Source organism: Silurus meridionalis, chromosome 17 (assembly GCF_014805685.1).
Source record: "Silurus meridionalis isolate SWU-2019-XX chromosome 17, ASM1480568v1, whole genome shotgun sequence".
NCBI lineage: Eukaryota > Metazoa > Chordata > Actinopteri > Siluriformes > Siluridae > Silurus > Silurus meridionalis.
The window spans coordinates 14,452,369-14,596,547 of NC_060900.1; the positions used below are offsets into that span (position 1 = coordinate 14,452,369).

At 37.6% G+C, this 144,179-nt stretch overlaps 7 protein-coding genes across 13 annotated transcripts in view; 5 read left to right on the forward strand and 2 right to left on the reverse strand.

Moving 5' to 3' along the window:
- Positions 1 to 1,294: 1,294 nt before the first annotated feature.
- On the reverse strand, positions 1,295 to 48,914 carry commd10 (COMM domain containing 10). The gene is made up of 7 exons (XM_046872216.1): positions 48,761 to 48,914; positions 47,715 to 47,805; positions 43,645 to 43,755; positions 42,768 to 42,923; positions 41,472 to 41,585; positions 1,561 to 1,620; positions 1,295 to 1,445 (listed from the first exon to the last, which is right to left on the reverse strand). The coding sequence occupies exons 1-7, from the start codon at positions 48,787 to 48,789 to the stop codon at positions 1,407 to 1,409; spliced, it is 600 nt and encodes a 199-aa protein (XP_046728172.1). The 5' UTR covers positions 48,790 to 48,914; the 3' UTR covers positions 1,295 to 1,406.
- A 6,085-nt stretch (positions 48,915 to 54,999) lies between these two features.
- On the reverse strand, positions 55,000 to 69,599 carry LOC124400346 (AP-3 complex subunit sigma-1). Of its 2 annotated transcripts, XM_046872112.1 has the most exons (7): positions 69,400 to 69,599; positions 64,173 to 64,264; positions 63,937 to 64,048; positions 63,784 to 63,855; positions 63,223 to 63,330; positions 60,545 to 60,586; positions 55,469 to 55,600 (listed from the first exon to the last, which is right to left on the reverse strand). In XM_046872112.1, the coding sequence occupies exons 1-6, from the start codon at positions 69,466 to 69,468 to the stop codon at positions 60,551 to 60,553; spliced, it is 489 nt and encodes a 162-aa protein (XP_046728068.1). In that variant the 5' UTR covers positions 69,469 to 69,599; the 3' UTR covers positions 55,469 to 55,600; positions 60,545 to 60,550. The 2 variants fall into 2 exon arrangements, with proteins under 2 accessions (XP_046728066.1, XP_046728068.1); XM_046872110.1 differs by lacking the exon at positions 60,545 to 60,586 and having other exon boundaries at positions 55,000 to 55,600; positions 69,400 to 69,597.
- Positions 69,600 to 79,131: 9,532 nt separating this feature from the next.
- cdo1 (cysteine dioxygenase, type I) lies at positions 79,132 to 84,033 on the forward strand. The gene is made up of 5 exons (XM_046872308.1): positions 79,132 to 79,333; positions 80,229 to 80,306; positions 81,120 to 81,277; positions 81,623 to 81,792; positions 83,047 to 84,033. The coding sequence occupies exons 1-5, from the start codon at positions 79,140 to 79,142 to the stop codon at positions 83,074 to 83,076; spliced, it is 630 nt and encodes a 209-aa protein (XP_046728264.1). The 5' UTR covers positions 79,132 to 79,139; the 3' UTR covers positions 83,077 to 84,033.
- Positions 84,034 to 94,158: 10,125 nt separating this feature from the next.
- On the forward strand, positions 94,159 to 102,042 carry tmed7 (transmembrane p24 trafficking protein 7). 5 transcript variants are annotated; one of them, XM_046872206.1, is made up of 4 exons: positions 94,159 to 94,308; positions 94,662 to 94,880; positions 99,715 to 99,960; positions 100,117 to 102,042. In XM_046872206.1, exons 2-4 carry the CDS (start codon positions 94,713 to 94,715, stop codon positions 100,351 to 100,353), a joined length of 651 nt encoding a protein of 216 aa, XP_046728162.1. In that variant the 5' UTR covers positions 94,159 to 94,308; positions 94,662 to 94,712; the 3' UTR covers positions 100,354 to 102,042. The 5 variants fall into 5 exon arrangements, with proteins under 5 accessions (XP_046728162.1, XP_046728166.1, XP_046728164.1 ...); XM_046872210.1 differs by having other exon boundaries at positions 94,204 to 94,308; positions 94,668 to 94,880; XM_046872208.1 differs by having other exon boundaries at positions 94,286 to 94,413; positions 94,668 to 94,880.
- A 1,354-nt stretch (positions 102,043 to 103,396) lies between these two features.
- On the forward strand, positions 103,397 to 107,564 carry fem1c (fem-1 homolog c). The gene is made up of 3 exons (XM_046872128.1): positions 103,397 to 103,862; positions 104,435 to 105,011; positions 105,182 to 107,564. The coding sequence occupies exons 2-3, from the start codon at positions 104,468 to 104,470 to the stop codon at positions 106,489 to 106,491; spliced, it is 1,854 nt and encodes a 617-aa protein (XP_046728084.1). The 5' UTR covers positions 103,397 to 103,862; positions 104,435 to 104,467; the 3' UTR covers positions 106,492 to 107,564.
- Positions 107,565 to 114,394: 6,830 nt separating this feature from the next.
- On the forward strand, positions 114,395 to 121,961 carry LOC124399395 (coiled-coil domain-containing protein 112). 2 transcript variants are annotated; one of them, XM_046870255.1, is made up of 9 exons: positions 114,395 to 115,161; positions 115,248 to 115,369; positions 116,140 to 116,229; positions 116,343 to 116,418; positions 116,527 to 116,917; positions 119,272 to 119,691; positions 119,776 to 119,871; positions 119,973 to 120,091; positions 120,200 to 120,485. In XM_046870255.1, the coding sequence occupies exons 1-9, from the start codon at positions 115,106 to 115,108 to the stop codon at positions 120,219 to 120,221; spliced, it is 1,392 nt and encodes a 463-aa protein (XP_046726211.1). In that variant the 5' UTR covers positions 114,395 to 115,105; the 3' UTR covers positions 120,222 to 120,485. The 2 variants fall into 2 exon arrangements, with proteins under 2 accessions (XP_046726211.1, XP_046726210.1); XM_046870254.1 differs by lacking the exon at positions 120,200 to 120,485 and adding an exon at positions 121,420 to 121,961 and having other exon boundaries at positions 114,526 to 115,161.
- Positions 121,962 to 124,726: 2,765 nt separating this feature from the next.
- pggt1b (protein geranylgeranyltransferase type I, beta subunit) overlaps positions 124,727 to 144,179 on the forward strand; it is a 19,474-nt gene continuing 21 nt past the window's right edge. Inside the window, exons 1-9 of the mRNA XM_046870770.1 lie at positions 124,727 to 124,900; positions 125,371 to 125,489; positions 125,979 to 126,046; positions 126,786 to 126,937; positions 129,092 to 129,224; positions 136,925 to 136,970; positions 137,766 to 137,950; positions 139,399 to 139,507; positions 143,103 to 144,179. The exon at positions 143,103 to 144,179 is cut by the window's right edge and continues 21 nt beyond it. Coding sequence (XP_046726726.1) covers positions 124,773 to 124,900; positions 125,371 to 125,489; positions 125,979 to 126,046; positions 126,786 to 126,937; positions 129,092 to 129,224; positions 136,925 to 136,970; positions 137,766 to 137,950; positions 139,399 to 139,507; positions 143,103 to 143,251 — 1,089 coding nt within the window. The 5' untranslated portion in view covers positions 124,727 to 124,772 and the 3' untranslated portion in view covers positions 143,252 to 144,179. The remainder of the gene's footprint in view (positions 124,901 to 125,370; positions 125,490 to 125,978; positions 126,047 to 126,785; positions 126,938 to 129,091; positions 129,225 to 136,924; positions 136,971 to 137,765; positions 137,951 to 139,398; positions 139,508 to 143,102) is intronic.

The window sequence follows — 144,179 nt, forward strand, 5'->3', positions numbered from 1 at the left end:
AACAGAGCCTGCTAAGTGAATGACTGCTTATACTGCTATAACAAAAGTGAAATCAGGAAGGAGGAAGGTTTGTTCTACAGATGGTCTACAAGTCTGTTAAGTGAGAGATTTATAACTGGTTCATTAATTACTGTACTGAAATCACTGTTCATTAATAATAATTGCCAAAACTGTTGTGAAATAAAATCCTTTGAGGCATGCATTTAGAGGAAAATAGTCTACTTCAGGGTGTAAAGACTAAACATAGTCACAGTAATGGATTATTCTCCTATAACTGTAGGCTCTATAGTATTTTACTGCCAGTGTTATAGGACTTATTTATGTCCCCCACACACACACACACACACACACACACACAGCAGCCCACCTGACATGTTCGCGAAACTTATCCTATTTGTGCCCAAAAATCTTTAGGACCAATAAATATCATGCAACCTGCGTCTCTGGATGCCCACCAAGTCCTCAGAATGTTAATCTGCAGGAGCCAGTGTTTAAATGCCGCTTAGAAGCGAGCCCTCGTGTCAGTGTTTAGGGTCCAGAAGGCCTCTAAAACAACTCTCCATTACAGAACTCGGTGTTCTGTATTTTGCTGATTTCACTGCTGGAGTCATTCAGCACCAACCGCTTTCACCATCGCGAGGCACCGAGCTGCCATCTGTTCTCCATGCTGCGGGACGCACTTCTTCCTCCGGCACTGGCTCTGATGCTTTTTTTGTATAGAGTAAAAAAAGCATAAATTGAGTACAAGGGCAACTCACAGTGAGCGTATGAATGGGATGTTTGCTCAAAGTCCTTAAAAGGTAGATGACTAAACTTCAAATGGGAAAGTATGTTGTGACCAGTGAGGATGATGTTCCATTAAGCTGAGTTTAAATAGAGGATGAACTCTTGCGTTTTACAGCATGCTTGTTAGCAGTAGTGGAAGGTTATGAGGAACATCATTGGACTGCCCAAGTAGTAGGTTTGAAAAAATTAAATAAAAATCTGCACTTGGGGAATGATGTTTCTGGTCACTTTACATTTTAGCCCATTTTAAAAGATCCTACTGCCAACACTGAAGTGAAACAGCAGGCAAAAAGCTTATTTTATACAACTTCCCATTCGCTCTCCATTTCCAATAAATAATTCTATAAAACTCTATTAATGAACTCAAATGCAACAACGCAACAGACGGAAATTCGAACAGTCTTCTTCTAACTGTTTTCTCTATTAATAAACACTTTCAAATGCACAGAAAAAAAAAATCAATGATAAATTCTGATCATTCCGTAGCTGAATGAAATAGAAGTGAAAATTGTAGATCATTACACATTTATTAGCTTTACCCCACTTTCACAATTCCTCAATGAATTGAATAAACATACAGATCACTGTTACAGCAAAGGAAATGAACCCTGCCTTCAGCATCAAGTCAGGGAATCCAGCTGGGCTTGAATCATCTCCAACTACAAATAAAGGAGAAGAACAAAAAAAGAAATTAATGTTTGACACTTTCAATAGAGGTAGCATGCTGAATCTGTTTGGCTAGTCAAGTGGAAAAGTTAATGAATTTAATCTGACCTTGTTGTAGAACTCCAACAGTTCCTGGTGGTTGAATTCCACATGAACCTTCTGTAGATGCTGGAAGCAATTGCAGTTGAGGAGAAGAGATAAAAGAGCAACAAAAAAAAACATCAGTGAGAATCAAGTGTCTATATAGAAGCCTCTCATAAATTATTAGCATACATCTGTCTAGAAAAAGTCAGTTCCACTGAAAGGCATTTACACAGACCCAGTTTTGCCTGTGAAGTTGGAATATTAATAAAGCAAATACAAGCAAACTTGTGCTTGGTCAAATACAAATACTAGGCAAAGTAATACCTGTAAAATATTACATACAGGGAGTGCAGAATTATTAGGCAAGTTGTATTTTTGAGGATTAATTTTATTTGAGGATTTAATTTGAACAACAACCATGTTCTCAATGAACACAAAAAACTCATTAATATCAAAGCTGAATATTTTTGGAAGTAGTTTTTAGTTTTAGCTATTTTAGGGGGATATCTGTGTGTGCAGGTGACTATTACTGTGCATAATTATTAGGCAACTTAACAAAAAACAAATTCATACCCATTTCAATTATTTATTTTTACCAGTGAAACCAATATAACATCTCAACATTCACAAATATACATGTCTGACATTCAAAAACCAAACAAAAACAAATCAGTGACCAATATAGCCACCTTTCTTTGCAAGGACACTCAAAAGCCTGCCATCCATGGATTCTGTCAGTGTTTTGATCTGTTCACCATCAACATTGCGTGCAGCAGCAACCACAGCCTCCCAGACACTGTTCAGAGAGGTGTACTGTTTTCCTCCTTGTAAATCGCACATTTGATGATGGACCACAGGTTCTCAATGGGGTTCAGATCAGGTGAACAAGGAGGCCATATCATTAGATTTTCTTCTTTTATACCCTTTCTTGCCAGCCACGCTGTGGAGTACTTGGACGTGTGTGATGGAGCATTGTCCTGCATGAAAATCATGTTTTTCTTGAAGGATGCAGACTTCTTCCTGTACCACTGCTTGAAGAAGGTGTCTTCCAGAAACTGGCAGTAGGACTGGGAGTTCAGCTTGACTCCATCCTCAACCCGAAAAGGCCCCACAAGCTCATCTTTGATGATACCAGCCCAAACCAGTACTCCACCTCCACCTTGCTGGCGCCTGAGTCGGACTGGAGCTCTCTGCCCTTTACCAATCCAGCCACGGGCCCATCCATCTGGCCCATCAAGACTCACTCTCATTTCATCAGTCCATAAAACCTTAGAAAAATCAGTCTTGAGATATTTCTTGGCCCAGTCTTGACGCTTTCAGCTTGTGTGTCTTGTTCAGTGGTGGTCGACTTTCTGCCTTTCTTACCTTGGCCATGTCTCTGAGTATTGCACACCTTGTGCTTTTGGGCACTCCAGTGATGTTGCAGCTCTGAAATATGGCCAAACTGGTGGCAAGTGGCATCTTGGCAGCTGCACGCTTGACTTTTCTCAGTTCACGGGCAGTTATTTTGCGCCTTGGTTTTCCACACGCTTCTTGCGACCCTGTCGACTATTTTGAATGAAACGCTTGATTGTTCGATGATCACGCTTCAGAAGCTTGGCTATTTTAAGACTGCTGCATCCCTCTGCAATATATCTCACTATTTTTGACTTTTCTGAGCCTGTCAAGTCCTTCTTTTGACCCATTTTGCCAAACCTGATATAGGGTGTTGATGTCATTAGACCACACCCCTTCTCATTACAGAGATGCACATCACCTAATATGCTTAATTGGTAGTAGGCTTTCCAGCCTATACAGCTTGGAGTAAGACAACATGCATAACGAGGATGATGTGGTCAAAATACTCATTTGCCTAATAATTCTGCACTCCCTGTACACCATGATCTTTATGAGCTTATTAGTGGTGGCAGCAACATATCCACACTGCAGGTACCTGAACATCATGATATCAAGTACAAGTATGTAAATATTCTATAATAATAATCCTCTCGCATGTAACATGGGAAGTTGCTGTCGCAGAACAAGTAAAACTCTTCAGTATGTTCTCGTGTGATGCTCTTTAAACCAGCACGTATGAAAGCAAATTCTGGAGTTGCAGCACAAAAGAACCAGGCTTCATTTGACAGATCTAGGTTAACAATAACGTACACCCAAATCACAGAGGTGGTCCTCAGAAGCCAGATGATAAGTACTGAAATAAAAAGCAGTGCCCTCTTATCCTTTTCTCCACTTTGACAACATTGTACCAAAATAAATATGGGTAAAAAGAAAGCGATGGCTTTGTGAAAACATAACAGAGGTTTATTTCTAATTTCTGAATGAAACTTTAATGACAAATGTTGATTCATGAGCAGTTGGAGTATGACATTTCTCATGGTTGAGAAGGTGAGGAATGGCTGACACAAAAAGGCACTTCTCATGAATCATTTGGTTAGGTGAAATAATTTTTTTACTTCCTGTCAGTGAAATTCAGCATTTTCGAAAAAGGGGAAAAAAAACAAAAAAAAAAAAAACATTTGGAGGTGAAATCTTATTAAAAAGTTTTCTACTTTCCACAAGCCTTCAGTTCACAAATTGTCAGGGGTATAGACAGCTTACTAACAGCAGTATGTCTTTTCTCATGTATTCTAAACTACAGAGTGTCCCAAAAGTATCGGTACATAGGGGAAATTAACACTTCTGCAAAGTCTACTAAAGTTTTTCGTTTATTTCTTTTTTTTTCCCAGATAGCCTTCAAGTTTGCCTTTGACAAAAGAAGAAAGTATTGAAATCTTTGGCTCGATTTTCATGGCTTGTTCGAGAAGCTATTGCAAGGTTATGATGGAGTTTAACATGAAGAATGGCAAATGCATCATGCGCCAAACATGTATGGAAAGTTGGAAGTGTGCATGTGGGTGTATTTTAAAGAAATGGAAATCATGTGCTGGATACTCTTGAGACCTCCTGCATTTAACTGACCCCAGAAAATTCACAAAGTTTTTCTTAGGTAGACAAATTAAAATAAACATGGCCTGTAAAAAGAATTATTAGAAACATATAAAGTATATTATTTGTCATAATATACAGTGGTAAAATGTTAGCAGATGCAGTTTCATTATAATTTAGATAGCCAAAAGTTATTGTATTATCCTTATGTTGCTTTTGTGGATTAGGAATTCTACTAAATCGGTGTGTTACTATTATATTTACCTTGAAAAAACTAAAATTATTACAGCTAGCCTACAGGAGTCTCAAAAGGATAGTTATGTTTGGCATCTACAAATCTGATTATAACAGTCAGTTTCATAATGTTGGCAGAATTCTATTTACTTGTTGTTACTTATATTTAGTAAAAATGTGAAAAAATAAGTTTTACCTGATTACTGGTATCCCGTATAAAATTCAGATGAATTTGGTACATATGGGAAGTGGGACCTTAGTGGATATGATACTGAACTTCTGATCGAAAGGTTGCAAGTTAAAATCATAGCAAAACAAAGATGCCACTGTGAAGCCCCTTAACCCTCAAGTGCTCGCTTGTATAAACGAGATAATTGTAAGTAAATGTTTCGGGCAACCATTGTTGGCCATCAGCATTATAACTTACTACAAAGCTGAATTGCTTTTATATAACATTCCCTAAAGACTGGTAGAAAATATCTTCCAGCACCTGCTTGCTGTTAAATGTTGAAACTAATACACTATTATGCCAGAGTATTAGCTCATGGTGTGTCTCCCATAGTTTTGTCTGATTTGAGATTGAAGAGGAAGTGACTTTTTCGGATGCGGGAGGGTGAGTTCGATTACGTTTATTTTACCTCACATAACAAAAAGTGGTATTTATGACAAATAGCATAATTTATCATACAATCTGTCCTACGAGAGACAGTTAACACCAGATGAGTTTTCTGAAGTATTTTTAGGTGCACACATGGAGCAAATTGGCTTCTATGTCACTTTCATAAGTCAGTTTTTAAGTGAACCGTACAGCTGATGCATCGGCAACTGTGCTATCCCTTTACGTTTCACAGACACTGTCGCTTGTGTGTGTTCGATTTTTTTTATAATTGTATTTGACGTTACTGCTTCAGTCAGAAAATAATTGGATAGTCATGTACTACAGCTTGTTTCAAATTTCTTTGTTATGGCAAACTCCAGAGGACCACAATTTCTCAATGGCTCCTGAGTTTTCCACCTGCGTATGATCTAGCTCACACTAACATTTTAAGAATTGCAATCATGAAATCCAAATAAAAGAAAACTGTTAGGAAAAAGTTATGAAAATCCACAAGTGTTTTAAATATAGTAATGAATGTTAAATTACATGCAGCAAAGTATTATAAAAGATCATCATTGATGCCTTACAGCTTCAGGGTTACCGAATTTAAATCTGAGCTCAGGTTGTAGTGTTTCCTCCGAGTTCTGTGCTATCCTCCCACTTCCCAAAAGAAAGCATGAATGCGAATGTGCTAATGCTAATGTCTTTATCAAAACAAGATTGGCACACACAAATGGCTCAGCGCTTAGCGCTTGGCTAAAGAACAGAAACAATGACGAATTATTTCATATTCCTGACACTAGTTCTTGGCAACCTAAAATGATTCATGTTTTATAATAAATTACAGGTTTTTTTATTTTTTTAAGAATACAAATGTGCCAGTAATTCATGTGGCAGTCATACCAATGATATATTCAAATGCATTTCATAATACGGTTTTAAAAAATAAAAATAAAAATGGTCAAAAGAATCATAGAGTGATGATCATTCACTTAATTCAAAGCCAAATTAAGAACGAATCTTCCTTGAGATTTGTGTAGCTGGTAGGTAAAGCTTGTATATCAGTTCCAGTATAAAACATCTGTTACTTGTTCCCAATCTAGTGATAACATTTTCAAATAGGGTTGGAACTATCCAAAATCTTAATATGTTAATATTGAGATTATCAGACATGCATAAAGACAAAGTATATCTACTAATAATAAAGAAGTGCTACCAGGAGTCACACTCACCCAAGCCACATTTAATGAACAGAAACGTATTCTTTCGTGTTTTTCATCCTGACACACTGCACTAGTAGTTCAGCAGTAAAGATGAACATATTTCCCATTCAACTGTGTCAAACAAGTAAACAAATAATAACGCCCAGCATGGTGTCTCAATCTGTACATTTATACATTGTTCTAGAGTAACTCTGTACTACTATTAAACGTTTTTTTTCTTTTTATAGTTAATATTTAAAATTGTTTAAAAAAACCTTAATGGAACGTTTACGTCTGCTTTGTATACCAGTCAACTGGATTTTGCTACATAATTTTATATGTAAGGAAAGAGTTTCAATTTAAAACGTTGCTCATGACAACTATCACGAAGACAGCGGAAAGTTTTAAAGTGAGACACAGCTGGTTACTTTGTGTAACATCGCTGTGCATAAAATCGCCAAACCTTTTGCACTAAATCTAGACCTAATGGAAACAGTGGACAGGGATACTTTGGCTTTGACGTGTCAGCTTGTGAATGCCACTTTTACATTTTCCAGATGTGCATAAGATCCCAAGCGAGAGTGTGAACAACATTAACCAGGCTTCTCTGCTTTGCGTGGGGCCACGGGACACCACCAAGTCATGGATTATTTTCCTAGAACATCGCACCATCTTCTAAACAAAAACTAACAAGTCTATTGATTATAAAATGTTGAAATGTCCTAGTCCTTCATCAAAAATCTGAAATTATATATATATATATATATATATATATATATATATATATATATATATATATATATATATATATATATATATATATTTTTTTTTTTTTTATTTTTATTTTTTTTTAATGTGGGCAAGGTATGCAGTTGCAAATAAACTATTAACAATGTTATTAAAAATGGTAAGTTTATATCTGATGTTTAATAATATATCAAAAAGGCAAATTCACCAACTGTACCTGTACTGTTAAAGTCCCTAACTGTAAGTAGAGTTTCTAATGCATAAGTAACAAATTGTATGCACCAATTCTAAAAGCTCTTTATCAACAATTTACAGCACATATGGCAAGTTGGGTTGCCAGATCCAGTAACAGCTTCAGACGGAAATATGTCCATAATTACAGTTCCACTGTGTCGTTAGGACAAGCCAGTATTGGAAAACTGCTCAATAAGAGCAGGAGAAAAGACAGACAGTAAAATCGTATGCCCTTTTGTAGGTGATATTTTTGAACACTCTAGGAAAGGATTAATTTACATTTCAATAATTTACAGTTTAAAATGGGCAAAAGGAGGAAAAACATCCAATCTCTTTATTTAATCATAAACCAGTATTCAGGCCTACATTCGCAGAAACCTTCAGACTTGCACCCTCACAAAAGTCGGCAGAAAAAAAAAATCAATAGAAAGAAGCTTACATGTCCCTTGTTATATTTTAAATGGACATATATTGACCATGTGAATCTTGAACCAAAGCAATGACCACAGAAGAGACCCTGCCACCAAGATAACCCCCCACCCACCCCCACCCCAAAAGGCATCCTTAATTATGGATAAACCCCCTCCCCAATTCCTAGGTTAACTGGTTGCCATGGCCACCGAGCTCTTGGAAAGGCTTTTCCGCTGTACTATGCTGTCTTTCTCCACATAAAATGTCAGTCTTCCTTTGTGCACTCATAGCACTGCTTCGAGGAATACATTGTAGAAGTTTCATGTCTGTGTCCCTCATTTTAAGATGATGAGTTTCTCAGGGGTGAAAACAGTGATAGCTGTTTTGACCAAAACAACATGTATACAATTCCACTTTAAAATGCAAAGCAATTTAATATTTCGCATTTTGTGTGAATGTGTGAATATCGTAACTGAAGAGCGCTGCCAAAATCCTAATCCATGCTACACATATTTACAGAACATACTGCATTGATTTGGCGACTATCTGCATGTGTTCTACATAGAAATGTGTTCTGCATCTTGTCTAGAAAGAATTTGTTTCAAATATTTGGCCACACACCCCAAAGTTAGGAACAAAGAACAAACAGTATTCATATGTGAGTTTGAACAATAACTTCGATCCAAACAATATAAACAAAGAGTCTAACAAACTTTGCAAGCATTCATTGTGTGCTGCGAGCCGACGCCGGTGGTGGAGTCGTGTCTAAAACCAGACAGTGGTCGCAGAGAACAATATTAAATCTTCTCTTTGTCTCGTCTCAAACAGTAAACATACTGAAGAACCTGAGCCAAAAGATGGTGGCAGAAAGATGCTAAAGCCTGTAAAGAAATGGGATCGGATGCATAGAAGCCAGCAGGATGCACAGAGTGACGTTATAGTAACCCTGCATGCATGCAGTGTGAAAGAACTACATTAGGAGCATAAACAGGAATGGGTTGGGTGGTGTATCTTTCTTTCCTGTTGATTTTATACAAACCCCCCCACCAACTTCATTCCCATTCTGTGGACTAAAAAGTAATTTATTTTAGCAAAGAAAATGCATGCTGCTGAAAATCAAGCTCAGTTGTTGCTCACGCTGCAGGAGCGCTTTAAAATAAACAGAGAGCAGATGTGATATCGAAAATATTCAATAGATGATGCGACAGCAGTGTCTGTGGTCCCCCTCTTTTTTTCCGCACTTCGTCCTATGCTACTGAAGCACCCTAGAGGCGAGTGTGGTTTCATGTATTTTCAGCACTCAAACAAAGAGAAAGCCTAAGTGCCGACAAGCTCTCTGAGACGCATCCATCCACGGTGGCACACAGATTGGCATTTATGGAAAGCAAGATAGAGTCAGGCCCCAGGTGACTAGCATGATCCAATTAAGGCAAGGAGCAGTGCATGTCGACATGCCCGGCGAGAGGCTCAGGTCGCCTAAGACAGAAAAACAAAATGGCAACTGTAATTGGAGAAAGCGCAGGGAAAAAAATAAAAATACGGATGACTACGCAACACATGGGCATGATTCCTAGCACAGAATTTTCATTTCAATAATGCATTTTCTTATGGCCCTCTCTAGGATTTGTTATCTCATAAATCAGGCCTCCTCATGTTTAGAAGCACTGATGAGTTCTCCGTTATAATTAGATTTCCTCATTTCCTTTTAAGTTAATATTCCATATGAGTCAAACACACACTGAATGAAAAGTGCAAGTTTATATAAAGGCGCACAAAAGCAAACGCCGTTCACTGACATTTACACAAATGAGAATGCGACGAGTAAACCAACCCAGCGATGTAGCTTTTGATTTGTTTAATAAAGATGAGGTCACCTAGGACATTTTTCTCGGCCATCATTACAATAAACCACATCCTCTGTTGTGGCTTCGGGTGGGCGGTGCTGGAACCAGAGCTCTGCCCCGGCAAAAACAAGCAGTGCACATCCGATTTATGACCCACAGTGTGCATCAGCCACAACACAAAACAGCAACCCCAGAACGTCGTATTAGTCTGAGCTCGAAGCCTTTGGGGCATTAGTCTGGGCATTTTCTTTATGTTTGGAAGCAACAAGAATAAGAAAAATACCTCATTGTTCCAATAAGGGCCTGGTTCCCCCAAAGCTGGACGAATTCATGCAGGCCCGGGGGGGATTTTCACATGGTTTTCACACTGCCATTCAGTACAGTACACAGCCAGAGTGCAATAACATCACCGAACAAAGGCTGGGATTGTCCCGTAGCGGCCCGATGCTCAAAGGCGCATAATGACAGAGCTGGATGTACAGAGCACTCTTTCAGCACTCGTCACATCGCTAATCGTGGGTAGGCCTCACCTTCCCTATTGCTGAGCGTGGAAAAATGAGGGATGGTAACAGTTCTCCACTCAGTCGAATAAGTCTGAATAATATGGAGAGAGGCTCCCTCACATTAGCTGGCATGAATGGAATGAAGCAAGAATGGAGTGCTAAGCTCTGGTTTAGCATAACATAATAACAAAGTGCAGAATCTGTTTCGCTGTCTGTGTGCTTCATTTCTACCGTGTACATCTCGAGAATTACAGTTACTTCAAGAAGATGCATTTGATTTCGTAATAATAATTTTTCACTCTAAACCAGTTAATGTGTCTATAAATGCATTATTTATACTTTTTGATTGCTTGGTTTTGGGCTTCTACATACATTTACGAGTGTTGAATCCGCATCCAGGAGAACACTATAATTTAAATCTGTACTAAGCTGAATATTTTTCTAAATGTTTTTTCTTAAACTAATGTCAAGGAGTGATGAGATTCTACTCTGTACTTTCCGCTTTAACAGAGCCCATAAACTTAAACCATATGCCATCAAGCGTAGGTTTTTTGGCATTTCTATAGCACAGAACTTTTCCTAAATCCTTTTCCCCGCTCTTCCTGCCTGTGTGGTCAGCACTCATTCTCAAGTGTTTGCTCATCCAGACAATTACTGTTCCACCACATCAAAACCAGGCCAAGCAGAGACGTAATGATCTCAGGCTGCTTTTCGGTTTGCCAGGTACCAGACTGCACTTGTGGCATTTTAAACAGGGCCTTAAGGAGGTTCAGAGCCATGTCACATCTCAAAATCAGAAACCTGGCTGAAAGGCCTTCTTCCAATTTAGATTAGTTGTTAGTTAGATTATTTCAGACATACAGCCTCATCATATCCGCTGAGATTCATTTGTAAATGAAGATTCTTACTGCTACGCCCCTATACATATGTTTTAGGTTTGAAAATATTGAAAATTAGGTGATATTAGTGAAATACGGAATTAAAATCTCCTGAGATGGCTTAGGAGCTGCAATTTGAGCAAATATGTTGAGGCTTTTCTTTCTGAATAAAGAACTGACAGTGTATTAATGTTGCTTGACTGATTTAGAGCCAATTGGTGCATGATTCTCCAAATCCTACCCATCTAATCACGTTTGACGTTCCCCTCGATAAATTAGCTAAGGAAGGGAACAAATTTCAGCGTCTTTAAAATAAATAGATAAATAATAAATCAGCTTTATTTATCTTCCCTCAACCTGCTAACAAGCTGCTACTTGTTGAATCAGGTCTGTGAATAAAGTTACTGCAAATTAATGAGCTCAAATGAAGGTCCAACCAAAATTGAGTAAAAGATGTAATAAAGTGCAGCAAATGTGATGTGGTTTCCACTTTTTAAAGGGACCAAAAGTAAATTGAGCAACTGGTTGTTCAGCTGTTCCATAGTCAGCGGTGTACTTTTTCCTCATCATTTTACTGTTTTATTTGAAAGCTTTTTGCTGTAAATGCTTAAATTAAATCCAAACCGCTATCATTGGCACTATAGCTAGCTATCATTAAGTGGGAAAATGAACATTGGGTGTAGTAAAAAAAAAAAAAAAAAGAAGAAAAAAAAAATCTATTACTTAGTACATCCTTTAAATAAATAAATAAATAAATAAATACATTGCATGAGCAATAAATGGTCTGCAATGGCCAAGTCAATCACCTAAGCTGAATCCAACGGAGTATTAATTTCATTCGCTGAAGGCAAAATGCCCTTAAGGACAAGCAGGAACTGAAGACAGCTACAGTAAAGACCTGACATCGCATCACCAGGGACGAAACCCAGCATCTAGTGGTGACTGTGAGTTCTAGATATCAGGCAGTCATTGACTGTAAAGGATTTTAGCCAAGTGTTTATAATGGCTTTAAAAGAGCGCTGCAATTCATATACCGTTGATCTGTTTCGAATGCACATGCTTTTAAATTAAATGGAAAGTGTACTCATTATTTAATCTTAAATCCAACCCTTTTTTTGGATTTTTGTTCTAGATTCCCAAGATGATGTACTACCGTATTGCAATCCATAACAATGAAACATTTATTTCAGGTGAATATCCTTACAGTGCTCTGAACTCTGTAAAATAACTGAACTTAACGAGACATAATAACTAGACCCAGGTGAACGCCTACACTATGGAAATTCCATTTCCCTCTGTAGTTATAGAAATCAACACAAACAAGACTTCCACCCTTCTTTGCCCTTTGAGACACTTTATTTACACACATACCCAAAGATATCTCGCAGTGCCCTACTTGCTGAACCTTCATGAGTGAAGGCTCTTTCCCTGTAACTCATTAGTGTTTGTTTACAATCCAAGGGCGGCCTCAGAGGACAACGAGCCTGGTTTGAGCCGCTTCAAAATATGTAAAGTCGTTCTGTTCTTCCATCTTGTGATGCGACTTATTTCCATACCGCAGCTTTCGCTAAGGATAATCCGCCCTCATTAAACCCTGCACTCAGGAGGAGATTAGCAACTCATTAGCATATAGGAGGGCCCAAGCCTATCCAAAAAGAAGCACTGGTGAATTGCAAAGTCTGTTTTGGTGGAGGGAGGGAGGGAGAGAGAGAGAGAGAGAGAGAGAGAGAGAGAGAGCTGGGTATGTGAACGTTTAACAGCATAGGTGTCCTCATTTCATGTTTAATTAAACTACTTTCAGTTGTCTTGCTTTTTTGTAGTCAGTATAAAAACACAACATAGGGGTGAGGCAAGAGTGAATATATCTGAGCTAAAATACTTTGGTTAGGGGGGAAAAACACGATCTGATAACCTCTCTTGCAGAATGGCTCTTGTAGCCAGCATTCTCCTCTATCTTGTGACTCATATAATCCCAGAGTCATATTTAATATAAATCTGAAACATGTGAATCAGTCCGTTAGTTTAATCCAATCAATGCACTGGTGTGTGCTTAACATTTACAGAACTTACAGCAAGTAGGCATAATGCATTGTTCACAGAATGAATTCAGATTTGTTTATTTGAAAGTAGGTCAGCGTGCGCCGTATAGGAGGCAGACGTATAGGACAGAAACCGTACTGTAAATAATTTAGTGCTGCTTGTTGCGTGGCAAAATTTAAACATGTCTGCAGTGTGCATTAAATCCAGCTGCTGTACACATCAGTCTGGCATGACTTATAGCATCCAATGATCCAGTGGCATGCTACCAATCCAGAGAATCCCTGTCATCTTGCCAACTGCAATCGCTCTCTCTCTCTCTCTCTCTCTCTCTCTCTCTCTCTCCTCTATACTCTCTCTCTATATATATAGTTTATTTATTTAATGTGTGAAGAGCTTTAGGCTCAACATCAAACGAAAAACTTTAAAAATTGTAAAACTAAGAAAAAGTTTGTAGAAGAAGCAGACACTCAGAATAAGATAAACCCCCCCCCCCAAACAAAACTGTAAGTAAATGGATTGCAAATGTTTGCTTGTAAGGTTTGAAGAACCCTGTCCTAGGTAATCACCCAGAGCAAGGATTTCTCTAATCCAGTACATCTTTCATTTTTCCCTAAAGCACAAGCACAAGGTTGGAGGGTTTGGCATCTTATCAAGAATTTACTAGTTCTCTGCTTTTCATACTTGACAAGCCCTGTCAAATTACTGCCCAACTCATGTCAATTCTGTTGTGATGGTTTGCAGAAATAAGTCTGTTTCCTCCGTAAATAGCATGTCCGACAAAGACACAACTTCAAAGGGTAAACGACAGTCTGCCACTCAATCGCTCGATCTGGATTCCATTTTCCACTGACCGTTATAAGAATATAAACATCAACAAACTAATCGGTAGAGCTCCTGTCACACAAGGTCTTAGGAGCCCTATTAAATCAAGCTTAAAACAATAAATACAGATATAGTTTCTCTCAAAAAACACTCTACAGACAAAACATTTAGACCAGAATACATACATTTAAGATCTTAACATTTGGAATAAATAAAAAAAAAAAAAACAAATAAAGGAGTTTAGTTCCATCCACTAAACTGATTGGTCAAGCAGCGTTCTAAGTATGCCTATATTTCCTGTAACTGCACTGAGATGATTAACTGTATCATTCCTTACATCTGTGTTCACCATGCAAAATCTCACTTCCTAGTACAAAACCATTACTTTAGTAGCAACATAATCAGAGTATGAGCGAAAAGATACATTTTAGGATTTTAACTATTGGCTTAAAAGATGATTCCATTGATCAGAAGCACCTTTAAACACAATGAACAAATCAATGTGAGCTAGCTAGCCGATATGCTATAAAACGAGTGTGAAGCTGCATGAGATCTGTTTCAGACTGTTTTGATCAAATTGAGTACAATATTTCATATACTTTGATAGTTTATTGTTTTTAGAACTGTTGCATGAAAGCAATATCACTCACAATCAAGCAGTTATACTGAATAACCATATAAATATGCTTACATATGGTACTTACCTTGCAGATATTGCTTCATCACTAAACAGTAAATGAATTGTAATGAGAATGTATACTGGTGTTAGAAATACAGGCGACAAGTCTTTTTAAATGTTGTGCAAAGTGTGCAATGTTTTTTAACAGTCTGCTAGAATTTAATTTGTTGTCCCCAACAATTAGAGGTACTTTGACAAATCGATTGTTCAAAATCTAAATGAATCACCTTCTGTGAGATTTGCATTTACTAACCATAGTCAAAGTGGGAATCTAGTAGGAACTAAAACAGACCATGAATTCCAACTGCCACATCTACACTCAGAATATGAACTATGGTAACATTCTTATTAAGGTCACAGTAATGAACTAAAGCCTCTAAAAACAATAAGAACAAGGACCCATTTCCATAACACATACCGTTCCAATCAGAAGTTTTCTAGTCTTTCATTGTTTTTGAGAAATATGTGAACACACAAATGCTGGACAGTGAATTCCTGTAACAAAGATGTTTGGATAGAGGAGTTCAAATTGGACATTTTTGTGCACTTTATTGGGACACTTATGTAAGCTGGAGAACAGGAGAGATGATGTTAGCAGACTGCCTTACACAACAAGTCAAACATGGAAACGGAAGCTTAATGGATTGAGGTTGTTTTGAAACAGGAAAGGTTGAAGATTTATTCTGGGAATACTGAACCAACATGGCTCCCATACCATACTTCAACGACATGCAATTTCACCTGGACTAAGAGTAACTGAAATTAACCCTACCATACAACAAGACAATGACCAGAGACATACCTCCAAGCTCTGTAAGCCTTATTTATAAAGCAAACAAACACCTGAAGTGTTTAATTTATCAGTCACCGGATGTAAATTCTACCTAACTGCTCTGGGATGAACTGGAGTGCCAGGTCAGAAAGAAATATTAGCAAAGAACTTGTGAAGAACACCTTCAGCAAGTTTCACAAGAGACATGGGACATACTTCAGCTAAATGTTTGCTTAAACAAACTGTCCAGATGGCAAGAATGTGTAACGCTTTTATTCATGCAAAGGGAGAATTTTTCAATGAAAATTACATTTGATATCTGATATTTATATATTTAACGTAAACGTTGTTGCATACAAAACAAAAGGAATATGCACATGTCTCTCAAAAACTATAACGGTCTAGATGTTTCCAAACCTTTAACCGGCTCAAATAAGTGTTCCAATAACCTGTAAACTCAACACCAATCATTGTGGATTATAGACGAGCCGGGAATCACAGTCACGCTTCCATTCACATCATCAGATCTGCTGTTGAGCGTGTACCCAGCTTTCAGTTCCTTGGAGTCCACATCTCTGAGAATCTCACCTGGTCTCTGAACTCTTCTATCCTGATCAAAAAGGCACAATAGCGCCAGTTTTTTCTGAGGAGACTAAAAAAGTCCTGTCTGTGCTACACGACACTGAAGAACTTTTACTGCTGTACCATTGAGAGCATCCTCACTAACTGCATCTCAGTGTGGTACAGCAGCTGCACTGCTTCGGACCGTAAAGCCCTTCAGAGGGTGGTGAAAACTGCCCAACAAATCATCAACACTCAGCTTCCCACCTTGGAGAACATTTACAATAAACACTGTCTGCAAAGGGCAAGGGGCATTATCAAATATACCTCTCACCCCAACCATGGACTATTCACACTTCTCCCATCGGGAGACGCTACAGGTGCCTCAAATCCGCACAAACAGACTGAAGAATAGCATTTTTCCTGTGGCTGTTACTACACTGAACAGCTGCAGTCACTTTCTGTGTATTTTGCACTTTTTATCCACTACACATTTCTTAACTCATATTTGCGCTACTGTACATTCCGCCCATATTTATACTGTATCATACAAACATTCATACTTGTACATAACTATATCATGTCATTTGAGTATTTTTTTTCTGACATCTGTCTATGCATAATCTTTGCACAGTATATTGTATATTACTATATACCATGTATAATTACCTACTGCACCATCTGTATTTACCCTCATCCCTGTATATATGGACCTCGTACCTTATTTATCTACTGTAATTTATTGTAAACAGGTCACTTCTGCACTTCTGGTTAGATGCTAACTCCATTTCATTGGCTCTGTACATGTACCTTGCACAATGACAATAAAAGTTTAATCTAATCTAAAAAAAAAAAATCAAATACAAATTACATTTACTGGGAAAAAGATTGAAGGAGTGAAAGAAGGAATCAACTATGAACATCCTGTATATTACTTTTTAGAAATAACATCATCTCCACTGGGTTCCTAAACTTATGAAATGAAATTCTGAAATGAATTTTAGTTTTAAATTTTCTTTCACTGGCAGCTGATCTCTTCTGACTTCAGTTCAAAGTCTCCTATATTACCCACAATGCCATTGGACTACATACTGACAGCGGCACCGGGGAAATCTGCTCTTGCATCTCCAACTAAAGAGTGATTCCACAGCGTGTTAGTCTATCTGCACACTTTCCTCAGAGAGTGTTCTAAACTGTAAATTTAATCCTAATACCACCTTAAGCACCTTCATTATTGCTGTAACTCCGTCCTATAGCTATTGTACACTGCATTCTGGAAAATGTGGCTCATCCACTAATTCTACATTAAATTAGTCATTAATAGAATACTGAATGTTACTGGAAAAAGGCTGAGTGGGTGCACTTTTGTATGTTTAGTACCAAAACAGCAAAGCTAATTTGATACATTATTACCAAATTCTCACAATAATAACAGAAATGCAGCGCCAACCAACAAATTAGCATCAGAATGGCAACAAGCATCACAAATATGTCAACACAAAATCATTTAAAGACTTTCAGGGTGGAGTTTTCATGTACAATATGTGCTTGTCTATGAAAGCTGCCCACGTACATACAAACAGAGAGACCTCTGCACTCGCAATCATGTAAACAGCTTCAATGCAAGTTCAGACATCCGGCTCAATTATTGAAGTGAGCTCAGCAGGCCATGTTATGGAGGATAAAAAAAATATCACATTTATCTGGAGAAGTAATAATAAGAAAATGCAGTATACCAACAACACGGTTATCCACTAATACAGCTCCTGCCGGTGTTCTTGATAACATGACAGCTTGACAAATTTATACACCCTAACATGATTTTTTTCACTCTAGATGTTTCATTAGTCTATCTTCTATCTCTAGGATCTGACAAGTTCCACAGCATGCGTCTCAGCGCTAAAATAAGCTACATGATGAAACCAAGACCATACTTCTAGAAGCAGTTTATATATTAGTGTAAAAAAAAATAAAAGAAACAATTTAACGTTTGTTTTGCACCGGTTCATTTTGTTCAAAGTTGTCAAACTCGGGTGTGGTCCGGGGAATCTGAGCTCTGCCGCACCTGTAAACAGTGGTCTAGGGTTTACCTCAAGTGTACTTCTGGGTCAGTGCATATCACGCATGAAAGCTATTTGCACCTGGAACTGGGTGTCGAATATCGTGATAGTTTCAACTTATGATAGAGTGACTGAGATTGCTGGTAATGAGAGGATCGCATAAAATGCACTTCACCTGACAGCCTGCATGGCTAAAATCTTCCCAAGGATTATTTCAAGCCATGCCACCATGTTTACGCTTTCAAAAAGCAGATTATAATGGAATCCATGCACTCAGGATTGCTTATAATAGTAGTATTTTTTGTTTTTTATGTATCAAACCTGCCTTCAGACAGGCTGAAATCTAGAGTAAAACCTTACTAAGATCTATTTACACCCGAGACTGGAATACTCTTGGGCAAGGTTTTCATATGCATTTTATATACAAATATTTCATATAAAACTCATATGCATGTTGGGTTACTACGATTTCCAGTGAGTGGTGCACCTTATTTTAATAGTTATAAGTTTTATGATTTCTTTACTAAACTTTTATGCCAGTTTTGAATCGTTTCAAACATTTGAACCTTACTACAGAGTGTATAAATCACCTGTGAAGAAGGATTTCACTGGGCTTGGAGAAACAGATGCATTTGCATGTCACACAGAACGACTAAGTAGCAGAGTGTAGAGTTAATCAAGGATGTTAGGAATTTATCATCTGCCTTACATAACTTTACCTCAGTCACCTAATTGAAAGCAATGGTTATTGGTGGGTTAAATTATATTTGGTAACCACTCAATAAGCTGGGCAGCTCGGAGTTAAAGAGTGGAGATGACTAGTGAAACGGAGCAGACCTTAGGCTATATAAATATCTGATAACTAAGCAGTCTGGAGCAGTGTAACAAAAAAAAAAAAAGAAAAGTTCAAAATACAAACAATGCCAAGAGCTCCCTCTTTTACAATATGGCTGTTTCAAACAATAAAAGGTTTGCAGGCAATGATTGTTGGTGGACCTCAAAGACTGGTGTGAAAGGGTATGTTAAAAATACATGTGATGCTGTAAACTATTTGTTTGGCTTTAACAAGGACTGTGTCTCACAGAAAAGTTTTTCAGATGGTATTATACAGCCGGTTTTCTTTAATTAAACTTTCAAAAGCCTTTTGCTGAGCTTATCGGTATAAAAAATCCAAATCAGTATTTCAGACTGTATTTAGCTATTTTTTAATAAACAAATTGTTGCAGACAAACAAGGTTTTATTGCTGGTTTCAAATACATAGATGCACAAAGAATACAACAAAGCCATAGAGCAGACTACCATGACGAAAACACACACACACACACACACACACACACACACACGAGAGTAGAGGTCAAACACAAGATAAAGTACATAAACCTGACATGGAACTGATGTTCTTTCATAATTAAATTCACTTCCCATTCCATTAATGGAACCCATTTGACAAATTAAATTTTCAGTTTGCAGCATTCCTCCTGGCTTCATGTTGGACAAATCTTCCAGAACCACCTGCACAGATTTAGCATTTGATCCCTGCTTCATTCATGTGAGAAGATAAGGTTTCGTTGGCAGTGTTCACCTTAAAGAATGCATGGAAAATCTGATCAGGCATCAATGCCACCCTGATAGCAGAGTGATTCGGGCTTTGTTTATTTTCGCCTTCCTGGGACACGGTCTCTGATCTCTCAAGCATGTAGACTTGGCCTGGGCTCGATTTACTTTGGTGATAGTTCACAGGCTATGCTTGGACAAACTACAGACAAAACCGTTAAAAGATATACCATGGAGAGGTAAGCGAGGCGCTCACTCAGTCATTCCTTTGAGCACAGCTTTTCACTGGGATGATGGAGACTCACTTACACTTTTAGCCTCATAGTGCAAAGGTAAGCATCAATACCATTACATTACTTTGACTGTAAGGACACGAATTTAGTTGAAGGGCAATTTGGCACAACCAAATAATAGAGATGACTAGTGCATAATGGTACCCACCACTGAGAGGAAAGTAAAAATAAACACACATTTCCAGTGCTTTCCTTATCACAGGGGGACACTGACCACACAAAAGCACGCCGGATGCCGGATATGACAAGTCTTGAAAAGAAACGGAATAATCAAATAATTTTCACATCACAATTTATCACAGTGATGCCAAAGTCTCAGTCTTAGGACTGTGAGAAAAGCCAGCGGTAAAAATGTAAGCGTCAAAAGAATGAGTCATTCAATGCGTCAAAATGACAGCAGCGACAAACTTGGCAGGTACCCGATTAACATTCTATTCATCCGAAAACTGAAAAGAAGACTTCTTGACCATTTCGAGGTCAGCGAACATCAGTCATTTCAATATGTAAAAGTGAATACTAGCATCAACATGCATAATCAAAGTTCAATAAGGATAAAGCTCTCATAAGATGTGCCATGCTTCTGTTTATCTGATGCAGCTTCAAGCATTCATGCAATAATCTAGAGGTAGAATAAGAACCCCTAGATAGGGATTAACCATAGAAAGAATAGATAGAATAACTATAGAAATTATCACAAGTTTGGTCTAGAATAAAGCAAAAAAGAAAAAAAAAAAAAAAAACACTTTGCAAAAACTGTCTAAAACTGTTTCTACTGTCTACTAGGGATGTTTAGATTCATCAAGTCGCATCGGTGCATCAACATAAAAGTTAACGATGTGATGTTTCGATCTAATCAAAGTGTGCATCACATACAATTTGGCATTTGTATTGCCATGCATCAATTTTACCATATTTGCATCGGTAAAAACTGATATATTTGTATATATTTATTAGAAGAGGCGCGATATTCTTTTATTATTTAGAAATTAATTAATCATTTGTGACCAATATTGTATATGTAGATTAATTTCTCCTTAATAAACTGTTTCTCAAGCACGTTCTCTCAACACCACGTGATTATCATGCATCACAACTCTAAGGAGGCCGAGGTGTGTCCTGAGAATCACAAAGAATACAGATTAACATGGCAGAGGTAGAGCTACATCTTCCTGGAAACAGATCAGGAAAAGAACGTCTGGTTTTATTGAATCTTTTTTTCACTACAAAGGCGTGTTTGTGAAAGGGCCATGCGTAACAAGTCAGAACTGCATCATAACGCATTGTTGTAATGTATGTATCAAATGCACATCCCTAGTGCCTACATTACATGATCATATGCAAGAAAGAAAAAACAGGAGATTGTATGCTATTGTTAGTCAAATTCTACATGAACATTTAACTAATTAATCAAAATAAAAAGAGGAAAAGACAAAGAAGATTACTTTTTATATATTTATAATCCATTTATATAACACCTTTTGTAAACTTAAGGTTGCTACATAAAGAAATGGGTTTTTCAACAGACAGAAAAACAAGAACATGTTTTTCCCCCCTCATGGATTTTTTTTTATTTTTTTTTTTTATACCTGAACAGAAACATTTCGATCTTAACTTTAAAAGACTGCAGCCCCAGAGAGTCCAATGTTTTGGGACACCAAAAGATCTGGCTTACATATTGGACAACCTAAAAGAAGACTTGAGAATATGCACTGGAGGTTAGAAAGAAAGAAACTTAAAAAGGTAAGATGGAACAAGGCCATGTAAGGCTTTCTCTGTCAGAAGTAGGAAGTATATTTGATGTGGGCTGAAACCAATCTCCAGCAAGGTTCATGGAGCATATCAGTGATGTGAAGAGATTGTGCAGAATGCATGAGGACTCGGGAGGATCAGTGTTGAAAACACACTGAAGCTGCTGTATTGCTTTTAGAGACCAAAGAAAAGTCAATTGCTGTAGTCAAGATGAGTGGCGATAAAAGCATAGAGCAAAGTTTCGGCATCTTTTGTGTTCAACAAGAGGTGGCGGTGAGCAAGATTGCAAAAGAAGAAGAAGGAGAAAAAAAAAACTAATGTGGGACTGTCAACTAAGGAGTTGAAAGTTTCTATCAGAGTTTAGTTGTAGACAAATACAGTTCATACATAGTTTAACATTCTGAAGAAAAAAAACCAACAGCAGCAGTACAGTAACCCCCCGTTTATCGCAGTGGTTACGTTCCAAAACCGCCCGTGATAAATGGACAGCACCAAAATAACATTGATATTTTATGTATACAGTACTGTACTGTAATAACATTTTAATTCATTTTATAATGAATAATTATATTTTTATTAATACATTTCATTATTTTAACATAAAACAATTATGTTTTATTACCTTTAAATGATTTATTACCCCTAAATTTTTGTCTATCGTGCTATTGGTGAGAGACCGGGAAAATCAGCTAAACAAATTAGTTATGTGGCAAATACAATTCCGCGATAAACTGGGGGCGCGAGATTCGAACCGCGGATTTTTTACATTTTATGTACCTTCTTACAATCATCTAGTAAGAAGTTTATGTGATAAAAGTAGGACTGAAACAATTCCTCGAGAAATTTGAATAAAAAAAAAATTTTTTGTTTAGTCCATTTAACTACATTGTGTTTCCCCACGAACCATTATTACTGATGCACCACCCGCTAAACTGTGGAGCGCTCTGGACAGATAAACACAGAAGACCCTGCAGAATAAAATAAAATGGAGGAATGGAGAGAAAACAGCATAGGGCAGGCGACGATTTAGATGGAAGAACGTTTTCATCACTTAAAAAAAAAAAAGTTTGCCTAATTCCTAGAATTTAGACCTTATTTTCCATCACCCCCTCTGTAATGGCAGAAAGCTTTACACATTTAAAATCAATAGAATCGCATGTTATCAAACTAAGCGTCCAATCCCTGGAGAGAACTCTCTCTAACAATCAGCTCGAGACGTAACAAGACAGATAAAGCAGAGGAGCTTCGTTCATACACCAACAGCTTCAAACTGCAAGCGGACAACATGGTTGCACCTGAAATGTGGATGCACCTGAAATGTTTATGAGAAATAAAGTCGCCAATGCAAGAAATATAGTCAGAATTGCGAGAAATAAAGTCAGAATTGAGCAAAAAAAGGAATTGTAGGCATTGCAAAAATTTAAGTCGCAATTGCAAGAAAAAAAAAAACAGAATTGCGAGAAGAAACTTGGAATTCCGAGGAATAAAGTCAGAATTAGGCAAAAAAAAAATTTTATGTGGAGGAAACGGGCTTCCATAGGATTCAGGACAAAATAAACGACAAAGTTTCAAAAGTATGGGATCATTTTAAACTTAAAGAAAACTTTTGATACTACCTTTTTTTTTTAAATAGAGTAGTTATAAAATTATTTTTATATTTTTAATTTATGATTTTTTGTGTAATGTAATGTGGCAATTACATGCACTTAATGGGTTTAGTTTTCACAAATATTCTTGTATGCAATTTCAACAATAAAATTTACATTTTTTCTAAAAAAGGAAACAGATTACTTGTTCATTTTAAGAGACGTCTTATTTTCTTTTGTATATTTAGTATTGCAGCCAGTGCACTCTTAGTGCCGGTCCCAAGCCCGGATAAATGGGAAGGGTTGTGTTAGGAAGGGCATCCAGCGTAAAACATGCGCCAAATCGAACATGCAGATCACGAATACGGATGATCCGCTGTAGCAGCCCATAATGGGAGAAGCCGAAAGAAAGTTTTATTTAGTATTGCTCTTTTATAAAGATAAATTACATCTTATCCGATTACTCGAATAATCTATGGAATACTCGATTACTAAAATAATTGATAGCTACAGCCCTAGATAATTGACAATTGTTCTTTAAAAAGAGTAATCCAAAATCGTAGAAATCAACCAAGAAATCAAACCAAACAGAGTCAAAAAATCAGAATGTCAAACAGGGTAAATGGGTAAATTTAAATAAAATGCATTATTATTATTATTATTATTATTATTGTTATTATTATTATCATTATAAATGCTGGGCACACACACTGATTTTTATAGTCCTTTGTGACTGTTGCTTGTCCCACTGTACGAACATGATCTCCATGTCACACTGTCGAATCACGGGTCATAATCTCAGATTGTACCACAGTCAAAAACTGACACGCACACAATATATAAACGAAGTCTGTATGAAATCCTCCGACAGTGCCAGAATTTCATTGGAGGAAATGTAACCCAATGGCCATTTATCAGATGTTGGTAAACAAACCAGTGACCAAAGACTACAGATTTTAGCCTCGGATTATAGGAATATTTTAGGATTTTCTAAATTGATCTTGGACGACCAAATCGTGGCAGAAAAATCACAGATGATAGTATAACCGAGTCTGCTACATAGACACACACACACACACAAGCATACATACAGTTAGTAATAGGACAGTTAATAATCAGGTGATTGTGAACATGTCTGTTGCTGGGAAGGAAAGTCTCTGGTGGCCATATTAGTTTGATGTGGTGTGTTGGGGGGTGTGTTGGGTAGTTGTTCTTGGAGGTTGTGGATTGTCTGAGAATAGTATACTCATTATTTTCTTATCATACACAATATATACTAGTATCACGTGTGACAAGTAGTAGTATTAGTCATAGTAAGACCAACCTGATTTCCAATAATTCAGTGATTCCAGGCACTGAAAACATTGAAAGCTTTGGGGACAAATCCACAACCTGATAATGATCCTCTTTACACACAAACATGGGAAAATTTATTTAGCATCTGAGTGTTAGGTTTTTCTATTCATTTTTTCATTTTTTTCAGGGCTAATTTATTTATTTTCAGGGCTTGGAATGTAGATCACACCTACAGGTTGCAAATGAAAAGTGTTGAATTATGTATAGTATACCACCATTTTGTGTCAGTTAGGGTCTCACTTAGTTTACATAAGCACTTAATATTCTTATGCTGTTACAGATCAGCTAATTTGGTAAACCTAGTTTTAGCTGAAATAAAATGCTGAAAATAATATATATATATATATATATATATATATATATATATATATATATATATATATATATATATATATATATATATTATATATATTTTATTTTTTATTTAAAGTTAATATAAAATGTATATAGAAGAGGTCAGATAGGGGCTCGGTGGTGGTGAAGAGGTGCTGGATGATTGGGCAACTACTGCAGAAGTAATAAGGGAGACAGCTAGAAAGGTACTTGGTGTGACATCTGGAATTGAAAGGAAGACAAAGAGACATGGTGGTGGAATGAGGAAGTGCAGGAAAGCATAAAGAGAAAGAGGTTGGTGACCTGATGACATACCGGTAGAAGCATGGAGATGTTAAGAAGAGTTGGCAGTGGAGTTTTTAACCAGATTGTTCAACAATATTTTGGAAGGTGAGAAGATGCCTGAGGAATGGAGAAGGAGTGTGCTGGTACCGATCTTTAAGAATAAGGAAGATGTGCAGACCTGCAGTAACTACAGGGGAATAAAGTTGATCAGTCACACCATGAAGTTATGGGAAAGAGTAGTGGAAGCCAGGCTGTAAGAAGAGGTGACCATCTGTGAGCAACAGTATGGTTTCATGCCGAGGAAGAGCACCATAGACGCATTATTTGCTTTGAGAATGTTGATGAAGTATAGAGAAGGTCAGAAGGAATTGCATTGGGTGTTTGTGAATTTGAAGAAAGCATATGACAGGATGCTGAGAGAGGAGATGTGGTTTGGTATGAGGAAGTCAGATGTGTCAGAGAAGTATGTGAGGGTGGTGCAGGACATGTATAAAGACAGTGTGACAGCAGTGAAGTGTGCAGTAGAAACGAGAGACTGGTTCAAGGTGGAGGTGGGATTGCATCAAGGATCGGCTCTAAACCCCTTCCTGTTTGCAATGGTGATGGACAGGCTGACGAACGAGGTCAGACAGAAGTCTCAATGGACTATGATGTTTGCGGATAATATTGTGATTTGTGTTGGGAGTAGTGAGCAGGTTGAGAAGAGCCTGGAGAGGTGGAGGTACGTGCTGGAGAGAAGGGGAATGAAAGCCAGTAGGAGTAAGACCGAGTACATGTGTGTGAATGAGAGGCAGGGCAGTGGAGTGGTGCAGTTGCAGGGAGAAGAGGTGGTGAAGGTGGAGGAGTTCAGGTACCTGGGGTCAACAGAGCAAAGTAATTGAGCATGTGTAAGAAAAGTGAAAAGAGTGCAGGCAGGGAGGAGTGGGTGGAAAAGTGTGAAGTGTGATTTGTGATAGAAGGGTATCTGCAAGAGTAAAAGGGAAAGTTTATAGGACTGTGGTGAGACCTGCGATGTTGTATGGTTTAGAGACAGTTGCATTGACTAAAAGAAAGGAGGTGGAGTTGGAGGTAGCAGAGCTGAAGATGTTGAGGTTTTCGTTGGGAGTGACAACATACAGGATTAGAAATGAGTTTATTAGAGGGACAGAGCATGTATGACATTTTGGGGACAAGGTAAGGAAGGCCCGATTGAGATGGTTTTGACATGTGCAGAGGAGGGACATGGGGTATATCGGTATGAGAATTCTAAGGATGGAGCCACCAGGAAGGAGGAAAAGAGGAAGACCAAGGTGAAGGTTTATGGATATGGTGAGGGAACACATGCAGGTAGTTGTTTTGAAAGAGGCAGATGTAGAGGACAGAGTAGTATGAAGACAGATGATCCACTGTGGCGACCCCTAATGGGAGAAGCCGAAAGAAGAAGAAAAAGATGATATAATGTATATAATTTTACAAATAATTATCATACAAATAAGAATTTAAAATAATATAGTTAATGATCACTCAATCAATTGTTTAATTAAGATTTATTTAACAAAATGCTTGTTAGTTGCAGCCCTAACGTTGCAGATGATGGGATGACAACTTAAACTCTACATGAGAGCTGTAGAGGGCTGGGGAACTGTTTGTTTAACCACTGACATCAGAGTCAGAGTTTGATGAAAAAAGAATAAGAACTTTCCAACTGGTAATTACGGGTTTCACAAAGACATAAACGGTTTTACAAGTTGAAAACTGGTAATTACCATAAATTCTGACATCACGTCATGAGTGCCTTCATATGGAATCATTCAGTGGTTTGTAGTTCACTCTAGACAAACACAGCACTGGACAAACAAAACTATTTCATGTAGTAATCTGAAGTGTAGTATGCAGTATTAAAGAATGACCATTTGGGATAGTGTATATATAAATAGTTATATTTTAGTTTATTGATATGTAATCCCTGTACTGGTTGCACAACACTTTTTACACTTGAGAAATATAAACTTCAACAGTCGTATAATTATTAATGATTTAAATTAACTTTTTGGCACATTTTATATAGCCCCATTAATAAACTTAATTCTAACTCTATTAATGCGATTGCTTAATGGTAATCATGTCAATATTTTATTTAATAAAATCTTCAAACTTCTGCATAGTAGAACTGCACAGTGTTGCCTAAAATCCAGCTTTAGAGGAAATAACTTTAAAAGACTTTCAACTATGTACAAATTCGAAATTTTACTGGGTTGGAAAAGGTTTCATACATTTTCCTACAGGTTACCGTGTTGCTGAAAACTGAACATTTCTGAAAACTGAGCACTTCTGAAATCAGAGCATATTACTTATTAAGCTCATGAAGATTTAATACTAATATCACTCGAACAGTCTGAATTTAAAATGCTTGCTGGCAGAAATCGACAAAATTACTCAATACATACAAAACATTTATAATTAATTTGCTAAATATGTTTGCTACCCAACAAACTCATAGCAATGCTAACTGCCATATGCTAGGTCAGATTTTACATAAGAATATCTGCTAGTTAATTCGATAGGCTAAGTAGATTTTTTGCTAAATATAACTAAGTAAGCCACAAGAAATAAATGTTAGGTCACTATTTTAAAGTGATTCATGAGCAATTTGTATCTATAAGTACAATTGTGCTTAACTGCTAACTGTAGTTCATGCTAAAAATTCAATGTCTTTCGCAGTGTGTACTGGAAATATTTATACTGGTATAAATATTTCCATATAGTGCAGACTCTTGCCAGGTTTAAGTACAAGAAGCGAGTAAATTATCCTTTCAGACATGGCAACAGAGCTGGTGCTGCTAACTGCTGGGATTTCATTAGGAAAATGTGATAAAAGCGACAGTAAGCAGCTAAATTAAGATAATATTCAGTGATACTAAAAGCCTGGATATTTCAGAGAGCCGACTTAGTTCATTTTCAACCATATGAGATTTCACAGACGTCTACACACAAACGAACAATAATATTTATACTAATTAATCTTCAGCAGGAATCTCAGTTCGCCTCAGTGTCATGTAATATACTGTATCCAAGTTAATATCCGCATGTATTATATCTAGATTAATATCTTTATATCTCACAAGTCTACATACATGACTTTTGCAACAGAGGTAGCTTATATTATATAGTCTTACTTCAGTAAATAAAAACCAATATCTACCTTTTCTTCATTACATCCACCTATAGGTTGTACAATTCACTCTTTTTGTTCATTCTTCATATTAGATTTCTTTTTTTTTTTTTATTACACTTCACATCCTTATGTTTAATCATTATGAAGTCACAACCAGGTCACACAAGAAGTCTGCAACGAGTGAGATGGATAAATGTATGAAACTCCACACATTTGACACTGGCTGCATACTGATCCACTGTTTTTGTGCCTTGAAAAAAATAATCAGCATCATGTACATGGTTGTCTTCAGCAATAACTCTAATTAAATACCTACCTTTTACTCGCAAATCAGCAAATTAGAACTTCATTTAAAAACATAATAAAAATGTGCCGTTTGTGCAAACAATTTTTTTTTTTTTTTTTTTTTTTTTTTTTACTGTTATCATCTTAGAAAGCTTTTCAATTTCGTAAGCAAATGTTCACTCTGGCATCTGCCAAATGCGACAAATGTTAATGTAAATGTAAAAGAACTCAACCCTGAACTTTCCAGTGGTGTTTTTGTCAGGGATAATACTGTCTATTAAGATTAGACACGCTACCAACATAATCCATCTCTAATCTTTAAAGTGTACTCAAACTGTACTCATATTCTTTCCCTGCAGTTCTTTATTGATCACCTTCTGAAACACTTAATAACTTGCAACCTTGCATAACCACTGCATGCTCTTAAATGTAGCTTCAATCTGATCTGTACATTGTACATACAGTACAGTGTGGATATAAAAAGTCTACACAACAATGTTAAAAGTACAAATTTTTGTGATGTAAAATTTTAAGACAAAATAAATCACGTTTGACCTTTTTTTCTTGATAATGTGGCATTCTGTAGCAACAAACAAATCAACTAAAACAATTACAAACCTTTCAGGGAAAGTTTTTCACTTGGTTGAATATGCATGAATTTTGTTTTATAATGAGTCACATGGTTCCTCTGAATTAATCACATTAAAACTCAGTTTCAAATGTTACATTTATACACCCACACCTGATATTGAAAATTATTATGATTAACTGCAAATAGTTAGGCGCACAGCTGTATAGGACGTCTTTAGATGCAGCAGCATGAAATTTTCCCTTTACTTGAACTAGGAGACCCAATCCTGTTCCAGCATGACAATGTCCCAGTTCACAAAACATACTCTATGAAGATAGCCTCTGCATGGGGTGGAATGGAAGACCTCCTAATTTAGAGCTTTGATCTAAACCCTATTGAACATGTTTGGGATGAACTGGAATGCTGACTGTACTCCAGCCCTCCTCACCCCACCCACATCAGTACTTGATTTTACTTAGACCCTTGTGTCTGAATGAGCACAAATCTCCACAAGCACACTCAAAATTCTAGTAGAACATCTAAGAAGTGTGGAGGGAATTATAAGAGCAAGTTGGAACTAAATGAAAAATGTGATGCTCAAAACAACATTTATATATATATATATATATATATATATATATATATATATATATATATATATATATATATATATATATACGTACATGTACATACACACATACACACACACACACACACATATGTATGTGTGTGTGTGTGTGTGTGTGTGTGTGTGTGGGGCAGGCAAAATTTTGGTCTCGTAAGATGAAGGCAGGACTTTTTGGCAATCGCTCAAAGGGCATTTTACACACTGTGAAGCATGGCGGTGGCAGCATCATGCTACCTGGTTACTTCTCTGCAGCTCATACTGGTGCTATAGTCAAGATGGACAGCCCAGATTAACATGCTTTGGACTACAATATGGTTGTATACAGAGGTTACCCTCATAATACAAGGAAAATGTGCTTGATAAAGTATTAGTTAAAAGAATGTGCACACAGGTACAATCAGGTTAATGCAATATTTTTTATATATCTTTTTTTTATTCGACTTGAATTTTGGCATTTTGTTAGATCACATTAAAATAGGAAAAAACTCCAGCATGATTTATCTTGGTTTCAGTTCTTTTACTTGAGTAGTGAAAGAATACTTTCATTTGAGTAAGTTTTACAGCTTTTCCACACACCTCTGATTCTCAAAGATAATTAGATGCAACTCTGTAACAGAAGCATGAGTTTAAATTAGTGCTCTTAGTCTTCAGAATTTGAAAACTGCAAAAAGACTGTTGTCTGGAAAAGTAGGTCAAGATCTTGTAGCAGATTTATTTATTTTTTTACCTCCCATTTGCAAGGTCACACTCACTAGAAGCCATTTCTCCCCTTTCACACGACAGTTACAAACTGAGGAGGGTGCAGGCAAGCATGTGCTTCCTTCCAAATAAAGGAATAAAAAAATTAAGCCAGCCACGGCATCTTTTCAAACTGATGCTTCGCTGTAGGGCATCTGTACACACACGGTGGAAAGTGTTAAATCTTCAGAACACACAAGCTCACTAATGTCACTGTGACTGAGAGGCACTGGAGTATTTCAATCAATACTAGACAACTTGGTCAATTAAGCTCTATTGGACTACCAGCCTTGAACAGCTGTCGCATTATTTATATCCAATTTCCTGAGAATATTAAAAGCAAGCCTTTTCTTTTGCATCACACAGGATCCTCAGATTTGTAAGAGCCCTAACCACTAGGACTTTGATACCATGTCTAGATCACTTCACTTTTATTAATAACCTTCAGAAAACATTAATCCAGGTTACTGAATGTCATTCTATGGCCAAGAAATGGTGAAAGCTCCGGCTAAGTCCCTCCCTGCTAGCACAGCACTTCTTCATTCCATTTTCAATGGTGCAATCTCGTACTGCAAGCTAAACAGGGAAATGACACGCTGACGCCGCACTCTCAATCTATAATTTGCTTTCTGCCACCAGACAGGAGCACAGGGCTCGATCATAGGCACAAAGGAGCACGGCAACATAGCCGGCGCTCTTTACTTGTAACTCCATGACCTTCGTGCCGGCCTATGACGCAGGTGCGTCCCCTCCAATCCATCACAGGCATGCTTTAAGACGGAGATCAGAAAGCTTAGAGAGAGGGTGTGTGTGCAGTCAGAGGAAAAGAAAGGCTTTTGACTTATAGCATGGCTGGTATAAATGTTAGCGTTTCGTAACGGAATAATTACTGTACAGCTTGTTAGATGGGGGTCATTCAGGCTGATCTTAATTTGGTTGTAAAAAATGTATTAAAGCATTTATTTTTGAATGCAAAGCATTTTACCCCTGCCAGAACTAATAACTAAACTTTAGTTAAGACCTATTCATTTGTTTTTACTGTAGTTATAACTAGTACTTTTTATATAAGATTGTTATTTACACATATGCATTTACTTGTAATATAATGTAAGTATGTACGGCATCATATTGCATGCATCATGCGGTTTACAACCTAATGCATCATAATTCATATTTTTTTCATTTGACCTAATAGCAATTTGCATTTCTGGTATCCATCATACTGTTTACCTGTATGTCATCTCATTTCATATGTTTCCTATTTGCACTACTGGTTCAATGTTAACTACATTTCATTGTCTCTGAATTTATACTCTGTACGGTGCAAATACAGTCAAACCGAACATAACACAACGCAGGCTAACCTAATCCTTACAGGGGGAAAAGAAGTGTCCCTGCTTTTTCTAATGTGTACCTGCTTCAAATACTCTCATCATTGTACAGCCTGCACTTGAGGCAAAAACATGTTAGAGGTCGACCAATATGAGTTTTTCTGTGGCCAATGCCGATATTTAAAAATCAGGGCAGCCGATGGCCAATAAATGATTTTTTTTTTGGCAGATTTTGTTCCACCCTTCATCCCATTAAATCTAACAGCTAATTAACAAGACTTTATACAAAAAAATTGCTTAAATTAAACATTTATTGAACAACACCGTCCTCTCCAATTAGTGCCTCTCATTCTCTCTCCAGAAGTAACATCATATTTAACCAATTAAATATATAATCCTAGATTAAGAACGACGGATAAGAACTTAAAGCCTGGGACAAGCTGACATGTCAGGTGGTTTTTGAGTTATGTTCCATGTCGAATGAGGGGCAGACATTGTCGACGAGAAAGAGAATTACAAGTGGGTATTCATCTTATCAAATGAGCACACACAAAAAAAAGGAACTGGTAAAAGCACACAATGATGGAGTAAAAAAGGAATGCACAGACACTTGTTGACATTCTTGCACACATGACTGAAAAAAGAAACACAAATCCGTTAGTGTTTGCTTTATAAATTCACAGTTCTAGCTTGTCCGGTTTCCCTGTTCGGAATACAGACTACTGCCACCTGCTGGTATGGGAGAGTTAGGTTCTCTCACGCAAGCGCAGAACGCACGGTTTGGCATGTTAGACGCGCCTGCCTAATAATCAGCCTAAGGACAATCGGCCGATGCAGATTAATTAAAGAATGCCAGAAATCAATCGTCAACCTCTAAAACTATCAAAATAGGCAGTTTACAATTTAGATCATCATACTAAAATGCAACTGGTGTCAGGTGAAGGTGTGAATCATAATCAGAGGCATAATGCCAGCTTCATTGATTTCAACATTGCAGCCAGCAAAAAAGATGGTATAATGGAAAAAAAAAATAAAAAAAACAATTCATACATGATGAAACGCATACAGACATAAAATGCTCAATTAGTGTAATTGTTTTTTTAGTTCTATCTTAAGATTAGTCCGCCTGGCTTTTTTTTTTCTTTTGAACCATATTGTGCAGCAAAATCTTTAGAGCTCACTAAAATGAGCTAGATAAAGCTCAGTTGTGCATTAGTGCTTCTGCTGACATTCATCTGTTGATAGGTTACAGAACTCGGTCTTATGCAGGTAGCAATAACAATGTGAAGTTTCTTTTAGACAGTTCTGAGTCATACGATTTAAGATACAAACATATGTCTGTCTAGAACAGAGTCTTTGTTTGCCACAAAATTAAGAACAGGAGGATCTGATGATGAGCGTAAGCCCAACAATAATGGGAATGCTCCATCTTGCAAAACAAGAATGCACATAACACCTTCATATTTACTGCATGCCATTCATAGCAACTATTTATACCCACACTGACTCATCTAGTGATAAAAAGAAGAATATAAAAATGCCTCGCTCGCTCCCGTTATTCCAGCATGAGAAAAACGGCGACTGGAAGGGAAAGTGTCTATAAGAATTACGAACACTCTGAGGGAGAGGAATTGATGGAAATAAAACAGCAACATAACCTGTACCGCTGGGGCATCTTCATGGCAAATGCTTTGAAGGACAGGAACATTAAAAAGTATGATGGAAGACGGATGGAAACGTGCTACAAAGGGTTGACGTTTACGAGTAGAATAGACAAAATTCATTTGTGCAATTGTCAGTGAATTATAGCAACATCTATTAAATACTTAATTATTTCAGTGTGTGAAACAGCACATCCGCACTGGTACACCTACACATTTGTGCAATTCTCTAATCAGCCCATAAAATCTGGGCATAAAATCTGAGATACAGTTCAAAACCTGCAGTTACTGTTTACATTAGAAATCGAAAGGTTATCTCAGTAACATTGAGTGTAGCATAGTTAGTGCCACAAGAGATAGTATTTCCGAAACTGCTGGTCACCTGGGATTGTCATACAAAACAGTATATACTATGGATAGTAAGATTCACTGATTCACATCGGTGCATCGGAATAAAAGTTAATGTGAAGCATCGATTTTAAAAAGTGTGCATCGGATACAAGTTGGCATTTGAATCACGATGCATTGTTTTTATCATATTTGCATCTGTAAAAGGTGTTTTATTAACATATAATTATTAGTAGATACGCAATACTTTTATTATTTACAAAGTGACCAATAAATTGTAACCAATATTTTATATGTAGATTGGTTTCTCCTCGCTAAACTGTTTCTCAGCACCACCACTGCTACCTGAATATGATGGATCACAACACTATGGAGGGGGAGGCGTGTCCTGAGAATCACATAGAATATAGATTAACATGGCAGAGGTAGAACTGCATCTTCCTGGAGACAAAACAGGAAAAAACATCTGGTTTTATTTAATGTTTTTTTTTTTTTTTTTTTTGCACTACAAAAGCGTGTTTGTGAAAGGCCCATGTGTTAGTAGTCAGAAGGCACATAAGTAAATTAATGATTTGATGTCTGTCTGAAGCAAAGAAATAAAAGAACTATCTGAAACGCATTGCATTGAATCAAATAGAAATCGAATCTCATTGCATTATAATAGGGGTGAATCGTATTATATCAGTAGCTGCTTCATATGTGTCTTTAATGTATCATATTGTTGGCAATGAATAGAAATACGAATATCATCGGCTTTGATTATGGAAATGCACATCCTTAGTATCTAGTGTCTTTACAGAATAGCATGAAAACAGAAAACATCCAGCAGTAGAAACACCTTCTGGGTAAGAGAAGGCAAAGGAGACAAGATGGCTACAGTAACTCTAATAAATAACTCGTTACAACTGTTGTAAACAGAAACGCATCCCTGAACTCACAACTCTTTAAACCTTGAGGCAAAAGGGCTATAAACATCAGCCTCAAGTCCACATCAGGTCCCACAGGCTCAGAACACATTTACAGAAACTGGACAGCTTCAAGCATCAAGCAGATTTTGACAAATACAGCAGTGCTGTTGACTAAGTGCATTGCTTTAAGGATGCACTAACCTAAATCTAAATTAAAAGCTAAATCTGATTTCATAAATGTGCCAAGTTATCATCATGTGCTATGGTGCCAGATCCGAATCCAGTTGAGAACCTTTGTAATATGACCAGTCATTTTAACATGGCATCTTTCAGAATGTGTCCAACAACTTGTGGCATCAAGGCCATGAAGAACTAATGTTGTTCTGGGAGCAAAGAGGACTGGGTATTTTAAAACTAACCAGTATTAGAATTCTGTTTCTAATAAGGTAGGGGAAGGGTATAATTAAAGAATTGGAACACAGTGTACACAAAATGTTTTCAGCTGATCTGATAACAGGAAAAATAGCAAATAAAACTGAAAAGTACACTAAAAGAGTGTGATGGACACTTTGGACAGAGCCTGGAAATCACTGAAAGCAAGTGTTTCCTCAGCTATGCTGCTCGGAGAGAATGTGCTGTACATACCCGCTGCACGCCAAATTCCCTCCCACGATAAAAACATTCCCTCTATCCATTTTTAAAACACTATAGCTGCCGAGAGAGAGAGAGAGAGAGAGAGAGAGAGAGAGAGAGAGAGAGAGCGATAGTGCGAGAGAGAGGCTCACGGGCCACTATTCATAGCAACAGAAATGTCTCTTGTGTGGTAACTTTGGTGATCGCCTAGGCTCCCTTTTAGATCCCTCTGGTATGTCGACACTACAACGGCTGAGAGTTAGAGGGCCCCGTCCTTTATACTGTACAGCTTGTGGGAAAGCAGGGATTTCGCATAATCCGAACATCTACAGTGGCATCTCTATCCAATGCATTCAGCCATTTAGAACAAATCAATAGCAAAATATAGAACATCACCCCTCCATCTGCGATCACACTATGTAAAAGTTGATAACACTATTGTTAGAAACGCAGTAGACTGACGATTCTCTTCCTTTTCATGTGATGCTGTATCTTTCTTAGATACACTATATGGCCAAAGGTGTGTCCTGACCATCACACCCACAATCACATCCGCATGTGCACAATTCCATTCCACATTTAGTCTCCTCAATGCTCCTATAATAACCTTCACTCTTTTGGGAAGGCTTTCTACTATTTCCAGAGTGGCTGTTGGGATTTGCACATTCAGCCCCAAGTGCAATAGTGACATCAGGCACTGATGTTGGTTGAAAAGTATTCCAGTTCATCTCAAAGGTGTTTAGTGGGGTTGAGATCAGGGCTCTGACACACAAGGCATAATATACAAAAAATTGTTTTGTCTTTTTTTCCATTTGATTTTTACAGATCAGGAAATTTGCATGCATATCTAAACACAATAACATGTATATTATTAATATTATAAAAACGTACAAGCACAATTCCAGATACTTTGCAAAATGTAAATAAAAACAGAATGCAATGACTTGCAAATCTCATTAATCCATATTCTATTCGCCATAAAAATAAAACATTTTAAATCTTTAAACTGAGAACTTATACCATTTTAAGGAAAATATAAGGTTGTTTTTGATTTTGATTGCTGCAACAAGTCTCAAAATAGTTGGAACAGGGCCGTGTTTACCACTGTGTAGCTTTAAGTCTTCTGTCCGTATACATCTGGAAACTGAGGAGACCAGTTGCTGAAGTTTTGGGAGAGAAATGTTTTCTAATACAGGATTCTAGCTGCTCAACAGTTCTGGGTGTCCTTTGTTGTATTTTTTGTTTCATGGTGCGCCAAATGTTTTCAAGTGGAGAAAGGTCTAGAGACTGCAGGCAGGCAGGCCAGTCTAGCAGTTCACATGAACTCTTCTATTACGCAGTCATACTATTGTAATAGATGCACTACGCAGTTAGCACAGTCATACTCAAATATGCAAACCCGTTCCTGAAAAAGATGTTTTCTGGATGAAAGCATTTGCGTTCATTCCAGAGTTTTATTTACATTTTACACATTGCATAGAAACTTTTTTGGAATTGGGGTTGCAACTCAACTCACCATAATGCAGAATCAGTGGAAGCTTAAGTTATTGATGCATAGAAAAAAAAACTGCAACTAAAACAAGTGCAGAAAATTGGATTAGGCAGAACTGGAAAAAAAAAACACCCTGCAGACCATGAAAGTCAATAAAATGGAAATAAAAGAAACATTAAAAAGCTCTCATTCGTTTTGTGCGGCCCAGTACCAAATTATCCTGATGCTGGTCCAATGCCTGGTGGCTGGGGACCCCTCTACTCAGTATACTGACATTGAAATAAAAAATGTAAAAAAAAATTATATATATTTTTTTTACATGCAAATTGGATGAATGGTGTAGGAATTGCAGCAGCTTTTACATCTGCTCACATTCCTTAACCTGTACAATTAGCTGCTCACTTGATTCATGGCCTGAGTGTGGGGTCTAGTGTGGTGTGCGAGTTCTTCATCATTTAACTTACGAGTAAGCAGATAAAAGATCTAGAGTTGATTTTGTGTGTGGCATTTTGATTTGAAATCCAAAAAGCTGTTATTGCCAGCTAAGCAAGCCATCACTAGGCTAAAAAAAAATCACTGGGCCAAATTACTATTCGGACCGCAGAACTACCACTGATGACACTAGAATCTTTATACAAAACCACTTCACAAGTTATCCAGCGATCCAAACGTCCAGATATCCATATACCTGAATGTATGTTACCTTAGAGAGATGTCAAAGTATACTGTTTGGCAGAAAAAACTCAATTTTGGACTAAGCTTGACTTTTTGTCACTTTTGGCTGTTTTTCAGATTTCAACTGTAACAACTTTTGACAGGTTTTTTTTTTTTTTTTTTGCAGGTCGCCTCACATACTGTATATGATGACACTGCCAGAAATGCTGAAAGCAGAAAGATTCACTGAGGCAACGATCTTCATGTTTAGACAGCACATTATCGTGTCTGTGTTAGGTCTGATAAAAAAAGAAAAAAAAAAGAAATGAATAATACCACCAATTCATAGACAAAAAAATTTCACGTTTATACTCGAAAACTAGTCTAGAACTATAATCAATAAGTCTTCAACTCGCACACTGCACTACAGAGCACACTGCTTACTTTCCCTCCCAAACAAGCCCAGATGCAGTTGCATGCAAATAATTGAACAAGTGTGTATCAATCCACCCTTTCATCAAAGCAATGTGCATCAACAGTGCACTAATTTAACCATCTAACAGAGTAGCGATACAGGCAAATAAGAGCTTTCACTGATTGGGAGAATCAGCATGTGGCCAAATCCAGTTTTCTCTGCATAATGATCAGTGTGCAGACAAAATCTGCAGTGTTTTCTTTCACCAACATTTATCATCAAAGGGCCGCTTTAAAATACATTGAGCTACCCAAAAAAGGAAAAAAACATGTTCCAGAATAATGATGTATGACTACTCGCGACTTTGCTGTGGCAATAAACCAAATGATAAAACGTTCCGGTTCCTTGCAAACTGACAGAATACACGTTAAAACAAAAATAAAGCAATGCACAAAACATCCCTAAACAAACCAAGTATAGCACAACCAACCGCAGCTTCCTATCCTTTTTTTTTCTTTTCACTTTGGTAAGGTGATGGCAAGCTATTATTATTTTAAGAAGGTACCAATTACAAGTTCATGGAGTGAGTTGTCACTTGCATTATTTTTTTCACTCTTTTTTATGATTGTGTAAAAGCTGTTTACATGGAACGCCATGTACGAGGGAAACAAAACCAAAATGTTTACAAAGGATCCTTGCATTTCTTCATAGCGTAAAATCAGATGTTTAATTGGGTTCCTCTTTTTTTTTTTAAGGTGATAATAAAGGAGTTCATCAAATTCACAAGTGAGAAATTCAACAAAGTGCTTCCTGATCCTCATTGGCTGAATCTGAATTAAAGTAGGATCAAGGACGAACGATTGGACTGACACTGCCTATCTATGATTACACTGAATCAATTAACCTCAGTGTTAACAAGGGAAGAAACTAGAGGGCAACCGATTAATCGGTTGTCATTACGCAGGCGGCCTCTAGAGGTGAATCTCTGACGACACTTGCTGTTTGTTTTTTTTGTTTTACGAGACTGCGCGCTGCACGGAGAGCACATTATTATATTTAATACGCATAATTTATTCATTATATTCTTTCATTAATATATTCACTTTTATATAATTAGCACATTTACATGATTCAGTACTGTTTTTAAATTTTCTATGTTTGTACTAAAGTTCAGTAGTATTTTACATGAAGGGTTTTGTTTGTTTGTTTTTTTATCCAGTTTCCATTTTAAATACTATGGTTTGATTAATTGCTTATCTGCAATATGATCCAACCTAGCTATCGATATCAGTAAAATCCACTATCGGTCGACATCTGGAAGAAACCCCTTCAGAAGACAGATTAGATGTATACAGCTTGCTAATTCGAATTTGAGTTGAATGAAACATTTGTGTTTTTAAGCAATTGCAGTCAAACAACTGTCTCTAACTAGTTCAATCTAATTTCAGCACAAACCCATGGACTAAAAATGAAGGTGTACTTTTCACTGATTTTGCCCTTGTTTTGAAGCCTGTGATTCACAGAGCCTTATATCAGAGGAAAAGGAAACAGGAGGATCCCTAAGAAGTTCAAAGTAATATCAAAGAGTCTGGTTCCTTTAAGCAGAAGCCAGCTGTCAACCGGTCATGATAAGAGCGAGCCCAGGACTAAAGAGGACGGGGACAAATATGCCCAAAAGACTTAGAGCACTTTGTCCATCTAGGGTTAAAGTCTTTGAAGCAACAATCAACTACAATCCATGGTCACCTCCTCTTGTGCATTTTATAAACTTCAATCGTCTGCATTGCTGTTTCAATTCAATACATGATGCTTATTGCAGCTGCAAAATCACTGAGGCTTGGAATATATGTGAGTGAATACACCAGAGTTTGGGCAGAACAAAAAAATAAAATCAATCAATTGAAGCCATTTAATACAATCCAAAGCTGGTTGGCAAAACGGAGTATCATCTCAAACTCAGGACAATAAGGATTAACATCAAATATATTTTAATATATCATGGCCATAAATATTATTATGTGTACATACATAACACCCAACCATAGAGTATTCATTTCACAAAAAAACCATAGCAATACTATATAAGGACTGTAGCCAACTTAGTATAAAATCACCACGATTATATACAGATTAATTTTAGACATCTACACGAACATGATCTTCATTCGATGTGTCCATTTTTCCTTTCGCATTAACACTGACAGATTACTAATTGCAACATCACTACGAACAGTCATCCATCATCCGAGCAGCTGTTACTGGAGCACTTCTTTACGAAAAGAAATGAAACACTCTCATCAAATTGTGTTCAAAGCTCTGAAGTTTCTGGAGGGTTTTTTCCCCCCTTTTCATTAGAATGAAAATCTGTCTTTATAGTTCATCATCTATTCAACAGCTCTTGGGCAGAATGCCAAACGCACAAAATATATACCTATTAGTGTTCTGGTGTCATGTCTTCTTCAAAGTGTAAACAAATGAGTTTGCAGTTCAGTCAACAAAGAGGTCGTCTTTTTCGGAAAAACAGTGACAGTCAAAACAAAGAGACTGTCTTACAACTGATCAGGTGTTTTAAACTCGGACGGATTTAGAACGAGCTTGAAGTAAAAATGTGGCTTAACCTTTTATGCATTTTTAAAAAAGTTTAAAAAGCACAAGCCTTTTATTTCAATCTAATTCTAACATCCGGTCTAAACCCAAGAACTCCATTTAAAGTAAAAGAAGTTGCCACTGAATGTGAAATGCAGAACAAGATTCTTGCTCGTCAGACAGACTCGCATTTTGCCATGTGGTAACAGCGCCCCCTATTGAGTATCTGAGAAATGAACGCACGCTGCACCGTTCCTTCCATTCTGTTGAATTGCTCCAGGCATAAAGTTATCAATTCCCAACAGAAACACCCCAAGTGGATTTATTACAGAGAAAATGTTCTGTTTATACTGTATTAGAACAAACAAAAGCAATAGTACATTATGTATTCCCTCAACTACAAGGACACTGTGGCTAAATATCCTGTATAGCAACTTCCGTTATAACGCTGGCCAAAAAAAAAAAGATTATAGACTGTAAGTCATGAATAAAAATGCACATTCGAATCTTCTGAAACATTAGAAGGTCTGTCTGCTACTGCCGTTGGGCAAAACAGAGATTTGTGTGTTTATCCAGATGTTTCGTTACTCCGCAGGCTCTGATTACACCCAGAACTTGCCAATTCATATACAAAGATTCAAAATACAAAGGAGCTCTTGCAGGGCTAATTAATATCTACATAAGCAATGTCTAGCCGCCAGTTCTGTTAATGAGACTTTTTTGTTTTGGTTTGTTTTTTTTTTGTTTTTTTTGGAAAGACAAAATGAGCCCAAATTGGCATCTATTTTAAAGCCAGGCACTTCCTAAAAGACAGCGAAGATGCAAACATCTCCATGCATGGATAAGCTGCAGGAAGTCTTTTACCTCCGACTCTTCGTCCCCTCTGATTCCAAGGTCCAGCACGGTGTGTGGCTCTTTCTGCTTAGCCTGTGATGACTGGCCCATCTGAAGGTTGAGCTGCCAGCCTATATGCTCCAGCTTGCAAGTGAGAAAAACAAACAAACAAAAAAAAAAAACCACTTATTACACACATAATTTCTTTTCACTCTGCTTTTACGGCGGTGACAATCCAAGCACACTGGCTTTGCAACAGACAACTCACTCTATTCATGTCATAATAAGTAGCCATGGCCTCATGCCTAATCCTAAATTCTGGGTTCTGCATTGATATTTCATGAAAGAGCTTTCATATTTTATGCCACAGTATTAATATTCGATTAGGAAGTCAGTTATTATTATTAATCCATACAGCCTTGAATAAAACGTCTGGAAAAATACTAAAGCTCGGTCTTGTGTGCATGAAAGCAGGGGCAAAAGAAACCCATTTACTTATATTTAAATGCAGCAATGTTTGTCTGTAAGAAACTAAAGTCATACATATCATAAACGCATGAGTTCACATTTTCCCCTCTGTGCAAATGGCACATCTACACTGCTTTCATAAGGCACTTAAACTCCCAGCAATCATTCCAAATATGTCTATTAGAAACTTTCTTTGTTATGCTAAATTTTCTTACTAAAATCGTTACCAAATGCTAAAGACATACAGAAACTATGTAATGTACACACTCTTCACTGATATAAATCATGCATTGGATGTTAATAAGACAAAACACAATAATACATGTTCGTTAATATGACCACCAATGTGTCAATGCTGTGCCCTTGAGCAAGCCCTTAACCCTCAACTGCTCAGATAATTGCAAGCTTACAGTTACCTTGCAAAACTATTTAGTTCCTGCTGTCACTCATGTTATAGCACAATAAGCACTCATTTCTTCACCAGGCTCCTCTCTCTCTCTGAGGTAATACGCCAAAAACACTGTCATGTTACAGAGAAGTCAAAAAAGAACAATTGCTAAGTCGTGACACGAATTAAAAGTTAAATGAATGATTCTTAAAAGAATCACCAAATCAACAATTCATAATTTAACAATGACATAGTTTCCAACCCATTTATTTAAAATACAAAATGAAAAAAAAATTGTGGACACCTACCAACCACATCCACATGTGCTTTTTGAATATCCAGATTTTGTCCCCGTGTGCTGATATAACTAAATCATTATAATGTGAAGTGATTTCTATTGCTATTATATTGTTTTTGTTTTCACCCCAAACAACTTTACATCATTCATCTTTTACAAAAAGAGAACTCACCTTCTTGGGGGCAAATATCGCATGTCTAATCTTCTCTACCACGTCAGGGCCGGCTGCTGCCCAAGCCTGGCTAAATGCCTCGGCTTTGTCTGGGGCGATGTGGATGTTTTCCAGCTGCTGCTTCAGAGATGCTGGTTTAATGTTGTGATGCACAGCCTACACACAAAGCACACAAGAGACACTTTCATTTATCGGTTATAGCCCACAAAAATAGTGCTAACAGTAGCATGTGATAATTACAACCAAACTGCCATTAAAAAGTTCAAAATCACCTCTTAAGTGTTTATCCAACATTACCAAAATAACCAGAATGAGGGCAATGGAATTGTCCAGCCTGATCAATAGAGAAGATGCTACATGAAGGTTTGAGAAAACTCAATAACACCATGAATCCTGTTTTAAAAATTGGAAGGTGGTGAAAAGAATTCTAGTGATGCAAAAATAGTTTAATGCCTAAACAATATCTTAAAGTATAAACATAAAATACATGCGTTTTCCCTCACAAAATAATTTCTAGATAAAATTTTAAAAATATTGCATATGGACTTTAAGCATAAGCAAAAACGGCTTATTGTATATAGTTACAAAAGACTTCCTTATCTTCTACGTTTTCATATGAAATATTACACCAACGTCAGAGCTTTAAGTGTATCCCAAAACTCATACCTACTTGATACCAACATTCTCATGGTAAACCATCTCTCTGTGAGCTTCTCTTTCCAACTTCTCATTCATAGCACGAAATACATTGGTGCAACAAAATGACAATCATAACAAATCCTATCCAATAGTGATCCAGTGTTTCAGGCCAATATTGGTCCCAGAGCCTTATCAAGCTGATGTACCTCTGGATATAGTTTCATCTCATACCACCAACCTGTTCTAATAAGAATGATGAAGTCTCCAGCACCAAATGAAGAGCTTGTTTGTCTAAAGCCAATGCAGTCTGTAATTTCTGCTCTTCATCTTCACTGAAAGAGCGCTCGCCCTGAGATAGAAACACAGGCATTAAGCAATGGGGATCAGCATTAATGCAAAAATCTTAGACATTTCTATTCTATTAGTTCATCTATAGTAAAGATAAAAATAAATTACACATAATTTTTTTTATAATACAGTGATCTTCTGTAAATTAATATTGGAATTTGTGCTCCAGTACTGATCACATGCATATTCAACTGTTAATATCATGAACAGCAGCTATGCCAATTCCTCTCCACTGCTTCTCTTTCTCTAAGGCATCCTGAGGTTGCTTCAGCCCCAGTCACGTCCCACCTCATGAAGATTGTGGAACTTTAAAGAAGTAGATGCCTCCAAAGATCCTGAACCATCTAAAGACGTACCAGCGCCAATTGGATCACATCATGTGGAGTTTTGACATGGGACCTCTTTGAGTGTTTAAAGGCTCTGGCATAGAGAAGCTGGTGTTAGATCTGTGATGATCACAAATGTTGAGCTATTTTATGAGTTGCTCAGTAGCTCCTAGTTTTATAATAACATATAGACTGTATAAGACTGTAGAAAGAACATTACTTATAATCTTACACTTCAGTGCTCATGTTAGTTCTCACTCTTCAGTGTTCTGTATTATTTAAAGATTTATAATCACACTCTTGATATCACCCAAATGAGGATGGGTTCCCCTTTTGGGTCTGGTTCCTCTCAAGGTTTCTTCCTCATAACATCTAAGGGAGTTTTTCCATGTCGCCGGGAGTTGCGATGGCTGCTCATCAGGAATAAATACACATCATTCACCTTAATTGTTGATTTCTGTAAAGCTGCTTTGAGACAATGTCTGTTGTGAAAAGCGCAAATAAACTTGACTTGAATACATTTAAACTTGGCATGTTGGTGGTTTTACATTATTTAATTATTTGATGATTAATACAAAAAATATTCCCAAAGCCTCAGCAATCAGTGCAATTAGACTTGCAATCTTGTTGAACTCGAATTTCGGCTGTAATTCAGCCCAATTCCTAAATTTACATTATTATTAATATGATGACAGTCTTTGGAGTATGGTGTGTAAAAAAGAAAGATCTTGCTTTCTGGTGTTTAAAACTGTTATCCCTTATGTCGGAGATTGATAAGGTTTCTCTTAGACAAGTGCTGCTAAAATCTGAAAGCTCAGAAACTAATTCACATTAATTAATATAAATGTGCTTATCTTACTGTTTCCATAGAAACTGCTACTACACAGGCACATATTTTACTCTAAATCTAAAACTAATTGATATTTAAATGTGGTATTAGACCAGTATTACACAATCTAAAACTAATACTATTTATTTTTCTTTCTTTCTTTTTTTTTTTTTTTTTTGCTAATGTTTAAACAAATTGTCAATCCATGTCAGATGGATCATCTCAGATTTGCTTCATACTTTCTGAATATAAGGTCACTATTCCAATTAAACAGTGTTAAATATAGTTTAGAAACAAAGTTATATATGCATTAGTGTCTGAGGATTACAGGCTTTAAAAAGTGGATGTGGCCTTGGGGTATATCGGTAGGAAAATGCTGAGGATGGAGCCACCAGGAAGGAAGAAAAGAGAAAGACCAGGGAGGAGGTTTATGGATGTGGTGAGGGAACACATGCAGACAGTTGGATTGAAAGAGGCAGATGTAGAGGACAGTGGGTATGGAGATGGATAATCTGCTGTGGCGACCCCTAATAGGAGCAGCCAAAAGAAGAAGATGCTAGATGTGACATTTACAGTATCTTACAAAAGTGAGTACATCCCTCACAACCATTTTCAGCAACCAACCATCTTCTCAAAAGACAAAACTTGGATCTATTTTACAGTAGTCAATGTGCACCTTGTATAGCAGTATAGATTTAATGTCCTCTGAAAATAACTCGATATACAGCCACTATTGCCAAAATAGTCGGTAACAAAAGTGAGTACACCCCGAGTTATAACAGCTGTATGTTGCTTGACCATGCGAAGCCGCATGTCCTATTTATGTTCGTGTTTTTGTCTGCTTGACAGGACCATACAAATAAGTGTATCTTGTATTTGAGCAGTTTGGTGATGTGGGTAAAATTCTCTCAACCTGACCTCTGGATGTATAACATGACACCTCATCGCAAAGAAAACTCCGAGGATTTTGATGCTCTCCACAATGACAGCCTAGGCTATAAGAATATCGGTAACACCGTGAAACAGTGCAGTGGCCAGGGTCATACAGAGGTTTTCCAAGACAGGTTCCACTTGGAACAGGCCTCGCAATGGTCCATCAAAAAAATGCCTGTTCTGAAGCTGGCACAAAAGAAAGCTCACAAACAGTTTGCTGAAGACAACCTGTCCAAGACCATGAATTACTGGAACCATGTCCTGTGGTCTGATGAGACGAAGAACTTGGTTGGCTTAGACAGTGTCCAGCATGTGTGGTGACGCCCTGGTAAGAAGTACCAAGAAATCTGTGTCTTGCCTAATGTCAAGCATGGTGGTGGTAGCATCATGGTCTGGGGCTGCATGAGTGCTGCTGGTACTGGGGAGCTGCGGTTCATTGAGAGAAACATGGATTCCAACATGTACTGTGACATTCTGATGTTCTTCCTTCAAGAGATGGACCGAACGGCAGTTTCCAACATATTGACTCCAAACACCGCCAATATGACAACTGCCTTGCTGAGGAAGCTGAAGGTGATGGAGTGTCTCCAGACCTGAACCCTATTAAGCACAGGAGTGGAAGAGGATCCCAGCAACCATCTGTGCAGCTCTAGTAAATTCCATGCCCAGGAGGATTAAGGAAGTGCCTTAATGGCTGTATGTTGAGTTATTCTCAGAGGACAGTAAATCTGTACTGCTATACAAGGTGCACAATGACTACATTATAATATATCCAATTTCATTTTGGTATTGTCCCTTGAGAAGAAATACTAAAATGGTTGCTGCAATGTGAAGGGTGTACTGACTTTTGTGAGATGCATAGTTACATAAAGTTTTTAAGATTTTAAATAAAATGTACACAGTTGCATATTTGTACATATATTTTTTAAAGGTCCTTTGGCTCTCTATATTTTCACATTAATTAAATAATATATTTTTTTCTAGATTACTAATGATAGTATTTATCTTTACTGGGAGAAAGTTTTAGCAAACAGGTCTCTGTTTTTACACAACTCAATGTTTCTGACGTGTGAAAAAAAGGCTTATAGCTCATCTATGACAGAAAAATACCATTTAATTAGAAAATCTGAACTTTGGTATGTTGAACTAAATGCCTTGTTTTACTTTAAACATATTTAAATAAGGTTTTAAATACACACTTACCATCCAATTTATTAGGAACATCTGTACAACTGCACATTCAATTACATTATAACTGTATAACTAAACAGTAGCTAATCATCTTCCAGAATGCAATAAAAAGAAAATCATGAATATACCCGCTATTTGTAATCTTTATGTTTTTAACTGCGGCATGGATGAGTAACACCTGTACTGGTTTGAGTCAAAGTGAGTGAATTTAGCCAAGTATCAATAAGTCCCATGATAGTGACCGAGATCAGAATTCACTTCCCCATTCTGATGTTTAATGCGAACATTACCTGGAACTCTTAAACTGTTTTTGTATTAGTTTTCAGAAGTGTGCTGCAGCCACATGATTGGCCCAGTAGATGAATAAATAAATGTATAATTGTACAAATGTTCCTAAAAAGTACATAGTGGTTCCATAGTGATGGTGCAGTAGCGCTTCTTTCCTGGGTGCATTACATTTGGTGCATTCAGTCATGTGATGCTCCTTACATATTAAACACCATTGTAACTGTGGCAGCAACTTCTCATCGAAATAAAAAAAATACACCACTGACCAGACAAATTGCACCAGGATTATTAAATTAAGTACATACATATTGTATGTGTCTCAGGGTTGAGTTTTTCTTTTAATTTAATATACAGAAGAGCTTTTGGAGGAAACGATAAGTTTGGGATTCATACCTTGAGATGAAGTTTCTGAAGAATGCGAGACAGAAGTCTGGACAGTTTATTGACCTCTATAGAGTTGATGAACTTTACTGCTTCTTTGATGCTGTTGAGAGAAATAAGGAACAGGACCAATTTCAAACCATTGGACCATATTGTAGCTCTTCAAGCATTTTTGCACATAGCAAGATGATGAACATTTTTCTTTTTTTATAATCACTTTGCATAGATTACTTTTGTAGCCATTCTGCTGTTCCACAGCTTACAATGTTTGCACAATAACCTCATCAGAAATGTACATTTGTTATCTATATTGTGTCTTCTTGTGTTTTCCTACTGTCCATAATTCATCTGAGGCTGTTTGGAGGATTCACAGTGTGAACAAATTTCATAATAGCGTTTAATAGACTTCAGTTTCGTGTACATATGACATATGACATAAACTCTTGAATCTTAACAAAAAAAATGTATTCCATCATGTTTGCGCCTCATTTCTTTGTCTATAGATGAGTGTACATAAAACACAATAGTGCACTACATCATGCCCTCACTGTGTCTGTACACATCATCTGTTGTTTTTTTTCTTTATACACTGTTTATCTGTATATTTATTCTTTTGTTATCTTTTGTTTATAATGGAAATAGTTTTTAGTATTCTCTTTTACTCTCTGTCCTACTTTAATATGTCAATTTCCCTCCGAGATGAAAAAAATGATTAGACAAACAGAATGACAGATAGATCAGAGGACGATACATGGCTGGGGGAGATTTTGAATATATAGTATTGTATAGACATGGATGGATGGATGGATGGATGGATGGATAGACATCAGTGAGTAAATCAATCGATCAATAAATTCATTTTTTTACTCTGGATCATCCAATAGCTACTGTTTTAGCTCTTGGTTGTATTTAGAGTTTGAATAGCCTCCAATAACAAACATTTTAACATTTCATCCAATTCAGCGTTAGATCTCAACAGATAACATCACAGGTTAGCGATCAGCTAACAACAAGACAACTACAAAATGCCTGCACTGCTCTAATGTGATCTCACTCACCTCTGTGTCTCTTTAACAATCAAAGCCATGCTGGTGTCTTATTTATCTTTATATTAAAGAACTCTATTTCATCTAGCTAACAAGAAAACCATCGGTCATATCCCAAATAACTTTCCTCGGGATAAATAGTGCACTACATAAGAACCGCTATTTCATACCCTGTGTAGTGCACTATATAGAAATAAAGACGGCATTTGGAATTCGACCTTGTCACGTCCTGGTTGGAGGTCACGTGTCGCTCGGTCATATGACATGAAAGCCGAATAGACGACATATTTGAATAGGAAACATTTTAAGAGGTAAATAAGTAAAAAATAAAGTCTCAATCATTTAATGAAATGATTTATTTATTAATCAGTTGTGATATTGATACTGCATATATGCATATTATTCATAGTGTAATGCAGGGTTCCCCAACAACCGGCTCAGCTTGTAGATCATTTGTTACCAGGTCGCACAGAAAGAATAAAAAACATTAAAATTGTAATACTATTTCCGGTTTATTATTTTTTGCCTTTTTTTAAAAACGAGTTCTTTTATGCATCGATCAATTAAGCGCCCACTTTATGCATTGTGGTGAAATTTTTCTTATACATTTAATATTTAAATTTATAATGAAATTAAATGTTTAATAGTAATATAATTTGCACATTATACTCTGACCAGACATAACATTTTGACATTATAACATTATGACCGACCACTGATCATCTCTTCATCTTGGCACCGGTTAGTGGGTATAACATATTAGGCAGCAAGTGAACATTTTGTTTTCTTAAAGTTGATGTGTTAGAATCGAGAAAAATGGGCAAGTGTAAGGATTTGAGTGAATTTGACAATGGGCAAATTGTGATGGCTAGACGTCTGGGTCTGTTTCTGGTCTGCAGTGGTCATTATCTATCAAAAGTGGTCCAAGGAAGAAACCGTTGTGAACCGGTAACAGGGTCATGGGTGGGCAAGGATCACTGATGCACGTAGTGGGGGTCTGATCCAAGACGAAGTTGATGCTGGTAATTTTTCGATGTATCAGGAATGTTTTAGAAAGGGGAACAACACAATATTAGTCAGGTGGTCATAAAGTTATGCCTGATCAGTGTATAATTTTACTCCAGCACCAGTGTGCCACTGTCGTAATAGTTGTAAAATAATTTTAAATAAATTAACAAACAAATAAATAAATAATTAAATAACTTAAATTAATCCAAGGAGGACCAAAACAATATTAGTATGGTCATGAATCTTCTTCTTCTTCTTTCGGATTCTCCGTTTAGGGGTGGCCACAGCGGATCATCCGTCTCCATACCCCCCTGTCCTAACTGCATGTCTTCCCTCACCACATCCATAAAACTCCTTCTTGGTCTTCCTCTTTTCCTTCTTCCTGGTGGCTCCATCCTCAGCATTTTCCTACCGATATACCCCATGTCCCTCCATGTCCAAACCATCTCAATCTCGCCTCCCTCACCTTGTCTCCAGAACGTCCTACATGCGCTGTCCCTGTTATAAACTAATTTCAAATCCTGTCCATCATCACTCCCAACGAAAACCTCCACATCTTCAGCTCTGCTACCTCCAGCTCCACCTCCTGTCTTTTAGTCAATGACACTGTCTCTAAACCATACAACATCACAGGTCTTACCACAGTCCTATAAACTTTCCCTTTCACTCTTGCAGATATCCTTATATCACAAATCACTCCCGCCACTCTTCTCCACCCACTCCACCCTGCCTGAAGTCTTTTCTTCACTTTTCAAACCAAGCTTCATTACTTTACAGTGTTGACCCCAGGTCGATAAACTCCTCCACCTTCTCCACCTCTTCTCCCTGCAACCGCACCACTTAACTGCCCTCCCTCTCATTCACACACATGTTCTCTGTCTTACTCCTACTGACTTAAATTTCTCTCCTCTCCAGCACGTACCTCCACCTCTCCAGGCTCTTCTCCACCTTCTCCACCTGCTCTCACCACAAATCACAATATCATCCGCAAAAATCATAGTCCACAGAGTCTTCTGTCTGACCTCGTTTCTCAACCTGTCCATCACCACTGCAAACAGGAAAGGGTTTAGAGCCGATCCCTGATGCAGTCCAACCTACACCTTTAACGAGTCTGTCATTTCTACTGCACACTTCACTGCTGTTACATGTCCTGCACCACCCTCATATACTTTTCTGCCACACCTGGCTTCACATCCACAAACACATTTTCTGACCTTCTCAATACTTCTCCATCAAAATTCTCAAAATAAATAATGCGTCTGTGGTGCTCTTCCTCGGCATGAAACCATAATGTTGCTCACAGATGGTCACCTCTTCTCTCAGCTTGGCTTTCCCATAACTTCATGGTGTGACTGATCAACTTTATACCCCTGTAGTTACTGCAGGTCTGCACATCTCCTTTATTCTTAAAGATTGATACCAGCACACTCCTTCAGGCATCCTCTCACCTTACAGAATCCTGTTAAACAATCTGGTTAAAAACTCCATTGCCATCTCTCCTAAACATCCCCATGCTTTTACCGAATTTGTCATCTGGTATCCTTATGCTCTCCTGCACTTCCTCATTCCACCACCATGTCTCTTTGTCTTCCTTTCTATTTCCAGATGTAACACCAAGTACTTTCCTAGTTATCTCCCTTATCACTTCTGCAGTAGTTGCCCAATCATCCAGCACCTCTTCACAACCACCGAGCCCCTGTCTGACCTCTTCCCTGAACCCCACACTAGTCTTCCTCCTTCAGTTTCCACAATTTTATTCTTCTTTAGTCCTTAATCTCCTTCTCTTCTTCTTCACCTCTTAAACCATCTTACAGACCACCACCCGATACTGTCTAGCTACACTGTCCCCTGCCAACAACTTACAGTCTCCAATCTCCTTCAAGTTTGCTTCATAGAACATAGGCCATACCTTACCCATCACCTCCTCATCACCTCTGTTCCCTTTACCTACATGCCCATTGAAATCTGCCCCAATCACCAATTCATTCCTAGGTACCCCTTCTACCACTCCATCTAACTCTCTCCAAAATTTTTCCTCCTCCTCCATCTCACAACCCACTTGTGAAACATAAGCACTAATGACATTTATCATCACACCTTCCAGCTTCACGTTCATCACTCACATTAGAAACTCTACTACACCATTTTTCTTTTTATCCACACCATGGTAGAACAGTTTAAACCCACCTCCAATGTTTCTGGCCTTACTCCCTTTTCCATACCAGGCCTCTCTCCCAACATTAGCCCTCAACCATACTGATTTGCATATAAGAAGCCTAAATGGGATTTCCACTTAAGACTGGAGGCAGTAAAAGCAGCACCAAATCCATATTAATGGCCATGGGTTTGGAATGGGATGTTGAACACACATATGAGTGGAATAGTCGGGCATCCATACTTTTGTCCATAGTTGGGGAGGTGGTTAAGGCTCTGGGTTACTGATCAGATGGTTGAAGGTTCAAGCTCTGGTATTGCCATGCCTTGAGCAAGACCCTTAACCCTCATTGCTCCAGGGGTGCTGTAACACGGCCGATCCGGCGCTCTGTCCCCAATGTCCTAACATAGCTGGGAACAGTGTTGGGCAGTAACCCGTTACTAGTAACGTGTTACTGTAACAAAGTTACTTTTGACAGTAACTAATACTGTAAGGCGTTACTTTTAAAAATAAGGTAACTCCGTTACCGTATGGTGCGTTACCCTTTACTTTTTTAAATGAATTAATTTCGGCTGAAGTGTAGACTTTAGTCTTTGGGATTGGTGGATGAACCACTGTAAACAGGAAGAAGACGCACTGTAGGATTGGTGGATGAACCACTGTAAACACGAAGAAGACGCACTGTGGGCGTGTCTCCGTTTATTCAGGTCTGTGCAGCAGTAATGGCGAGTCGAGGCAAGAGCAAGGCGAGTTTCTCAAAGTGGAAATATGCTCATTATTTCACTTTAGTTGAGTATAAGGACAAAAACTTTTTAGCCAATTGTAAGCTGTGTCATTCTGGTTCGGAGGTCGTATCTACTGCGATAGCAGCAACTCCAATCTGTCAAAGCTCCTCCAATGTTAGAACAGGGCTATGTTCACCACTGTGTAATAATTCTTTAATAATTCATTAATAATTCATGTGAGGGAAGAGTGAGAAGGCAAAGACACTGAAAATTTGTTTCCCAAAATGTAAACCACTTTAGATGTCTAAGATTACAATAATCACTCTCACAGACATACAGATCACCACAGACAGCATGTAATCTCACACCAGAGAATTGCACAAGCAACATCTTAACAGAAAAATGCTTTCTCCTTCAGTAATGCATGAATTCAGGACAACACATCTAATCTGAAGTGTGCACCTCTGAGCTAAAGTGTGCTTTAGCTCTATCTTGAATCTATTCTCTACTGGTAAGGTAGGATTCTGACTTTTGTATATCTACTTAATTTAGTTGATTATAGAGTGTTGTTCTGTGCTTATTAGTTCTCTCCATGATCCAAACCAGTCTGGCTTCAAAGCGGCACATTTCACAGAGACAGCCCTTTTGGCTGTTTCTGTGAAACTACATGCTGCTCGATCAGCCAAGCTGTCATCTGTGCTCATCCTTCTTGACCTTTTAGCAGCATTCGACACAGTCAACCACAAGGCTCTTTTGTCTACCCTCAGGAGCCTCGGTATCCGTGGAGCAGCATAGAATTAGTTTGCTTCCTACTTGTAAGGTTGCTCATACCAGGTAACATAGAGGGGGTCCACATCTGCCCCATGCAGACTCTCCACTGGTGTCTCACAAGGCTTGGTACTTGGTCCCCTTCCTTTCTCCCCCTATACCCACTCTATTGGTAATGTCATATCCTCACATGGGTTTTCTTACCACTGCTATGCCTATGACACTCAACTCATCTTTTCCTTCCCTCCCTCAAATACCACATCTTCCGCTCGGATCTCGGCATGCTTGACGAACATATCTTCATGGATAAGTGCTCATCAATTAAACTTCAACCCCAGCAAAACTGAACTGCTGATTATCCCAGGTGATTCATCTCCAGGTCAAGATCTCCAAATAACTCTTCATTACTCTCTTCTCTCCCCTTCAACCACTGTTCGCAACCTTGGCGTAACTAACTCAACAGAGTTATAGGCTGATTTATCTTAAGTTTGTAATCCAGTGTACCAGTGTAGATTTATTCATTGCTAGAGACTCAAAGCACTTTTGTAAGTCGCTCCGGACAAGGCCTTCTGCTAAATGCAGCAAAAACCTTGCACTGCAAAACTGGAAATTTTGGTTGGCTTATACTTATTTGATATTTAAAATTGCACATAGGTGTCTCTGATTTATTATCAGGCCCTCTGACAAGATTCCAGAAATGTTTGTTCATGTTTAAGAATATTTGAATAACAATAATAAATAACAATAATATAACAATCATATATTTTAAAAGAAATTTTTTTTTAGTTCCACTTCCCATGACAAAGGAGTAGCATCATTTAAAGCAACATGGCCCAGAACGGGCAGTTTCTACAGATGCTATAAATGCATTGTGAGGAAATCTGGTGTGTTAAGGAACACTGGCTTTGTTTTACTTGTGTTCTGTATTGTTGAAAGATTTATGATCAAACTCTTGATGTCACCCAAATGAGGATGGGTTCCCCTTTTGAGTCTGGTTCCTCTCAAGGTTTCTTCCTCATTACATCTAAGGGAGGGATAAATGCACACCATTCACCTTAACTGTTGATTTCTGTAAAGCTGCTTTGAGACAATGTCTGTTGTGAAAAGCGCTATACAAAATAAACTTGACTTGACTTGACTTGTGGGCTTCATGCATGACAGTCACCCCAACATAAAAGTGAAATTGTCATGCTCACATGTAGCTTTCATTTGTTGTGTCCCAGTGTATGCATTTTCCATGCATAAACAAACACATCATGAATGTATTTAAATACAAGTACTTTATTTAGAAAGAACAGGTAATGTGTCAGAAAGTATGTGCTGGAAATGTTCACCGGGCATCTGCTTTGAGATTAAATGTGTGCACAACAAAACAAAGCTTCATGTATGACAGTCACACCAACATAAAAGTGAAATGTTTCTGCTCACATGCATCATTTGTTGTGTTCACTCTAAATAAAGTACTTGTATTTAATTAGAATCCTGTTGTGTGTTTGTGTATGCATGGAAAATGCAAGGTGCAATGAGCTTTAAATAAGAGTTATTCTATTATAATATATTACGCTACAGTGTAAGGAAAGCACTAATACAAGAAATAGAGAGGCTTTTTTTTTTATTGTTGTGAAAAACAGAAAACACTCACATGCACTGATTAAGATAAAAGCATTGCTTAGAGTAAGAAAAGATAAATTATATATAAAATACTCTGATTACATACAGTATAATACCAGTAATACGATTAAAGCATATACAGCATCACTTGGATGTTTCCATAATCGAGGATATTTATAGGTCTGGTGTACAAAGCACTATAAAGACATGATCTTCAAATACTGTAGCAGCCAAATTGTAGGAGCAAACCTTCAGAAAGGCTAATGGAATGTAATAAATAAATACTTCATTTCCATAGAGTAAAAAAAAAAAGAGAAAAAAAAAAATTACACATAAATGGCATTCCAAGACCAAAAGCAACACGACAGGAAACCGCACAGTACCTTCTTTACAAGATATTCAATTTGTGTTTGGTAAACATTTAGCATATATCTACGCCCATCCTGTCCACTGCTGCTATTTAAAAGACGGCAAGTTTGGCACTTTTATGCTGATGTCTCCAATGTTGATGTTCTTGGGCATTTCTGGCAGGTTCATGTTCTTTACTGCTGAAACAGCACGTGCAGGAGCCCCTGCAATACCAGCCTGTGAACACACACGCACCAACACACAGTAACAGTAGTGTTTGAACCATGGCATGGAAATATTCGCACAAGAACAGGCAACACGGACAATCGAGTCACGATTCACAGATACAGTCGACATCACACGAAATGCGAAGCACATAACAGATGGGTGCAAACTGGCATTCTTGTTCTCACAGCTCAATATGCACATGCATGTCTCGGGGTCAATTTCGAGTGTAACTACCCGGAAATCGTAACAATGGAAACTGAATATCTGGGTGTTCACGAAATGCAAAGGTTAAAGCATGGGCTATATATATTTTTTTCCAAAACTAAAAGTCTTGAATGAACTGGGCACGAGAAAAATAGAAAGCAGTGGAAGAAAGTTTAATGGGGGAAAAAAAAAAAAAAAAAACCCATCTAATCACAATTCTACAGAAGATGACAGGAGTTAACTTGTTAACTTGACATGTATGCCAGACAAATTGTTAACCAGTGCAGAGAGAAGGCATTTTCTCATGATTTGAGGCAACTACCCCATAATTGTGCCCCATTATAATAAATAATAAGAATTTTAATTTAATATTGTTCCTTAATTAGCCAAACAGTTACACTGTATAGTCCATTCACAACAAACTGGATACCATTCTGAGGCCAGTAAGCTCCCGCTTCACTGGCAGCAATGATCAACCTGCTCTCAACACTTAAAGCACTTATTTCCAGTGATGAACAGTGTAGTGGTATAAATATAGATCAGATATATTGGATCAATATACAACGATCAGCCAGAACATTGAATCCACTGACAGATTAAGTTAATAATGTTGATTTTTTTCATTCAGTGGCACCTGTCAAGGAGTTTGGGAATATATTAGGGAGCAAGTGAAAAGTCATATCTCAAAGTGTTGGAAGGATCTAAGCTTTTAAAAGTAAAACTCTAATGGCGACATGACCGGGTTGTTGCATTGTTCTAAAACAGCAGATTTTGTGGGGAGTTCCTGCTATACAGGGCTTAGTACCTACCGGGACGACGACGATATCCCCTAATGGCAGTAGCCTCTTCCAGCAAGATAATGTTCCCTGCCAAACTGCAAAAATGTTTAAAAAATGATTTGGGGGACATGACAAAGGGTTTGTCCTCCAGCTGCCCAACTGTCCAGTCTGAATTTGATCAAACATCTGTGCAATGTGCTGGACAATCAGGTCCATTCTACATAGGAACTTGCAACCCAACGTATAGAATTTGTTGCTAACATCCTGGTGCAAGATACCACAGCATACGTACAGAGGTCTTGTGGAGTCCAGGCTCTTTTGGGAATCACACAATATTAGGCAGGCGGTTTCAAATGTTATGGCTGACTGTATGTAACGATCAATTTAGATTTTTTATATGCACTAGAATTCCTAAAGACTATTTCATTGGAAACCAGAATTCCTAAAGCCAACCAAAGAATGAACTTCCTTTGTGTAAATGCTCTCATTAAAACAGGTTTTATATATATATATATATATATATATATATATATATATATATATATATATATATATATATATATATAAAAATATATATATAAAATATATATAATATAATGTTCTTACGTATATTCTTACGATAAATATTCTTTTGGTAAAATTTTCAGTTTTTTCCTCCCTAGATTTCAAAAATAAATAAAAATCAAAAACCGTTTTTGTTACAGACATGAATAAAGTATGGCATTCAAAAGGCCTAAATATGAAAGTATTAAATAAAAAAAAAGAAAGAAAAATTTGGGGATAACATTCCTATACAATCCAAGCAATACAAGCAAAAATGGTGAGGATTGCACACTGAAAAATTCACAGCCAGACAGCCAGAGCAACAGTGAGGAATTCCACACATTAGTTAGTGACGGGTCAACAAAACTGCTATATGGATATGTGAATTTTTAAATAACCCTTTATTCAGTGTGATTAATATCTACGTATGGATATTTCATCTGTAGCATGTTATAAAGCGATTCAAAAAGGAACATATTTGTATGTTTGTCCCAAGTCTGGGTAAGGAATTGTTGGCAAAGCCCATAAGAATAGATGCACAGACAAAACTGTGATTAAATGAATTAAAACTTCTAACAGACATACAGACACGAATGTCCAGTAAGAACTGACTGACTACAAAAGGTGTAAAAGAATAATGTGCTTCTATTTATGCATACTGAAGATAAGCTGCGAGAGGATACAAGTCTAAAACTAAACTAGTGATGGGCATTACAACATTATTTTTAATCAACCATTTAATTAGACCAGACCACGAGTTTAAAACTGACTGGTTCACCACTCGGCAGTATCTGGACATTATGTGCAGGCTAATGCACATGCTGCAATTTCGAACACCTACAGTAGCACACATCCATGTGTACATTCATTGTATTACTCATATATAAGTATAGATATAGAATAACATACTGAATTTACTCTTGGGGGATTAATAAAGTACTTGCTACTCAACTCTGAAAAGTAAATATAACGTAACTATATAATGCCAAGAATAAAAAACCTTTACGCCTACTACACAATAAATCACATTTGTTGTAGTGTCACTGTCAGGTGACCAGTAGATCAGACTACTCTGGGCCGTAGGGAGAAACTCTTCACTATAAACTATTTATTATAAAATAGGATCCACTCAAACATCATTTTAAGCAACTCTATAATTTATCAAAGCATGTGCATGATTTGTTTCTTTGTAATCTTGAGTAAAGAAAAAAAAAGTCTATTGGGAGATCTATAGAGAGACTCTGATCTCCAGCTGCAGAAAAATGGTCACTTGTTATGCATGGAGCTATTGTTCTGTGCATTCTGAATTACGACCGGTGGTGGCAAGAATCACCCAAATACCAACGTTTGCACATGCACACACACACACACATGCTGAGACCTTCAACAAAGTCAAAGTACAACGTATAACTCGGTACTGACAATAAATGAATTGCAGTCGTGTTCCACCTGAAACTTTCTCTCTAGCCCTATGCTAGCCCCCAAACGACAAGGAACCATGAATAAATAGTGTTCTATTTTCCCCTCCTAACCACCTGAGGTCTGGGTAATGTATGCCACATCATCATGAGGAATTGAACACACCACACATCTGCCTGCCAACCCCTCCCTAACAAGACTCGTTTTTTATTTAAAAAGCCTCCAGCAAGTTCGTCTCTCTTCAGCAAGCTAGAACAGCCTGTGCCCCTCTATCTGAGACAAGGGCACCTCTTTTTGTGGCATACGGGGGTCCTAGGCTAAGGAGCCATTTTTGAGTTCACTGTGAGGACGAGCACCATGCCGTGTGAGGGTATGATATACTGTGAGCGAATGAATGAGCTGGTCCTTGATGGAGGCACATAAAGTAGTCATAGTGCAAAACTTTGAACTGGAATGACTAATCCTTGAAAGACAAAAGGATAAGCGGACATGAAAATAGGGATCGCAAGAGACCAGCAATGTGACCCGGTCCTGTTCTTGCACAGCCTGGATAACATCTGGAAACTTTTCCTGAAAGAGAAAGTTTTTAAAAACCAATTCAGGCTTCTCAAATGGACATTTAGACAGAACAACTGTCTTTCGACTGAACAAGGACATTGTTGCATGGAACTCTTGGTCTAGATTGTGGGGCCTGATTTTTCTATTATGTATCTGTCCAAGAGAGAACAACCATTCTGAATCACGGCAACAGCTTTTTGGAGGGTCTCATGTCAAAATAACTGATTTATTCTCTTCCAATTGTGTTATGGTTTTCAGCTGTTTTGTGCTCTGTGGCACTCGTTAGTGATGGGACGTCTAGCAGATGAACGTCTGCTGAGGTCTAGTGCAACTGCAAGGCAGGCAGGAAAAAGTATGGGTTGGTGTGAAAATGTGTGGTTCCACATGGATGGATTTCCCAAGATCATTTTGTGATTCTCAAACCTCGATTTTTGAATCCGAGTTTACCAGTACCTGCAAACAGATAGCTCTGTGGTGCAAGTGGTCAGATGTGTGCAAGGCATGAAAAAGAAATGGAAAACAAAGCTATCTACCAGCAGTATTTACTGTTGGTGAAAGGTCCCGGCATGCATGCATATCCAGGTGATTCCCACCAAAAAGTTACATAAGACAAGATTGTTCTTGTTTTAGAGTATAGAAGACTCTTTTGTGTTGGCAAACTGAGTTGCCTGGTTTGATTTCATTATTAAATGGCTTTACAAAATGGACGAATGTCCACATTTAAAAACTGCCCATCACTAGACTGAGAATTAAATTTTTTTTTTTTTTTTGTGCAATAATCCCATGCTGTTCATCAATTGCTTTTACTACTGTCAAGATTTGAAATATTATAAACGTAATACATGAAAATAGACGATTTTCGAAAATTGATGCATTTGAGTCAGTCAGTCATTACCAGTTATCAATTTGCATCGATAAACTTATACTCTCAATCTAGGAAACACAAAAAAAACAATTTTCTGTCCCAAATATTTTTTGGCTTGTGATCCATATTATGCCATAGCAAAATCTTCTCTTTGATTAACACAATATTAGCGATTTCCCCAAAAAATTTTAAAACAAATCTGCTGCGATCTTCCATGTTATCCTGAGAACGAACTTTTGTTTTGGACTGAAAGCCAATCAACAATTGTTTTAAAACTGCAGATTTTATATTTGCCTGAACTAAATTCCACAGTTATAGCGCGTGTTCAGCGCACAGAAGTAGAAATCATTCAATTTAAACCCAAACAGGTAACAATCAGATCTGTTTGAACTTTTAGCTTCGTTGCTAAGGTTGTCTTCTGATGACGGATCTTCACTGGATCCTTTCAACCAGACAGTTTATGCGTTTAAAACTAGACCTTGCAGTCTGCACAAAGGTACACCGTGTACCTCTTAAAAGTCTAATATTCGTCCTCAGGATGTGCAAAATTGTACAAAATGATTGGTTGGGAATTCAGAGCAGTACCTGGGTCTACCTGTCCTGCCTGGGGGACTGAAAGATAAACGTCTGCAAGAAGAGAATGGAAAGAACTAGAGAAAGTCAGGAAAGAGGAATGAGGAATGGTAGTTAAAGCAGATAAGTAATCACAGTCTGTAGAACGGAAAGCGTGAATATAACCCACCTTAGACCGCAGACTATGTGATTGAACGAACAAAATGTAGGTTATTATGCATGTGCCGGTAATGCTGTGATAGTCAAGCGGCAGGTTGTGGTCATTATGCACATTTCGTAATACTGTCACTCTTCCTGTATTTCTTTCAGAAAGCAGCAGTATTTGAACAGGGTTTGCACAATCTGAGCTATAAGCAGACATTCATTCTGAAGTAATCAGAACCTACCTCCTCCACACCCTGCTAGAACTCTGAAGTATTCAGAATGCACTTTAACATACTTTTGTGAGTCTAAGCACAAGGTGTTCTCCTGTTAACAAGTACTGCAACTGATAATGAGCAGATGGACAAAGATGAATAAGCTTCCCCATTCTGCCACTACTGTTAATGTATTATGTCCAGATGACTGGATGAACATACCAGGACGTTTACTTAATAGTTTATGCACAGAAAAATAGTCATGCTGTAACAGGTTTGGGCTTAATCAAAGACATGGTAGAAAATCGCATGCTTCTAATTTTGTGGCAAACCATTTGGGGAAGGCTTACATATAGATAATATTTGGTCAAATAGTGAAGTTTATATTGTTACAAATGGCTGTCACCTTCAAAATCCCATTCTTGTATGTGTGTGTGTGTGTGTGTGTGTGTGTGTGTGTGTGTGTGTGTGTGTGTGTGTGTATGTGTTATACTGTAAAAATATAGAATTATGGAAATCTGTTGGGTAGTTATTGTAATATCAAAAGATTTGTCAGCACATGCCATATATACCTAAACTACAGATAATTAAAAAATCATTCAAAATGTAAAATAATTCAAAACATATGATGATATAATTAGCAAAAAAGCTGCAAGAATCAAGTTAGACGGTTTTAAAAATTTAATATGAACAAACGTACCGAATGTTTATAATTTGCTCATTCATATGTAAATTAAAGTTAAGGGTCATTTTGTAACATACTGCGGTCTAAGGTAGGTTGTCAAAAGAGAGATCAAGCAAGAAGATTTGATGTTAATGACACAAAGGTGCTGAGAATAATTCAGATATTTACTCACTTATTCACTCCTTTATAAAAAACAAAACAAAAAACAATGCCCAAAAATTGGTTATTTAAAAATAAAAAAATTATAATTATACATAATTGCACCCATGCAATTACTAAACTGAATTCCAGTTCATTTATCTATTGTTAGTAATCTGTTATTTGTTGGAGAGATAGTAAAAGTAAAGTTCGATAGAATTCATAAAGTTCAATAGAATTCAAAATGCCTATATTTGAAGCCACAAAAGACTCAAACAGTGAACATGCACACTAAGTACACAATTATTATCAGATCCACAGTATCTATACCAATAGTCTGCTACGGGTGATTTTTTTTTTGTACGTGTGTAGAAAACCCAAAATATAAAATAGTAACAGTCTTCAAACAACTTTTAAAAATAGTGTTACTTGGCCTCTTCGACACTGTCATGTTTTTCCTGGATAATAAAACTAGTTCAGTCCACTCCTGATTCACCTTGGAAGAAGATTTTATCTGCTTGAGGTGAATATCTGGGCACTACATGAAAGGTAGCAAGCAGCACTAAGGATTTAAATAGTTAGACATCGGCAGGCAGCAGCAAGGATTATTTGAACACAGCAGTAATTTGTGTAATGAAGTGTGGGTATTGTAGTACAGGGAAATGGCTGAAAAAACTACAATAATACAATGTTGACAGGGAAAATCTAACTAGTGGGTAAAAATTGGCAAAGCGTTTAACATAATAAATGAAGAAACGAACAGACAAAGTCCCTGAGATTACATTTCTCCCCGTTCTGATGTGTCTGCATGATTTTATGCATTGCTGTTCTCCCACATTATTCGGTGGGTGATATCATGAACATGCAGTTGTATAGTTTGACCTTCTAAATAAAATGTACCATGTTCAGATAAATAAAGAAACAATGTTGATATAAAAAGCAATCTTTATAACTATTGAGAGGCACAGAATAGCACAGCTAATCAATCAGGACAATGTTGAATGAAAGCAAAAAGTGCCAATTATCCTGTTTTATCGAATGATGGTAATAAACGATATTGCCTGCCAGCAAATCTTTAATGAAGCCTAAATCATTCTAGCAACCAAATATATTGTCTTTGACTCACCATCAAATACTAATCATTACTGCCATCATCCCCACAACCTTCTAAGCGTTCTCTCCGGTGAAAGAGAACATCTTGTTAACATGAGCGTTATGGTCATTTTGGAGCTGTGTTCCAGCTAGCTGAAATACTCGGTGAGAAAAGCAGCACTAGTCACGTGGGTGTTTCGGGTGAAGTCAGAATTTGATCCCCCAATGGATACTGTGAATAACTCTGTTTTAGAGCAGGGACTGCAATTTGCAGGTTGAGCTTTTAGTGTGGAGCACAGCATAGCAGGCCAGAGAGCCACAAACAGGCATCACAGAAAGGGCATTCTGGGACATGCGGTCCACATACGGTCATGCCTGCACATTCCTAGAATTGAGTTGCATAGCTGCAGGAGTCTTACCTCAGACTTCTCAATCTTGTTTTGGGAATCCACTTGCGTTATGATCTCGTTCATGTTAGTCTCCAGGACCATGCCACCCATCACCATCTCAGACAGGATATTGTGTACCTGGGAAATGTCAAAGTCAAATGCTAACAAGTAACAGTGAAAAGACTGGAATGCATTACTCTTTAAATATTTTCTTCAAAAAACATATTACAAATGTGCCCTTATATGGACAGACGTCTGTGGATACATGACCAGCACACATACTGTATATGTGGGTCTTTCCTTCTCTGCTGGCACAAAGTTCGAAGTGTGCAAATATATTAACAGAATTAACTTTGCCAAATGTGGTGTGAAAAATCTTGTGTGACCTGCACAGAGCCTTGACCTTTACCCCCCTAAATAGCACTCAGATGAACTCTATTATTATTATTATCTAAAAAATAAATAAACAATAGGGAAATAAATCTAGAACTGGATGCTTGTGGGTGTGATGGTCAGGTGTTCACAAACAAGTGGCCATAAAGTGTAAAAGGTCTATCTAGGGAAACGTTTGTTTAAATCATTATACATTACCTTGTCAACATGGAAAATAAGGTCCAGCTCGCAGACATTCTCAAAACATTTGTCCAGCGTTTCCACAAACACCTGTGTGATGACAAATGACACGATTAACTTTACAGTCCAATTATACTATAACACTGAAATACACTGCTGACAATAAGGTACCTGGATTAAGTCTAGAATGCCAAGTTCACTCTCTGAAGAGTCCACACAAAAGACAAAATACAGCGTGGCGTAGTGTCTGTAGATCAGCTTGTTGTCCGATCCACCTATCAACCTGGGCGTAAAAAAAAAATATCACTTACGCCGAGCAGCCAAAAATAAAATGCTTTCTGAGACTTTTAATTATTGTTGAATGCGTTGATTACTATATACAATTAAAGCCTGTTAATTGTTCTTACATTCCCCCCTCAAGAAAATTGCAGACGTTCTCATCCCGCTTTGATACCAGGTGAAACGTTTCCCTGATGATCTGCTGCTCTGTGTCTTCAGTCTGGAATAAAATAAGCAAATCATTTTTCATAAGCAGGTCTGCACAAAAATTGTATTACATTATAAAAAAATGAATTCGTTTACACAGTCTATTCTGCAGCTGCTACACTTGGGCAACCATTCCCACTTATTTTACCCCGTGACCTCAGACATACACATGAAGCGTGTCAAATCTACAAAAGATAAAAGAGAGAAACGGCAGAAAATTGAGTGAAAATTGAGTGTGGCGTTATATCGCACAGAATGCACTTCACCCATCATGTCAAGAACTCATTTAGGTTCGTTTAAAGCTTGACTTTTGGTCCACATTGGAGGTGTGGAGAAACACATCAGATTCCAGCTCACATGCCCTTGCAATGCCGTATTTCCCTCTTTTTTTTCTATTCATACCCATAAATGAAGAATAAACCCTGAAGAAATCAATCCACTGGAATGAAACTTTTCTATGCCGTAAAAACCATAACCTGCAAAGATGTCACGGTTGAAAAACCTGTGATGGTACAAAACGATTCCAACATGGACAAAAAAAGAAAGAAAGAAAGAAAGAAAAACAAACAATGCCATAATTCACTGGTTTGTGATCACAGCTGGCAGATCACTATGGACAAAATTTGCTTGGATGAATGTAAAGGGCCCAAGAGCATACACGATTCAGTAATGTGAGCTCTTTAAGCAGCATTTACATCCCCACTTCATGACAAGTGACAACATTTAGCTTGGCACCCTTACCGTGGAGGGTGGAGCAGTGTGTGTTCCTGCAATGAGTGTGATTAGGGTGTAGTTATCAGCTGAGGTTACTGGTAGCTCTTGCACTAGACTTCTTAAGACCATTTAATTCCACTCTCAGAAAATAAACGCCCAGAAATGTAAATTAACAAACCGACAACGTAAAATCGAAGTGTGCTGCTGTTTTTCGAGATAACAGTAGACCTGCATCTCGTTAATCCCCTTAAATGACTCCCATTAGGGAAATTCATATTGTTTCCTCGCACACAGGGACACTGCAACCCATAACCTCCGGTGTAAAGGCTTCATACAGGGCACTCGCATTTGATTTTATTTATTTATTGTCACTTTGGGGGGCGGAGGTGGGAAAGGTGGGTCTCTAACCCGTCTTGAGATCCTTAGTGTCTTGATTTGATACTTCTATTACACATCTGATGTTACTCCAGGGTAAATGGATGAAAAGGAATAAATGAGGTAAAAGAATAAAATTGAATCAGCTGCTCTCCTTGAACCCTGCGAGCACACACTGCATTCTTGCTCCCATAAAATATTCACATTTCAAAAATAAACTGTTTTTACGATTTAGATTATTCTAGCATCCACGTGCCACTAGATATTATTCACTCGAAAAATGTCTATAAACTCCGTCCCCACCTGCTACGATGACCTGAGAATTCAATAAATATACATATTAAATATACATGTTATACTCAAAAGAATCCAAAGGAAGAAACAATGAAAAATGTATTCGTTGACATCACATCTATACAGGCGAACTGTTCACACAAGCCAGAGGCAATGTGATCTGATATTAGCTTAGGCTCAAACAAAAGGCGCGTGTGTGGTCTTTTGAGCTTTTATTCCGACAGCTGGTGAAGGAGTTTAGATTCACAGTATATAGTGGCAAAATATTCGGCACTTGTATGTTGTTAATGGGAAACACTTCTGTTCATTTGCCCTGGATAAGTGAGTCCAAAAGATGAATTTCTACATCCTGACTATTTACAAGAAAAAATGCAACAATAACTGCTTGTAGCTATTTATAAAAACAAACTTCCTATAAAAAATGTATAATAATAATAAAGCAGGATTAAGAATATTGGATTATTAAAGAGAATATTTACCTTGGCAGTTTTTTTGCCTTTAAATTGTAGAAAAGAATTGTATGTGTAATAGATTTAGATTAATCCCAGAAGGTGAAAATGAGATATTTTAAAGTTCAAGGTTAAAGTACACAGTTTTATGTACACGGCATGGAAGATAAAATTTAAGTGCTGCCCACTAGAACTTAACATCTTGTACAACAGTACAAACACTAATGATATTCTGTACACTTAAATAGTTTCTATGATTTTAAAATGTATATAATATATTAGCATGCTGATAGTTGATTAACTTGTAGTGGTTTTACTAACTAACACACAATAACCAGGAGCAACAGGGAAATGAACTACAAGACTACAGATCTTACATGGCAATGATATTTGCATGCTTGGTGATGGTACTTGGCAATGATATTTGCATGGCAATGATCTTGCAATACAAACCTCAATAAACAATAATCAGTAAACAGCCAAAAATCGGCTGCTTTCACAGACAACAGACCACCTCAATACTTTTCCTACAGCCGGACAACAAACATAAGATGATCTTGTATATTCACTGATCACTGCTTCAGACTAATCTGTTTTGGTGATGGTATGGTTTTTAGTCGAGTGATTATATCATGGCCCCACTGCAAACCAGTGCCTGAAAAGTGTTCCTTTTGGGATGAATAAAGTATCTATCCATCCATCCATCCATCCACACTAAAGTCCAGACAGCCAATGGGTTTGCAACCTCAAAATAAAGATCCTGAAGACTGTAGTGAGAAAAGAGTACAAAAGTTATCAGATAATTAATATCCTGTGAGCTGAGCATCTGAGGCTGAGATCACATGCTTAAGGCTGTGTGCCTGTGGTAAGTGACAGGCTTTTTTTTTTTTTTAAGAGTCTGGATCAGAGTGCATACTCAGTAAGAGGAAATAAAAATCAAAACAAGTAAGCAGCACTAATCAAAGAGTGGAAACAGTGTATGCTTCCTGTAGTGGCTCATTTCTCCTCCACCTCCAACAATTTCACTGTGTGTTGTGTTCTTCTATTCCAACCTGAACCATGCAAATCTACCAGTCTTAGAACTGTGGGTATGTAAAAGAAATGCATGGATCACTTCTCTAATCTTAGATCACTTAGACAGGCAGGTAAGTATAATTTATGATTTGCTGTCCAATAATAACCAAATAAATGAAAGCGAACTCTCTGATATTAAATTGCAACGCATCATATTTTTTTTCCATTGCATCATGTTGCAATGTTGAATCAAACCGGAAATTGGATCACACTGCGTCGTACATCATAATAGGGGTGAATCGTATCGTATCGCATCGGTAGCTGCTTCAATCATACATACATACATACATACATATATATATTAGGGTTGTCAAGCAATCAAAATATGTAATCATGATTAAGCGCATGACTGTCATGAGTTAACTCACGATTAATCACAACTTAATCACACATTTTTATCTGTTCAAAATTTACCCTGAAATACCCAAGTTTTTAATACTCTAATCAACATACGCATGGACAAATATGGATGCTTAATGCAAATGTAAGGATATTATTAGGGAAAACATACTCAATTTAGAGCATGAAGACAAAATATCCTTGTGAATGTTTTTAGTAATTATGGTGTTTTATATTACGTAAATCTTTCGGGGCACCAAACAGAACTTTTGCTATGTTTCCACACGGATGGTTTTAATTCCTGGCTTTGTGCATTATGGCGGATTTTTGGTTTTGGGGAATAGAGATAGATGTCTCTGATCCATTACCACAGTAGATGGTGGTAATGCTCTACTTAAGAATGTGAACTGCCAATAAAGAAGAAGAAGAAGAAGAAGAAGAATAATCACGGCCGTTGTTGCTTGATTTGAGACTTGGTGCATCAGTATAACAAAAGTTTAGTGATTAAAAATAATATTTTGCTGGAGTTTATTTATTTCTTTTTCCTGAGTAAAGAAAGGACGTTGGGAATAAATGTGTTCGCCTCTTTCTTTATTTTCTTTATTTAGATTTTTCAAATAAAAAAAAATGAGCAAACAATTCAATTCATTTTTATTCCTATAGCGCTTTTAACAATGTACATTGACTTAACGCAGCTTTACACAGATAATGTGTAGATAAAGAATGAGTAAGATGTTATTTATAAGTACAAGTAAGTACTTTAGTACATATTAAGTATTTTTAAGTATTTTTAAGTAATTTTTAATTATTTGTAGAAAATTGGATTGGTATGTTTGGGGTTGTTTCTTATCTCAAGTCAGCTTTCATTGTCCAACCATATACAGCACAGTACAGTACAGTGGGGAAACGAAACAATGTTCCCCCCAGGACTAAGGTGCTACATCAGATATCATAAACAAACAAAAAGTAACACAAATCTACACAAAACCAACCGGGTGTGACATTTAATGCATAAAGTACAACATAAGACAGTGAGACAGAGTGACACCGCAGCAGGGACCATGACAGTAGATTTGTGGCAGTTCAAATAGATTTGTCCATATAATAATAATAAATACTGTACATGGGAACACTGAAATTGTGTTAGCAGCAATTATGTGCAAATGATGTTGGTCGTGCGTGCGTGCGTGTGTGTGTGTGTGTGTGTGTGTGTTGAATCCAGCCTGGGAAGACTCACTGAATCACGAGTCAACCTCAAGGCCGGGTCACGTGGTAACCCGAGCTCTCTCTCCTGTGTAAGAGTATATGCTGGTAGCATCACACATGATCAGAAATTCAAGCTCATATTACACACACACACACGTAACAAGACACTCTCTTCCCTCTCTTATCTAGTATTTCATTAGCCTGATTCAGTCGGCGTGTTTTTTTCCCCATTTATAATTAATATTCACATGATGATGCATGCTCTTGTGCAAGAAAACACTCCATGGTCAGTTCTGGAGGATGTCAACTATCACTGACTGACCCCGATGTTGCAATAATAAAATCAAAACCAAACACTAAACAAATCAGTCAAATCAAACGACACCGAAATTCCAGGCAAATGATTTGGCTTCCATGTGCCTGTTCAGCCCCTGATTCGACTAGCCAGTTAGCTCCAGATATTTCCAATGGCATTATCACATTTATTAGTCTGTAAATTAATGACTGTGTAAAATGGCCAATTACAAAAATGTACCCCGAAACAACTGTGGAGGTTCTATGAGAAATGAGAGGAGATCTCTATCTCTCTACATCTCTCTATCTCTCTCTCTCTTTCTCCCAGACCTCTGTTTCATCCGACTGGTGCTTTAACTTAGCCCGGAGTTTGCTAGCTAGCGTCAATGAAACTCATACTTACGTAATGTTCGTAAAATTTCGAAAGCCTGGGTTTTCCATGGTTGTTGAATATGAGTATGGCTTTTATCATGTTACTGTTTAAGAAGCAGTGAATCCGAATGCCAAGTCCGGGTAAAGAACGCTCCGCTCCGCTGTTACAGTACTTGAGTGAAACTAGTGCTGAGCCACTCAACTGTACGGCGGCGCAGCGGATGCGCACACATGGCAGCAGTGCGTGGAGTCGAGCGACCGCGGCACATCATCCCCATATCCTTCCGCAGAGGCTCAAAGAAAAACTCTCACTAACATGTTGATACACACTGACCAGACATAATATTTTGACATTATAACATTATGACCGGTGAGTCTTGGCACCTGTTAGTGGGTGGGATATATTAGGCAGCAAGTGAACATTTTTGTCTTTAAAGTTGATGTGTTGGAAGCGAGAAAAATGGGCAAGTGTAAGGATTTGAGCGAGTCTGACAAAAGCCAAATTGTGATGTCTAGACGACTGGGTCAGAGCATCTCCAAAACTGCGGCTCTTGTGGGCAGTTCCCAGTCTGCAGTGGTCAGTATCTATCAAAAGTGGTCCAAGGAAGATACAGTGGTGAACCGGCAACAGGGTCATGGGCATCCAAGGCTCATTGATGCAGGAAGCGAAGGTTGGCCCGTGTAGTCCGATCCGACAGACGGGCAACTGTAGCTTAAATTGCTGTTGAAGTTAATGCTGTTAATGCTCAATGGGTATTTGGGTGTTTGGGTGTTTTAGCAGCAAAAGGGGGACAACACAATATTAGGCAGGTGGTCATAATGGTATGCCTGATCGGTGGCCATAAAGTAATGCCTGATATGCACAGTGCTTTATCAAATCAAGTCCATTTTAGTTGCTATTTATTTATTATTATTATTATTATTATTATTATTATTAACCCATATGCATACTTCATCTATTCATTCATTTATTCATTCATTCATTATTTCCAGTAAACATTTTCTTCTGGTCTGGTTCAGTGGATGTGGATGTGAGGCAGGTATGCCCTTGATGGGACACTACAGGGCACCATATACACACATTCATACCCAGGGACAATATGAAATCCAGAGGAATCACTCGAGGAGAATATGAAGACAACAGGAGAACATGCAAACAGACAGGGCCCTTGTGCTTTAAAGCATGACACTGTGTGCTGGACCACAATGCTACCCTTTTTTTTTATTATTCTCATTTAAAAACTGTGACAGATCTGCATGCATATATATATATATATATATATATATATATATATATATATATATATATATATATATATACAGCCGGGGAAAATAAGTATTAGACACATCAGCATTTTTATCAGTAAGGGGATTTCTAAGTGGGCTACTGACACAAAATTTCCACCAGATGTAGCCATCAAACCAAATATTGAATTTATAAAAAGAAATCAGAACATTTAAGTATACAAGTTGAGTCAAAATAAATAAAGTGAAATGACACAGGGAACAAGTATTGAACACATGAAGATAACAAGGTGCAAAATGGCATAGAAAGCCAGGAGATCACCTGAAATCTTTCAGTATTGAGAGAGAAACCCTGCCCCCTATCAGTACTAATTAATATCAGCTGCTTTAGTCCTAATTGATGGCCTATAAAGGCTTCTCATTACCCATCAGGCACACAGGAAAGACTTCATGATGGGTAAAAGCAAAGAACTCTCTCAAGATCTTTGTAATCTTATCGTTGAAAAGCATTTTGATGGGAATGGTTATAGGCGCATTTCCAGAATGCTGAATGTTCCTGTGCGCACTGTGGGGGCCATTATCTGGAAATGTAAAGAGCATCAGTTCACCATAAACCGGCCATGATCAGGTGCTCCACGTAAGATCCCTGTCTGAGGAGTCCAAAGAATAATCAGGAGAGTTCGCCAAGAGCCAAGAACCACTCGGGCAGAACTTCAGGAAGACCTTGCATCAGCAGGTACTGTTGTTTCAAAGAAAACTATAAGCAATGCACTGAACCGCCATGGCATCCATGCATGCTCACCACACAAGACCCCATTGCTGAACAAAAAGCATGTTGAGGCTCGGTTAAAGTTTGCGAAAGAGCATTTGGAGACCCTGTGGATTATCGGGAGACTATAGTATGGTCAGATGAAAGCAAAATTGAACTTTTTGGCAGTCATTCTACACACCATGTTTGGAGAGCAAATGGCACTGCCCACCACCCCAAGAACACCATACCAACAGTTAAGTTTGGGGGTGGAAGCATCATGGTTTGGGGCTGCTTTTCAGCAAGGGGTACTGGCAGACTTCATATTATTGAAGGCAAGATGAATGGAGAAATGTACAGGGACATTCTGGATAAAAATCTGCTGCCATCTACCAGAAAGCTGAAAATGAAAAGAGGGTGGACATTTCAGAAAAAAAATAATCCCAAACACAAGGCCAAGGAAACAATGAAGTCGTTTTAAAGAAAGAAAATCAAGTTGCTTAAATGGCCCAGTCAATCACCTGACCTAAATCCCATAGAAAATCTATGGAAAGAAGTGAAGATGAAAGTTCATAAAAGAGGCCCAAGGAACCTTTGAGATTTAAAGACAATTTGTGTGGAAGAATGGGCCAGAATCACTCCTGAGCAATGCAGACGACTGGTCTCTCCATACAAGAGGCGTCTAGAAGCTGTAATCACCAACAAAGGTTTTTCTACAAAGTATTAAATAAAGTGTGTTCAATACTTATTCCCTGTGTCATTTCACTTTATTTATTATGACTCAACTTGTATACTTAAATGTTCAGATTTCTTTGTATGAATTCAATATTTGGTTTGATGGCTACATCTGGTGGAAATTTATGTTAAAAGCCCACTTAGAAATCCCCTTACTGATAAAAATGCTGATGTGTCCAATACTTATTTTCTCCGCTGTGTATATATATATATATATATATATATATATATATATATATATATATATATATATATATATATATATATATATATATACATGATCGATTACACTTAGTATGTAAATCTTTTTTTTTTTTTTTTTTTTTTTTGATGCAACATTTACAAAGCAAAAAAACAGAAATGTGTTAAAATCTATACATTTGTATACATTTGAATCTATACATAAGCTATAAAAATTGGGATGCAGCTGACATCTCAGGATATTTTGTAGGGGAGAGTCAGTTAGTTCAAAATTTACACAATTTTTTTTACATTAAATGAGAATTAAAGATCTGCAGTGGCAGCCTTCAGTGATGTCCTACCTGAATCAGTCCACCTTTTAATACCATTTTATGCACTTCATTATGATGCCATGGCTATAGAATCTTGCAATATTTCAAAGAAATGCAGTATAACAGAGCACTGCATTACAGACTCTCATACAGTGAGAACGAATGCCACTGCTAAAACGAAAAAACCCAATAAACAAAATTTAACTGCAACCACAGCTGCACCGCCCACATATGTCATCTCTAGCAGAAGCATTGATATTAACCTCTTAAAATGACCCTGTGTTTTCATAATTGAGCATTTATTCCATGCATTACAGTTTTCCGGGCAAATTGTGTGTTTTGTGCAAATTCTATGGGAAAGAAAATGCAAAAGTATAAATGGTTCATGAAAAAGCTGTTTCAGCTTTTATTGAAAATGTCCTTGGAAGTGTATCTGTGACCAGATCATATTCTTCTCCTCCATTGTGCAGTAAAAAAAAACAATTATTAAATCCACACAAATATATTTGAGCTTGTGCAGTTTGCTACAGATGCAGTTTATGAGCTCTGACTAGTGCGCTCTCTGACCATCCAATTAAAGGGCATTAAAATGCCACTTGACTGGATGCCAGATAGCAGGCTCCAGAACAAGACACAAGAAGTCGCAGTCTGATTGGTTAAAGCAACAGCTTCAAGCAACGAGGATTTGAAGCTACCAAGAGCCCACTCTGTTTATTTCTGCTGGCCTTATATCACTATGAGATGAGATGTTTGAAATCTGATAGAAACTTAATCGTAAAATTAAAGTTGGTGGTTCTTTTGCTTGCAGCAGTGCACCCAAGATAAACCCTATGAAATGAGAATAATAGACTATTGGGAATAATTTAATAATTTTTATGAACAAAATACTAAAATGTTAGTTAGTGATTCTGATAGAGATTAGCTTTCAAATGTTTCTTTTTTTTTTTTTTTTTTACTTTTTTAGTCACATTTTGCAGAGAATTCATGAATTGTATTGTTTTTAGGGTAGTATGAAAATGTAACACCTTTTGTTTACAATAATAAACCTCTGTTTATTTATTTATGATGTTTTAAATTGACTATGATTCACAGTTAAAAACATAATTTGCCTTCATTAACACTTTGTATAAAATATTTGTAGAATCATATTGAATTAAATCATGATGTATCATCAGTATTGTGAATCAAATTAAATCATGACCAGAGTGTATTGTTTCACCACTATTGTTAAGCCATTTTAACTCTTAGAGGTGTACATAGGATCATTGCTGAAAGACCCAGTTGTGACTAAATATTAATGTTGTGGAGAATGTCTTTGAGAGGAATTACGTTTAGTTTTTCTAGTTGATCCTTTTCCAACTTTCAGGCACACTGACAGAACATAATAAGCAGTAACTTGGACCATACAAAAACACAAACAAATATTAAATATAGCTTATAAACAGTTTGTGTACAATAATAATTAAAAATAATAATTAAAAAAATATTGTATTTTATTGTGATTATCTGAAACCATGAATAGGAAAGCTGGGTAGTGGGAGATCAGTTGTTGATGTAGCTACAATTGCATACAGAGGATGACTTACTTTTACTATTACTATTTACTATTATTTTTATTATGACTCACTATTAGGACCAATACGCTAAATGTAGAATTTGTCCTAAGGGTTTTAATATTCAAACTGCACTACCTGAAAGCAGGTTAATTTTATGAGATGTTAAGAAACTGGCCTTTTAAAAAGAAACGCAGGCATTAAATAGGAATGTACCACAATATGTAATATCAAAGCAAGTAATATGCTGCTTTTTTTGTTGCACAAGTCAGTTACACATTCTAAATCCAAACTCCTTATTCATCCCCCTGTCTTGGTGTTCATGGCTGTCTGGTAACACACTTAAATATAACGCCTTCTACAGAGGTGTGACTTGAAATCTGTGACAATTTGGAGTGGTGTAAATGAGAGCAAACTGTGTTTCTACATTGTTTTTCTAAATTACTGAAGGTTAAAATTTTGGTATTAACATGGCCACTTTAAACAATATTCCAGCTGCTTTTCGAACCAAATGTCAAGTCAAGAGGTCAAGAGGCTTTTATTGTCATTTCTACTATACACAGTGGTACACAGTACACAGCAAAAACGAGACAACTTTCCTCCAGAACCCTGGTGCTACACTAAAAAATTAGAACGCAACACAAAGCTACATAAAGTGACAGACAACACAAGACAAAACACATAACCCAAGATAGTGCCGACCAGTAAACCTACTGTATACTCTGAATATACAGTACTGTTCAAAGAGAACTATTACAACTATAACTGAGAGTATATGTAAACAAACACAATGCAGTGCAAAAAACAGCAGTAGCAGCAGTCACAAGATGCAAAAAACAGCATGTAATATGGTGAAGTATAAATAATAATAAATAATGTGTGTGTGTGTGTATGTGTGTGTGTGTGTGTGTGTGTGTGTGTGTGTGTGTGTGTGTGTGTGTGTGTGTCTGTGCATGAGTTCCATTTCAGTTCTGTGTATTGAGGAGCCTGATGGCTTGCGGGAAAAAGCTGTTACACAGTCTGGATGTGACGGCCCGAATGCTTCGGAACCGCTTTCCTGATGGCAGGATTTGAAAATGTGCAGCATTTATACACAACTAGATGAATTACATTATTTTTCTAGTCATTTCACCTACTGTCATGTTTTTCATGCGTGGGAGGAAACTGACGAATCTGAGGAAATCCACACACAATAAAAACATGACAGTAACTAGAGCCCAAGATTAACCCAGCCAATAGGGTTGCACAAGCCAGTGCACTCTTAGTGCAGGTCCCAAGCCCGGATAAATGGGGAGGGTTGTGTTAGGATGGGCATCCAGCGTAAAACATGTGCCAAATCGAACATGCGGGTCAAGAATAAGAATTTCATACCGGATCGGTCAAGGCCCGGGTTACCAACGACTGCCACAGGTATCGTTAACCAACAGGGTACCAGTGGAAATTGGGCTACTGTTGGCCGAAGGAGAGGAGCAAGACATCTACAGAGACAGCAGGGAAAGTAGAAGTGTAGGAGAGTGAAGCTTTGGGTTGGTACTTTAAATGTTGGTACTATGACTGGTAAAGGGAAAGAGTTAGCTGGTATGATGTAAAGGAGAAAGGTAGATATGTTGTGTTTCCAGGAGACCAAGTGGAAAGGAAGAAAGACCAGGAACATTGGAGGTGGTTTAAACTGTTCTTTTATGGTGTGGATGGAAAGAGAAATGGTGTAGGGGTGATTCTGAAGGAGGAGTTAGTAAAAGTGTAGTGAAGGTAAGGATTCTGATAGGGTGATGAACGTGAAGCTGGAATTTGAAAGCGTAATGATAAATGTCATCAGTACTTATGCTCCACAAGTGGGTTGTGAGATGTAGAAGAAGAAGGAAAAATACTGGAGTGAGTTAGATGAAGTAGTAGAAGGTGTACATAGGAATGAAAGATTGCTGATTGGGGCAGACTTTAATGAGCATGTAGGTGAAGATAACAGAGGGTATGAGGAGGTGATGGGTAGGTATGGTTTTAAGGAGAGAAATGGGGAAGGGCAGATTGTGGTAGATTTTGCTTAAGGGATGTAAATGGCAGTGGTGAATACTTATTTTAAGAAGAAGGAGGATCATAGGAGGAAGACTGTAGTGTGAGATTCAGGGAAGAGGTCAGACAGGGGCTCGGTGGTGGTGAAGAGGTGCTGGATGATTGGGCAACTACTGCAGAAGTGTTAAAGGAGACAGCTATAAAGGTACTTGGTGTGACATCTGGAAATAGAAAGGAAGACAAAGAGACGTGGTGGTGGAATGAGGAAGTGCAGGAGAGCATAAAGAGAAAGGGGTTGGCAAAACAGAATTGGGATCAGCAGAAAGATGAGAAAAGTAGGCAGGAGTTCAAAGAGATGCGGCAGCAGGTGAAAAGGGACACAGCGAAAGCCAAGGAAAAGGCATATGAGGAGCTGTATAAGAAGTTGGACACTAAGGAAGGAGAAAAGGATTTGTACCGATTGGCCAGGCAGAGCGACTGAGCTGGGAAGGATGTGCTGCAAGTTAGAGCAATAAAGAATGGAGATGGAAATGTGTAGACTAGTGAGGAGAGTGTGTTGAGAAGATAGAGGGAGTATTTTGAGCAGCTGATGAATGAGGAAAATGAGAGAGAGAGAAGGTTGGATGGTGTGGAGATGGTGAAGCATAAAGTAGATAGGATTAGTAAGGAGGAAGTGAGAGCAGCAATTAAAAGGATGAAGAGTATAAAGTCGGTTGGACCAGATGACATACCGGTAGAAGCATGGAGATGTTTAGGGGAGATGGCAGTGGAATTTTTAACCAGATTTTTTTAACAAGATTCTGGAAGGTGAGAAGATGCCTGAGGAATGGAGAAGGAGTGTGCTGGTACCGATCTTTAAGAATAAGGAAGATGTGCAGACCTGCAGTAACTACAGGGGAATTAAGTTGATCAGTCACACCATGAAGTTATGGGAAAGAGTAGTGGAAGCCAGGCTGAGAGAAGAGGTGATAATCTGTGAGCAGCAGTATAGTTTCATGCCGAGGAAGAGCACCATAGATGCATTATTTGCTTTGAGAGATTTTGATGGATAAGTATTGAGAAGGTTAGAAGGAGTTGCATTGTGTGTTTATGGATTTAGAGAAAACGTACGACAGGGTGCCAAGAGGAGTTGTGGTATTGTATGAGGACGTCTGGTGTGTCAAAGAAGTATGTGAGGGTGGTGCAGGACATGTATGAGGACAGTGTGACAGCAGTGAAGTGTGCAGTAGGAACGAGAGACTGGTTCATGGTGGAGGTGGGACTGCATCAAGTATCGGCTCTGAGCCCTTTCCAGTTTGCAGTGGTGATGAACAGGTTGAAGTATGAGGTTAGACAGGACTCTCCATGGACTGTGATGTTTCCGGATGATATTGTGATTTGTGGTGAGAGTAGAGAGTAGGTGAGGAAGAGCCTAGAGAGGTGGAGGTACGTGCTGGAGAGAAGTGGAATGAAAGTCAGTAGGAGTAAGACAGAGTACATGTGTGTGAATGAGAAGGAGGGCAGTGGAGTGGTATGGTTACAGGGAGAAGAAGTGAAGAATAAGAAGGAGTTCAGGTACCTGGGGTCAACAGTGCAAAATAATGGAGAGTGTGTTAGAGAAGTGAAGAAAATAGTTCAGGCAGGGTGGAGTGGGTGGAGAAGATTGGCAGGAGTGATTTGTGATAGTAGGGTATCTGCAAGAGTGAAAGGGAAAGTTTATAGGACTGTGGTGAGACCTGTGATGTTGTATGGTTTAGAGACACTGGCATTGAGTAAAAGACAGGAGGTGAAGCTGGAGGTAGGAGAGCTGAAGATGAGTTTATTAGAGGGACAGCGCATACAGGAAATTCCGGGGACAAAGTGAGTAAGGCCGGACAGAGATTGTTTGGACATGTGCAGAGGAGGGACATGAGGTATATCAGTAGGATAATGCTGAGGATGGAGCCACCAGGAAGGAGGATAAGAGGAAGACCAAAGAGGAGGTTTATGGATGTGATGAGGGAAGACATGCAGGTAGTTTGAAAGAGGCAGATGTAAAGTAGTAGTATGAAGACTGATGATCCGCTGTGGCGACCCCTAATGGAGAAGCCGAAAGAAGAAGTGTATATCCATAGCGTTTCGGGGAGTCAAGTGATAAAAGAACGAACGATTTGGACCAGAGGATTCATGAGATGAACTACATACACCGCCAAACCAGTACTTCAGTCGGTGCTGCTACGACTTTATTTTCGTATTCTTATAATTCTTGTAACGTGGCACTAATGCGCCTTCGTACAGATCCGTTGCAGGTGGAAGCAAAATTGCATACAGTGAGCTTTCATTGTGTGGCCACGTGATGGCGCAAGAACCCATCTTTAAACCGCGTCTTTGATTAGGAATCAAAGCTCTTCACCACAGCATTAGAATCAGACGTCATTTGCACTTCGGAAAGTACAAAGTGTATTTGAAGGTTAATTTTTGCAAGTAGTCTTTTAAAGAGTAGCAAACTGTCAATGTTTATGTAAACAGCATTCATGTCATTTTGCACACTGGCTGTATACACATGCAATAAGTAAAATAAAATGATTGTTCTGTACATTAGAAAATAATAATATTAGATTATTTTGCAGTTTGTAGTGAGTTTAGATTTACGTTTAACCCTATACTTTGGTATACAAATGAGTCTCAGCGTAACAACGTGTCCCTTTTTTCTTTTGTGGCTCCCAGTTGAACAGAAGCCCAGCTTGAAAATAAGAACGTGTGACTGGATTGCACCAAATGCACCAATATGAGGTGATACGTCAGGCTAAAAATAAAAACAATCACGTGTCGAATTTTTTCTCTTTTAATGATAAATCTAAATAGATTTTAAGTTCACTAACAATACAAACAATACTTTTTCGAAGGATTTTGTTGCGTTTTTTAAATGGACCACCACACCCGTCTACAACAGAGTGGTACAGTCCAAGTTGTACCCAAGTTTATAAAAACGTTAGACGCGCACAAAGTGTTCATGTCTGTGATTGAGACTGGGAGAATGGAAAACACCGAAATGGTGAAACCAGAGACGCTGGAGGATCTGATTAAGATCCTCCATCAGATCTTTGAAAGTGATCATGTGAATATTGAGGAGGTGCAGAGTATTATGGAGGCATACGAAAGTAAACCACAGGAGTGGAAGAAATTTGCTAGATTTGACCAGTACAGGTACAGTGATTCTTCTTCTTCATCATCTGCTTCTTCTTCTAATTATTATTATTATTATTGTTGTTGTTGTCCATGAAATGCAATAAAAAAAAATGCCATGGCATTCAAACAATTCATACCATAGAATAAATAATATAGAATAGTTTTATCTCTTGTTCATTTTTGCCCTTTAGAGATTCATTCTTTTGTTTTTTTTTTGTTTTGTTTGTTTGTATATTTTTTTGCTTGTTGTATGTTTTAAGCCCAATCTTTTGTTTCAATGTGGTGAATATTTATCTGTGCTTGCCACGTTGGCCATGTTTGGAAAATGCCATTATATGGTGGCATCAAGTTGCTGAGTGTTTTAAAAGGCTTTTAAAGTTTGGCTGATGAAGGGTGGGGAGCAGACCACCAATCACAGGCCACGGTCCCACACACACCCGAACACCGAGCCAAAAAAAAAAAAACTGTAACTGTAATCTGAGGATCAGTCCACTGATAGCACCTTCTAGAACTGTGGCTCGGTTCTATTCAGATACACACAAACAGAAGGTTTACCACGCTGCAAAGACCTTCTTTAACTGCATTTGTTTGCTTGGAATGCCAATTACAATAATATATATACAAAATGTGTCATTAAACTAAAGAAAAGTTGGATAATGTAGTTGCACCAAACATTACACAGATTGTGATAAAACAAGGTTTTACATTAGAGTTAAATCTTGTGCATCCAATGTATCCAGTCCCATTGTCTGGTGATGAATATAATAAAAACTGGCAAAAACTGCTGGGGTTTTTTGTCTCTTTATTTGTTTTTTTTGAATGAATTAAATTCACTAAATGAATTGTACAAGTAAAATCTATTTTTGTCAGTCATAAAAAACTAACTGAATGATTGCTTTACACGTGTGTTTAGGTATACCAGGAATCTCGTCGACGAGGGCAATGGCAAATTTAACCTTATGATTCTGTGTTGGGGTGAAGGCCACGGCAGGTAATCAGTTAACGATAATGTACTTAGGAAATATTAACAACATCAGATGAACTAAATTTGTACAAAGGTATATCAGTTTTCAGGCTTGAGTTATACTCTTGGATTTGCGCTCCTATAAATGCTTTAAAGAATGTTTGGCACTGCTACTTTGTGCTTCTGTTTAAATGATTGTGATTTTTTTGGTTGATTTATAAATAGCAATTTGAATCAGTAATAAAAAGAAAAACAGGCTGAAAAAAAAAGAAAAACAGTCTTGATTAAATGGGTTAAAAACCTAGCTTAATCTTAAATATTTTAATAAACATAATCTACACTGTAAGGGTTTAAAGTATGCGTTCATTTAAATGATGTTTCCGTATGGAAGGTTCTAGACAGCAGTCTCATGCTGTGTGGTAAGACGTCTTAAATGGAAAGGACACTTTAAGAAGCATAATTCATGAGTCTGACCCTATTTTGCATCAGCAAGATTTACATTTTGTATGGGTTTTTTTGTTGTTTGTTTGTTTTTGCTCCAAATCTTTATATAAAAGGTAATGATTGTTACAAGATTACTCAATACAGGAATGTCATGTGCTTTGTTTAGTTCAGTTAGTATGTGACAGTAAAATTATAGGTTTTCATTAAAACATGTATATCATGTGTATTAACTGTAATGATTATTTATATATAATCTGCACTTAAAATGAATGACTTTAAGCTTACTAGCAGTTTAAATGAATGTTTGTTTTGTTTAGTTTTTTGGTGTGATAGGAGTATTTATAACAAGAGTTATTGCCTTTTTCTAAATCTGTACATGCTCATTGCCACTTGCAGTAGTATCCATGACCATACAAACTCACACTGCTTCCTGAAGCTTCTGCAAGGCCAGCTGAAAGAGACCCTGTTCGAATGGCCCGATGGTAAAGCACATGGCGACATGGTCCAAAAATCTCAGCGCATTTTGCAGGAAAACCAGTGTGCTTATATTAATGGTAAGATCGTTTGATCAAAAAAGTGTTAAGGACGCATTTTCTTAAAGCATCAACTGTTTGCTTAATTATTGATTAACTTTTAGTTAATGATCTATTAACACCGATTACAAGGAATTGGAGATAAAATTGATGAAAGGTCATAGGGTGGTTAAATGCAAAATTCCTTAGTTGCCACACCTGATTGAACTTCTAAGTGTGTAAGAAGGTCATGGGAAGATCCTAGTTACATATTGCAAGTTTGAGGATATAAATAGCATGCGTTGAAATATACATTTACACTAATGAAATATGGATTCATGTGAATGTTTTAGCATGAACTGTACAATCGGAATGTATGTGTTGCAGATTCCATCGGGCTGCACCGGGTAGAAAACGTCAGTCACACAGAATGTGCAGCCAGTTTGCACCTGTACAGCCCTCCTTTCGAGCATTGCCAGACATTTGACCAGAGAACGGGACATAAAAACACAGTCAAAATGACCTTCTGGAGTAAATTTGGCCAGAAGACACCAATTGTAAGTCTAAATGTTCTAAATGTCATGCTCTAGATAACCAGAATGATTTTTTTTTTTTAATAATTAGTAATAACACTAAGAAGAATAATTAATATAACAAAAAAAATTGAGAGGGTGTGTGTATTTTTAAGCATGAGTAAGAGTGGTTTTTCTTGCATAATAGCAGTGTAATTGCATAAAAACAGGGTGTTCACAATAAACAAATCTTCTACCCCACAATGTTATTTGCAGTAAGCTCTGGTTGCTAAGCAGCATATTGGGCAAAAATTAGACTGTTCTGTAAAAGTGACACTGGTATGTGTGTAAAAGTTATTCAGCATAAAATAGAATAGATAACTAATGATGTTGGTTTTACAGATATGCATATATCGAAGATGTTCTTAAATGAGGTTTAGCCATATTTTAGACCCACACATTCACATTCTATTCTAAAATGCACAATATTACATAGATAAATTTTTTCCCCAAAAACAATCGTATGAATAAATCTTAAGAAATTTCCAATGAGTTAAATTACAGAGCTAGATTGACCTGTAATAGCACTTTGTACAGCATCAAAAGTGGGTACAGACTCCAATCTAATGTGTTATTAAACAATAAATGTAAAAGCCTTGGTGCTATCAGTGCCAGGAATTCTGACAAAATATACATTTTACTGAAGATAACGATAAAGCAATTCAGCCTTGATTGAACAGTGTGAATGTGGCAACATGCGGAAGTGTAAATGTTTGTTTAAATGGCTAATAAAACTGGATTATTAGATTATCTTATCACTTCTTATCATATAAACCGTCTAGATATACATCCAATTCTCATTAAATGTTGATTTATTTATCTGTCAAGAGCTTGACATTTCCTCAAGAATATCTTATCTTGAAAGATAGAATCTAGAAAATCTACCAGTGCAAATGGTTAAATGTGAGAAAAATGTTCATACAAGTCTGTTCTTCAGGCAAAGCATTTTTGCAACAAGCGCAAACCTGCTCTCAAAGTTTTATCCACACAAAATTGTCGGCTTCAGCTTTGGCAAATACAATGTACTTATCTTCTATTCAGTAGTTACATAAGCTCACCTTGACCAAACTGCTGTCTGGCCAAGCACATTGCAACATTACTTCTGTGATAAGATAAAATAATGATGAGAGGGGATGAAAACACTGCTTACGTCCCCACAATTTTTTTTTTTCACATTTTAACTGAAAGTGACCTTATTTTGTTGACTTGGTACTGATCCTTTCTTTTTTTCTTTTACAGGGAACCACAATCTCACAGGAAAATAACTGAGAATGGAGAAATATTAACTGTACATTTATAAATTCAGGCGTGATTAAAACAAGCAATGTCGACATCGTTATTTTTTGTAATACAAAAATAATGATTTGATACTTTTGGGTAAATTTACAGAGAACGTTTGGTAGAAGGACTGAGTAATTCGTGAGGTATTGCCATGACCCACTGTAAGCTTGGCAAATGCTGCTGAACACATTCTAAAGAGTCTGAATAGCAGAATGTGGCTGGACTGCCTCAGCAATCTGTTCTTTGTTCACTAGGTTTGAGAAAAGTCCTAACAGCATTCCTAAGCGTTTATGACCTGTGTAATCAAACTTTTGTACTGTTACTAGGCCTGGAATTGTTTTTTCTTGATCATGTAATTGATGAGAAGAACATACTTAAATTGTGTTGTATTGTGTTCACAAAAAGGTAATTAGCTAAAAAGGGAATTTCGTAAATCGAAGAGTTTAGTGTAAGAATGAGCACTTTCTTTTATTGATGTGTTAATTTTGATGTAAGCTGGCATGGTTTATGATGTCCACATTGTAAAATAACACCATATGTAGTCAAAGTCCTACATGCATTTTGCATGAGTTTATTTTTTATACATTTCATTTGTCTGTAAATTACAAATGGAACATTCAATGTTAGGAGGAACAAAAAGCCTAGATGTCTTATATAAAAATAAAATTAAGTCTTAGATAACAATTAGTTTTTAGTTCAAAGCAGAATCTAGAAAGAAAATACGAATTTAGTTGCACAGTGAACGATACGTTTTTTGAGTTATATCTATAGAGGTATTTATAGGGTTGAATTGTATGAACAGCTTTTTTTGAGCACCAGCCAAACATTAGGATGATAAGAAAAGCTTTGCTGTAACTGTACAATATGAAATAATATTTCTGTAAAATGTTTCCAATCATTTTTGTCTGTCCTGTATAATAAATTCTTTATTCATTTGGTGCTAAACATCCTGATTTGGAATCAGTGTCTCTATGACTTCAGTAAATTGGATATCGACAGAAACAATTTGGATTTTGATACATGTAATGGGTTTATTAATGATTAATGATTAATGGTTTTAATATAAATACGTAATAATTAAAAAATAAACACATTTTGAGGCTTTATTGTAAACTCCCCAAACCCACATTTATTAGAGTTAATATTTACACTATTTATAAAAAAAAATAAAGGCAAAAATTGAAATATCAGAATTTCAAACCTTGGTTTAAAGAACACAGTGCCCTATTTAACATGAAACAATGAGGATAAGAGGATCAGTATAGAGTCAGACAGTGCAATGTTCATAAATACAATAATGACAGACAATATACTGTACACTGAACAATAAACAAAACACTGAACACAAAAGACACATATGCAATTGTAAATAAACTCTTAAAAGGTATACAATATAGTCAAAAAGTGCAATTGTGTAACCAAGAACTTACATTTACATTTGCGGCATTTGGCAGACGCCCTTATCCAGAGCGACTTACAACTGAGCAGGGGAGGGTTTTAGGGCTTTTTGCTCAAGGGCCCAGCAGTGGCAGCTTGGTGGTGGTGGGATTTGAACCTGTGATCTTCTGATCCAAAGTCCAATGCCTTAACCACTGAGCTACCACCTCCCTAGTTATTTATTGTAACTTAGTTATAAGAAGTTATTAATATAAACAACAGAATTATTTATAAATTCTTTATCATTTTAACATGAAGTCTGTTTCATAGAAGTGTTTTGATATACACTTGAATGTAAAACTCTTTATAGCAACTGTGGTCCTAAATAATCTTTATGCTGGGACCGTTGTGTACAAATTGCAAGCAAGGACTTCGGGAAAAAACAAGCTATAACAGTATAACTAAAAAGAGACTGCTAGAACATAACACAAAAATTATTAAGGGCACCATAAAGTGGACAGCCGTTCTATCATCATCAAACCCAAGAAGATGCATATGGGTGGGGGGTCTTTTATTGCTGCACATGATTAAACAGAAACACCATCCAGCATGAGGTTCTAGTACAGGAATTTCTTTCTTGTCAGAATAAAGAAGGACATTTATGGTAAACTAACCATAACTCTTTAGACTCTTTAGCACATCTAAAAAATAAATCAACTGGCTAATACCTTCTCTACAGAGTGTGCCAAACAGAGAGGTTCTTAAAGAAAACCTGCTCCAGAGAGCACACAACATTAAACTGGGGCAAAAGTTTGCCTTTCAGCACAACAACTTGAAGCATACAGCCAAGACATCACTGACGGGGCTTTGGGACAAAACTGAATGTCCTTGAGTGACTCAGCCAAAAGCTTAGACTTCAATCCTGTTGATTGTCTGTGGAGAAACAGAAAGATGTCATTTCACAGACACTGCTTGTAGAACCTAATTGAGGTGCCAAGAAGTATAGAGAAACCTCTGAATGAGGGAAATTTGCCATTCTTACCACTTGCTGAGATTGTCAAAACCTTCACTAGCACCCACAGATGCAACATCAGGCCCTTCTCAAGCTCCTCATAGCGCAGGAGCAGCACTCCGGCAGTGTCTGCATTGGTAGACCAAATGGTTCAGCTGGCGTAGGACCATTGGCAGGGTATCCAGGGGCAGGCGAGCCCCCTCTTCTCCCTCCCACTCTCTTTCATGCTCATTCTTCCCACTTTTCTCACTGCCAACCCCCATCCCTGCAACAATAAACAGGGGCCAGTTCCTCTGAAACCAGTTTTCCAGTCACCCTAACCTAAAAAATATTGGTACATTTGGTACGTTCTGTACCTGAGGGCAAAACTTCAGGTTGTTTGTCAGACCTAAAATGACAATATCAACTGTATGACAAGTTACAGTATGATAAGCTACAGTTGAACATTAAGTTCCTCATTGCTTGCCAAGAGGCAAGGGTCCTTCAAGGTCATAAGGCGAGTCAGGGACATTGTTTACGTGGTAATGCAAAGCGATAAATGTAAATTAAGGCAGATTTACCACCTCAGTCTCCATAACCCTTGGAGAGACGTGGTCCCAGTAGCTTTTCTAATAGTCTATCCAGAGTGGGAGGAGCTAGAATGGGAGGTTTATCTAAAAATCGTTGAAAAAAATCCATCCCAGTCCTTTATGGAGATCTTCTTACACTGTTCCGAAACACGGTGCCCAAGGTTGACCAAGTTACAAGTAGAATCTTATAATGTTCTCAGCCTACTTAAAAGTTATTTTCATATAACACCACATTGAGAAACCCCCATGAGTGGTGATATGAAGTGTTTGCCTGAGCACAAAATTCAAGTGCTTTGGGGGAGTTTATTGCCATTTTAGATATGGGTATTTAAAGAGCCCTACACTGACTAGCCCATTCCAGTTTCTTGGTTTCCACTGGTTCTGTGTTAAAAAGTCACAGCAGTAAGTTGTACCAATGAACTGCTCGATCTATAAGGGGCTGCTTTTTTCAATACTGGAAAAAAGATATATTGGACAGAATCATCCATATTGAATGCAAAGTGTTCTAGTTACAGCCTAAAAGCCAGTTATGTGTAAATATTACTTAAACTGAGCCTGATGCACAATAGCTCTTTTTTTATATAGTTCCAAAACATTTATCTAGACAACCCAAAATTGTCTACATGTAAAGATATGCATAATTCTGTGATGTCTAGAAAAGTATAATAAAATGAAAGGAAAGTGCAAAAAAATTTGAAATATCAATCTGGAAAAACAAAAGTCTAAGGCCTTTGTTTTCTTTTCACTATCAGTCCAGACATACAAACATAACTGCAAATGTGTCTGCCGACTGTGTGTCTGTTTCTTTGCCAGGAAAAAGACTTTCCTTTAATATATTTTTATAATATTTTCCTATAATTGTTCACCCAATTCACTCTTTCTTTACTCAAAAAAATCTGATATGTATGTATTCCACCATCTGCTGGTATGGAGATTTTGGAATTAAGCCTCTTAAATGCTACATTGACCATGACTGATTAACAGAGATTATTGGGATAGCTGACGCTTAAACGTTTAGTAATACAGTATATTGTTTAATTTCATATTCTTTATTAACTCTTCATTCTGGGCAAAACAAACAGTAACCATTTAATATGATGAACAGGACCTTGTGTTTGATGTCATATGTAATCGTTGCTTTCTACCACAAATGTGGATAAAATCCAAAGTTGTGTAAGAGTCTGGAAAGGACAGCATGGAACGTGCTGGCTTGCAATTAGTATAAATATTTTACTAGTTAAGTCAATATTCACAAGAACCTTGATCCAAGTTGAAGTGAACATTCCGTCACATATCAAACACTGTTACATTATCAGACATTTTTTATTTGCCAAATGCACTGGGAATTGTGGGAGTATTTTAAGCTTTATGCATTAAAGGATACACAATTATGATTTTTTTTTTTTATTATTATTATTTAAAATTAAATGTCATTGATGCATATTACATAATTGTGCCAACAACTGATTTTGATATTTATAAATGATATAGAAGCTATATAGAATTATCTGTTTACATGCTGTAGGGATACACAGATTAGTGTACTTTCTACGGTGCTTTATCACATTCGAACACCAGTTGTGAAAATACCCATAAAACGTAATTACTATGTTTATCAACCAAGCCTTTATTTAGAGTTCTGAAGGACATGATTAGAGTTTAGTAAGCATTATTTATTTCTCCAAAAATAAGACACACTGACAATATATTGTAACATATTTACTGTAAGAAAGATGAATTTAGTTGTGCCGTGTCAGTCAACAGAACAAACATTCGGAATCTCAAACCATATATTAAACATGATTTTTTTTTTATATATAGACATGGGTATTATAGTTGTGACTATGCAGAAAATAGAATGTAATATTATAGTGATCATTAAACAGCTGGAAAACATATCAGTTTATTTCAAAACACAGGACATTTTTATAAATTACTTTATAAAGGAAGCAATCTCTTGATGATCAGTAAAGAATTGGTTCTAGGGTAAAATATAGTCAAGCCAAAACCTACAAATGCATAAACAGTGTAATTTGTTTATGAATTTGCTCCTGTAAATCACACACAAACCTTTAGATGTAGATTTTTATACAAGGGCCTATATACAGTATATGATATATTTTTCCATATGTCTCAGTAACCACAACAGAACTTCACATATATTAAATGTTAAACATACTTCTGTAAAGGTAAAACATGTACATTCATATTGTTCTTCTTCTGCCTCGAAGGCAAACAATCAAAAGTGAGACATCTGTTTTCGAACAACTTAGAATGTGCTTTCAGTTAATGATCACGTAGAGTACAGCAGGTCATGAAGTTCAGTACATGCTAATCAGTATTATAGTATAGTATAGTATAGTATAGTATAGTATAGTATAGTATAGTATAGTATAGTATAGTATAGTATAGTATTGACCAGTGTTACTTAATTAATAGATTATCCAATTTGCTTTCATTTATTTATGTTTTTTTTTTTTATTAATATTTATATAATATGTTCAATTTCTAGCTTTTTATCTCACATTATCTAATTAAATAACCACACAGAAATTGTATGATCAATTGGTTTTAGAATGTATATTTTCCTGGTATATGTTATATTGCACATGGTGTATATACTCTGTACAATAACTGCATGTTGTGACATTCTGGTTTTAACTTTTATTTTTTAATTAAGAGTGAATCAACAAAGAAAAACACAAAACAGACTAGAAAAATACAACTGAATCACCAAAACTTATCATATAGCACATGTACTGTAGTGTGTGTTTCTTTAGCATTGTTCTCTAACTGACAACGTGTTCTTGTTAAAAATAGTGCTGAGGTTTATTTTATTTAAAAATGTGGTTGTGGTGGTTTGATAGTTGTAGTGTATCTAATGGTGAATTGAACTGCTGACCTTTATGTTTTTAGAAAGGGATAATGGAAACAAATATCTAGAGCCTAGATCTCTTTGATAAAATGCATTCATTCGAATTTGGCTGTCCAGTATACTATAAATTGTGACATTTCGTTTATAACTTGCTTTAATATATATATATATATATATATATATATATATATATATATATATATATATATATATATATATATATATATATATAAGAACAACTAATTTGAATTTGACGTCCAATAAATTGCTTCAAAACTGAGGTTCAGTGTAAATCAGAGGGCATTAAAAGTTAAATCATTGAACAAAATGTAAAGTTTAATTGAGTAATCTGCTCTATTCTGCATGCTGTTTTGAAATGTGTGTGACTGCTCTTTGGTCTCTGGTTTAATTCTGAAGGGAAGAACTTTAATTGTGAAAGAACTGTAATTCTTTATGGATTATTTTGGACATGAAAATTTTTTTTTTTAGATTTTTTTTGTACGTTTTTTTTTTTTTTTTAAGCTCTTTTAAGAATTTTTTTAAAGAAACTTCTTTCATGCCAGGAAAGTTAATGAATAAGATAAAATAATAAATATGAGGCAATAGAAATCAGAATTTCGTTTTTCATGTCCCGTAATTTACATCTAGACGTGTTTAACCATTTAGAACATGGCACCTTTTTGTTTAAACCCATTGTTCAAGTGATTTCAAATATTGAAAAGAAATAATGGCTGTTTATTGTTGCCCAGGTGTGGCCCAATAGATTGATTGTTTAAACGTTTAATTGCTCTTTAGAGCTGCTTTTAGTCTGAATCCTGGGTTTCACCTGTGAGGAGTGCAATTGTAGTTGAAAAAAGAACAAATCTACATGACCAGAGAGTTGTACAATGGGAACAATATTAAGAATCTTTGAAATGTCCTGAAAAAGAAAGGAAACATTGGTGTGCTAAGATCACGACATGGAACAGGTCACCTAAGGAATCTATTCAAACAAGACTTTGAAAGCAGAAATGGAGAAGCCAATCCACAAGATATAAACCACTCGCCAGCAGTAAGAATCATAAGACCAGACAGAGATACAAAGAAATACATGATGAGACAAAAAGTCCTGGAACCAAGCTTAATCTCAACCTAATGTAATCATTTATTATTACATAACCATATAGTATTCTTCTGTAGGCAGGATTTGGATTTTGTTTTAAGCATTAGTATTTTTGTATAAATAAAGAAATAAAATTAACATAGATGACTACATCATCAAAACAATGTCTTTTTGGTTAATGTGCTCTGACTGACAAAATGTTTCTGTTGAAGGAGTGTGGTGTATTAATTTATCTAAAAATGTGGTTGTGGTATTTTGATAGTTGTAGTACATTTTGTGGTTAAAATGAACTGATGGACTGATTGTTTGTAAAAAGAGATATAATTAGAACTATCTAAAAAAAAAAAAACCTGTAATCAAATATGGACTAAGACTATTTCTTTTAAATATCATTTGGCTTTGGTTGCTCAATGTATTGCCAAGGAAATGTAAGCAGAATGTAAGCAGCATACAAGCTTCTCTCTTTGCTGAGGCAGCAGCTGAAGCAGAGGCTATTGATGGGTTGCTTCATGAATCTTAAAATAATTTTGTAATCTGCTCTTTAGCTACTTTTCTACATACTTTGTTCTTTAATGATGTAGGACTAAAGTAATGGAAAAGATTATGCTGTGGACAAAGAAAGGATCTGCTCATGATCCAAAATATTTTTTTTAAGTATTTATTTATTTATAAATATAAAGGTATCTAAAATATGTGCCAATCACTATATACTACAATGAAGAATACATTTCACTTCCTAAAGAGGGGACTGAAAGGAGAAACTCTCCAAAACAAACAACAACTGAAAGAAACTGTAGTACAAACCTGGAAAAGCATCATAAAAGATAAATGTAATCGTTTGATTATATCATTGGGTGGCTGGTTTAATGCAGTCGTTGCAAACGAGGCACATGCAGCGAAAAATTTACTTGAATTTACTTTACGACTATCTGTTCACTTCTATTTGTTCAATTCTATTTCTATGACTATCCGTTCACTTTTGCTCACCTAAAAATGAGTGGTCTGCCACCAGAGGTGCCATGTTCTAAGTTGTTTAACACATCTAGATGTAAAAAGCAGGAAATTAAGGATGACAATTAGTTCTAATGTATCATATTAATTTTGTTTTTTACCTGAAATACAAAATGTCCTGAACAATGAATTGGCCTTGCTGTTCCAAGAGGAGAGATTAAAGCATGTGTTTTTTCCAGGCCATCACACATTTATCAATCACCACATAGATGTTTGCCAGTGGACACATTCAGGGTATGTTCAAATATTGATTTATATGAAAGTTTATTACTAGCCCTTGAATTGCTTTCGATTTTGAAATACTTGGTGTGTTGACTAATGTTTCTCCCCCAAAATCACAGAGCAAAAAATAAATCATCAGATAATATTTGATCTGGCCATTTCTAGGTGAAATTAGGAATATCACGGATGCTGTTTGCTTGTTTTTATGCTTGTTTGTGTGTTAGTGAGTGGTACTACGTCTGTTTTGTATTTAATTTCAAGTTGCCCATAAAAAACACTGTAGCCATACTGCCATCTAGTGGTATTTGACACTTATATCAGATATAGGTTTTCTCAAGTTTATATTTGAACTTTTACAGTTTTTCTCAGTTGCTTTGGAGCAAGTGAGCAAACTACTACACATCATCTAGTCATTTGTGCTCATTATAAGAACATTTCTTGTTGCTTTGATCAAATTGTGAATGCTTTTGTACATTAATTTAATCGATTATTCAATTGATTATGATAATATACAATTGTCTACTGCTATGATAATATACAATTGTCTGCTATACTAGTCTCACCTGAATAGTCTTAACCCCTAAAACCTCTCAGCATCTGTTTAAGTCATTAAATGCACAATGGTTAAACCAGTGCTCATCATCCATCATCTAAAATTTCTATTAAACGTTTTTTTGTAAATATGACTTGAATTGATGAATTGTGCAGATGAATCTTGAATGTCACTAATGAAGGAGAGTATATGGCATCAGATCAACCAATAATCAATTGGTTCTCTGAAACAGGTTGGAGAGTGTACACAGACAGAGCAAAACAAAGAATTATTCTGAAAATGGAAAAGTGCATTATTAAAACACTTCGTACAAGCAGCACAATACAATGGATTTCCTGCAAAAGTTTGTACTTTTCTCAAAACCCTTAGTTCATCTCTCAAAAGCAAGTATTTGTGTCAATGAACATGTTATTCCCATAAGAATGAAAAGTCCCTGTTGTTCACAAACAAGATCATCAAAATCTTTAGTCATGTTGTCAGTATGACGGTGCATAGTTTCAGGATTTCTTGATATAAACTATGTTTTGGATCACAATGACTGAAAATGCACAAAATCTTAACTCTTTTGTATGGCATCTATGAATTTCAGCAGCACAAATAAATTTATTTGACCGCATATTTTATTATTAGAATTATTAGGACACTTGACTTTTCCAGCCATTTGTGGCTCTTCCCCAAACTATGGGGATGTTGTGAGCACACAATTAAACAGACCATTTCAACAGCCATTCGTTCATGTGAGAAAGTGAAATCTTTGGAATTCAAAACATTGGTAGGATACTTATATACACAGTGATATTGCGTCAGTTTATGTATTCTTGGGATTAAAAATGTCAAAATCAAAACTAGGACCATCTTGTTCATGCTTTCTCAGACCAGGAACTAACTTGCAGTCAGAAATTAGTGTTTAAATGTCTGAAAAACAAAACACAGCATCATGTTTGTATTACACCAGTAAAGGCTGGATACTGACAACTCAAGAATATCTACTGTTATCTAAAACCAACAACACATGATGAATTAGTATTTAATATGTATTAGTTAAAAAGACACGTTAGCCAGCATTGAATTGCACCTCCTTGTTTATATGTGACCAAACACAGGGCTCAGCTGTTGCATTCAAACTCTGTCACACACTGTTCCACAACAGGGTTACAGACTTCACCTAATCTAACCATAAACATTTCAAAGCGTATGGAGAAATTATGTATGCAATCAATTATGATGGAACACAATTGATTTTTGACAAAGAGTTTAGAAGATCACGACACTTTGTTCATTGCATTTTTTTTTTGCACTCCATATTATTTTGCACATGTATATAATTTTTTTTATAAACACTTTATACAATATCTTCTGTGCTGTTTATTTATATTCATATTGTTCATTTCATATTGTTCATTGATCTGTCATTATTTATATCTAACATATATCATAGCCTTACCAACTGTACATATGTAAATATTTTACACTGCAACCAATGCACTTCTGGTTAGATGCTAAATGCATTTTGTTGCCTTGTACCTGAACTTGTGCAGTGACAATAAAGTTGAATCTAATCTAATCTAATCTGAGAATACCTAGATAAAGTACTTCAGGTAAACGTTTAATGTTCTGAGTGAAAAGTTGCTGATTTAAGAACTCTGATAATTTCACATTATCATTTATTTATTTAGCTTTTATAAATATCTTAACTGTTCTGGTTTAAAAAACTTTAGGACCAGACATGCGCAGTATCATCACAACACTTTTGTTGTTGTTTTCTTCCTTGAAATGGTCTCTGGATGCTGTAGCATGAAATTTCCCCAGAGTCTTTTCCCCAGAGACCCAAACCTGTTACCTGTTCCATGAACATAGGGTGTACGTGTTTTAGGAAGGAATATCTTGAGTGGCCTGCTATACAGCTCTGACCTCAACCCTATTGAACACCTTTGGGATGAATTAAAACACTGACTGCACCCCAGGCCTCCTCACCTCATCTACATCAATATCTGACTTTACTAACACCCTTGTAACTGAATGAGCACAAATATCCACAACCACACTCCAAAATCTAGTGGAACATCTTCCTAGAAGATTATTATTATAACTAAATATAGAATGGGATGCTAAAAAATCAGACACGTGTCAATCTTGTGGTCATGTGTCCACACACTTTTTATTCCTATGTAGTGTATTTTCAAATTTTCGATCTGGTTTGGCTTATATTTTGTTTTCAAGATATAACGCCACAGCAGTAGGTGGCAGTAAAGCGTGTATGTGTCCAAACAAAATTTCGATGACGTGGGAACACGAATATTCCCACTCGTTTTGGACCCGTAAGCCTGCTATAGGAATTGTCCGAATACGGGTGGTGAAGAAATAAACCCTTGCTTTGAGTCGTGGTCCAGATACCATACACGTTATTGCGTACGCGCATGCGTGCGTACGTACGTGTCTGTGTGCGTTTTATGTCATCGCAACCGGTGCACTTCCTACATCCGGGTAGGCGATTTGTTGGTAAGTCCAGCTTCACTGCTGAAAAGACAGAAAGAAAAAGAAAAAATTAGACATTTTATTGGTCGTCTGATTTACAAAAAAAGCCGGTGAGATTTTACAACAAAGGTGCGCGTTTAATAGATAATAATTTATTTTATTAACTTTTCTTCCATGAATATCGCGGGTGTTATGTGTGGGGGGTTTTAGCCGACGTCAGCTGAGGATTAGCCTAGCCACTGGGCTTGTTCAGAATGAAGCGCGAGCTAGGACGAGACCATTTTTTTAAATTATTATTTATTAATTGTATTATGTTTTATTGTAAGTATTTAAAACGTGCCTAGTAGCTACCGCGATTTTATTGGTTTGTTTTGTAGTTGCAGGTGCATCTGTGTATCTTCTGACACCTCATTACTCGGAAGATAGCCATGATGCTCGGTGGCCGTGGGCTGGGAGTGTTGGTGCAGATGTTGTGTGCACAGCTGCTCTGGGGCCGTGTGTGGGGCTCTGAGCTCACCTTCGAGTTGCCTGATAACGCCAAGCAATGCTTCTACGAGGACATCACCATCGGGACGAAGTGCACCCTGGAGTTTCAGGTACGACACGAAATCCATATATAATATATATAATATAAGACTTTGTCATTGTATCGATACAACGAAATTAATTTGGTAGCTCTCAGAGACCAGCAGCAATTAGATGATGTAAGAATAAACCAAAGATAATTGAACTAAAATATAATAATATGACTATGCAAAATCTGCAGTGAGACTCGGTGCAAACAGGATAATCAGAAATAATGAAATATTGCATAAGTTATACTAATAATAATGATATAACATAATAATGCATAACATATTGACTGTCACACCCAGCTAGAGATGTTCCAACCCTGGAAATAGGATCGTCGTTTTCATCAATACATCTGACGTGTCCAGGCATCATTTCAAACCTCAGCCTAAACTGAACTCCTGTTTATGATACCAGGAGTGCTTTTTTTTTCAGGGGAGACATGAGAAACTGGCATTGTTATGGAGGGCTGAACAAATAGGAATATAATTCTGTTCAATATTAATTATATATTTTAAAGCAATGTGTATGGTATGGTTTTGATGAAGTCCTATTGCTATGAATACATTCTTTGCACATTGTCCCAAAGCGTCAATACAGAGATTTAGAGGTTATGATGTTTGAATGTAGAAATCATAGCCTATAAGTTCTTTATAAGTGCCAAGGAAAAAGTCCGCGAGTGGCACCGAATGTCCATTCGTTATGCTGCACGTTCCCAGAATGTGTGTAGCTTGGGTGAAAAAAAAAGTCCTTGTTGGTTTTACAGCTTTGCTAGCAATGCATCAGATGTTCGTGCGCGCACACACACACTATCAGTCAGGTTCTTGGATTTTATCTGTGTTTAGTCTCACATTGGCTTCCCACTGTAACGTATTTATTCATAATGTAATCCTTCAATACAGTGATCTGTACTCCATAAACTAACTTTACCTGTTACTTTGGTACATAAATACTTAGTCGAGGTCTTAAAAACTCTACATTCTGTATCAGTCTTTCTTTTTGGACATTTTGTAGGAATGACTGCATTTTTTTCGTAGACACTAGTTCTCTAGCACGTTTTGTCTTTTTATTGAAGTGTAGGCATGCACATTTATTTAGCAGTAACCGCCAAAATAAAAGCAATGCAGTTGTTTTACGGCACGCACTTTTTACGTTCGAGTTCTAATTTCTGATTATCCTCGCACCGGGAAAGGGACGGCTAAAAGGCCGGGTGTTGCCTGGGGACTGTAAAATTCCCAGCTTTCTATAATGCTGTGCTTGTGTAGGTAAGAGAACATGTAAGAAGATATTTACACTGAATTACAATTTATTTCTTCTAGGCCAGCTCTAGGAACTGCACAGTGATATCGCATTATGCAAATTAGTATTCAAGTACACCGGAATTTGTGTTTATCTTTTTTTCGCACAAATTTCTGTTTGCAATACGCAGCAGTGCTTTTTAAAAAAAAATTACCATCGAACGCTAACTATGCTACATTACCTCAATGTCCCTTGATCATCATCATCATCTTATGTTTTATTATAACCTGCTATTTTATATTATTATATTGTCACTGAACATCAGATCCGTCGAAAGGCGTAAAATTTCCAGAGAACCAGGAACAACCATTCCTGGTACACGACAAGAGGTTTCTATAGAAATATGTTCAGACGTTAGGCTTATGAAAGATCCGGCACCGTTTCACAAGAAAAATATCCTGCTGCTGTTAGTGTGTTTCATCAAAACCCTAAACTACTGCATGCATTCCTAATGCATTGTATATAAATATTAAAAGAACTGGTTGGTATTAGATAGGTATATTTTTAGCGTCCATTAAAAATAGGGACAAAAAGTTTAAAAATGAAGGGCAACATTTTTCACAAATAGTGTGTTTTTATTGTAAGATAAATTTAAAGTGATTAGTGTTTAAATTAGTGTGGCATTTTTTTCCAACCATTACTGTGCTGGACTTTAGGCTTTAGAGCAACACATTAAATGTTGGCTATGTGGGTATGGCACAAGAGATGTGTACAAATATTATAATAAAACATTAGAAAAAACTCTTAACTACACATTATTAAACACAAAGCTTAAAACTGTGCAATTACTGTGGCTGGTTTCTGCCTGTACTCTCCTAAATTATAAAAATGCTTCTCACTTTTTTTCCCCCTTTCTTTTTGTAGAATTTAGTTTTTGGGCAACTAAAATGTTTGTTTTTTTTCCTCATACCATGAAAAATAATATACAATCCTATAAAATCCTATAAAAATGTTTTACAAGCCTGCTTTCACTGTGCTCACCATCCACTATTCCATTAAACACCACATTCATGACCATAGTGTAGTGCAGTTGTAAGTGGCCTGCTGGTGGCTTTTTGTGCTCAAGTCAACACTTTTTAACCTTTTTTCCCTTCTTGTCTTGTGAGTTTCTTTTCGTACTTCATGGCAAAAATGTGCACTGTGGACAACTAGTATTGTCACTTTTGTGTGTGTGTATCGACATGGTAATTCAGAAATGGGGGGGGGGGGGAATCCAGGATAATCTAAAGGCTACAGAAGATTTTAGCACAGTTTGGTGATCTCTCGCAGCTTGAAGCTCTGTGTGTGTGTGTCTGTCTGTCTGTGTGTGTGTGTGTGTGTGTGTGTGTGTGTGTGTGTGTGTGTGTGTGAGACAAAGATGCGTTTTACATCACACATTTCTGTGTAAAAGTAGGTGGTACATTATAATGTAATTGTCAGATAGTCTGCAGCTTTTTTTAACATAGACTATAGGTGCAGTGCCTGTGGATTCACCATTTAGAGTTTATCTGCAGTTCACGTTCCTCTGATACTGCGGTGCCAATAAAGGTCTCGGATCAGATCAGCTTTGAGGTTATTCATGCCGCTGTGAAATGATATGACTCAGAAATACAATGTATTTACTGTGAAAAATACAGCACCAACAGGGTGCTGCATTGCTTATTAGTTCTTGAAATGCTGTTGTTTTATGCTGATGGTTGTTTTTTCCAGGAGAATGTGGCAGTTCTCGAATATTTTACTGTCACACCCATTATTGGTGTAGATGACTGTGATGTAATTCACCTGGTAGAACAGTAGATACACTATAAACATTGCATTCCAACATTTGTTTTTACCCCACTAACAAAAACCAAAAAAGTTACAATGGTTTATAAAAGTTTAAATCTCATCAACCAAACATTTTACCGGTTTTATTTCCTGAAATTAGATTAAGTTTATTAAGCTGATAATAATACTCATTTATAAAGACTTTCTTTTATGTGGTAGCCTAATTTTGCAAGTTTTCAAATAAGCTAGAAACAAAAGGTAACGTGTAATGTAAAATCACCACACAAGTAGATCAAAGTAAAAATTATTATTAAAAGATTCTTATAAAAATAAGGATAAAATAAATAAATAAAATAAACCAGAAAAAAAACAATGCACAGAATCTAGTAAAATGACAGAGTAAGTGTATTGGTTAAATATGTCTAAAGAGATTGGTAAACAAACAGAAATGTATCATTTATATAAAAAATTTATAAATAAAAAAAAAGATTGAACGCTAATAGATAGGCTTTTATTATAGGCTGTATAATGTATAAAACAAAATAATGGATGTAAATATAATATAATGACTAAATAGTCTCTGTATCAGTATTGTACTCAATAAAATAAAATAAAAAGAGTAGTAGTAAAAATTCTGATATCACAGACCCTGAGTGGTCACCAGACCCCAAGTAATAATCAGGTATGATTGGGGAAACTGAGCTGCTCAATCTGCAAAAATAAGATGTAAAGTGGTAAAAGTCACTCGTCAGCTCTGGCCAACAATAAAACATTGTAAATGCATTGTACAACCTGTGTGTTAGCATTCCTGTCACAGCTCACATTGTGTGCACTTTTGTGAATTCCTGAAACGGCTTAGACAAGTACTTTGTGGTGTTAAGTTAATGTGTTTATTTTATATATATATATATGAGCAATTTAAAAATTTTAATTTTATTTAAAATTAATTAAGACACTTAAGAACAGAAAAGAAATTGATTATACATAAAAATACAGTGGGGTCAGTTCGGACGTAGCACAGTGCTCATTTAGTAAATGCACAGATAAACAATATGCTAATTGTGGCCGTTAATTTTAAGTTAACGTTCTGCCAAGTCGTCCAAATAAAACACTGCATGGGAACGGCGTTGGCGTGTTAGTTGCAGTGCACTAGTACATTAGTTGCAGTGTTCGCTGCAGTGCACTATGCAACAAGCTATTGTAAACAAGCTAACATTAACTAGATAAGTCATATTTTAATCGAGTCACATTCATGGAAAATTACATCGGTAATCAGCATTTTTGCCGCAACCAATTTATGAATGAGTCTGCATCTACTACATTAAAAAGAATCGCTTTATTTAAAGTGAATAAAATACCCTACTTAATGGAGTTGAACATTAATTGAGCCGCAGCCACACACCTGACTCTGTGTGTAGAGAAGGTGAGATGAACTGGGAAAGCAGGCAGTGGGTCAAACCACTGTGAGGAAGGGGAGGGGGGAAACCAACTGTTTCTAAATGCAGTTTTTGCGTGTTTTTTTTTTTTTTTTTTTTCTTTTTTACCTACACAATTATTTAGGTATACATACATATATTTTTCACAATAGAGAGTGCGATTTTTTTTTTTTTGTTTGTTTGTTTTTTTTTTGGGGGGGGACAATCCTCGGATGGGGGGGGGGGTTCCATGTCCCCTCCGTCCCCCCTGGGATTTACGCCCATGTATAAAATATAAAATGTCAGTGTCTTCGAGCACCATTAAGCCTAAAGTAAGTGCTCAGAATGTGATTAGATTTGTATAAACCTTTTTGTGCGCATTTGTTTTGTTTCTGTATAGGTTGTGACCGGGGGCCACTACGATGTCGATTGTCGCCTGGAGGATCCGGACGGTACAGTTCTCTACAAAGAAATGAAGAAGCAGTACGACAGTTTTACGTTCACTGCTGCAAGAAATGGAACGTACAAGTTCTGCTTCAGCAACGAATTCTCTACCTTCACACACAAGACTGTCTACTTCGACTTCCAAGTCGGCGACGATCCTCCACTTTTCCCCAACGAGAACCGAGTGACCGCTCTGACACAAGTACGCGATTTCACACTTCTGACAATGCGCAATAATATGATTACATCACTGATCTTGTCTATTCAACAAACGTCACAGATACGAGTTGCATAGTTTTGGGTGCAGATCACTGAACATTTCTAAAACCTTATTTTGTTCTTTTTTGTTTTTCGTCAGATGGAATCGGCGTGTGTCTCCATCCACGAAGCCCTGAAGTCTGTGATTGATTACCAGACCCATTTCCGACTGCGGGAGGCGCAGGGGCGCAGCAGAGCAGAAGATCTGAACACCAGGGTTGCCTTCTGGTCCATTGGGGAGGCGTTTATACTCCTGGTGGTCAGCATCAGTCAAGTCATCCTGCTCAGGAGCTTCTTTTCAGACAAGAAAACCACAACAACCCGCGTCGGATCCTAACATCTCCAAGTCATTGTTATTTTTGATCCGTGTTTCTCGAGCACACACACACACACACACACACACACACACACACACACACAAGGGACTAAAGGCTATTGCCATGGTTCATTTTCCAATTTTAGAGCTACATACTTAATGTTTATTTAAAGATGTATCTGTTTGGTTTTACATCTTCTAGGCGTGTGTATGGATTAATATTCATATCCAAGAAACGATATTTTCAGTGGTTAGGAAGCAAACCTCTTAATTTATTGTGCAGGTGTGTTTAATTTTTACACTGCTTTCTTTAATTGTCCAAAAAAAGGGGGCTACTTAACACACACTTAGCACTGCAGATCTGTTAATGAGCGCATGTTTGGGGCCGCTGAAAGATCTGATTCTTTGTGGTGCTTAGAAATCAGCAGAAGTATTAGATGAGTATCATCAGATATTTTCAAAAGCACGCTAGAAACGCACTGGGATAACCTCGTTATTTGAAACGGAGCCTGTTTTCATACTTTCAGTTTAGTACTTTGCGTTTGGATGCAAATGTTCAGTCTTTATTTGGGTTTTTTATTGATCTGAAGACATTCTTTTTGTTCTGTCATCCGTTTGCTGTGGCTCTGCTGTTACATTCTTAATGGAAGCTTGTTTTTGAACAGCTGGATTTTTGTCCCATAATTTGCAGAATGTATAATTAATGAACAGCGCATTAAAAAAGAAAATTAATAAGGACTGAAGTGTAGTCCTATATATTGACTGATTTATGTATGAAACAAAAACTGAATGGTGGTCATACGAATGTTATTTGCTCACAGGTGAAGTTGACAACGTAGTCACTCCAGATGGTTTGGCATCGAGTTTGAGCAGGTTTTTGACTGTGTAAATACAGTCCTTTTTCTGAGTATACACTACCCTGCTGTTTCAGGCGTGCCTGTCATCAGATGTAAGGTAGTGATCAAGTGTGTTCAGGAACACTGCATGGTAGTGAATCTCACTGACTACCTGTATATGAGAAAAGGAACTTCAAGTCTGTGGCTGGAGAGCTTTATTTGTTCGACAGTTTAGAATTGAAGCTAATACGATTGCAGCTGCATGCGTCAAATGATCGTCAGATGCAGCCACCGATTGGATCTAAATAAATAAGCTAAATAAAAGCACCAGTTGGTGTGAGTTTTTGTGTTTAGCTAATATGTAAACTTTTCTGATGATATACTTGGTATTTTGTGTTTAAAAATATAGTTTGCAATGATTATAATTTAGACTTCTAATAAAAATGATTCGTATCATAAGGCCTGTTGGTTTTAAGTGTGGGTTAAGTAGCAGGTTTTACTTTTTTCATATATGGTTGTCTAAAGCATTGTGGTCACAGTTTTTTTTGTTTTTTGTTTTTTACTGTCTTCACAGGAACTATATTCTGTGCGTGCTAGTGTTTGCCTTGGGTTCCCTTTTTTCTTCCATTTTCACTTTTTTCTCCAGTAATCATATTATTTCAAGATACTCTTCAGAATTAAAAAATTGACATTGTTTAACTACATCCAGTGAAAAAAAAGAACAGTGATATCTTATGTACAAAATGAATAAATCTGGAACACGTGATCTCGTCTTGCCGGTCTCTTGGATGTCGTGTGAATAGTGTGGTTGTACTGCTTTTCTTTTACCACCAGGGGGCAATGTGTGCAAATATAGATTAAACTTCTAAGAAGAGCCTTTTTTGCCGACTTTCTAATTTTCAGCAGTCGCACAACACACACACACACACACACACACACACACAGTACGAAATGTTTGGACAAACCTTCTCCTGTAGTGTTTTTTCTTTATTTCAATTATTTTCAACATTAATACTGAAGACATCCATACTATTAAAGAATGTGTATGGAATTATCTATTAAACTAAGACGTGATAAACCCATGTTTTAAATGATCGATTCTTGGAAGTAGCTGCAAAATGCTGTGGTAGCTATGCAGGCTAAGTGTGCGCACAATTTTGACTTAAATCACCAACCCTGTCTCCAGAAAAGCACCTCCACACCATCACACCTCCCCCTCCATGCTTCACAGTGGGAACGACACATTCAGGAACTGTTCGTTCACCCGCTCTGTCGAACAAGACACGGACTCATCATACCACAGCACAGTTTTCTACTGATCTAATGTCCATTTGCCTTTGTGTTTCTTGGGACAAGCAAGTCTCTTCTGTCTCTTATTGTGCTTCCGAAGTAATGGTTTCCAAGCTGCAATTCGACCATGAAGGGGATGTTGGAATATATCTGCCACTTAATCTAAGAAAAGCATTTATGTACATTGGTGGTCTAAAGGCTGGTAGTTTGAAAAAACCCTATCCTCTGCAGCAGAGGTAGCTCTTGGTCTTCCTTTCTGGGACTGTCCTTATGAGAGCTTGTTTCATCATAGTGTTGAATGGTTTTGGAGACTGCAGATTTTTCAGGCTTTTTAGATTAAATTTGATCAAACTTTATAGTCATTGTGCAGAGTAGAAATAAAGGGCCAATGCAGTTAGCATCGAAACAGAAGTGCAAATAGCAATGTATATAAATAGATAAAATGTAAATATATAAAAACTACAAATGTACAATAAACCTATTGTGGGCATGCAAAATGTGAAGACAATAGTTGTTATATATATGGATAGATAGATAGATAGATAGATAGATAGATAGATAGATAGATAGATAGATAGATAGATAGATAGAAACATTGTGTAAATATCTATTATAATCACAAACATATATATATATATATATATATATATATATATATATATATATATATATATATATATATGTGCGTGTGTACATATATTATACATATATGTAAATATAAGCATTTTAACAACAAAATATTTTATGTGAAACACCCTGATTGCTGAAAATCCAGTCGTCGTGAGCAACCTCTCGAGCGTTTGATGGTCGTGACTACCAAAATCTGTTGTTTACGTTGGATTAGACGTCGCGAGGAGACCCGCCGGTTCTGATTGGCCAGACTCCACGCCAATCATGAAAGGGGCGGGAGTAATGTGATTTTAACGGGAAGCTGCCGAGGCGCGAGAGCAGCCTCTGTCACACACACACACACACACACACTCACTTCCTTATTCGTCGTAAGGAAAAAAGAAAGTATCGTGAGAGGACGACACCTGAAACACATAAGCAGGGACAAAAGCCGCGGGATTGGGATTGTTGTTTTATTTCCTTGAAGGATTGAATATTGAATTAATGCGGAGGGAAAACGCCGGAACATTAAGCAGCTTCGAGCCGTATGCTAAGCTAGTAGCGCTGTGAGCTAAGCGGGGGTGGCGAGTCTGCGCTCGGATTCCAGCACAACGGCTTTGATTTACATTCGGATAAATTCGCTATAATTCACCCAAAGCCGAGAGTTATGATGAGAAACCCATTAACGCCAAGGGATCTGAGCGGCTCTCGTGCTGTCATGGTTCTGTTAGTCGACTGAGGTACACCGAGCAGCGGATTGAGCTTCGACCGACGTCGAGGAGGAACGACAACAAGGTATCAGTCGGCCACTTGCTAAGCCGAGTAGCTGCGTAGCTAATGCCTACTAGCTAAAGCAAGAGGACATTAAAGTGTATAAACATCGGGAAAATGTGGTAACTCTTTTAAGATTATAAAACCAAATCAGTTTATGGGTATTGTGACTAATGTAGTAAACATTTCTGGAATTTGGCCCTGACTGTTCTAGCTTGCTAGTTTAATAGCCCAGTGCATTTTTAGCCTTTTAACATTTGTCATGATCTGATCTAAAAAAAAAAAAAAAAGCTGTCTTTATCTCATTTATATCGCAATCGAGACCTTGTATAGAGTTTAGAAAATATCCAGAATGCAGATTATTTTAATAAATGCTAGCTAGTTTAGCACAGGGCTATCTATATCTGTGTTCATGTTCTTTTGAGTTGAAAGATCGTGATGAATTCTGCTCTTCAGACTCAAATATATTCGAAACATACTACTCTGTGTACTATAGGACTATTTCTTTTTTCATTTTTTGCTTGCTTGTGTATAATATAATGCTTCAGATCCTCTGACATGAAGTACCTGAGCTCAGTGTTGTCTTGTATGTGTAGGAAGAAGGAGAGCAACCCCCCCCTCCGAATGCGATGGATTTAAAAACCGCCGTATTCAATGCAGCCCGAGATGGCAAGCTCAAGTTGCTTCAGAAGCTTTTGGAGAAAAAAAACGACCACGAGGTTACCAAGCTGATGTCCGAGAAAACAAACGGAGCGACGCCACTGTTAATGGCATCGCGCTACGGGCACCTGGATCTGGTCGAGTACCTTCTGGAGTGCTGCTGTGCCCCCGTGGAAGTCGGAGGCTCCGTCAATTTCGACGGCGAGACCATCGAAGGAGCCCCTCCGCTGTGGGCCGCGTCGGCGGCGGGACACTTGAAGGTGGTGCAGTCGCTCTTGGGCCATGGCGCTTCGGTGAACAACACCACGCTCACCAACTCGACCCCTCTGAGAGCCGCTTGCTTCGACGGCCACCTCGACATCGTCAAGTATCTAGTGGAACACAAAGCTGACTTGGAAGTGGCCAACCGGCACGGCCACACGTGCCTCATGATTTCTTGTTATAAGGGCCATAAAGAGATCGCGCAGTATCTGCTGGAGAGAGGTGCCGACGTTAATAGGAAAAGCGTCAAAGGTAAAATGCATGTAGTATCCCATTGCTCACGTGAAGCTGTTCGTCGAGTTTGAGACGTTTTAACTATTTTTAATCTGTCCTATGCGTCCGAGGTTTCGGTTTGTGCAGAACGAGATGTGTATAAGGTTTGTGATGTCTTCTTTAACAGTGAACCTCTCTGCATTCTGTAGGTAACACTGCCTTACACGATTGTGCTGAATCCGGAAGTTTGGAGATCATGAAAATGCTTCTGAAGTATGGCGCCACAATGGAAAAGGATGGCTATGGAATGACTCCTTTGCTCTCAGCCAGTGTCACAGGGCACACGAACATAGTAGACTTCCTCGCGCAACACCCTCAAACGAACAAAATGGAACGCATCAATGCTTTAGAATTGCTGGGTGCTACTTTTGTGGACAAAAAGAGGGATCTTCTGGGAGCTTTAAAATACTGGAAGAGAGCCATGGAGATGAGATACAACGACGGCAACAACATCCTTTTTAAAGGAGAACCTAAAGATCTTATAATGGCGTATGACTACGCGAAGGAGGCCGGGAGCATGGAAGAGCTGGACAGTTTGATCTCCGACCCGGACGAGATGCGAATGCAGGCTCTGCTTATTAGAGAACGCATCCTGGGCCCATCGCACCCAGACACGTCCTACTACATCCGGTACCGCGGAGCCGTCTACGCCGATTCAGGGAATTTTGAACGGTGCATCAACCTGTGGAAGTATGCTCTCGACATGCAGCAGAATAACTTGGACCCACTTAGTCCTATGACTGCCAGCAGCTTGCTCTCGTTCGCTGAGCTTTTTTCTTTCATGCTGCAGGACCGTGCCAAAGGCCTTTTAGGGACCTGTGTCTCCTTTGACGACCTCATGGGCATCCTTAGCAAAAGCGTGTTGGAGATCGAGCGCGCCATGAAGCAGCGACAGCCTACGCCCGACCCGGCTCAGCTTAGCAAGGCACTCGCCATCATACTGCACCTCATCTGCTTGCTAGAGAAAGTCATGTGCACAGTCGAACAGGACCACTTTAAGAAAGAAACCATTTACAAGTTCCTCAAGCTGCAGCCGTGTGGGAAAAACGGCTACAGCCCCCTTCACCTGGCCGTGGACAGAAACACGACGTGTGTTGGCCGCTACCCCGTCTGCAAGTTCCCCTCATTCCAGGTGACCTCCATCCTTTTAGAGTGCGGCGCCGACGTTAACTGCCGCGACGAAGACAATAACAGTCCTCTGCACGTGGCCGCCTCCAACAACCACCCCGACATCATGAAGCTGCTTATCGCAGGCGGCACGCACTTCGACAGCACCAACTCCTTCAGGCAGACTGCGTGTGACCTGCTGGACGAGAAAGAGATGGCCAAGAACCTGATTCAGCCCATCAATCACACCACGCTGCAGTGCTTGTCCGCTCGCACCATCATCAAGTACAATCTCACGTATAGAGGAAATATTCCAGAGAAGCTTGAGGCTTTTGTGCTGCTGCACAGATAATGACTAAGGCTCTGTCATGGTTGGTTTTAAAAAGTGTCTCAGAGCACGGAACTCATTTCGAGTTCCTTTTCTCCACATGTACGGTTTGTACAAAATAAGGAGCTCATTAACGACTTTGACAAAAGATCATTTCTGTTTTGTGTGCATGCCTGATATTTTCAGCCACACAATGCTTAATTTTTTTTGTCTTTTTGTTTTATTTTTGGTTGTTTTATTTTTTTCCTCTGCAGTTTTGCCTGATCCCTCTGCTTTGTATTTGTCTCTATGCAAAGGTGATGGGATATGTCTAACTTAATTCCCCCTTTTATCTTGCTGGCATCTGCACAATACTATTGTATTGCTTCCCTTTTCAGAATCCCATGGTTACGCCCTCATTTCATTCATTTTTGTCTGTTTTCGGGAACAGAATGCATTACTCGTTACTCCCTTCGAGCACACAGAAGCTTTATGACGTGGTTGACGTTACGTGAAAACCATAAGTGCTTTATCTCTCCTATGCACAGCGTATGATCTTGCGACTGTTCCATGTTCCTGGACTGTGCCACTGTTTTCTAACTGCCCGACTACTGTCATCATTTTCTCCAGTTTATCTTGACTTGACTGCAAGCCTTCAGTGAAAAAAAAAATATATTTTTTTTTTCTTTTTAAATAATATATTCAAAGATTATGTCTGGAGGCTGTTTTCGTAGTCCCCTGAACCCACGTGTTTTCAGCAAGCTATCATTTGAAAAACGGTTGGATCGGTTTTCTTCATTTACAGAACGCATCGTGTTGAAATCTTCTCGGCGCACCGGGCCAACGAATCAATTTAGTTTTTTTTTTCTTATTCCTGACAATGTTTGTAAAATACAGTATCATTCACACAAATTCTTACTCTAGATCCATTTTTTTGGCGAATAACAAGGGCTTTTCTTACTTAGGCACACATTTCACAGCAGAAGAAACAAATGTACAGTCCTAGCTCTCAGAAAACATGCACTTTATTGCAGTGGAGTTTCGAAATTCCTTTTCCAATGGCTTGTCAATGTTCCCGGAGCATATTCAACAATAAAACTATGGTTGCACTTCTTTTATTCTTTTTCTCTTTGGTGGTTTTTGTGTATTTATTTATTTATTTGTTAATTCTAGAAACCAAGAAGTGGGAATTTTTCTGGGTTACTGTTTTAACTCTAAATAGGTAAATCCCAGGCTTTGGCCACTTCCTTGTGTCACAAACTTGCAGAGTCATGCAGCGTTCTCAAGTGATCATCATACTGGAACAGCTACGTAACACACATTACTTAAGAAGCTCTCTGCCTTTGCACTTTGAACACAATATGGTTATTTAGATCCCTGACTGTAAAGTTTTGTTGCCCACGTATGGCTTTTATTTATGGCATTCATTTCAAATTTAAAGTGGTTTTAAATTGATTGTAGAAACTGCTTTTAGTTTGCGAATAATCAATACGTTTCTCTTTAAGTGTAGGCGTTTGTGCTGGAAAATTTCAATTGCTCTTTATTATTTAGTTTTGGTCTATGGACACACCCTCAGGTGTCATGCATAGTTTCTATTTGTCTCCTTTTTTTTTTTCTTTCTTCCCCAGTTTGACATGTGACGCTCAACCTACTTCACTGTGTCTTTAAATAACCTTAAATAATGTCCTACTGAAAACGTGGCCTACATTACAGGTCTGTCACAAGTGGTGCTTTCTCAGGTGAAGGGGCTGCAATACGGAATCTAGACACCATAGCGACTTATTTCTTGTCATACCTGTTTACTGTAGCTATTTATAGCTCAGTTTATTTTTTTGTATTTTATGTGCCACCTTTATTTAGCAAAACCGAAACACATCCACTTTTGCATGCTTCTGTCGAAAGCCTGAATGGCCTTTTACAAACGGCCATGTTTAACCGCGATCCATGTGTCATTTTATTATGATTGATTGTGGTTTAAAATGTCAAGCATAAGCGCTGCTGTGTAGTATCCTTTAGAAGCAGAGGGCAACAGGAGAAGATGAACTTGAGTCTCGATTTAGAAACCGAGGTTCAGCCATAGCCAAGGACTGCTTTCATCTATTTGTCATTTTATTTTAAATGAAAAACAATTCTGAATAATTGATATGGATTAGAAATACTGGCTATCTACTGTAAAGAAAAATGTACTAACGATTGGAAACATTCCAATTAGCTGTAATATCGTGGTGTGATGGACCAATATCGACACCTTAATCATAGGACTTTGATTATGGAAATAAAAGGATTGTTTATGTATTTCATGGTTTGTTAAGTGTGCTGCTATGTGCAGCATTGGGCTGTCCGAGCCTTCGAGATCTTTAGCGTACGTGTGACGCACACAAGCAGCTGTTGGGGATGTGAGCGAGAGGTTTGCTTTCTATAGTGAGGTCTCGCTCTTAAGCCTGCCAAGGCCTCTGATCTCCTGGGATTTATTTACCGGTGTACATTTACTCGTCATTACTACGTTACCACAAGCTCGATGGGGGTTAAATAACACCAAGTTCTTATTATCAGCTGTCGTTTTTTCGATTACGTTGAGTAAATGTCAGAACGCTTTGTTGTCTCGTCATACCGGGTTGCACAAAGATAAAACAAGTGTGGGTATTTCTCCAGTCAAAAAGCAAGAGAGAGAGAGTTGCCGTACATTAGTTACATCACCTCTCTTTTGGTGTCCAGACTACATCTTTAGAACTAGATAGCTGGACCCAAAAGTTTTAAAACACTGACTAAAACACGTATGTTTGGTTGATGTTACCGATGGTAAAGCTTTTTTTTTTTTCTTCTTCACGATCACCTGGCCGTAAGAGACGTGTTTTTTGAACGTCACATTCCACATTTTCTGCTGTAATATTAACCTCTACTTTTCTGACGAGATGGAGATTTTGGAGTGTGCTTGTGGGGATTTGTGCTCTTTCAGCTACTTTAGTATTAGAAGTCAGGTATTGATGTAGGTGATGTGATGAGACCTGGGGTTCAGTCAGCATTTCAAGGTGTTCTATGGGGTTGAGGTCGAAGCTTTATAGCAGGAAGCGCAAGATCTTCAACTCCAACCCGTGTAAATATAGAGCTTGCTTTGTTTACAGGGGCATTTTCATGCAGGAACCAGTTTGGGTCCCTTAGTTCAAGCAAAAGGAAGATTGTATGCTTCCACATTCAGAGACATTCTGTACAATTGTGTGTATCCAAGTTTATGGTTGGGGAAGAACCACATATGGCTAAAAATGTCAGGTGTACCAGTACTTCAGGCTACATTGTATATACATATGTATTTGTCAACTCTTATTAAGCCTAAAGCTTTGCAGAAAAAAAAACAATATTGTATTTCTAGTTTTAATGGAGCACTACTAATTTAAACTGATTAATATGATCTGATTATTGCATTCTGATAGAAATTATCAAATAAAGTTTGGAGAATTATTGACTGTAAATATAAATAAATAAAGGCAAACTGATTAATGCTGACATGTTTAGTAGTAAAATCTAGTTGTTTAAATCCGGCATGTGAGATTTGATATATCCAGTTAAAATGTTGAAAATATTACAGTATTGTTTATATTATGATTGTGGAAATGACCAGTGATGGACGAAGTACACAAACCAAAAGTAGAGCTACAGGTAGTTAGAATATTACTCCAGTAAAAAAAAACAATGTTCCCTATTAAACCTTTACTTGAGTGACAATACAAAAGTATCCAAAGTGCTATGTTTTGTTATGGCTATAATGTTCCTATGATCATTTTAGTCACAAGACTAAAGACAATTAATCACCTCAGTTTATGTGGAAACACTGATTTCTATTACAATTATCATGAGCTCAGAAACTTCTTTTCAACTACTTCAAAGAAATTGCGCAAATAAGGCCACGGGTGATGTGACAAGTTCGAGTCAGGAGTTTTTTTACTCGTTTATGTTCTGCTTGCTGTTGAACTGATGCTGAACTGTATATTGGTGTTGAGTAGAAACCATCAAGCACCCATCAAAACAAGTTTAAAACGGAGCGCTTGACCAGTTAAGTTTTTACCCTCGTAAATAAAAAGGAAGGACCGATTTCATGAAATGTAGTTGAGTAAAAAGATATTTGACTTTAAAGAAAGTTAAAGAAAAATCTCCCCAAATGAAAATACTTCAGTAAAGTACAGATACGTAAAAAGCTACTTAGGTACAGTAACGAATTGCATTTACTTTACGTTAGTGTCTACCGCTGGAAAGGGCGAGCACGAATAAGTGAATTTATAAATGTATAATTGGCTGCATAGATGCTTGCCATCCCTGACTGCCTGAACTCAGTGAACCTCTGCTGTAGTGCAAATCCTGTAACGCAGCTATTTTCGAAATGAAACACAACAGCTGAATCATTTCGAAGGCATAACAGAAGTACACTGAGGGGCTGAGTGTGTACACGGCAGATTAGATTTGCTGTGACGCTTCTATCTTTAGCAGGTGTTGCAGTCTGAGCTTTGTTCTGTGGGAATACTCTCAGCAGAGTCCTGCCTTATGCCCTGTGATCACTGAAATCAATATTAATATAATGAATTCAGTGCATTTCTCTGAGGGCACATTACAAACTTCAGGTCTTTCAGTTCTTTCTTCTGAAACATTGTAACACTTTTCCACGTTGAAAATGTTCACAAGCAAAAACGAACCCCATCAAATCTCCCTTTTAAAAAAATGTTTAGAATACTGTTTCCTTTTTAAGAACAGTCTTAATAACTGAATCCAGCAGGACCTCTTGGGACGCGTCCAGACTCTTCTTGGAACGTTCGTGATCTATGTTGCAGCACTGCAAGGTAAGATGTGCATGTGTGCTATTAACGAGAGTAGAATTTCACTGACACAACCAAAATATGAGTAAGCACGCGAGCAGACACCTGATGGCCAAACACTTACGTTGTATTGCCACGTTTCATGCTAGAACAGTTTGTGCAGAACTGTGAACACTGCTTTAAACGATCCATTCAATTCAGCTTCATGGGTCAAGATCAGCTGTGTAGATTTTCCAGGATAATGCTGGTCAAAATCGTGTAGGAGCAATTCAAAATGATCGTCTTCTCACATTTGGTCATAAAATTATTAACCATGGAACAGATGTGTTCTGCATTAATAGTTTTCTGAGAAGCACCAGCCATGTGATTTATGCATATAGATCACTCCTGCTGTACACACACTTAATTATAGCATCTTATACATGAGGTCAAGAGCAAACTATGGACAGGACTATACATCCTGGTATTTTCAGCCGTTGTGTTTTGTTATTGTTCATCTGTTCTTGGTGTAATTATTTTAAACCACTCGTTGCAATGATCTCAGTGCTGGACCAAGTTTCACCAAGCTGTCATTACACTTTATGGCTTGAACATTTTTCATAGTATCAGTGGCAATATTTTCTTTTTATTGTCCAGATATCCGGTCTAAATCAGGCTACATTGTGTAAATAATATAAATAGCAAACGACTTTTAAAAGAACACTGTATAGACATGAGTTTCTAGATATCTTGCAATAAGATGGATGTACTTTTCGAACAAGTCCACATTCGCTGTTATAAAAACCTTAATGCTCCTGGGAAGATTTGTTCAAATTTAGCCACAAGGATGTTAATAAAATCAGTAGGCCTGGTGGGTGCACTTATTGGTCAAATTCACCCCAAAGGTGTTCAATACACTCGAGGTCAGGGTTCTGTAGCAGTTCATGAAGACCATGTTTTCATGGAGCTCACTTTGTGCAAAGGTTTGTGAAGGGAAAGGGAAAGTGAAGGGATGTAGTAACATCAAATTTTCCCAAAACATCCTGTACAACCCCCAAATTTGTGGCAACAGTTATGGGAAAGAACATATGGCTGGTCCAATTATTTTGTTTATATACCAAGTATAAAGCACATTTAATTATCCTTCAGCTAACTATCTTTAGCTGGTTAGCAGGTTCTAGCTTTGAAATAGTAACTACTGAAAGTAAAATATTTTCTTCTAGGGTTCTACACAGAACATTTAAAGGATGAATACAAGGAGATATAATTACATTAAATGTGCCTTTAAATTTTGAACCCATTCAGCTTAGAGACTTCTTTCAATTTCAACTCTGTGTCTATTATGTTTCCTCTAGTTTCCTGTTTTGCCTTAAAACATGCTGGTAGATGGAATGTCTTTGATAATATTTTTCGTCTTTAAATAAGTGCATGCCTGTTGTCCTGCAATTGACTGATGTTATCAGGGTAAATTCCCATGCTCTAGGTGTTTTCCAGTTGTTGCTTACTTTTCACACTCGTGGATGCCACTGGTTGCCACATTACCCTGCCCAGGATAAAGTATTAATAAATAAATAGTGATTACAGTAACTGATTGATATTTTTGAATAGACATGTTTTTGACCTGACGACATAGTTTTAACAAGTAACTTTCTTTACTATTAGTTTTGTATTGTCTATTGATTTTTAAACCAATTTTACAGTAACAAACTGGGTTGCTATCCAGCCAGTGTGCTTAAAAGGTGGTTTCATAACTAGATAGGAAGAATAGGTGGTGAAATTACCACAGTCTCTGCCTTAAGATCTGTGTTTCAGAACCATGGCCTTGTTCTGAGCCTCATGAACCTTTATAGAGCTCACCTGGATACAGGAATTATGTGAAGAACGAGAAATACATGTCAAATAAGATGTATGCATATTTAAAATGGTTTAAGAGGTTTTCTTTTGTGCTCAATGTAATGTATAGCATTATTATGTAAGTATAACCTTTAGACCTGCTACAACTCTGACCAGGATAAAGCACTTAAAGCTCATAATTTTCTACATCCATGTTTCATAGATGGGGACTTGGAAACTGATATTTTAAAGTAAGACTAGTAAGAAATGTTATACTTTTTAAAATTAGTATTTGTTTTCTCTGTATATAGTCACTCAGCTACAGCATGTTTGGTTTATATATATAACGTTTTGAAGACAAGTTAATTGAAGCCTATTTTACCCTAAATCCATTATCTAAAAACATATTCCTCAAACCAATTCTAGTTTCATGCCTACGTTATACAGTCAAAAGTATGTGAACATTCCAAAACCATGGCAATTATTATTGAGTTGTTAGCCAATTGCTGCTGTAACAGCCAAACCTTCTGGAAAGCTGTGACTGTGGGGCACTGTGATCATTCACCCACAGAGGTTTTAGTAAAATCAGGCATTGATTTTAGATGCGAAGGCCTGGTGTATAGTTGGTACTTTAATTTATTCCTAAAGGAGCTGAAGTCTGGACTCTGTACAGGCCACTCGAGGTCTTTTACATGAACCTGGCAAACCATTTCTTAATTGATCTCGTGTTGTGCACAGCAGCAGTGTGATTCTGGAATGGGTTTGTTAGAATACAAAGGCATTCTAGATATTTCTATGATATAACTACTTTGTGGCAACTGTGTGAGGAGATCCAACTAGGGTGGTTATGGTCAGCTGTTCGCATGCTTGTGGCTATATTGTGTAACATGTATTGGTTAAATGGGTGGTGAACAAAAAAAAACAGCATTAAACACTATTGCAACACAGCCCAGGACTTTGTCTAGGTCTATAATTAGAATACCAGCTTTGTCACATGACATAATGTACCTTAGTCAGATTTCACTCAGATTGAGACTGGGGAAATGTACTCTAACTCTATGGGTATGTCAATAAAAAAATCTGGGTGCATGTTTGGGTATCATGATGAGGGTGCTATTATGTACAAAATGGCTTGATCAGACTATGAATATCTCATTGTGTAATGCCAGTAAATCTGTAGAGACGACTGAAGCTGGTACAAGTGTTATGTGTGGGTTCTTTAATTGTAGCACCTGCTGTTTGCACAGCTCACACTTTCTCTGAGTCCTTCTCTGTGTCCACAGGAACTGTTGCTATTTTGGTTCCAGGGATAATTATATCTTCGTATCAAGGGGATAGACCATCTCAAATATCTTCTCCCAGTAATGGCTCTTTCTATTCTCAGCTTCCTGATTAGTTTGTTACAGTCATGATGTTCTCAAGGGTTAAAGAGAAAAACAATATATTCTAGATTTACTACTGTGTATTGTAAGAGAGAGAGAGAGAAATGTTAGCTTGTTTCTAATCAAAATCAATACATTAAAATAAATTTGCTCTCTTAACAATAAAACACACATTTGAATTGACAATTGTTTAAAAATGTGCATTAAATAAAGTTTGATATTCAAAATCCAAGATGGCCGCCTTGACAACGCAAACACAGCGGCGCACTGTGCTCTGTTTCACAAATAATTTCATTTCAAATACTCGATAACCTTAAAAAAAAAATTAATATTTTTTTAAATGTATATATTTATATGTGCATGTAATTTATTTATTTTTCTCAGACGCTTTGGCTACGAGACGCCAAATGTACTCCGAAATAATTTTTCATAGATAATTTAGTGCACTAGCTAGGGAACATGATGCATTATAACACGCACTTGGAAGTGCTCTTGTGTAGGGTGTACGCAGCTATTTGAGATTTGTCAGCGTTTATTATAACACCTAGACCTTTTTTGCACGTTGGGGACGTTTTGCCTCATAAAGTACTCTCTGTTAGATTTCTGTACAAACGAAGAACATTAATAGTTAAACATTAAAAGTGCAGCGTTTCGAGGGAAAGCATGGAAGTGGCAAATGTTGCAGACTTTCTATGGAAGGCTGAACACCTGAGAAAGCTGTGAGTGAAACCGTGTTAGGTTTTTTTTGGACAACACACAAATGAATCGGTAATAATCTTGTTGATTTATAAATGTTTACATGCAGGGCTGATAAACATGAAAAAGAAAGAGCAGTGAACAAGCAGAGGAGACGGACTGGCCTCAGAGATTGTTTCTGTGAATTAGAAGAGCTTGAGAACAAACTGAACATGGAGCTTAAAGCTGAAGGTAAGTGATGGAGGAAAGTGATGTGACTTTATATGGAGAGAAAAGAAATGCTGCATTATTGTAGGCAAATTGTATCATATTCAAATTACAGTTGCTAAGATTCCCCTGAGTTCAATTTCATATAAATAAATAAATAGCAAATGTTACTTTTTAAACAATTGTCAACTGAAATTTGTGTGTGTGTGTGTGTGTGTGTGTGTGTGTGTGAGAGAGAAAACATAGGAAAAATCCTATTTATAATACAATAGAGTTCAATGCCTAATCCAAGCTATAAGCAGTAGAGCCATACAGTAGGTTTGTAACAATCACTGACCTGTAATGAAAGACATGGAGCTGGTTCCTATTTTTCCAACATTTTTCCAAATTCACAACATTTCGTAGGTGAACGTCAGTTGCTTTGCTTCTCAGTTTACACCGGATGTTGTTCATCAATTATATAAGCTTAAAAGAATGTAATGTTAAATGATAATTGATGACTTGTGTCAATGGCATTTTCATTTTATGTTCCCCAGTTCACATATATTGCATTGTGGACCAAATTAGAGCTTTTAGTCTGGGCATCTCCGCTCTGGACTATATATTTTTATGCCACTGTTGCATTCTGTTGTATATGTTTGTGATGCCACATTTACTCGTCAGTATCAGCGAGGCATCTGATCACGACCATGAGCTCTGTGGAGGCCACGCCATACTTAATGCTGTACTTATGCTATATTCTGCAGCTTTAGACAGTCTGTCTGAACCTATTATCCCCCCCAATATTTCTGTAGTTCTAAGAGTGCAGCAACAACTACAAAAGATCAGAAATGGTGTGTACCGATTCCAGGGGCAGCTGATGGATGTGAAGCCAACTCCCAGTTGTAAGTAATATTCTAATGAAGCCTGTAGTTTGAATGACTACAATTCGAACATGGCTTTTTTTTCTGTGTATGAAACTGTAAACCACAAGAACCTTTTCTTGATCAATTGTCAGTGATAGAAAAACTGAACGACATCATGACCGAGATCGAAAACTCAATCACAATTTTCAAAGAACAGCAACATCAAAGGTATTGGGGGGGGAAAAAAAGGAATTATATTTTGTGAGAAATACATAGACTAGTTATCATCTGCCTAAATAAAAAGACTTCTTTTTTTATTATTGTTTTTCCCCTAAGTTTTGAGGAGCTCCTGCAGGAGGAAAGGACTTGTTGGCAAGAGATATGTGCCTTTGAAAACAAGATTGATTCTTGGGCATTGGCTGTGAAAAAGGACATGAGGTGTCCCAGGGTTCAGAAAACCAAGCATGGCATAAGCACAAAAACAAAACAGGAGATTCCTATAGAGGTAATGGCTCTGGAAACATTCCTGCAGCAAACAGGAGGGAAACTGGGTGGCTGGGACCAGTATGATCATCAGAGCTTCCTGAAAGTGTGGACCAAGCACCATGGAAAACCTTCCTACAGGTCGGAAGTTAACCTTTACTTGCCAGGCAAGACTGAGGAGGATATAAGGTTGCACGAGGAGTGGTACGTAGAAATGTGCCGTCTCCAGGAAAAGAAGAAACAGGTACGTGTTCACTCTTCTAATTAATGCCATTTTGTGAGTTCCCACAAAAAGGTAATAATTCAATTCCTATTTCATGTTTAACATGATCACATAAGCTTTTTTCAATAATGTAGAATATATGTTTAAAAAAACCTGACTAGGCAACCAGAAAATTGCTTACATTTTGCTATGTAATGGCTGGCTGAAGTGGATTTTTCCTTAGAGATGATGACTCGCCACTTAACTGTACTAACATATTTAACAGTTATTAAATATTAGGGGTGGGGTGGAGGTGTACATCAAGACTAAATTCCAAATGAAAACTTGTACTCTTATGGGAGTGGGAGAGGGCATCATGTTTTTAGTGTGCAGGGCGAAAAAAGGCCATTTTCAATAGAAAACAGAGACGTGTATTCGACACGTATGTTTACAATCGTAATTCATCCCCAGTAATTGCATTATTACGATCATGTGACCTGTAGTTTTTCAAATTACTAATTTGTTTAACTTTGTGTTCATTAAAAAGTATTGCTGAGGTGCACAAAGAACTAACGGAGTGATAGGATGGGCCAGTGTTCTTTTCCAGGGATTTAATGGCTTTAATAAACAATCTCCTGCACACACCTCTAAGTTGGAGGAACAACAATATTATGTCAGGACATCATTTCACTATACATAATGTCTAATGTACAGAAAGAGTCGTATCACCGTTCAAAATGAAGAGGAGTTTAGTAATCTTTTTAGTTAAATATCTACAAAATCTCCTGAGCTTGTAAAGGAGAGAAATCAAACTATTTTGTATGAAAGTTTAGTCCAATCATTGAATGAAAGTTGAGGTCTATTGTGACATACTGTTTAGTAAACACATAGGCAGATTTTATCAAGGTTTGAAAAAATCTGCCATTGTTCATTGATCGGAAAAGGTCTTAAAATAATTAATATACAGCATGTTAAGTATATTTAGAATAGTTATACCATTCCTGATGATCCGCTGTGACGACCCCTAATGGGAGCAGCCAGAAGAAGAAAAAGATACCATTCCAGATGTGATTTTAGCAGTTTAGCTGATGTCTTGTGAACTGTTTTCACTCTAGTGCAATGTAATATTAAGCTTTAATTATGCTCTTTAGATCGTAAAAAAAAATCAGGGTAGTTTGCCTTTATCAGGCACCTGCCAGATAGAACCAGTAAGTTGTTTAGTATCTATAAGATTGTTTCATTATGTTAAATTGAGCTTAATCAACAGGGAGAATGTTTAAAATTCCAGTTTTTATGGATGCACTCCACCTTATTTATATATCTACAGTGCATCCGGAAAGTATTCACAGCGCTTTGCTTTTTCCACATTTTGTTATGTTGACAGTGTGAACGAAGTGTGTTTGAACTCGTTGCAAATGTTTAAAAAAAAATCATAATATATCATAATATATTAAATAAATAGAAATAGTTTTCACCGCCTTTGCTTAATACTTTGTTGAAGCACCTTTGGAACCAATTAGAGCCTTTTTGAGTATGATGCTACAAGCTTAGCACACCTATTTTTGGGCAGTTTCTCCCCATTCTTCTTTGCAGAACCTCTCAAGCTCCATCAGATTGGATGGGTCACTTTCAGATCTCTCCAGTGATGTTCAAGTCTGGGCTCTGGCTGCATCACTCAAGGACATTCACAGAGTTTTCCTGTAGCCACTCCTTTGTTTGTTATCTTGGTTGTGTGCTTAGGGTCATTGTCCTGTCAGAAGATGAACCGTCGCCCCCTGTCCAGAGAGCACTCTGGAGCAGGTTTTCATCAAGGATTTCTCTGTACATTGCTGCATTTATCTTTCCCTTGATCCTGACTAGTCTCCCAGCTCCTGCTGCTGAAAAACATCCCCACAGCATGATGCTGCCACCACCATGCTTCACTGTAGGGGATGATATTGGCCAGGAGTGGCTTTCATCTGGCCACTCTACCATACAGGCCTGGTTGGTGGAGTGCTGCAGAGCGGGTTTGTTCTTCTGAAAGGTTCTCCTTTCTTCACAGAGAAACACTGGAGCTCTTTTAAAGTGACCATCGGGTTCTTGGTCATCAGGTGCTCTCTGACTAAGGCCCTTCTTCCTCGATCTCTCAGTTTGTCGCTCTAGGAAGATTCCTGGCTGGTTCCAAACATTCTTCATTTATGGATGATTTAAGGCCACTGTGCTCATTGGGACCTTCAATGCTAAAAAAATTTGCAATGATTTTAAACAAACTTCTTTCACGTTGTCATTATGGGGTATGGTTTGTAGAATTTTAAGGAAAATAATGACTTTAATCTATTTTGGAATAATTCTGTAACAACAAAATGTGGAAAAGTGAAGCGCTGTGAATACATTTTGGATGCACTGTGATTTACTAGGCCATTCAGAGATGGAGGTCAGAAAGGCTGAAAGAACGGGAAGCTCGTGTGCAGCATGAACATGAAGTCGGAGAGGCTGAAAGGAAGGAGCAGGAAGTCATTATAGGCGAAGCCCATCGTCTCAAACAGGAAGAGGAGCGCCGGGAGGCAGCAATCCGTTTGGAGGCCTGGAGGATACATCGGAGGCAGCAGCAGGAGCAGGAAGAGAAGCAGAGACTCATAGAAGAAATTCTGCAGAGGAAAAGACTAAAAGAGGAGAGGCGGAGGCAACAGGAGGTCAAACTCGCTGTGGAGGCTCACATCAGAGAGAAGAAAGAGGAGGAGGAGCTGAGAATGCTGGAGAAGGAAGCACAGGAGAGAGTGGAGTTGGAGGAGAAAAGGAGACTGGCTGCTGAAGGCATCAAACGCTTTCAAGAGAGGGTGAGATAAAAAAACGAATCATAGTTGAGCTTTTGGTTTATAAAATCACAGAATTCCCCAGTGACGTTCTGTTTCACTGTATAGGATCTACACAAGTTAGAGACGAAACTGCAAGAAAAACAGGCTAAAGAGGAGGAAGAGTTGGAACGCCTGATGAAGCAAGCAAAACTCAAAGAGAAGGTGACCAATGAAAATATGTTCAGTGGATATGAATAGTCTAGTGAAATATTCATTCACTTTTAATAGAGATCACTGATTTGTTAGTTCGTTATTTTCCCCAGGTTGAAAGTCATATCAGTCGAGATCCTTCAAGACTCTGGAAACCAACCAAAGGATGGAAAAAACGCACCAAAGAGATTGGGCCGACAGGGGGTGGACCTGTCTATCACATGTTTCATAGGTACGGATTTATACATAAATACATGTTTCCAAAGTCCACAAGTAAATGTTTTGTCATCATTTTGCAAATGCATTCACTATGACATGCTGTATTTTCTCTGTAAAATAGTCACCCACAGACCAGATTCTGAAAACAGACTGGCACCTTCTGATGCATCCTGTATCTCTGACTAAGCTTGGAAACTGAAAACTGCATTGGCTTTCATTTGTGTCAGACTGACACAATAAAATGTAGTGTAGAAGAAGATCGACAGCTGCTCAGAGTATACACAAACTATATAAATATTACAAATTACATTTATAGCACATAAAGAGGAATCTGATCATTTATTTATTTATTATTTAATCATAACATATGGCTGCTGTGAAGGCCCAATAAATGAAATTATTCAAAAGCTGCATTTTGTATTTACTCAGGTTATCTATGTGTAATATAAACATTTGTTTGTTGATATGAATCATTTGAGTGGAACAAATATGAAAGAAAAAAAAAAGGAAAAAAACACTTTTTTTTTTTTTACAGCACTATACACTTATTGGCTGTTCTTTATATGTTTAATAATGAACATTCAGTATGTGATTTTAACACGCTAAATGGACTGTCGAAGGAAACTGTATTTCTTTTATTTTTATTTGTATACAAGCACTTGCTTTTGGCTGTTGCTTTTAGGTATTACAAGCCAATGCTCAAGAAATGTCCATTTGTACCAAAGAATGACTCAAATAAGCAAAGCGTTCAGGTTGAAAAGAGGTCTTTACAGGATCCTAAAGCAGTTAATGATCGCAGGAATATGACTCAACCAAATGGCAACAAACAGGTGACAAACGAAAGAAGAAAAACAACATAAAGTGTGTTATAAAGCTGCCAAATCGGAGCAAGTCACCAAAACAGCCCTACTGCAAAATGGCAAAGATTCTGCACATCTCTGGAACTGTCCTGGAGGCATGAAAAGCGTTCTTTTTTTGAGGAGCTATTTCCTCAGTTGTTAGTTGATGATTGTTAGTATTGCTAATCTCCCTGAGTTAACCATCAAAACCATTTCATTTGCACCATTTGTAGACTCATTAAACCATTCAATGAGCCCTTGTAGACATGAATAGGGTCTTTGTGGAAGAGAGAAGTATTAGGAGAGAAACATTTTCACAAAACTTTGTTGTTTTTTGCAGTGACTCCTTCTTAATTGCTCAAAGCATGATGAACTAGTCACCTGTCTGTCTATTATTTTCAATGTATTTGTTTAAGTTGTGGGTCAGCAGTAATTCTTGTATTCTGCGTTACCTTTATTCTAACATTCAGGCATTATGTTATGTTTTATCTGTCTGTCACAGGGCAATACCGACATGGAGACAAGACCTTTAAACCTGGGCTCAGTCTTCACAGAGCATTCTGACTTCTGACTGAACACTATTGCTGTTTGTGTTTAGACTGATTTTGATCTTGATAAAGGAAAAGGTTGTGCATTTTATATTTGTTTAAGTTAAAGTTTGTGTAAGAATTTTTTTTGAAAATGTAGTTCCTTCACTGATATAAACTCCTCCCTTTTCACATTAATATAAAGTACAGGTTCAGTAGCTTTTTAATGATGTTACATTTATTTATAAAAATAAGCAGTTAAGGGTTAAGAGCCCAGCAGTGGCAGCTTAAAGGTGCTTGGATTTGAACTCAGGACCTTTCAGTAAGAATTCCAATGGCTTCATTTTGTAGAATTAGAATATTTTGAATTTGGCACCTGCATTTATTAGGAAAAATAAATAAATTGCTCTGGATAACATCAAATGCTCTCCAGTGTCTGACATTCCAGAATTGTTAGCTTTTTATCACACTTTCTCAAGAATGTATTTTTTCTATATTAAAAAAAGTTCATAAAGTATTAAGTGTAAAAATTGTGTTCCTATTTCTTATCTTGATCATTGGACATTTAAGACATACAACTTTAATATATGAAATATGGAAGAAAACATTTAGAATAGAATGTAAAAAAAACTAACTATGGGAATGCTAAGGATGGAGCCCACAGAAAGGAGAAAAAGCTCCTAAAAAGGTTTATGGTTGTGGTGAGGGAAGACATGCATGTAGTTGGTTTGAAAGAGGCAGTTGTAGAGGGCAAAGTAGTATGGAGACGGATGAGCAACTGTTTCGACCCCTAACAGGAGCAGCTGAAAGAAGCTGTAAAAAAAATTTAATAAAAACAACATTAGTATCTCACAAATCATTTCAGCAATTATTTTAGTATATCTTCTCAAAGGACAATACTATAGAGATGAAAGTTGGATATATTCTGAAGCAGAACATGATGTCCTCCCTTCAGAAACTTGGCCGAACAGCAGTGTTCTAACATCATAACGAACCCAAATGCACCGCCAAGATGACAACTGCCTTGATGAGAAAGCTGAACGTGAAGTTGATCGAGTGGCCAAGTATGTCTCCAGACCTGAACTCTACTGAGCACCTGTGTCAGGTGTCTTACCTAGGCAAAGAACAAAAATTACTGGACTGTTGCTCAGTGGGCCAAAATCGTCTTTTCCGATGAAAGGAAATAAATTTTGCATTTCATTTGGAAATCAAGGTCCCAGAATCTGGAAGAAGAGAGGAGAGGCACAGAATCCAAGTTGCTTGAGGTCCAGTATTCCAGGTCCAGTTTGCACAGTCAGTGGTGGTTTGGGGAGTCATGTCATCTGCTGGTGTTGGTCCACTGTGTTTTATCAGGTCAAAGGTCAGCACAGATATCTACCAGGAAGTTTTAGAGCACTTCATGCATCCCTCTGCTACCCTGTTTTATGGAGATGCTGATTTAATTTTCCAGCCGGATTTGGCACCTGCCCACACTGCCAAAAGCACCAAATGTTGGTTAAATGACCATGGTGTAAGTGTGCTTGACTGGCCAACAAACTCACCAGACCTGAAGCTCATAGAGAATCTATGGAGTATTGTCAATAGGAAAATGAGAAACAAGAGACCAAAAAAATGCTAATGAGCTGAAGGGCCTTCTTCAAAGAAACCTGGGCTTCCATACCCCCTCAACCGAGCCACAGACTGATCACCTCTGAATGCACAACTGTTTATGGCAACTGCACACTTAAGCCATTGTAGCAGACTGTTTGATAGATTACAGTCCAAATCCATCTTCGTGGTTCTTAAGTATAACCTTGCTCACAAATTACATAGATTGTTAGGCGGTTCATGTGGAACCATCTTCAGCAGCAGCAATTGAGGATAACTCCATCCAGAGGTAGGGCATCAGGGTGAATCAGGAAGAAACTTACAGGATCAATGGTAACTCAGGAGCATGTTCAACTCAACAGATAGAAAGAGAGAAGATGGGCAATAGAGAAGGAGAGAAGCATGCATTATTAAGTATCCTTATTGTTATGTATTAGTGAGGACACTGTACAGTGAGATCACGGTGCCAGTAAAGACTTTGGCGAAGACTTGCTGTGACAGCATAACTAAAAGGAAGAGGCAGAAGGTAACACAGACGTCATAAACTTGTTAACAGTTTTTTCTTTTTCTTGTTTTCTTAATATGGTTTAAGAAAAGTGGTGATAGCTCAGTGGTTAAGACCTTGGGTCATGGCCATGCACAGGGATTGTGACCTGGTGGCTAGAGCCACTGCCCCTCCACTCTCATTGGCTGAGGTTCTAACTCAAAGCGTTCTATTACCCACATTATAGTCAGTGGTTGATTCGCTGAATTTGTAACTTGGTAGTTTGTTATTGTATTTCTGTCAGTAATGCTCTTGGTCTTCTAAAAATGGTAACAACTTGTACAAAATATCCACGTTCTTTTCAAAATAATGTGTAATTGCGAATCATAAATGATAAAGATATCTCAGTACATAGTACAAAATAAAATCAAAACGTATAACCGTAAATAGTTTGTTTTATTATCAGCAATGTGTAATTGTGATGTTCTATAAAAAAAATAAAAAAAACAAAGAAAAACATCTTCATCAAAGTCTGGAATTATTACAAAGTGTGCTGTCTTCTCTTTTAATTTTATATTTGTAACAACTAGATAATTTGTATTAACAAGGACCCACTCCCTTAGAGACACTTTTTGTGGTTTGGGGCACTGCCTCTCAAAATGTTCATAAGCCCCTGACCTGGGTTTCGCTCAGCTGACACACTTGGGGTTCTCAGGCAAGGCCTTTAACCCTCTGTGTACCAGGGGGGCTGTATCAAGGCTGACCCTGCAATCTGACCCTAGCTTTCTATCATCACTGGGATATGCAAAGAAATAAATTTGCACTATGCTGTCATATAAATGTGACAAGCATAAAGCACCTTTTTTTTCCTTTTTAAATATGTAGTTGATAGAGGTGTGATCGAGACGGTGCAGAGGAGGAACATGGGGGCATATAAGAGGAAGAATTCTGAGGATGGAGAAAAAGAGGTAAGGAAGACGTAGAGGACAGATTGATATGGAGACTGATGCTTCTCTTTGGCGACCCCTAACGGGAGCAAATGAAAAAAGTAATCTGCAATTTAACGTTGCACAATCTGCACTTTGCCAACACAAATATATACCCCTTAATTCTTGACTTTTCCCCAGTTAACTCATATGTCCAACACTGAATTGGTTATGGTTCAGTTTTTCTTTGAGTGGAAGACTTTTATCTTCGCGGAGGTTCTCCCATAATTGTACTCGACCGGAAGTCGTAACGCGGTCTGCACCAGTCAAGATGGCGGACGAAGCCAATTCATTTGATGATTTTGAGCAGATTGATTTTTTACGGGACAGACATGTTCGCTTCTTTCAGAGGTGCCTTCAGGTGCTACCGGAAAGATACGCTTCATATGAAACTAGCAGGTACATCAACAAGGCCTTCCTCTATTGTGTTTAAAGACGGTTTCCTCTCTCTCTCTCTCTCTCTCTCTCTCTCTCTCTCTCTCTCTCTCTCACAGCTATGCTAGTTGTCCTAGCCGTAGATCTCCATAAAGTCAAGTAGGAAGATTAGTAACATATAACATTCAAAATATTAGATATTTATTGATTTATTTGTTAACAAGTGAAGATATTTTACTTCTGCGCTGTGTTGTCAGACCATATACTGACCATACAAATATAGCTATTAATATGTAGGTTATAAAATTAATTGATTATAAAACAGGTCAATGGAAATGGAGCAGCTGATACCACGTGACCTGCCTTCTCTGAATAATGTCTACTACCAGTGTCTAATAAAAGAATGTACACACACACACACACACACACACACACAGTGTTATGATAAATCTGTTGAAATCTATGTGAGTGATTTCGTTTTCTTCTAATTCAAGGTTGACAATTGTATTCTTCGCCCTGTCTGGACTTGATGTTCTTGATGCCTTGGATGCTGTGGACAAGCCTGGTTTGATTGAGTGGATCTACTCATTACAAGTTTTACCCACGGAAGATCGTACGTCCTGGGTGTTTTTGAAAGATTGATTTGATTTACTTGCAACTAAACACCAGTTTGTATTTGTTTTAAATGATGTTATTTTCTGAGATATGACTGCTATCCTTAGTATTTTTATTATAATTAGAAAACCTGATTTAAAGCAATTGTTTAGGTGTTAAATTGTAATGTATCTGAAAACAAATCAGCATTGATTCCCTTATTTCCCCGGCATTGATACTTTTAAGTCTCAGCCACACCTAGATGTCACTCCTGGGACCCTGAGCCAGGCCCTTAACCCCGTAGCTGCTCAGAATGAAATAGATGTTGCTCTGGGTAAAGGCATCTGCCAAATCTCATTAATGTAAATGTCATTTCGTTCTGGGATGTTGTGTGTAATGCCGATCACTGAGTAGACCTTTAGATGGCAGTGTTGGTGTTTGTTGCAAATTCTGACCTGTTACATATTGATGGTCGGTTGCGTGTGATCTTTTATTTCCTCCTCTCCAGAATCTAATCTTTGGCGCTGTGGCTTCCGGGGATCATCACACATCGGAGTTCCATACAATGCCTCAAAGGTTTGCTATACAATCCTGTTCCACACCAGACAATCATACCTTGTGTGTACACTCATGGGCTTTTTATTGTAATCAGATACACCTTCTTCTGAGGTGCACTTGGCTGAATTGAATTACTGACTCTCGGCAATTTGTTGGCCACACATAATACCCGCTTTACACACGTCTCTCAATAGAGTGGGAGCAGGTGGATCACAGCAGTAACATTGACATGGTAGTAGCATGTACACGCATGTTTTTACACACATACCATGTTCTTCCACCTTTGAGTTTAAAGCACTTTTTTTGGTGTGTGTGTTCATCATCGTAGTTTAATTTCCCTGACATTTTTTCGAGGACAGTACAGAGTTTATGTATTATGATACACTTCTTTGGACTATTAAAGCCACTCCTCATCAAGAGAAAAAGGGAGAGGAAGCGAGGGAAAGAAATGAATGGGAGCAAATATTTCTGAACAAAGACAAAATTCAAGGAAAGAGGAACAATAAATTGGCAAGGAACATTCTAGAGTGAAAGCAGAAATAGCACGGGAGAGATGACTAGGCATAAATAAATAAATAAAAACAAAAAAAGTGACATTGAAATGACTGTAGGTCTACATAATAAACTGTTCATTAATTATTATTACCGAAGTTTCTGCTTGGGAAATTAACGTGTTTGTATACAGATCACATTTAACACCCGTAGAACGTTTCAGTCTATATCTGTGTGTCTGACCTTGTGTCACCTCTTTTTTTAGGGCCCTGGAACTGCTCATCCATATGACAGTGGCCATGTGGCTATGACCTACACTGGCCTGGCCTGTCTCATCATTCTGGGAGATGACCTGAGTCGGGTCAGTAAGGAGGCCTGTCTGGCGGGTTTGAAAGCCCTGCAGCTGGAGGATGGAAGGTATTTATTTTCTCTGGTGTAGTCACCCAACCTCAGATGCTGTGATATGTATGTGTGGGATATTGTTCCTTTGATTAGGAATTTAAGCCGGCGGGTTTAGTCAATAGAAGGTTATTTCAAGACAGGAGAACTAAAAATTGGGAGCGTCCGAGGAGTTCAATATCGAATATTAAACCATAGTTTTAAAAAACATTGAAGGCGTTTTATTCAGAGGAAAAACCTGCTCTTTGATAATAAAGGTCACAAACAAACAGCTTAATTTTAAATGTAAAGAATAGTTTCAGTCTTGGAGAAGTTCTTGAAATGTTTAGGTGCTAATCGCTCCTAAATGTTTCGGGTCACGCAGACATGGGAGTGTATTTCAGCTGTTTATCAGCATTGACCCTGACACTCAGAAGCCGAAATATATTCCAGCATGTAATTTGTGCACTAAGCGAACTCCATGAGGCCACGATGTCGTTGGATGAGAGCAGGAGAAACACTCTAGAGTCCAGAATCTAGTTTGGCAATTTGTTTATTCCCCTTGTGAGATTCCGTTTCTGCCATGCGAGTGTTGAATAAACACAACTTCAAAAATCCTCTTATTATTATGTTCAACAAAGGAACACTGACGTCAGTTGTTGTTAGACGGTATTGTAAATTAAGATTTGATTTGAGTTCACCTTGCTACCACTTCATTCCTCAACGCAACACTCATCCGTGCTTAGCAGCAGCAAGTTTCCTTAAGTGGGAAATTGACTTCCTTTTCTGAGAACTTTCAATTTGATAAGAATGGTGATGTTCAGCTTCTGACCTCAAAAATAGGAAACATTTGGCGTTGTTGTTTTCCCCGTGCTCTTTTGCCGTCTGCGACAAAAGGAACAAAAGTCACCGAGTCTCATAGTGAGAGAAAAATCCTCCAAACCACCAAAGTGATTAATTTCTTTATATCCAGTGGAGCTATGTACACTGTGCCATTGTCATTTCTTTGGCCCGTCACTACTCAGTGGTTAAACTTGTAGAAGGTGGCGTTTGTGCTGTGTAGTTTGGAAAGCAATAACTTTTCACGAAGGGCATTTCACATTATAAATATATACAATCATGTGAAAGAGAACGTATGGCCCTTTTTGAATTCTATGGTTTTTACACACCAGGACATAATATAAATAATCTGATCCTTATCAGGTCTTTGAATTTGGTACACCTTATGATTCGATAGCTGGAATCTTGGCTCACTCTTCTCTACAACGTTGCTTCAGTTGATCGAGGTTCGCGACACCTCGATTCTTTTCTTTTTCAGCCAATCTGTGGTAAATCTGCTGCTGTGATTGACATCATTGACCTGTTGCATTGCCCAATCCAGCCAAGATTTAGCTGTAGGACAGACGGCTTCACATTTGACTTTACAATACTACGGCATACAGAGGAGTTCATGGTCGACTCAATGACTGCAATCTGTCCAGTGTACGGTTTTTGTGGCACTGCACATTATAGTCAAACCTCTTCCGATTCGGTTTCATCTGACCAAAGGACTTTGCTCCAAAAGTCTTGTGTTTTTGCTTAGATTAAAGATCTATATGCTGCCATGTCCTATATAGAGAGAAAATGCTTTTTCCTGAAGGTTTATTCAGAATGCAACCCTTTCAAATAAAACATATTTGTTCTGTCTTATTTGTTTGTTTATATGAGAGAGTCTGAGATGTAACACTTGTTTTTTTCCAATTTCTCTAAGCATTCATTGGTCTTACCTTGTGGTGATTTTGCTGGCATGTGCACTCCTGGGCAGATTGGCAATTGTCTTGAATGTTTCCACTTAAAAAATCTTCTATGATGAGCTTCACTGTTGAGCTTGAAATCTTTCGGGAATGGCCTAATAACCCTTTCCAGATTGATGAACACAGTAATTGCTGAGATCCGATACCAGATGATTTAGATTTATTAAGATTAATAAACCATAGAATTCAAAGAGGGTGTACATTTTCTTTCACACGATTGTGTGTGTGTGTGTGTGTGTATATGTATATACACAGTATATATAAATATTCTCAAATTTTTTGAAAGAGAGACCCTTTCAAGACAGAGCACTTGAATCAAAGGTGCTGCATGCAGTCCATTAAAGTGTTTGCTGTCTGGGTTTTTTTATTTTTTTATTTATTTTTTTTGTTTACTGTGCAGTTTCTATGCCGTGCCTGAGGGAAGCGAGAATGACATGAGGTTTGTTTACTGTGCTGCATGTATCTGCTACATGCTGGACGACTGGTCAGGAATGGACTGCGCAAAAGCCATCGATTACATCAGAAAGAGCATGGTGAGTCGGAGACACTTCCGTTTTTAGGTTTATCAAGTTCCTTCTTCAACAGTGCACTAAACACACTGGTGTAGCAATCACTTTACAGAAACGAGGGAATGCAGAGAGACATTTATACAGCGTTTTTTTTAACCCACTTTGCTTTTTGATTCACGGTCAAGTTGTGCCGATCAGCCATTTAGTTACACATAGCTGCAAAACAAAGCCGGAGAACATGATCCGGTGAGGTCGTTATCTCGGCACAAAGGCTGGGCTCCATTACACCTGCCCTTCATTTCAACCACCTGAGACCAAGGGGTCAAACGTGAAAGAGTTTCAACTGGCACAGACAAAGTCCACTTTGTTTCCGGCAGGTCTCTCTCTGGGGATTTTCGTATATGGAAAAAAAAAAAATCAGCTCTGGTGTGGTCATGCTTTGTGGTCTGGTTCTCTCCTTCTACAGTCACAGTGACACCAAACAATTGTATCCATTGTGTGCATGCATATGTTACGTTGTTTCCGTGATGCATCATGAGTGACAGTTCGTTCAGGGATCTTCTTGCCTTGCTTTATTCCGCTGTATTTTGTCAAATAAAGAAAAGTTTGTTTCCTACTATCCAAACCAAAGACATTTCTTTTTTTATGCTGAAAGAGGGTTTTGCCATAATCTCCTCTTTATATTTTATAGTTGTAGCTGATATGTGAAGAGTCACTGGGTGTGAATGGTGGTGGTGGTATCCGAATTACAAAGGATCTAAAGACTTTTCAGAGAACACGAAACGGGTTTGAAGCTGTAATAAAGGCAAGGGTTGGACACAAGATTTTCGAGAAGAAAGGGAGACAGAGTTATGTGTGATTTCTATTGTAAAAGAAACCTCTAAGAGCTCTGACACCATTTTTTTTATTGTCCATATCGTTTTATCATAACAGGATATGGACTTTTGACTATATCTTGCCTATATGAACGAATGTATATACTTCGAAAGCTAGCATACATAAAAAGATGGGGAGGTGCCCTGTATTACACATACGCTCTCAGCTAGCTATAAATAAACAGTGTTAAGCTCAAGGGATTTTCAGGCCACTAATCGTCTTAATAAGCACATTTTGGTGGTACTAAACCCTCCCATGGAGTAAGAAATAGAAAAGACGTGACTAAAAATATTTGCGTATTATTGATTGCAAATGATTTCTAGGATCTCGTTTCATGTGTTTTTTCTTACGAATGAGGATCTAGAGGGAAGCGGTTTCGGCTTCTCTTTTTGTTTCAAGCAGAGGCCGGTGTTTTGATCTTGAGTGGTATCGCGTGTTGCTGTGTTTCTTTGGATCCGGTTGCACGATGAAAAGAGTCACATACAATTTCATGTTTACTTCGGGATTACCCAAGTGACACAAAATGTTTATTTAAGCGAGTCAGGGTTAGAGACTGTTTAATGCGGCATTAAATGGCTGTTGGAACTCCGTAGGTCGTATTAAATTGAATTTGTATCAATAGGGTGTGACTAATGAAACTAAACTAATCTCTATGGTTATGTACCCGATGCTTAATTGGCATGACTGTATAACTGGAGACATTGCAGATGTTACACACTGAAAAGGCAGGTATAAATGGTTCTCATAATGCAAGTGTATATGTGAATACAAATCTTGGGAAATCAAAATTGTGTGATTGTTGATGTTCAAATCAAGAATCAGATCTTGAGAGGAGAAATGTTATCTCTTGCGTTGTTGTTGGTGCTAGAACAGCAGGTTTGAGTATTTCTAAAGTTGCTGAACACCTGGGATCTACATCATTATTATTAGAATGGTGTGGGTGCAAACATTTAGCGAGTGCCAGAAGTGTTTTTTTTTTTTTTAGATAAAAGAAGTTAAAATTAATAGAATTAAAGTAATAACATTTTCAAAAATCCTGAAAACACTTATGAATCTTTGAAAATGCCATTTACTTTAATTCTATGCATTTTACCCCAAAGATACAAGATGCTCGATTTTAGAAAGAAGGTCTTAGTATGCCATTTGCAAGTCCTAAAGACTAGCTGATGTTTAGATATTAAATATAAATACAAGTGGCATTAAATCAGTGCATTTAGCGGAGGAAAAAAACAACTATAAATTCAATGTCAGATTTTTTTTTTTTTTTTGAGGCCATTTAAATAATCTGTTTTTCCTATAAATCGGCACCGATAATTGATTGCTGGAACGATCGGCTATCGGCAAAAAACATACCTATAGTTTTTCCGGTTTGTTGTCATTACAAGAGCGGCCTCTAGTATTTACACGTGAGACTGCGCGCTGAATAGAGTGCTATATTTATATTTATTATTCTAATGTATTAATTATAGAATAATATTTATTCATTATATAGTCAATTGCACATTTTCATAATGCACTACTTGGGGGGATAATAAAAAGGTTGTAACAATGTTTCAAAACTAAGTTTATTTATTTATTTATTTATTTTTTAATTTGGTTGATCAATCGGTTAACAGCGAGTATGATCCCCGCCTAGGTGCCAAATGTCATTATTCAAACAATACTTTAAGGGTTGTGCCGATTGGTTCGTGTATGGATGAAAGGCGGAGATATCAGTGAACGCTAAGGTCTACAGCGATTTCAAGATATTTGGCTCGTTTCTCATTAATGAATTAAATGCTTCAATTTATTATTAAATGAAAAATTATTATTATTAATAGTAATAAATGAACTACAGTTATTTTGCCCATCTATAGCCTACCGTTCACATCACACCTGCAGCACTGCGCGAAGAAGAATTTGCCTATTAGCTATTAAAGCTAAATAATTTTCCATATTATATAAGGATTAGGCTAGGCTACATTAGGATATTTTTAGAGAAACATTATAATAAATGTATAATAAATTGAGATTAGTTTGAGGCAGATTGGAGCTGTTCTTGCGCCATTGCGGAGGCCTCGTTGTCTCAGCCAGCTGTGAGTGAATGCTACGTTTATTGAACGACAGGCGCCAAAAGCAAAACAGTTTAGCCATAGCCATGTGAGCCCTTCTATAGCCGCACCTATTTTGACCTCGTTGTCAATAAGTCATGCAGGGAAAAAATTGATGAACTGTAACAGACATGTAGGGGGTCATATTTATGCTTGTTCCACATGTTTGTGGTCAAAGCGACAAGTTCAGCCGCTTTCAAATCTTCAGTAATGATCTCTGTTTTATTGTACATATCTGGGGATAGCAGTTTTGCCGAGCTACCGGCAGCTCGTATTGTTTGCCAAACGTCTGAAGTAGCTCTTTTAAAAAAAATTCCTTTAAAGCAGTGTGAAAGGAAACCATCTCCATAGCAATATACTTAGAAACAGCTGCCGTGCACACCCACCTTTCACTGTTTTGTTTGTACTTGGTGCTTTTTGCAAAATCTCTGGTGAGGGATGGCTGACTTGGATCTTTGCCGACAGTCAATAAAGCTTCTTTTGGTGCTAGATTAGCAGCACCAGCGGAGTGGTGAGTAGGCAAATGTACGAACAAGTTTGTTGTTTGAGATTTAAAATACTGACACAACTTTGGTGCAAAGTTTGCAGATTGCTTGAGTAATGTCCTCCCGCTCGCCTTTTGCATCTGGTTTAAAACCCTCCAAAAAACATGGCAAATTGGTGAGGTGCAATTTTTTTCTTGCTAACCAGCTCCATCTTTATTTGCAGAATTACCGACAAAGAGTGAAATTTCCTTTTTGGGTCATTACCAGAGCTAGAAAATAATGTAAATTAAGTAGCTGAAAATAATTAAATACATGAGCAAATAAGTAAAGAAAATTGGGCTGCCCCTCCCCCATATGATAAAGTGCATCGTCTATACATATATATATATATACATACATACATACATACATACATACATACATACATACAGTACAGACCAAAAGTTTGGACACACCTTCTCATTCAAAGAGTTTTCTTTATTTTCATGACTATGAAAATTGTAGATTCACACTGAAGGCATCAAAACTATGAATTAACATGTGGAATTATATACATAACAAAAAAGTGTGAAACAAATAAAAATGTCATATTCTAGGTTCTTCAAAGTAGCCACCTTTTGCTTTGATTACTGCTTTGCACACTCTTGGAATTCTCTTGATGAGCTTCAAGAGGTAGTCACCTGAAATGGTCTTCCAACAGTCTTGAAGGAGTTCCCAGAGATGCTTAGCACTTGTTGGCCCTTTTGCCTTCACTATGCGGTCCAGATCACCCCCAAACCATCTCGATTGGGTTCAGGTCCGGTGACTGTGGAGGCCAGGTCATCTGGCGCAGCACCCCATCACTCTCCTTCTTGGTCAAATAGCCCTTACACAGCCTGGAGGTGTGTTTGGGGTCATTGTCCTATTGAAAAATAAATGATTGTCCAACTAAACGCAAACCGGATGGAATAGCATGCCGCTGCAAGATGCTGTGGTAGCCATGCTGGTTCAGTATGCCTTCAATTTTGAATAAATCCCCAACAGTGTCACCAGCAAAGCACCCCCACACCATCACACCTCCTCCTCCATGCTTCACGGTGGGAACCAGGCATGTAGAGTCCATCCGTTCACCTTTTCTGCGTCACACAAAGACACGGTGGTTGGAACCAAAGATCTCAAATTTGGACTCATCAGACCAAAGCACAGATTTCCACTGGTCTAATGTCCATTCCTTGTGTTCTTTAGCCCAAACAAGTCTCTTCTGCTTGTTGCCTTTCTTTAGCAGTGGTTTCCTAGCAGATATTCTACCATGAAGGCCTGATTCACACAGTCTCCTCTTAACAGTTGTTGTAGAGATGTGTCTGCTGCTAGAACTCTGTGTGCCATTGACCTGGTCTCTAATCTGAGCTGCTGTTAACCTGCGATTTCTGAGGCTGGTGACTCGGATGAACTTATCCTCCAGCAGAGGTGACTCTTGGTCTTCCTTTCCTGGGGCGGTCCGCATGTGAGCCAGTTTCTTTGTAGCGCTTGATGGTTTTGTGACTGCACTTGGGGACACTTTCAAAGTTTTCCCAATTTTTCGGACTGACTGACCTTCATTTCTTAAAGTAATGATGGCCACTTGTTTTTCTGTACTTGGCTGCTTTTTTTTTGCCATAATACAAATTCTAACAGTCTATTCAGTAGGACTATCAGCTGTGTATCCACCTGACTTCTGCACAACACAACTGATGGTCCCAACCCCATTTATAAGGCAAGAAATCACACTTATTAAACCTGACAGGGCACACCTGTGAAGTGAAAACCATTTCAGGTGACTACCTCTTGAAGGTCATCAAGAGAATGCCAAGAGTGTGCAAAGCAGTAATCAAAGCAAAAGGTGGCTACTTTGAAGAACCTAGAATATGACATATTTTCAGTTGTTTTTGTTATGTATATAATTCCACATGTGTTAATTCATAGTTTTGATGCCTTCAGTGTGACTGTACAATTTTCATAATCATGAAAATAAAGAAAACTCTTAGAATGAGAAGGTGTGTCCCAACTTTTGGTCTGTACTGTGTATATAATATATATATAACACGTGTCAACTTCCGATAATTCGCGGTTCGGAACTTCTCGAAGGTTCTCCTTTCAGAAATTTGCGTCTTCTCATTTAGAACATAATTAACAGCAAGTTGTGGATTATCTTAAAATTCGCGGAAATCCGCAGCGGGACCGAATGTCCAGGAACGTTGGGAACTAACAAATTTCATAAAACTTTTTCAAAACTCATTATTGAATTCATCTAGACATTGTTACTTTAATACAATAAGGTACAATAGGGGCTGCGGGGGTGCGGAACTCGCAGTGGGAACTCTTGGAATGAGTTCTGGAGGACCACTGTATATGTTTAGAATACACAATATTTCAGGTTCCTCAATCTAAGCAATTTTACTTCACAATATGGAAAAACCCTTTAATTAAAATAGGAAAAGAAACTGTACACTTTATGCACTTGCCTCAAAATGATCATGTGTTTTACAGAACAGCAGCAGATATAATTAATGGTAGTTACAATGTTAAAATGTTATTAAATAATTCTCTAAAAGTACAGGACTCTAGTCAGAAACCGTAGTTAAGCCATTATAAAGTGAGTGCTGAAAATGCAGTGATTGTGTTTGTACATTTAGTGTTTGTATCTAATGTGGGACTGTTTTTTGGTCTCCATAGCGTCCACACTTTTTATTCAACACAATATCTAAGCCGCATGGAGATTTAGCTCTTGGAGGCTTTGCTAAAGCGGCTAGGATAGGATTAACCATGTCACCAAACCGTGACGCCCCGGATTCGAACAGCCTCGTATGAATTAATGTCAGCCGGATGTCTGAATTCTGTTTAATTTGTGGTACATTTCTTATATTCCTTTTAAACAGTGGAGTTCACAGTGTAGTGATGGCATGTGCTTATTGTAATGACTGTGGTTATGTGGATGTGGAGATGTTGATGATCTGAATTTTTGTTTTTCTTCTTCATACCACTAAAGATTTAGGATTTATTCCATGTAATTCTATAGGATGTGCTGCACAATGTTAAAAGACAAATGATATCCAGAGCCACTACAGTATGGCGGCTCAATGATTGGTGATTGTGAAACAAAGTGCACCATGTTTGTCCCAACCCCTTGCGAATGACACCAAGTAGTCAAATCATGAAAGATTATTGCTAAACAATAAAACATTTTTTAGTTAAATGCTGCGAACACTTTGTTTCCATGCTGCCGGGGGTGGTGGGGGTGGGGTATTTTCTTTTATGGGTGTTAATGTATAGATATGCTGAATGATGTTAAAAGTAATAAAAAGAATTCAAACGAAAAAAAAAAAAATGCTGCGAACAGTCTGAACAGATAACACATTTGTTTAAAAAAATAAAAACAAGCAAAACAGATGCCTCGCTACTGAACCTTTTAGGTGCAAAACGAGGAAAGAGCAATACATTTATATATGTGTGGCTATAACATAGTTCTAAAAGTAAAGCAAAAGTGTTGGAATACAAGGCAAACCTATTTTCCAATTTACATGTTAAAATTGGAAAATTATGTAATTTCTTTCTTTTTATTTTTAGTTTCAGTGGACATCTTTCCTTTTTTTAGGAGTTATATTTTGTTTGACAGTTTTAGGGTAGACAGAAATGATCACATGCACATGAAGTTCCCTCTTTGGGAAGATTTTCTGGTATGTGGATCATTTTAAAGCTTTATTTATAGCTTTTTATCTCGTTAGCTATCTGCTAGATACCATTTACTGAAACACATAGAAAGGAAGATAAAAAAAACAATTGTCTCGTTAGCTGCATGTCATAAGGATATTAGCAGAGCAAAAAGTACTCACTTCTTCAATATAATTGAGCATCAAGGCACAACGACAATACACCGCTGACTTTTGGTAGAAGAGGATAATAAACATAAACCTTCCTTAAGTCTATTAATAATTACTACACTTAACTAGCAAACTAGCTGGCTTGACCATTATGTTTCCTCTATTAGCTAATGCACTATGTAGGATTGTCAATAACATTGAGTTCTTGTTACATCAGCCCAGTCTTTACAACTGTATTTTGGTAGAAATCAAATTTATTCCCACGTGCAATTTATTCATAATATGGATGACAAAATTAAATGTACATATACATGAGTGTGTGTGTGTGTGTGTGTATTTACTAGTGCTAAACCAATAATATTTCCATAGTGTTTTTATTAATCTTTTTCTGGTCTATTTATAATGTAACCCCTTCTGAAATGTTTATTCTTTTCCAGTCCTATGACAATGGCATCGGACAAGGTGCTGGACTGGAGTCTCACGGTGAGTGACAATTATCGCAAATGATTGTATCAGCCATGCAAATACATTCGCATATCAGCCTCTTCCTGCTTCACCTGCCATCTGTTTGTTCCTCATATCTGTGCAGTTCAGCGCGAGTACGCCGCATTCTCAGTTATGATCCATTCATCTTCCCTGTATAGTCTCAGCTCACTCAAGTTTCTACAGCTACAGTGATCACTGTGTGATTTCACAAAAAGATCACAGGACTTTGCTGATGGTTTCTTTGATCTTCCCAAAGCCCCACCTTTAACAGGAACTTGGCACTCAGGCACTATTATTTTGTGGGATGTCCCCGGAAGTGAAATTAGATACGTGGCTCAGGAGTGCCTCAGGCACTGGGGACCAGATTTAGATCCAACTTTGACATTGTGCAGAGTACAAGTACAGGGCCAATAAAATACAGTGAGCAATGTATATAAATAAATAATTATCCCAATATATATTAATCTGCATGTGTAACGTATAAGGTACCAGTGCAGAGATCAGCTCAGTGCTGTTGTTTTACAAAGTGCAGAGAATATATATTTCAAATAATAGTGTATTTACTCCTGACTGACGATGTCTGACAATGCAGCCACATAAAAGCCAGACTATTATTATTCTTCTTATGATCATTATTGTTTCATCTGTAACCATTAGTCATATCCCTAATTCTTCCTACATTTCGGTTCTCTTCATTATGAGCTGCGATCCAGTCAGGAAGCTCCGACTGAGTGACTGAAAATGCCATGGTTAACACATGCTATTGTTACCGTGGTGTCTCTCGTTTCCTAGGTGGCTCGACATTCTGCGCCATAGCCACGCTGTGTCTGATGGGTAAATTAGACGAGATGTTCAGCGAGCGTGAACTGAACCGAATGCGCAGGTGGTGCATCCTCAGACAACAGAACGGTTTCCATGGACGCCCCAATAAACCTGTGGATACGTGTTACTCATTCTGGGTTGGAGCAACACTGGAGGTAATTGAGAGTGGTTCTGTTAATTTTTTTTTTCTTAGGTTTGTGGATTTGTCCCAGCAAATATGCAGTAATTGCAGACAGGATGAACAATGTGGATGGGGTACTCTGTGACTGTGTTTTTGTTCATTATTTCTTTGTGTTTTGTCTTTCGAACACAGACAAATTCTGAAAAAACGGTTACAACGTTAATTTCTAGCAGTCACCACAATATCCTAAATCCGAACAAAAACACAACTCGCTATAATAAAATCTGAGTAATACAATTCTACAGAAGCACATCTGTAAGCAGTACATGATTCCTCCCACTCTAGCGTGTGATTTTGAACAGCAGGTGTGTTGGTTTGGTTGTTCGAGCACAAAATTCTTCAGTGTGTATTGTTCGAGTTACTGTCACTTAGAAGAATGTGTGTTTTGTCCCAAGGAGAGAAAAGTGTCCACTGTCGCTGCATGATGTAGCCTGTAAGGAAACAGAGCAAATGATTGTTTACATCTCAGTTGTTTCAGCAACCGATCTTATTGTTTTACTGGTAAATGGATGTTCAGGGTTGCTCAATAAAACCCTAGAGATATACACTACATGGACAAAAGTATTTGGACACCAGACTTTTCAAACCACATGTGATTCTTCCTTGAACTATTATCAGAAAGTCGGAGGCACGTGTGTTAGCATAACAGGTTTGGGTCTCCTTGTTTCCCTTCGCTTGAACGAGGAGACCCAAACCTGTTCCAGCATGATAATAAGCCAGTTCTATGAAGATATGCTTTAGATGAGTTGAAGGGAAAGATCTTGAGTGGCCTGCTTGCAAATAGCATATGACTAAATACAGAACCTTCAGAATAGTCCCCTTGCACATCAGTACAGCGCTTCAGCGTTCCTGCCACTTCTGGAATGTATCCTGGAAGCGCCACCTTCGATTCGCACTGGATCTCCACAGGGGTGTCAAAAACGGCGACCTTTGAGCTGAATCTTCATCCTCAGGAAGAGGGCGACGTCTGCAGGAGCCAAATCTGGACAGTAGGATGGGTGCGGATTGTTCTCGACGATCCTCACGCACAAGTTGCCGATCGGTTTCGTCATTTTCGGGGGTTGTGCTTGTCGAAGGTCTTCCCGATCTCTCTTCCAAGTGACGTTCCTCCGCTCTTGAAGCGAGCGCCACTCAAAACATTGCAACGTCATCGTATGTAAAACTTATGTCACGTCAACCGTTTCTGCTGCAGATTTGCCCAGTTTCACACAGAATTTCACGTTTGCTCTTTGTTCAAACTTGCTGTAAAATTTAGGAGATGGACATCCCCTTTAAACATGCTACAATTATTTTTAGTAGGAATCAAACCGTGTACAAAATGTTTTCTATTCACAGAGCGGTGATTTTGTTTTAGAAGCTTAATGTAGTAGCAGTCTAATGAACATGCAGCACGCCACCTAAATCACGCCTTTTGTTTTTCAGCTACTTGATGTATTTCAATACACCGATTTTGAGAAGAACCGGAACTACATCATGTCTACTCAAGACAGTTTGGTCGGTGGATTTGCCAAATGGCCAGACAGCCATCCAGGTAGAATTACAGTCTCTCTCTCTCTCTCTCTCTCTCTCTCTCTCTCTCTCTCTCTCTCTCTGTGGTGTGGGTGGGTGTGTGTGTGTGTGTGTGTGTGTGTGTGTGTGTGCATGCATTAACCGTTGTCATCTGAAACCTCAGTGTAATTCAGTACACGGGGTGTGAATGTCTAATTAATGAGTACAGGTTCTGAAACAGACTGTGTTTAGGTTATTGGAAAATGTTCTATTTTTGCTTTATGTGAGATCTTTGATAAGAAGGTAGATTAGGATGTTTGTTAGAATGACTTTTTGAGAGATCACATTTGATATTGGTGAAAAAAAGGGCAGGGGTGAGGTTTCCCAAAATTAGTTGGCTTTTACGTGATTCACTGGAAATGAATTATTGGAATGCGAGACATGGGTGTGATTTATTTTAGAGCTGTCTTGAGATCAGTCATGACGAGGGTTATGCAAGGTTCTTTATAATTCACATTTTAAATTGTATATTTACATACTATGTATGAAATCTATCTATCTAATGTATGTGTGTGTGTGTGTATAAAATAGAAAAAAAAAAGTGTGTGTGTGTGTGTATGTATATATGTGTGTGTGTGTGTGTGTGTGTGTGTGTGTGTGTGTGTATATATATATATATATATATATTACACAGTGCCCTCCACAATTATTGGCACCCCTGTTTAAGATGTGGTCGTGGACTTCTAAAAATTCTCCTTTTTTAAAACAACATAGAACCCAAATGCAAAAAGAGAAAATCCAACCTTTCATTTAAGTACATAACTTTGGTGGTAAAAATCACACATTTAGAAAAAAAAAAAAATTGAAATCATGTGTGCCACAATTATTGGCACCCCTAACAATTCCTCTGAAAATGTAATTGGTTTTTTTTTATATATTTTTCTGTAGTTGCTAAGGTTGGTCAGGGTATCTAGGGACTTTTAATTAGTAATTCATGATTTCCTGTTTCCTGGGGTATAAATATGACGTGACACAGAGGCCTAATTCTCTTACCCATTTGTCAACATGGCAAAGACAAGAGAACACACCATTCAAGTAAGGCAGATGTGTCGACCTTCATAAGTCAGGCAATGGCTACAAGAAAATAGCCACCGCCTTAACTTGCCGGTATCTACAGTCAGAGGAATCATTAAGAAGTTTAAAACAACTGGAACAGTGACAAACAAGGCTGGAAGAGGTCCCAAGTTTATCTTGCCACAACGCACAGTGAGGAGGATGGTAAGAGAAGTAAAAAAATTTCCCAAGCTCACCGTCACAGAATTGCATCAAAGAGTGGCATCTTGGGGTCACAGAGTCTCCAAAACAACCATCAGACGCCTCTACATGCCAACAAGCTGTTTGGGAGGCATGCAAGGAAAAAGCCTTTTCTCACTAACACTCACAAACGTAAACATCTGGAGTTTGCTAAGCGGTACTGGGACTTCAACTGGGATCGTGTGCTTTGGTCAGATGAGACTAAGATTGAGCTTTTGGCAACAAACACTCTAAGTGGGTCTGGCGAAACAAAAGATGAGTATGCCGAAAAGCACCTCATGCCCACCGTGAAGTATGGTGGAGGATCTGTGATGCTGTGGGCCTGTTTCTCCAAAGGCCCTGGGAACCTTGTTAGGGTGCATGGCATTATGAACGCTTTGAAGTACCAGGATATTTTAAATAAAACCTGATGGCCTCTGCCAGAAAGCTGAAGATGGGTCGTCATTGGGTCTTTCAGCAGGATAATGATCCAAAACATGTGGCAAAATCTACACAAAAGTGGTTCAGCAGTCACAAACTCAAGGTCCTCCCATGGCCATCTCAGTCCCCAGACCTCAACCCAATCGAAAACCTGTGGGGCGAGCTAAAGAGAAGAGTGCATAAGAGAGGACCCAGGACACTGGATGATCTAGAAAGATTGTGCAAAGAAGAATGGTCAAAATCCTCTCTGTGTTCTCCAATCTTGTGAAATGTTATAGGAGGAGATTAAGTGCTGTCTTGTTGGCAAAAGGAGGTTGTACAAAGTATTAACATCAGGGTGCCAATAATTGTGGCACACATGATTTCAAGTTTTTTTTTTTTCTAAATGTGTGATTTTTTACCACCAAAGTAATGTACTTAAATAAAAGGTTGGATTTTTCTTTTTTGCATTTGGGTTCTATGTTGTTTTAAAAAAGGAGAATTTTTAGAAGTCCACGACCACATCTTAAACAGGGGTGCCAATATATATATATATATATATATATATATATATATATATATATATATATATATATATATATATATATATATATATATATATATAAATACATGCATGCATACATACACACTCCAAATTTAGTGGTGCGTCTTCCCATATAGATATTTATAGATATATATGGGAAGAAGCTCCACTAGATTTGGAGTGTGCTTGTGGACATTTGTGCTCATTCAACCAGAAGGGTGTTAGTAAAGGCAGGTCCTAATTTATGGTGAGGTGACCTGGGGTGCAGTCAGCATTCTAATTACCAAACGTGTTCAGCAGGGTTGAGATCAGATACCTGCAACAGGCCACTCAAGATCTTCCACTCCAACTCATGTAAAGCATATGTTTTCAAAGAGCAGATAATGGCTGAAAAATTCACATTATAACAAATTTCATTTGAACACATACCAAAACATTTGTTTATTTATTACATCATTTATTCTTCTTAATTGAAAATATGTAATAGAATATGAAAAGTACAATAGGATTTTAAGTTTAGCTACAAGCACCTTTTTTTTGATGTGCTGGAAAAATTATTTTGTCTTTTTCCAGAATCAAAATAAACCCAATGTTTGGTTAAATAGTGTTTAAATGTCATACTTGATATTAATTTCTTGTTTGTAGAACTGCTGTATAAAAGCAATAATTTATTAATAGTTAAAATATAGTGCGCAACATCTGAAAAACTCTACATGCTTTTCTAACCAAATATTGTATATATTTCGAATATAATTTCTATACATTTTGATTGGGTTCGCGAATACGTTTCGTTTCTCCTTTGTGTCGTCTCGGAAGAACGCACTTTCACTTATTGAAATTGTAATTCCAAAGTGATTATTTACATACTAATGTACATTTATAGTTGAATCCTTCCCTAGACGTTTCATTATAATTTAATTTGGTGCACATGCTAAGCAGGAAAAACCCTTTTGAAGAAACTCTCTTGGGAGCAACAGGACAGCCAAAATGGGCTTCATGCATTATTCATAATCTGGTTAAAGAGGCCACGTCCTGCAGATTTTTGTCTTTGTGACCCACCATAGCTGGAAAGACATATTTCAATGAAGATTTTGAATAGGTTTTAGTAGGCATTGCAGCAATTATTGGCAAAGATCAGACAGTTTTAAGGATTTCTCAGTGATGTTAAGTAGTGTATGGTGTAAGAAATGGCACATACTATGCACATTTTGTCACATTGTGATCATTTACACCTTGCTTTCACTGCATTTCCAGTTTGTCTTTAATATGCCTGTGTGTATATGTACATATATATGTATATGTGTATATTTATGTTTTTTTTTTTTATTAATAACCCACAATCTCTTTCCACAATTTCTGTTTTGTCCTCTTGCTCTCTCAGACCCTCTGCACACCTATTTTGGCATCTGCGGCCTGTCTCTGATAGGCGAGCCTAGTCTTCTGAAGGTGCACCCGGCACTCAACATCAGCCACAGAGCCTTCGAGTGCATGCAGCAGCTGCACCGGACGTGGAGGGAGAGCTGCACATGACAGCATGACACAAATATACACAACCACAGCAGCCTCTGAACCACGTGCAAAGACGCACCTCGTCCCTCTGAACCCAGCCGCATTAACCTTTAGCAGTAGATAGAAACCAAGCTGAATACAGGCCGTCTCCAATAATGGAGGCATTGAGGAGACGATGAATAAATAATTGGGTCCAGCCTAATCAATTATTGAACGTGAAACCTTCAGTCGCTGCTCAACCCATGCAAAACCGTCGTTTGGGTCTCTCATGTATCAACAACACGTAGTGCTCCTGATCCACCAAGGATTCCTCTTAATGAGCTGTAAATCAGGTGATTTGTTAGACAGTGGTTAGATTCTTGTCACGTTTCATTTTTCTCCGTTTATTTCCACGCTTTTGTTCGCTTTCAGTATGTTCCGCCGCACTATATCCAACGCTCATTAGAATAACATCCATTGGAATATCCATTCACGCAAAATGTCCTTATAAAATGTACTTTCAACTATTCTTTGTTGCAATCCTGTGATCTCCAATAATGTTTGTATTTAAAACTTATTTTTTCTTGTTTGTATTAAAGGGAAAGTTATTGCATTGTTTTAGTAATTTAGAATACTGTTTCTCCTCAGTGAACGTGCCTCAGATAAACAACTATTCAATCAATAACTCCAACCCCAAGTTGATGCAAATTGACGTCACTTCTCAAGAAAAAAGACACTCGAATGTGTTTCAGCGAAATTGGAGAATTTATTTTTTCTATGCCTATATTTAAAAAAAACACAAAAAAAACCAATATTCGAGATATAAAACAAGCAAAGCCTTTCTATAATAATGAAATGTCAATACTGTAAATTACAACTGAAATGTGATGAATAAATAGCTGTCTTTTATGTGAGAAGAATGTTTATAAATGTGCCTGTAAGGCAGTGCATATTTAAATGGAAACTAAAT

Bases quoted from the DNA above. Each gene is read 5' to 3' on its own strand.
- commd10 (XM_046872216.1), bottom strand. From the start codon at position 48,789: ATGGCTTTGATTGTTAAAGAGACACAGAG. The intron at 47,806-48,760 runs GTGAGTGAGATC...TTCTCTCAACAG, and splicing joins ATTGTTAAAGAGACACAGAG to CATCAAAGAAGCAGTAAAGT. The intron at 41,586-42,767 runs GTGAGTTCTCTT...CTCACTTGCAAG, and splicing joins CGATATTTGCCCCCAAGAAG to CTGGAGCATATAGGCTGGCA.
- LOC124400346 (XM_046872110.1), bottom strand. From the start codon at position 69,468: ATGATAAAAGCCATACTCATATTCAACAACCATGGAAAACCCAGGCTT. The intron at 63,856-63,936 runs GTACCTTATTGT...GTCATCACACAG, and splicing joins GCATTCTAGACTTAATCCAG to GTGTTTGTGGAAACGCTGGA. The intron at 55,601-63,222 runs GTAAGACTCCTG...GTGTGTTCACAG, and splicing joins ACAAGATTGAGAAGTCTGAG to GCTGGTATTGCAGGGGCTCC.
- cdo1 (XM_046872308.1), top strand. From the start codon at position 79,140: ATGTCTGTGATTGAGACTGGGAGAATGGAAAACACCGAAATGGTGAAA. The intron at 80,307-81,119 runs GTAATCAGTTAA...TGCCACTTGCAG, and splicing joins TGGGGTGAAGGCCACGGCAG to TAGTATCCATGACCATACAA. The intron at 81,278-81,622 runs GTAAGATCGTTT...TATGTGTTGCAG, and splicing joins CCAGTGTGCTTATATTAATG to ATTCCATCGGGCTGCACCGG.
- tmed7 (XM_046872206.1), top strand. From the start codon at position 94,713: ATGATGCTCGGTGGCCGTGGGCTGGGAGTGTTGGTGCAGATGTTGTGT. The intron at 94,881-99,714 runs GTACGACACGAA...GTTTCTGTATAG, and splicing joins AGTGCACCCTGGAGTTTCAG to GTTGTGACCGGGGGCCACTA. The intron at 99,961-100,116 runs GTACGCGATTTC...GTTTTTCGTCAG, and splicing joins GAGTGACCGCTCTGACACAA to ATGGAATCGGCGTGTGTCTC.
- fem1c (XM_046872128.1), top strand. From the start codon at position 104,468: ATGGATTTAAAAACCGCCGTATTCAATGCAGCCCGAGATGGCAAGCTC. The intron at 105,012-105,181 runs GTAAAATGCATG...TGCATTCTGTAG, and splicing joins TAATAGGAAAAGCGTCAAAG to GTAACACTGCCTTACACGAT.
- LOC124399395 (XM_046870254.1), top strand. From the start codon at position 115,106: ATGGAAGTGGCAAATGTTGCAGACTTTCTATGGAAGGCTGAACACCTG. The intron at 116,419-116,526 runs GTATTGGGGGGG...TTTTCCCCTAAG, and splicing joins AAAGAACAGCAACATCAAAG to TTTTGAGGAGCTCCTGCAGG. The intron at 116,918-119,271 runs GTACGTGTTCAC...GTGATTTACTAG, and splicing joins TCCAGGAAAAGAAGAAACAG to GCCATTCAGAGATGGAGGTC.